At 51.3% G+C, this 139,489-nt stretch overlaps 5 protein-coding genes across 12 annotated transcripts; all 5 read left to right on the top strand.

Moving 5' to 3' along the window:
* The first annotated feature begins 4,257 nt into the window (after positions 1-4,257).
* ZNF541 (zinc finger protein 541) lies at positions 4,258-44,652 on the top strand. The gene is given in 18 exon segments (XM_081030795.1): positions 4,258-4,395; positions 5,808-5,953; positions 15,267-15,671; positions 21,949-22,192; positions 23,918-25,757; positions 27,429-27,487; positions 27,762-27,921; positions 28,148-28,276; position 29,255; positions 29,258-29,617; positions 34,557-34,620; positions 35,218-35,360; positions 35,744-35,847; positions 37,026-37,101; positions 37,663-37,751; positions 43,309-43,449; positions 43,643-43,824; positions 43,920-44,652. Coding segments are annotated over 16 exon segments (4,065 nt in total). The 5' UTR covers positions 4,258-4,395; positions 5,808-5,953; positions 15,267-15,364; the 3' UTR covers positions 44,086-44,652.
* A 4,199-nt stretch (positions 44,653-48,851) lies between these two features.
* On the top strand, positions 48,852-73,872 carry NAPA (NSF attachment protein alpha). Its single transcript, XM_081030794.1, has 11 exons — positions 48,852-49,250; positions 60,019-60,098; positions 62,706-62,822; positions 67,812-67,858; positions 69,117-69,194; positions 69,426-69,481; positions 69,573-69,657; positions 70,473-70,577; positions 71,515-71,583; positions 72,022-72,072; positions 73,140-73,872. The coding sequence occupies exons 1-11, from the start codon at positions 49,153-49,155 to the stop codon at positions 73,239-73,241; spliced, it is 888 nt and encodes a 295-aa protein (XP_080886920.1). The 5' UTR covers positions 48,852-49,152; the 3' UTR covers positions 73,242-73,872.
* A 2,493-nt stretch (positions 73,873-76,365) lies between these two features.
* Positions 76,366-83,475, top strand: KPTN (kaptin, actin binding protein). 4 transcript variants are annotated; one of them, XM_081032818.1, is made up of 12 exons: positions 76,366-76,636; positions 76,949-77,031; positions 77,155-77,239; positions 77,331-77,385; positions 78,540-78,615; positions 78,710-78,783; positions 78,983-79,092; positions 79,169-79,246; positions 80,001-80,076; positions 80,824-80,959; positions 81,038-81,199; positions 83,058-83,475. In XM_081032818.1, the coding sequence occupies exons 1-12, from the start codon at positions 76,414-76,416 to the stop codon at positions 83,184-83,186; spliced, it is 1,287 nt and encodes a 428-aa protein (XP_080888944.1). In that variant the 5' UTR covers positions 76,366-76,413; the 3' UTR covers positions 83,187-83,475. The 4 variants fall into 4 exon arrangements, with proteins under 4 accessions (XP_080888944.1, XP_080888945.1, XP_080888947.1 ...); XM_081032819.1 differs by lacking the exon at positions 83,058-83,475 and adding an exon at positions 82,246-82,395; XM_081032820.1 differs by lacking the exon at positions 76,949-77,031 and having other exon boundaries at positions 76,371-76,636.
* Positions 83,476-85,646: 2,171 nt separating this feature from the next.
* SLC8A2 (solute carrier family 8 member A2) lies at positions 85,647-117,008 on the top strand. Of its 4 annotated transcripts, none has more exons than XM_081032466.1 (10): positions 85,647-85,825; positions 90,165-90,855; positions 95,140-95,804; positions 100,504-100,926; positions 105,064-105,167; positions 105,311-105,328; positions 106,674-106,798; positions 107,112-107,201; positions 110,799-110,985; positions 112,323-117,008. In XM_081032466.1, the coding sequence occupies exons 2-10, from the start codon at positions 90,181-90,183 to the stop codon at positions 112,697-112,699; spliced, it is 2,664 nt and encodes an 887-aa protein (XP_080888592.1). In that variant the 5' UTR covers positions 85,647-85,825; positions 90,165-90,180; the 3' UTR covers positions 112,700-117,008. The 4 variants fall into 4 exon arrangements, with proteins under 4 accessions (XP_080888592.1, XP_080888590.1, XP_080888591.1 ...); XM_081032464.1 differs by having other exon boundaries at positions 107,112-107,211; XM_081032465.1 differs by having other exon boundaries at positions 85,648-85,825; positions 107,112-107,211; positions 110,707-110,985.
* Positions 117,009-126,194: 9,186 nt separating this feature from the next.
* MEIS3 (Meis homeobox 3) lies at positions 126,195-137,323 on the top strand. Of its 2 annotated transcripts, none has more exons than XM_081030864.1 (13): positions 126,195-126,723; positions 128,326-128,507; positions 128,723-128,882; positions 128,977-129,027; positions 130,029-130,079; positions 130,295-130,393; positions 132,770-132,881; positions 133,069-133,217; positions 134,149-134,225; positions 134,432-134,490; positions 134,597-134,680; positions 135,027-135,096; positions 136,876-137,323. In XM_081030864.1, the coding sequence occupies exons 1-12, from the start codon at positions 126,712-126,714 to the stop codon at positions 135,074-135,076; spliced, it is 1,086 nt and encodes a 361-aa protein (XP_080886990.1). In that variant the 5' UTR covers positions 126,195-126,711; the 3' UTR covers positions 135,077-135,096; positions 136,876-137,323. The 2 variants fall into 2 exon arrangements, with proteins under 2 accessions (XP_080886990.1, XP_080886989.1); XM_081030863.1 differs by having other exon boundaries at positions 126,576-126,723; positions 130,244-130,393.
* Positions 137,324-139,489: the final 2,166 nt, after the last annotated feature.

Genomic DNA, 139,489 nt, shown 5'->3' with positions numbered 1-139,489 from the left:
AAATAAATGTAGGAATTCTTGTCAATTCACTTGTAGCGGTTTAGTCCCATCTTGCTGAGTGGACTGACATCCTCCTCATCCAGGGCCCCCTTCTTCCTGAGTCTTGGCCCTTTCATCAAATCATTTCAAATCAGTGGTTAAGTCCTGCCTCCAGGAAGTAGATTCTCAATGGCCAGGGCCTTGTCTCCTTATTTTCTTGTCTGCCCAGCTCAGGTGTGGCACACAGGGAGAGGCTCAGTATTTCTTAATACTTGCCTAATAATGGAAGACATGCTTTTTCTTTTTTATGGTGTCTTTATATTTTTTACTTTTTAGTTTTGACATTCAATATTATTTTATATTAGTTTCAGGTGTACAGCATAGTGGTTAGACATTTATATAATCTATGCAGTGATCCTAAGAAATGATTTAAAAACTGTTTCTGGGATTTAAATCATACCTCTTTACCTGGGTCACCATCTCTCTGTGACTAGAGTCCTTTAGAAGGTTTGCAAGGTTAAGGGATAAAAGGACTTACTTCCATTGTTTCAGAGGCCAAAGTTTTGCTTCCCCAGCTAAATTATTTTCTTTAGAAAAAAAAAATTTAACAATAATTTTTTTTTTATTGGGGAACAGTTTGTTTCTCCGGAGCCCATCAACTCCAAGTAGTTGTCCTTCAGTCTAATTGTGGAGGGTGCCGCTCACTGGCTCACGTGGGAATCGAACCGGCAACCCTGTTGTTCAGAGCTTGCGCTCTAACCAACTGAGCCATATGGCCACCCCTAGAAAAATTTTTTAAAAATAAATATGGAACAGGTATTTTTAAAAAATCAAATCCATACAAGATAAGATATAAAGAATAAGAACAAAATGACACCCATGGTCCCACCACCCAATTTAAGGAAAAAACAATCATTTGCTCAGAAGTTCCCTTGTGGGCTCATCTCCATTTCATCCCCTTCCTTTGCCCCTCAGAGGTAACTACTTTGCTAAATTTTATCTTTCCCTCAATTGAAAAAAAAAGAACTCAATATATTTGTGCCTCTAAACTGTGTATTGTTTGGGTTTGCCTGTGTTTTGAAACGTCATTAGTAAATGGAAGCACATCTGCATTGTTGTAACTGAAATGGATTGATCTTTCACTGTGGTAAAATGTATTCCATTAAATAAATACACCGCAATTTATGCAGCCTCCTATAGGTGGACATTTTCTTTTTCTTTTTCCCCCCTAAATCGTTGATTTTGGAATAATTTTAGATTTACAGGAAAGGTGCAAAGATATGCACCTCTATATATCCTTCACCCAGTTTTCTCTGTCAGCGTCTTATCATTATCACAGCACAATTGTTGAAACTGAAATCAACACTGATATATTACTATTAACTGAATTCCAGCCTTTGTTGAGATTTCACTAGTTTTTTCTTTTTTTTTTTTTTTTTTTTTAAAGATTTTATTGGGGAAGGGGAACAGGACTTTATTGGGGAACAGTGTGTACTTCCAGGACTTTTTTGCAAGTCAAGTTGTTGTCCTTTCGGTCGTAGTTGTGGAGGGTGCAGCTCAACTCCAGGTCCAGTTGCCATTGCTAGTTGCAGGGGGCGCAGCCCACCATCCCTTGCGGGACTCGAACCTGCAACCTTGTGGTTGAGAGGACGTGCTCCAATCAACTGAGCCATTCGGGAGGCAGCTCAGCTCAAGGTGCTGTGTTCAATCTTAGTTGCAGGGTTCCCTTAGTTGCAAGTCCCTTGGTGGGACTTGAGGAGTTGAAACAGCAAACCTGTGGTTGAGAGCCCACTGGCCCATGTGGGAATCGAACTGGCAGCCTTCGGAGTTAGGAGCACAGAGCTCTAACCGCCTGAGCCACCGGGCCGGCCCTTCACTAGTTTTTTCACTTATGTCCTCATTCTGTTCCAGGATCATCCAATCCAGGTTCCTAGAACCAATCCACGTTTTTCTGTGGAGTTTTTGGTATTGCAAACGTTGCTGCTTATGACTATTCTTGTGCATATCTCCTAGTGCGTATGAGCAAGAGTTCCTCTAGAGCCAATTACATCTTTCATTTTATTCAAGAAGTCAAATTTGTTCTCCAATATGACCTCCAATTTTACGCATTACTACTATTATATGCGTTTCCCTTGATCCACCTGATAGAAAAACATTTTAAAATTTGCCAAACTGGTAGTAGGTGTGACATGGTATCTGTGGTTTTAATTTGCATTCCCTTGTTATTGTGGTTGGGCCTCTTTTCATAAGTTTCCTCTTGTATGAAGTGCCTCTTCATATCTTTTACTCTTTTTCTTATTGGGTTGTCACATTAATTTGTAGACGTTAGAATATTTTCTGGATGCTCTTTGTATTATGTGTTTCAAGTATCTTCTGTCGCTGTCCATAAAGTGTTCAGTGTTTGTCAAAGGGCAGAAAGATGTCAATTTATTTTAGGAGCTTAAGCGCTGTTCTTTAAACTCATCTACCTAGTGGCCAGGGTCCTCATTTCCTCAGGGTACAGATCACACTGCTGAAACTCAGTATTTTTAATTTACTTTTTCCTTTACTCACGTGGTTCTTGCCACACTGGTTTTTGCTGTTCTTCAAATAGGCCTTACACCTTCCTGCCTCAGAGCCTTTGCACTTGCTCTTCCTCGAGGTATTTTTGTAGGTCCCTTCCTCATTTCCTTCAGGTCTTTACTCAGCGTAACCTCTTCACCAGAGAGGCCTTTACTGACATAAAATAGCATCCTCTCTCTAACCTTCTCCCTGTATTTTTCATTAACATGTAACCACATTGCATTATAAATGGATTTGCCTCTGTCTCAGCAGATGTATGCTGTCAAGTCCCAGAGCCACTACATGTGGCTATGGAGCTCTTGAAACGTGACTGATCTGATTGAGATGTCCTGTGCATGTAAGTTATACACCAGATTTTGAAGAGTACAAAAAGTAAATTATCTCATTTAATTGTTTTTAATTGAGTATATGTTGAAAGAAGATTTCGGGTTAAATACCGTGTATTATTAATTTCACTGTTGTTTTTTTAAATTAAATTTATTGGGGTGACAATTGTTAGTAAATTTACATAGATTTCAGGTGTACAATTCTGTATTACATCATCTATAAATCCCATTGTTGTGTTCACCACCCAGAATTTCACTGTTTTTTTAACCTTAAAAAATAACGTGGCTACTAGGAAATGCAAAATCAGGTGGCTGGCACTTGGGGTTTATATTATATTTCTATTGAACAGCGCTGCTCTAGAACAGAAGCTAGATCAGGGATGTTTGTCTGGCTCAGACACTGCTGTATGTGTAACCAGAACAGAAAGTAGTATTTGCTGAATGAAGGAATCCAAAAGGAGAATGCCAGTCCTTCTCCTGCTCCTTCCTCTCTGTTGTCACCCCAGTGACCAAGTTAAAAAAAAAATGAAACAACAACAAAAAAATGGAGGGACGGGTGGCTGAGTTGGTTAGAGCGCGAGCTCTGGGCAACGGGGCTGCCGGTTCCATTCCCACATGGGCCAGCGAGCTGCACCCTCTGCAAGTAGAATGAAGGCAATGAGCGGCCACTCAGCTCCCGGGGGGCCACACGGCTCAGCTGGTTGGAGCGCGGGCTCTCGACCACAAGGCTGCCCTTCAACGCCTCGACTCCCACAAGGGATGCTGGGCTGCGCCCCTGCAACTAACAATGGCAACTGGACCTGGAGCCGAGCTGCACCCTCCACAACTAAGACTGAAAGGACAAGAGCTGGACTTGGAAAAGTCCTGGAAGTACACACTGTTCCCCCATAAAATCTTGTTCCCCTGCCCCAATAACATCTCTAAAAAGAAACTTTATCAAGGTGTAATTTACATAAAAGTCACCCATTTTAAGTGTGTACTCCAACAACTTTTCGTAGATTCACCACGTTGTGCAACCAGCATCGTAACCTCCTTTCAGCATCTCCCCATCGCCTCCATCAGATCCCTCCTGCCAGTTTCCAGCCCATCCCGATAACCATTCACTTCCTGTTTGTCGCCGCAGAGCCTGAGCGTACAGCTCCTAAGGCATGAATTCCCCGCCTAAGTTATTCCAGGACGCAAACTCCTCCGCCAGCCCGCTCTGGCCACGGCTGTGCCCGGTCCTCCTCCTCCTCAGCCCAGAACGGACCCACGGACGGTGTTTGCCAGGAGACAGGGGGAGCAGCTCGTGCCCCCCTGGGGGTGCTGCAGCCCCGCGTCTTCCCAATCGCTGCAGGGCAGGTGTCGGTGGCTCCTGCCAGGGCCCCGTCCCGCTCGGAACCCCACGACCCCGTGAGGTCGGCCCCGCTCTCCCAGCCCTCCATGGCGGACCCCCGGCTCGGAGCGGCCACGGCCCGCGTTCCCACGCGCTGCGTTCTAACGTCGCCCTCAAGGAACAATGGCCACAGCCACTGGACGCCCGGCCTCGGTGTGTGAGTCCTGGGGGACCGGCCCCTACCCCCGCCGCCCTTCTCCCGTCCCGCCTTCATCCTCTCCCGCCCTCAACCGCCCTCCTCTCAAAATGGCGACCAACCGCCTCCTTTCCCGCCGCCGCTGGTCACCTGACCTCCCCAAGTCCCGCCCCTCCGCGGCGGTCGAAGAACCACCACGACTGCGCGGCCCAGCGGCACGCGCTGGGGGCCCGGGCGGCGCGAGGCGCACGCGTGGCCGCTGTGGGCTGCGCAAGGCACGCGCCGCCGGTGAGCAGGCCGCTCCGGGGGCGAGCTGGGCTGCGCGTGCGCGCCCGGCGGGGCACGGGGTGGGAGGGAGGCCGCTGGGAGACCCAAGAGGCGCGAGGCCCGGCGCGCGAGCCCCCGGGGGCGGGTAAAACCCGGTTGCTGCTGCCCCTGCCCATATCCTTCCTCTCTACCTCCTCCTTCCCACCCCTTCCTCATTTTTAACTCCCTCCCACCTTTAAAAAATCTAATTCCTTTTTATATTTCTTTCTGGGAGGGCCATCTCCCTTTTGAGGGGCGCAGCAGGCGCGGCTGGCACCCTTCATCCCGTGTCACGCACGCACTTTCTGCACCCCAACAGCTCCGGGACCCGCTGCACCCCCGCAGCCCCTTCCCCCTTGGAGCAGACTGTCCTCGGGGGCCCCTGAGCCGCTGCACCCCGTTTTCTTTCCTACCCCACCCCCCCAGGCTCCAACTGCTCCCTCGCAGCAACCCAGCTCGCGCCGCGGCCCTACCCGACCTTCGCGCTTTCTGCATCTCCAACTTGCATTCATCCTCCACTTCCAGGCCCCTTCTGCTAAAAATCCTCTTTCCTCCGGAATCGGCCCCGATTTGTTAGAGGATCCAGATTTGTTTCTTTTTATGATAATCTAGCAAAACCAAAAATCTCTTCTGTCTTCCTGGATTACCCCTCCCCCTCCTTTTAGGAACTTCCTCTAGCAAAAAATATATTTTTTTTTCTTTCCTAGTTTTTCCTCCATTCAGGATCACTTTCTGGCAAAAAAACCCTTTCTTCCCACCAAATATCTTTTCACTAATAACAAACCAATTCAGTCCTTCCAGTTTCTCTCTCGTCTAATATTTATTTTTCAACCCTCTTCCCCAATTCTCTTAACAAAAATCCCTTTTCATCACGGTTTCCACTCCAATTAGGTTTCTCCCAGCAAAACCCTCCAGGTCCCTTCTCAGGGGGGAAAACTAAAAAAAGAAAGGAAAAATAACTTTCCCTTAACATCAAAACCCCTTTTCCCACCTAGAGCACTTCAGTTTAGAATTGCTTTCTTCCCTCCAAATATTGTCCATCTCCCCCAACTTCACACTTGTGTCTTTGTTTCTTTGGGGACCCGTGATCTGACTGCCCCTTCCTTTCCACCACCGCTTTTAGGGCGAAAGAAGTTGGCTGAATGTCCTGAATTTACCACCTCCAGGAAAAATACCCAACAGTCTGACTGTCACCTGAACTCCCCTCCCTGTGGGGCCTAAGCTGGGCCTTCCTGTTCTCTGGAGCTTCACTCACTGGCTCCTCTCCTGGTGAGTTTCCTCCTTTTGCACTTGTCCAAAGACACCCACGTTGTCAGATGGACTTCTTTCTTTCTCCAAAGGGTTTCTAACTGACCCAATAGTCTCTGTACCAAAGGGGCCACCGTTACCAGTTGCTGCTTTAGGAAGTCACATAAGGAAAAGGGTTATTTATCGTGCATGTTGACTCTCTGGACGAATGCAGACATTTATTAGATTGGTGTATGTTTCATGTTTATTGCAAAAAAAAAAATAAAATGCCGTTTCCTTCTTTAGCTCAGGGTAGCAACTTAAGATAACTACAGGGCAGCTAAAGACGTAGAGTGTGACAAACCAAAGATCCTGTGCACTAAGTGATGCCAGCCAGTGGAAATGGGCACATGGAAATGCCTGGACAATATTGCCAGAACTGAATTTTTTTAAGAAGATACCAGAACACTCTTTATGTGAAACCTTTTGGTCTTTAAATACTGACAACGAATTTAATAAGTATTTAGAGACAGTGTGGGGACCTTACAGAGCCTGCTGGCCACCAGTTTGGAATTTTTGACTTTGGGTTTCTCATTGTGGTAGATTCACATACACAGATACATACACAGTTGGGTACATGTTGAACCTTTCTCTTTAGAGTGGCAGTTCTCAACCTTTTTGATCTTGAAATCTCTTTACATTTAAAAATAACAGCAGACCCCAGAGAGCTTTCGTGCATGTGAACTATATCTGCTGATATTTGTTGTATTAGAAGTTCAAACTATAAACTTTAAAAATATTTATTTATTTTAAAATAGCAATAATAAGCCCATGATATAGTCATATAATTGACATTTTTATTAAAAGTATATTTCAAAAAACAAAACATTTAGTGAGAATTAAAAGAAAAGAAATAGAAAAGAAGAAAGAAAACAAACAGTGGCATTGTTTGACATTTTTAGAGTTATCTGGATTCTCAGATCTCCGTCTGCATTCAGCTTCTTGAGATATGTCCTGTAGCCTCTGGAAAGTTTCACTGAAACTAAAAAAGGCAGATAACACCTGAATATTACTATGAAATAGTTTTGACCTTGCAGACTTCCTGAAAGACCCCAGAGTCCTCCACACCCTCCTCACTTTGAAAACTCCTGTTGTACATTTTAATGCTTATTTGCGTTTTTTGCTAGGATTGCTTTTGGAGTGAGACACTTTGATGTCTCTATTCCTCAGTTAATTCTATGTAAGAATATTCCCTGGAAGGTACAATCGTAGTCTTCTGATTCCTCCATGTCTTTCTCTGAGAGATCAGAGGAAATGAGTTAACCTCTGGTTGAAATTACATAGTGGTTACATGGCAGGACGTGGCAGTCTTCCTTGATTTTCAACGTAAGAATATAGTTGTAGCGTTAGGGCAGGAGTCCCGTCTCAAGTGTGGAGTCATAGCAGAGTGAAGTGACTAACTGTGAGGGCTTGGAAGTCAGACTACCTGGGGTTGGATCCTAACCTTGATTTGGGGCAAGTTATTTAACTTCTCTGGGTTTTACCTCATCTGTAAAATAGGGTTGTCGTGTGTGCCTGAAAGGGGTATTGTGGGAATTAAATGAGTTAGTATGTAAATGATTGCAGTAGTGCTTGGCATATGAAAAAGCCTCGATAAATGTTTTCTGCTACCCTTATTATTATAACGATGATTATGATAGGGGCCAGACGGAAAGATAAGTGAAAACTCTGGGAACTGGAGGCCATAATCCTATCCAGAGATGGCAGTTGTCCCTCAGCTCTGTCCTATTGATAATTATCAGGGAATATCAAATCTAATAATTTTCAAGAGAAGCCAGAAACCACATATTTACTTGAAATCTCCCCAATTTTTTTTAAAGTGTTGGCAATTATTCCAATGTAAAAAAATCACTGTGTAGTTTACAATAATAGCCTATAGTTTACAATAATGTTTAGAGAGGGAAAATAAGGAAACAATTTGTGCAGCTAGGGTAAAAGCTGTGTGTCTCTCCTGTCTCCTAGCTCCCAATGACCTGATGTTATTCAGAGGACTGACCACGGTCTCCTTGGTAACATTAATGCAGAGAGGCACAGGAAAAGGTGGCACTTGGGGGGAAAAAAAGGCTGGCATAACAAGTTGGAGCTTTTCAAAGAGGAAAGGAGGTGTCACAATGGAATCCTGTCACTCGTCAATGAAAGGGATGCTGAGAGCCTTTTTGATCAGAGTTCTGTGCTGGGCAAGACGCTTTGAGAAGTATAGACACACAAGGCGGAGTCACAGCCACCCTAGTGCTTGTATTGTCGTCTGGGGAAAATAGAAGAACCCGAAAGATAATTAAGTTCCGAGGCCATTTGGGATAAGTGTTAAGTGATTTGTCAGACAAGTGCTGATCAGAGTTCTGAGGAGGGAGAAATAATCTCAGGCTTTGTTATGTTGGGACCATTTACTATAGCAGAGGGGTGTAGAGGCCTGCTTTTGGAAGGGTTTCATTTGGTAAAGCTGAGTAAAGAGAGGTTGGTGAAGGTTTTCCTGCACAGGTCAGGGTCCTAAACTCAGATGTCTCCAGAGGCCTGGCAGGGCATATAAATGAGTGAGGTGGGGGGGGGGGAGGAATAGGGAGTGGTGGGGAATTGTGGCAAACTAGAGAGCACTGTGCTCCTTCTAAAGGCAGCTGCAGCTTCTCAGCTCCAGCCAGTTGTTGTTTTGCAAAAATGTGGACTCAGTGTTGACAGATCCTCAGATTTTTTTCCCTCCAGGTTTTTAAATAGTAGAAGCTGGAAAGCCTTTAATGAGAAATCTCTAGGGCTGCCACTGGCCACTTGTAGCTATGTAATTTTAAATTTAATTAAAATTAAATAAAGAATTTTATTTCCCAGTCGCTATAACTGCATTTCTAGATGCTCATTAGCTACGTGTGGCTAGAAACTATCATTAGACTGTGCAGATTTAGAACGCATCCACCAGCACAGAAAGTTCTTTTGGGTGGTGATGCCCTGGCCAAAAAAACTCAACTTGATAACGAATTGAAAAATATTTAAATTTACTGCAAGCCAAATAAAATAGCTTTGTAGAACAAGTAGCTATATTCAGATTGTTTGTCCCTTTTCCTCCAAACAATGCCACAGTAAATATTGTTTACCTAATGGTGGACTTCATGCTGTAGTCTAGAACTGAATGGCACATTGCTTTCCCAAGAGGTTGTAGCATTTCACAGGAGAAACCCTTTCTCCTACTCCTACCAGTCCTGGGATGATGGGCCTTTTATAAAAGAAAAAAATTAAAATTGCTTTGGATACCCTGTGTTGGCTTAAATTGTTTTTTAAAGTATTAAATGAGGCATACATAAATGATGATACAACGAGGCATTCATTCCTAAAGCTTACAGTTCTTGTGCCACCATAGAGCCAACATTAGTTTGCAAATTAAATACGATCAAAGCAACCAAATCGATGCAGTTCCAATTACAAACATTAATGAGCAGGGTGCTATTTTGCTGACACTTAAGTGCTTCCTTGAAATAAAATCTTTGCAGACTGCCACCCTTTTGGGCTTAGCAGACCCTGTGGTATCTGAGCTCTCCCTTCCCTTTTCTCTGTTTGAACGGCAGCAAAACCTCCATCTGAACCATGATGTCTGTTGGCTTTTAGTAGGGCTCGAAGGCATTATTATGAACTAAATCCATCCCTGTCCTCTTCTCATTAGCATGTGGCAATTAAAATAGTCCTTTTTGGCATTTGTGTAATTATAAACATACCCTTGGCATTGAAAACAAATGGTAATACTGGGTTTAAAGTGGTAATCCAATAATCCAGATAGATTGACTTTCTTCTTTGAGGTTATTTTCAAAAATGAAAAGACAAAATTATAACATCCTTGGAAAGAATATTTGGACCCTTGGGAATGTTTACAAGGTTCCAGGGGATAAGAAACCCTGCCCCACAGCAGGGACTAGCAGGGAGCTCCGTACACAGAAGGTGCTAAAACTTATTGAATTGAGTTGCTCTGTCGACAGAACAAGAGCGGGTTCAATATTGGCTGAGGGGGGGCAGTTGCTTTCTTCTCTGGAAAAGGATGTAAATGTCAAAGCGTGGCCTTTGGACTTTTGGTTGGCCTGCCTGAGGTTGTGACCAGACCAGTTAGTTCTCTGGACTATGGGAGGATGTTGGAAAGCAAGTGATTGGGCATTCGGGAAATTCAGAGACCTTCTGTCTCCCACCCTGCTCCACCCGCCACCTTTTTTTGTTTTTCGGTTTAATGTCACAGTGCAGTCTACAGATTTTATAGGTAGTCGGCACTGTGTCGTGGGAAAGAGCATGAGCTCTAAGGTCAAAATATCTGGGTTCAAGGTGTGGCTCAACTACTTGTGAGGGATGTGACTTTGAACCAGTGACTCAGCATCTCAGAGTCCCTTTCCTCCTCTGCAAGATGGAAGTTATAATGGAACTGGCCTCTGGGTTGTTGTGTGGAGGGAGTTAATGCATTTGGAGTACTTGGTGTGATACCTCACAAGGAGAAATGCTAATTATTTTATAAAATACTGCTTTATAGTCATTTAAATAATGCTTTGTATTTTATTCGCTCATTTTAATTATTGGGAGATGAAGGAAGAGACGGATTCTTTCCCCTTGGAATACTGGAAACAGTTCATAGCAGCACTGTAGAAGACACTTGAGAATTGGCGGACAAATTCACTTTGCCTCAGAATGTAAACTTTAATAGTCCACACTTCTTTGCAATTTGGAAACCCCCAAATCTCTGAGAATGCTGAGGTGTCTCAAGCCTCATTTGGTGGCCAAACCTGAACTCACATGTTGCTCTTTATAGTCTTTATTTATTCCATTGTCTCTGAGTAGGCATAGGTGTCGATGCCGAAGTAATGGTTTAGTTACCAGGTGCTGCCCTGGACCCCAGGGGTCTTACTTAAAATATGGCGTATGCATGGATTTACCTTTCTTAATTCACCAAATTCTGAATTCTGAAACTCATTTGGATCCCAGAGTTGTAGTACAGGATTGTGGACCTGTATTCAACTTTTCATTTGAGCTCCCTCCAGACACACAGGTAAATGCATAATGTGAAACGCAGGTGTTGAGGATGCAGCTGTTCCCTTACCTCTCAACGTGAAAAGTTTAAAAACAGTAGAAATCGACAGCCTAGGAAGATAGGCCCAAACTCCAGTTATTCCAGGATCCACTAGATTTGCTGTCAGGGAGTCATCAAGCATTTATTCAATGTCTAGGTGTGGACGGAATTATTCATAATAGCCCAAAACGGAAACAACCCAAATGCCCATCGACAGACACATGCATGGACGAAGAAAATGTGGTATAACCAGACAATGGAACATCATCCAGCCATAAAAGGGAATGAAGTCATGGTACATGGCACACGGTGGGTGAAGCTTGAAAATGCTGTGCTTAGTGAAAGAAGCCAGACACAAAAGGCCACATATTGTTTGACTCCATTTGTATGACATGGATGGCCCTCTAAAAGGGAATACTTTGTTTATATAACTTGTAATTTTTTTGTTGAAAAACTGGACATGTTGAATATTATAATGTGTGATTCTGGGAATCAGATTCCCACTCAAGGGTTTATTGTTGCTGCACCTTGTGAGTTGTAATTGTTTAGTGACTTCTGTAGACTATACAGAGGGTGCCAAAAAATGTATACACATTTTCAGAAAGGAAAACTGTATTCAGATGGTAATACTCAATATACACCAATAACAGAAGATGAATACGAGTCATGTGTGACTTCTGCAATTACAAGAGGTGCTCAGAGTGGTTCCCATCAGCATCCAGACACTTCTGATTACGGCGAACTACTGCTTGAGCAACGTTGACCAAAATGTCCACTTGTAGACATTTTTTTTGGCATCCCTGGTATTTATAAAGACTGTATTCCTTGTCATGTGTGGTCAGTGAAGTCTCTGTTCCTTAAATGCCCAGAGGAAAACAAAAACCTCCCCGTCTTTGCAGCTGGGCTCTGTGTGAGTGTTGGGACACACCTTCAATACTCAGCGGACAGTTTACAACCTTCACCTTCACTTCCTGCTTGCACAGAATGAAGGTCAGCCAAAGGCGAGAGCTTAGAGCCTTCAAAGGTCTTTCCTGAGCATACACACCTGCCCTGGGCACATGGCCTTCTAGCTTCCCTGAAATATGTAAAAGGTTTTTTTTTAATTTACTTTATTTTTTTAATTAACTAAAGTACACAGTTTGCATTAGGGTTCACTCTTTGTGTTGTGTAGTTCTGTGGGTTTTGGCTAATGTATAATGTCATGTACCTACCATTATAGAATCATACAGAACCCAGGAAACCACCAATCTTTTTATAGTCTCTGTAGTTTTGCCTTTTCCAGAATGTCATATAGTTGGAATCATACAATATATAGCCTTTTCAGACTGCCTTCTTTCACTGAGCAATATGCATTTATGGTTCCTCCGTGTCTTTTTATGACTTGAGAGCTTCTTGCTTTTTAGTGCTGAATAATAGTCCATTGTATGATGTACCTCAGTTTGTTTATCCATCCTCCTATCAAAGGACATATTGGTTGCTTCCAGTCTGGGGCAGTTATGAATAAAGCTGCTATAAACAATTGTGTGTGGGTTTTGTGTGGACATAGGTTTTCAACTCATTGAGGTAGATACCTAGGAGTATGATGGCTGGATCATATGGTAAGACCATGGTTAACTTTGTAAGAAACTGCTACCCTATTGTGGAAGCTTTTCAAAGCCCTTACCCCCAGGCATCCTACTCTCCAGCCTTTCCTCCCTGGCTTTCAGGGGTATATCTGTTGTTGGCCTCAGTTAATATCCTTTGTCCCAGGCTGTAGCGATTGGTTCATTGCCTTCAATGTTTTCAACAAAAACATTGCTACTCTGCCCTGAGAGAATTCCAAGTTAGGCAAAATAAAGGCAAGACGTTTGTGTTAGACTTTCAGCAGCTACAGACAGGTTAAGACAGACAACCTCAGTTCTTTGAGAACAAGATCCTCTCTGCTCCCTCCCGCATCTGGAACGCATACCAGAACGTGGGCTCTGTCTTCAAAACCTCAACCTCCGCTATGCTGAGGGGCAGGGAGTTAAAATGCCACAGGGCTCTCCTACTGGATGTCACTCAGCTCACAGTGGCCCATGTGGGGACCAAACCGGCAACCTTGGTGTTATTAGCACCACACTCTAACCAACTGAGCTAACCAGCCACCCCTCACTTTTTTCTTGATAAGGGTTCTCTTGATTGCTGTAAACCTTTTGACTGTTTTCCATGTTCCAATAGTGTTTCTGTGGTGGGAATTTTTAAAATTACTAATTCAATCCTTTTACTTCTTTTAGGTATATTCATATAGTCTATTTCCTCTTGAGTCAGTTTTGGTAATTTGTATCGTTTTAGGAATGCACCTGTTTTTATCTAAGTTACCTAATTTGTTGGCATGTGAATGTTCATTATATTTCTTTATAGTCCTTTTTATTTTTGTAAGGTCATTAGTGATGTCCTCTCTTTAATTTCTAATTTCAGTAATTTGAGTATTTTCTCTCTTTCTTTTTTGGGAATAAATTCTGCTAGTTTAGATGTTGCAGAGTTGTTTCCTTTTCAAACTTGGTAGTTACACTTAGATTCTTTTAGTGTGCATACTTAAATTATGAAGTTAATCATTATCTCTTTCTTTTTTCCAAATAATTCAAAACCTGTAGTAGTTTTTGAGCTAAGATCTATGAGGTAAACTTTAGGCCTTGTCTGAAAAAGTCTGTATTGCTCCCTCTGGAACACCAGTTTTCCTGTGTTGAGTTCTGTGCCGACTCTCCCCTTCCCTTTGTCTGCTGATGGTCTTCCAGACACATTTCTGTTGAATTCTCCATCAGGCTGGTCATCATCCCTTTGTAGACCATCTTTCTGGTAGTATTAGGGTTTTCTCTTTGCCTTTAGTGTTTTGCAATTCTACTGCTTGCAATTCTACTGTATTGAGGTGTGAAGTCATTTTTATTTATCCTGGCCTAGCTTTGCAATGCTTGGTGATTATTAACTATGTATCTTCGAGAACCATATCTTTAAGTCTGGATTCATGTGTTTCTGCAGTTCTGGGAATTTCTCCACCATTATTTCTTGAAGATACTGTCTCTCCTACATTCTCTCCTCTTTCCTTTTGGGACCCTTGTTAGGCATATGTTAGACATTTGCATTTGCTTCTCCATTCATAGTTTTTCAACTTTTTGTTGATATTTTCCATTTCTTTATCTCTCCGTGCTGAATTCCTCAGATGCTCTGCCAGTTCATTATTGCTCTCTTCAGCACTGTTTAATTTGCTGTTTAATCCACTGGTGAGTTTTTAATTTAAATGTCTTTCATTTCTAGATGTTCCATTTGTTTCTTTTTTTAAATGTTTGTTCTTGTTGCATGCTGACCACTTCTTATGCTAGGTTTTGTTGTCTCCCATTGTCTTATTGTTTTCTAGTTCTTGGGATGCTTCTCTAGGTTTGTGTGCAGAGTTTTTCTTTTCATTTATTTAGTTTTCCTATGGAGGGCACGGTTCTTCCAGGGTCCCAGGTTTCCATTTCCTGTGAATTCAAGGCGCTGTGTCCTTTTTCCATGTGTCCATTATGACCCCAGGCCCCAGCCTCCAGGATAATGCTCTTTAATAAAAGTATACTATGAGCCATATATAATTTAAAATTTTCTAATAGCCAGATTAAAAAAAAAAAAGGTGTGGATGAAATTAATTTAAATAACATACTTTATTTAACCCACTATATCCAAAATATTATCATTGTAACGTAATCAATGTAAAAACGTATTATTTTTTTATACTAAGTCTCCCAACTCCAGTGCATATTTTACACTCACAGCATGTCTCAGTTTGGGGCCAGTCACGTTTCCAGTGCTTCACAGCCACATGTGGCTAGTTGCCGCCATATTGGATGGCAGTTCCAGGCCCTGTATCTGAGTCTGATTTTCCCCTTGGGCTGACTTGACTTGACCAAAAGTGCTGCTGGCACTTTTGGTGGTAGTGATAGGGCGTTACCTGTCTCTTGAGCTTGGCTATGTAGTAAAAATAATCTTTTCTCGTATTTCTATTTGTTTTATACCTGGAGAAAGAGGTCGGTTTAGTCCACCATGTTGCCAGAAATCCTTTCATGTATGCCTTACAACCACCTTTGATGGAAATGCTCTTATACTCAACTTACAGGTGAGGAAACTGAGGCTCGTGGAGCTTAAGTGACTTGCCCAGCGTCACATGGCTATTAAGTGGCACCAAAAAGACCCAGAGCAGGTCTGTTTGAATTCCAAGTCCATGTTCTATCCACCACACTGTGTTGCCATCTTATGATTTTGAATCTCCCTGTTCATTTTCAGGAATGAAACAGCACCAAGAGCTCTCTCCCCCCTAATTCCTTATACACTTTTGCTTATCTGGAGAGTAGCTCTTGGCCAAGACCTGGCAGCAGAGAGTCATGGACCAGTACGGCCTTGGGGATGAGGGAGCCCTTCCATCTGAGATGCATCTCCCTTCGTTTTCCGAGAGCCAGGGACTCAACTGCAATGACACCCTCAACCGGGACCTGGGTCCCAGCACGCGGGAGCTGCTCTATGCTGGCCTAAGTGGTCTGGACCTGGATCCCAGCCTCCCAACACCCGATGTGCCTAGCGAAGTGCTGGAAGACAACCTTGACGCCCTGTCCTTGTACTCGGGGAAGGACAGTGACTCCCTGAAGCTGCTGGAGGAGTATGCAGACCCAGAATTTCAGGCTTCCTTACAAGGTGAGGCTGTCCATCTGGGCCCAAGGGCCTGGCAGGCTGTTTGAAAGTTCCTGTGGCAGCTAGGGGTTGGTTGTGCATGGGTTGGGTAAGAAAATTTCTCTCTTCCACAGGTGAATAGGGAACAGTTACTCTTTGTCCACTTAGAAATTGTGCCCGACTTCTTAGTCAAGGAAACTGAATACTGATGTTAGGGAGTAACGTTGAGAAACGTGGGTGTTTGGAATATCCTAATCTCGTGTGTGGTATGGGCAGACCTTTGAGTTTACGGGAGACTTTCCTATCCAGTACCACATCTCAGAGGCTCTTTTCACATTTCCAGAACGAGGTGGAGTCCTGTCCATCTGCTTTTTGGTTATCTAACCTTCCTCAGCCTCAGTGTCCTCGCCTGTAAAGTGGGGGGATGATACTATCCACTTGTTTCCCCCGGGGTAGTAGCAGTAAGAAGCAGAAGAAGAAATGAACGTAAAAGCACTTTGTAGACTGTAAAGCACTGAAGAGATAATAGTTATTTTTACCATATTGTTAGAATTAATTTCAGACAGTCCGTTGATTCAGTTCTAAGTTCTCTTCAGTGGAGGAGCAAAGGGAGAACTAATGGAAAGCAAAGACTATAGTTAAATCTCTTTTTGGTTTGCCTTTAGGCTTCCCCACAAGATAAATTCAGTTTTTGTTTTCAACTATCTTGATGGGTTCTTGGGTTAAGTTGTATAGATGGGTTGACTGAGCTAGAGCTCTTTTACTTTATAACCACACCCTGTGCACAGAAGGCCACATCTGAAACAGCCCTGCAAAACAGATACTAATACTAACTGGCATAACAAAAAATGTCCTGAAGACTTGCTAAAAAGAAACCTTTCTGAGGCTCCCACTTCACACGAGATGTAGTAGACAGGGCTGGAATGATGGCTAAACTTGAAATCCTAGATCCATGGGACTGCTGCAGTGTTATAGGCACTGGGCTAGGGTCAGGGGTACAGTCATTAGGGTTCTCCATCCGGGCCACAGAAATTACCTGAAAAACGCTGGTGGCACAAACAGGTGTACATTTTGCTAGGTAGAAAAACTATCTTTCACTAGATTTTCATAGGGGTCTGTGTATACCACCTCCCCAAATGTTACAAATCATTCATTCAACTTTTGTTTTAAACTTGAAACAAACAAACAAAAAGGAATGCAGTGGCCATTAACTGTTAATGCTACATTTTTCTAACTTAAATTCAGGTCCATATTAGTACATACACTTATATTGACTTTTTTAATTATAAAAGTAATACATATTTATTAAAGAAAACTTAGAAGGTGAAGTAATAACAAGAAAAATCCCATCCTGGCTCCCACACATAGATTTTTAAAAACATGGATGACATCACTCAAGAAAACATGGTTTAGCAGAGGCGTATTAAGTGTATAATTCTATTTGAAGTTTTTTTTTTTTAATTTTTAATTTTTATTAGTTTCAGGTGTACAAATCAATGTACTAGTTAGACATTTAAACCCCTCATAAAGTGATAACCTACCCCCAAGCTGCTACCCCTCTGACATCTTATGTAGCTGTTATAATACCATTGACTATCTTCCCTATGTTGTACTCCACATCCTATGACTATATATACCTACATATTTAGTTATAGTTAACATTCAGTATTATTCTACTTCAGCTCTTCAGGCATATAGTGCGCATTGGTCAGGCATCTACACAGTCTATGGCGCGATCCCCCCGATAAGTCCAGTGCCCATCCGACACCTTACATGATCTTTGCAACATTGTTGATTATATTCCCCATACTTTACTAGCAATTTGTATTTCTCAATGCCTTCACCTTTTTCACCCTGCCTCCAACCCCATTCCCATCTATCACCCTGATAGATCTAGTATCTATCTGGTACCATGCCTAGTTATTACAGTATTGTTAACTATATTCCTTATGCTATACCCTACATCCCATGACTGCTGTATAACAACCAATTTGTACTTCTTAATCCCTTCCTCTTTCACCCGTCCTTAACCCCGCTCCCATCTTAAAGAAGTCCCTCTAAGATTCCTTGTAATACTGGTTTGGTGGTGATGAACTCCTTCAGCTTTTTCTTGTCTGGGAAGGTCTTTATCTGTCGTTCAATTCTAAATGACAGCCTTGCTGGGTAGAGTAATCTTGGTTGTATGTCGTTGCTTTTCATCACTTGTAATATTTCCTGCCACTCCCTACTGGCCAGCAAAGTTTCTGTTGAGACATCAGCTGACAGTCTTATGGGAGCTCCCCTGTAGGTAACTAACTGATTTTCTCTTGCTGCTTTTAAGATTCTCTCTTTGTATTTAACCTTTGGCATTTTAATTATGATGTCTTGGTGTGGGCCTCTTTGGGTTTATCTTGTTTGGGACTCTCTTTGCTTCCTGGGCTTGTATGTCCATTTCCTTCACCAGGTTAGGGAAGATTTTTGTCATTATTTCTTCAAATAGGTTTTCAATTCCTTGCTTTCTTCTCCTTCTGGTGCCCCTATAATGTGAATGTTGGTATGCTTGATATTGTCCCAGAGGCCCCTTAAACTCTCCTTAATTTTTTGGATTCTTTTTTCTCTTCCTGTTCTGGTTGGGTATTTTCTGCTACCTTATCTTCTACATCGCTTGTTGAATCCTCTGCTTCATCTAATGTACTGGTGATTTCCTATAATACATTCTTCATTTCCTTTATTTCTGATTGGTTCTTTTTTATGGTTTTCATTCTCCATTTTTATGCTTCCTGTCTCTCTGTTGAAGTTCTCCCTGAGATCACTGAGCACTTTTTTTTTTTAAGGAGGGCACAGCTCACAGTGGACCATGTGGGGATTGAACCAGCAAGCTTGGTGTTATTAGCACCATGCTCTAACCAACTGAGCTAACTGGCCTCCTATCACTGAGTATTCTTATGGCCAATGTTTGGAACTCTGCGTCTGATAGATTGCTTATCTCCGTTTCGCTTAGTTCTTTTTCTGGAGCTTTGTTCTGTTCTTTTCTTTGAGACATGTTTCTTTGTCTCTCCACTTTGGCTGCTTCCCTGTGTTTGTTTCTATGCATTAGGTAGGGCTGCTATGTCTTCCGGTCTTATGTAGTACTTGTGTTGTGGGGTTCAGTGGCACAGTCTTTCGGGTCACCTGAGACATGTCCCTTGTGTGGGTTGTGTGTGCCCTGCTCTTGTGGTTGAGCCTTGGTTGATAATTGCACATCAGTGGGAGGGACTGACATTGTGCTCACTGGTTGTGAGGACTGGCCTTGACTACAGTGGAAGAGTTGTTGTGCGAGGGCTGACCCTACAGAGCAGGATCTGCCTCAGCAAGACTCTGGTGCCTGCCCAATCCACCCCTTGGGTGTGTCGTACTTGGAGGAGGCTGGGTGATGCTCTAGCTCATTTTGAAGCTGGCCACTGGGGGTAGTAGCCCCAGGACCACCTTGGAGGGGATCTTCTGTAGGTCTGCTTCAGTCCATGCCCCACCCCGGGCCACCCAGCAGGAGCCAGAAAGAAATCCTCAGATGGTTGCCACCCGTGCTGTGCTTGGAAGCACCTTGAGAGGCCAAGCCGCGAACCAAGGCTGGGCTGCCGCTTGTGCCAGCTTAGGGCTGCTCAGCCAGAGGTACAGGACACGCTCAAGCCAGATGCTGCTTGTCTGGGTTCTGCGAACCTCTGGGAGACCCTAGGAAAGTGCAGCTTGAGCCAAGGCAGGTGGTCTGCACAAGAAAGCCACTGGAAGCAGCCTGGGTGTGCTCGAAAGTTGGGCAGGGCCAGGTCTCAAATCGCAAGGGTGGGGCGAACTAACCATGGAGACTCAGAAATGGCGGCCACCTGTGTTCCTACGCTGGGAAGGGGAAGGGCTCAACAAAGAAACAATGACCTCTGCCAGCTCCCCAGTCAAGGAGAAAGCCGCCTCTCCAGACGCCGTCCCAAGCCAGATAACTCAGTTCTAACCCCCATACGTCCCTGCTGCTTCTCCAGCTGCTGCCCCAGAGCTGGAGCTCAGAGTGAGTGATTCAGTCGGTGGGTAAGTCTGCGGGCAGCCCCTTTAAGAGGAGCGCCTGGGAGTGCAGCCGTCCTCGGTCTCAGTCACAATCTCCGCTGGTTTTCACAACCAAAAATTATGGGGACTTCTCTCCCCAGCACTGGAACCCTGGGCTGGGGTGGGGCTGGGATCTCTCACTCCTTTAGGGATAGAGGGATCCCCACAGCTGAAATATCCCTCCCGATCTTTAATGGTCACACCCCTTGTGTGACCAGCCCGTTCCACCTCTCTGCCCTTCTTACCAGTCTGGGTGGCTTCTTCTGCACGTCCTTAGTTGAAAGGCTTCAGTTCAGCTTGATTTTAGGTGATTCTCAATAATGGTTATTTTGTAGATTAGTTGTAATTTTGAAGTGGTTGCGAGAGGTTTGCCTACTGCACCATCTTGGTTGTCTCTATTTGAAGTTTTTAAAACTTAGTGCATTTGCTTTCTTACATGAAAGGTAGACTCTTCCATGGTCATTGTATTGTTTGACCATATTCTTGCTCATTAGACTGTTGTAGTGTTTCTGTGAACAACTTTTTATACATTGAGTTTTCTTTTGGGTTAAATATTTGAACACATTCCTCCAAGTAGGTTTTCCTGTCAGAGAATATACACAGTTTTAGAGCTCTTATCATACTGCTTTCTGGGAAGATCAAATAGCTTCCTGGGCCAGTGACTGCCCGTTTCTCAGTGTCCTTGCCAATTTTTCAAAACAACATTCTGTTTTCTAGTTTAATAGTTGCTTTAATGAGCATTGTAAAAGTAACTTAGTAAGGCCAGGGCTTTCCCCTGAGGGAGTCTTGTTTTTCCTCATTTAAACTGTTGGAATCAGTTGACCACTCATCATCGTCATTTCTCATATGAAGAAGATGTAGGCCAGGCAAGTTAAGTGACAGGTGGCCCATGGCCAGAGGCAGAATTGGAACAAGAGTCTGGTTCCTTTTGCTGTGTCTCTCATGCTGCATTTCAGCCACAGAGAAGGGGCGTTTGGGGTCCTTCATTGCAGTCCCCTTCTCTTCCCCATTCCCTGGCCTGTTGGATTCGGGGATCCCACCTCTGCAGCATCCTAGATAAATGATTTCTAAACTTGCCATCTCATGAGGCAGTCTAATCCATCTTGAAGACCAATCTAAGGGGTAGGAAAAAATCTCCCATGATTCATCCATCCAACAGACAGTTATTGAGTGCCTACGAGTGCCGGAACGGGAAGTCCAGGAGCTGGGAACACAGCAGTGAGCCTGCAGAGTCCCCGTGTCCATGACCTTTACGTTTTCTAGTGATTTAAATCAGCTCCAGTCACCAAACCCAGCTCTGTGCCCTGGAGCAAGACAGAAGCAGCTGGTCCTCCTCACACGCTGGCCCTTCAGGTATTTGCAGACATCTCCCCTCTCCCACCTGAACATTCCCAGTGCCTTCACCTGTTCCTCCCATGACAGAATTCATCAAAATACCTCTTATCATTTTACCCAAGGGATACAGGAAACATGGAAAATTCACATACACACGAAGAGGAAAATAAAAATGACCCAGACTCCTACCAGTCGGTCCATCCATTCTCTCAGTTTGTTTTCTGAATAAATTTATTTTTCCTTTCCTAAGACTAGGGCAGCTCTGTCTCGCCATCGGCTGCTTTTTCCTCAGTAGTATGGCTGTGGCAGCAGCATCCTTTCATGCCATCGGATATTTTTCTGCAGTTTTATCTTAAATGCTTAAGTGTCATAGACCGTTTAAACCATAATGCAGTCACTTACATGCCCTCTTGTCGGACGTTAGGTTGTTTCTAACATTTCACCAGGAAGAACATGCTGCACTTAACTCCCTTGCAGCTAACTCTTCGTACCGATCTACATTTATTTCCATAATTTTAAAACCCCAAAGTAGAATTGGCTGGGAGAAAGGATTTAGACTTTTCTAAGGTGTTGGGCTATGTATTTCTGGCTTGCCCTTCCAAGAGTGCCATTGATAGAGTCGTCACAAAGCCCCGCCCGTGTTGGTCGCCTTGCCCTAGGAGAGCTTCAGACTGCTGCCATCCTGTCCCTCCCAGTGGCACCAAGACTGGGTGCCGCCTGCAGGTGTAGCCTGACCAGGGTGCCTTCTCTCCCTCTCCGGGTCCCAAACCCTGTTTTCTCTGCAAGTAAAGCTGCTGAAGTTGTAGCAAGTTCTTGGCCCAGTCATCCCACGTGTGCTGTGGCTCTAAGTTGTGGAGCGCGTTAGCTGTGCTGCTTCATTTCCCCAGATGTCTGTAACCTGTGCTTTCTCTCTGTTTAGACCTGGGCCCAGGTGCTCTGAAGGTGCCTAAAGAGGCTGACGAAGGAGGCAGGGCCACCTCTGGGAGTGCAAGGAAAGGAAAGCGGCAGCACACTTCCCCTCAAAACCCACTTTTGGATTGCAGCCTCTGTGGGAAGGTGTTCAGCAGCGCCAGCTCTCTTAGCAAGCACTACCTGACACACAGCCAGGAAAGGAAACACGTTTGCAAAGTCTGCAGCAAGGCCTTTAAGCGTCAGGACCACCTGTATGTAGGAGTCTGGTCTGGAAACGTCTGTTGGGGGGGAGGGGGGTTGGGGGGAGTGGGCGTGTGGCTATGTCTCTTCCACCCCCTCTCAGATCAACCTGTCCCACCCGCTGCTGGGTTTTCCCACCTCCTCCGTGTTCCCCAGGTGGGTGTCACCTCAGCTTCCGTTCTCACACTGCCAGCGCTCTAGGGCAGGGCGCGCATTACCCTGGATGGGTCACTCTTCTGAGCCCCCAAATTCATACCAAATTCACACATTGCTGTGATTTGCGGCAGGGACCCTTGTGGTTTAAAGACATAATGGCTCCCTCCTGAGGCAACTCTGACATGGAAGGATTTGGGCTACCTGTGGGGAAATAGTCCGAGTCCCTGGTGGGTGTCTGAGGAGAATGGATCTGTGTTCCATGAGGAATGTGTGTTGGGAGAACTTGGGGCATGAGAGTTTCTGAAATGCCTGTTTCTAGAACATGGAAATCAATGGAGAATTAACTCTTGTTTTTCTTTAACTCCTTTCTTTAAAAAACAACAACAACAAAACTTCTTGACTGATTTTTAAACTCTTAATTTTGAAAAGAAAGTCCATTCTAAGAATAAGGAGCAGAGTTCCCTTTGATCTTAACATCTTGGAAATGATAAGTTGTTCTTGCTAGTGAGAAAGGAAAGACACACATTTTTCAAACCGAGAGACTTGCAGGAGAGACAAGCCCTTCTGTTTTTATAGTGCCCCTGACCTTTACTGAGGGCTTCGATTAATCCATCTTTCGCTTCACCCTCTCGGCCCACCCCACCCCAAGGGAAGGAAGTAATTTGCTCCTGTCACATGTTGGTAACAGGGCTAGAAATGGGATTTCCTGATTCCTTCTCTGCTGCTTCCCTCAGACGAAGTCCAAAAGTCAACCTTTGTGGAAGGGCTTTATTATTTATTGGACATACCCCACGTGCCATATTTAGATCTGTCCAGACAGAGTAGGGCTGTTGGGAACCCAGAGGGTGATTTTACTCGCTTGTTTATATTTGTAACATACTAATGTAGATATAAGTATGATATAAACAATACATATTTGTGTCCATTCACATTTGCAGAAATTATAGGCACGTTGGCTGTTTTCCAGAAAGTTCTTACTGATTGGGCACCTGTAAATTTTTCAGTGTAATTTTTGCTGTGGCTGGGGGGTGGGAGGGTGGGGGTTCCAGGTAGCTGTCTCTTTAGTGGAACTCTATGTTGAAGGAAGGGTTGTCCCTGGTCAGCATTTCCCCCGGTGCGTTCTGCAGAACGCTGGTTCTCAGAGATGCTAAAGCAGGCTATTTGAAAAAACAGTTCTGTGGGCAAATAAGTTTGAGAGACATCGAAAGTTGAACAGATGTCCCTTTATCTATCTACTGTGTGGCTTTTTCCATTTTCTCCTGTGCCCTGTGAACCTCCTAGGAATGCAGTGTTTTTCCAAAACTGATTTGCCAGCTGAGCCCAAGTCCTTGGGGAGCAACTCTGGAGAACTGGTGTTCCTTGGGAAACCACTTTGGGGAACTCTGGCCTGTCTTCCTTTGATTTTATTTTTCCCCTCAGATAAAGGGTTTGCTTAAAGGTGAGAGAGGAGCACCCCTTCCAGATTGCTCTGACCGGAGTGGGGGCTGCGGGCAGTTTCTGAATTGTGGGACCACTTGGTGTCCTTTCAGTGGAAGGCCCAAGCCAAGTGCCACTAACTGCCTTCTCCTGTGTGACTCCAGGACTGGGCACATGCTCACCCACCAGAAGACCAAGCCCTTTGTGTGCATCGAGCCCGGCTGCAGCAAGAGCTACTGCGACTATCGCTCCCTGCGCCGGCACTGCGAGGTACAGCACGGTCTCTGCATCCTGAAGGAAGCCCCTGCAGAAGAGGAGGCCTGTGGGGATGCCCCCCACGCCCCTGAGATGGCCGATGCGCAGGCCCCCGGGGGCCTGCGGTCCCTGGTGCCCCCGGAAGCCAGGTCCCCGGGCCCCCTGTTGCCTAACCGAGACCTCCTGCGCTGTATTGTCAGCAGCATCGTCCATCAGAAGGTCCCTTCTCCCGGCCCAGCCCGGGCAGGGCCTTCGGACAGCAGCGAAGGGCGGAGCGCGGCCTGTCCCTGCCCGCCCTCTTCGGGGTCCTCCTGCAACCCCGTAAGCACCCTGGCAGCCCCAGGAACCCTGGGCACCGAGGTGCCCGAGGAGCCTCATCCCCCACAGAAGGAGCCTGCCACTGACCCATTCCCAGCCGTCCACTCAAGGGCAGCAGAGAATGGTGGCCCTGACCCAGCTGAGTCGGAGCTGTCCCCCCTGGAGGGCTGGCCTGAGGGAGGCTCCCTGCCTGCCTGCCTGCCTCTGTTCAGGGGCCAGACAGTCCCTGCCAGTTCTCAGCCATCCAGTCACAACTTCCAGTGGCTCCGGAACCTGCCAGGCTGCTCCAAGAGCAAAGAGAACAATGTGTTTGTGGTCCACAAGTCCCCTGCAGTGCCATCCAGGGAGGGCCCCCAGTCTGGCCCTGGGCCCAGCAGCACCTCCCCCACAGGGGAGCGCTCGCCCAGCTCAGGCCCCAGTCTGGAGGACGTGCTAGCCTTCCCTCCCCCGCTCCTGAAGGCGTCTGCGGAGGCCTCAGCTGACCCTAGACGTGCCAGTGGGGAAGATGACTCCTGGGCTTCCAAGAAGAGCAAGTTTGACTGCGACGCCTTCCCGTGGCAGAACCCCAGGGAGCCTGGCCTGCAGGATGTCCAGAAGCCAGGAGGGCTCCCGTCGGATGCCATGCCACTCTTCCGGCAGCTGTTCCTGAAATCTCAGGAGTCTCTGGTGAGCCACGAGCAGATGCAGGTGTTCCAGATGTTCACCAAATCCCAGCGGATCTTCTCCCATGCGCAGGTGGCAGCAACTTCCTCCCAGCTCCCTGCGCCCGAGGCCAAGCAGGCCACCTTAAAGTCACTGCAGGGGCCGTGGGCACAGCAGCCGCCACCTCTGACACCCAGTGCGGACTGTCTGTCTGCTGGCCCTGGAAACCCGGAGCCAGAGGGATCCCCAGCCCGCAGGAGAAAAACCACGCCCACCTTCCCCAGAGAGGCCTCTCCTGGCAGCACAAGGTGGGACGTGAAAGGAGGACCGAACGTGACCGCCGCCTCAGCGTCTCTCACAGCCGCATCTCTGGACCCTTCTGGGAATCCAGACATCTCTCTGTCCAAGCAGTTGAGATCCACAAAAGGGACCTTGGACCTGGGGGACATCTTCTCCCCCGGGGGCCCACAGCAGACCCAGTTAGGTGGGGACGACCCGCCCAGAGCCCAGGGCCCTGGGAAGCAGACCCAGGCTGAGAATGGCACGCCTTCCGGGGCCATGAAAGGTGAAAAGGGCCTGGCCTGCTCCCGGGGCGGAGGCTACAGGCTCTTCTCCGGCCACTCCAGGGCCCAGCGCCTCTCAGGCTTCCGGAAGGACAAGGTGAAAATGGATATGTGCTGTGCGGCTTCTCCCAGCCAGGTAGCCATGGCCTCCTTCTCATCAGCCGGGCCTCCAGCAGATCCCCCACGGGACTCAAAGTCCAAGCTGACGATCTTCAACAGAATCCAGGTACCGGGCCCTCTCTCGTGGGACATGACCATACGTGAGCTCACGCAAGAGCCTCGATCCTTACTTGTTTCTGCATTTCTTAGTGGCACAGGCGTTTGATTTAATCTTGGTGAATCCTCAGAAGCAGTTTTACAGAGGGGGACCTGGAGGTCCAGACATGTGGTTCCTGCCGTTACAGCACCCCGCCCCCCCAAAAAAAACAGAACAAGGACTTGACAGAGTTGTCGCAAATGCTTTGTGTCTTGTTACTTCACCAAGCTTTTTCTGCTTGTTTTCTTTTTGCCCATCGCTTCCTTTTGGATTTGCCCCTTGAATTCTTCAGAGGACATAAAAGTAGAGCTCCTTCTCTCTTAAGTATTCCTGTGGGAAATGCCGGGTCTTCTGGTTGTGAGTCACTCGGCCCCTGCTGCACACCTGCCGCATTAGCTTGGTTCCTTCCCACCCTGTGCCTACGAGGTCCTGGGCGCAGAGGCTGGCATGCTAAGGTCCAGCAGCTTTCCTGTCACACCATACCGACCTTTCTTTCTTTTTTATCTTAGCAGCTTTGATACCCACATACCACCTGATCACCATTTTAAAGTGTGCCGTTCTGTGCTTTTTCATATGTTCACAGGGTTGTGCGTCCTTCACCACTCGTTGCCAGAACACTTTCACTCCCCAAAGAAGCCCCCACTCTTAGTTGTCACCCCAAATCGTTCCATCCCTCCCAGCACCCTGCAAGCATGCGTCTACCTTCTGTCTCTCCATGGAATCCTACACTTCGTGGCCTTTTGTGACTGGCTTCTTTTACTTAGCGTGATGTTTTCAACGTTCATCTACAGCGCAGCATGTGTCAGGGCTTCATTCCTTTTTGTGGCTGAGTAATGTGCCTTTGTGTGGGTACATCACATTTGTTCATTCCTCAGCTGCTGGACATTTGGGTTCTTTCCACTTCTTGGTCATTGTACATAGTGCTGCTGTGAACATTTGTGCACAAGTTTTTGTGTGGGCATGTGTTTTCATTTATCTTGGGAAATGCCTAGGAATGGATTTGCTGGTCATACAGCAACTATGTTTAACCATTTGCGGACCTGCCAGACAGTTTTCCACAGCAGCTGCACCGTGTTACTTTCCCACCCACAGTGTGTGCGGTTCCAATTTCTCCACATCCTCTCCGACGCTTGTTGTCCAGTCTGTATTGTGGCCGTCCTAATGGGTTTTCAGTGGTCTCTCAGTACGGCCTGATTTTCATCGCCCTCATCACTAATGATGTTGAGCATCTTTTCATGGTCTTACTGGCCATTTGTGTACCCTCTTTGATTCATTCTCTATTCAGATCCTTGGCCCATTTTTAAATTGGGTTATTTGACTTTTTATTATCAAGCTATAAGAGTTCTTTATGTGCTATGAATATGAATCCCTTGTCAGACACACATAACTTGCAGCAATTGTCTCCCGTGCTGCCGGTTGTCTTCACTTTCTTGATGATGTTCTTTGAAACACAGAGGTTTTAAGTTTTGATGAAGTCCACTTTGTCTGTTCTGTCTTTCCTTTTGCTGTCATCCAAGAAATTATTGCCTAATCCAAGATCACAAAGCATTACACTTGTGTTTTCTTCTAAGACTCTTACAGTTTTTGCTCTTGCAATACATCATTTCTGATATATTGGCTCAAGAGTATTTTTATCTTCAGGGTGGAAATATCTACCGGCTCCCTCATCCACTGAAAGAGGAGAACATGGCAGGTGGATGGTAAGTTTAGGAACACCCCCTTCCCCCGCACAGGGGAATACAACCCCTCAGGTGTCCTCTGATGGCTTCTGTGTGCTGGTCCTGGGTGAGCGAGCTCTGGACGCTTTGTTCCTAAAGAGGCATGCATCAGACCCTGAAGAATTGGGGCATCATCTCCATTTTTTAGGGTTCACCTAGAGTTGTCAGTGGATCAGACTTTAAAAAGAAAAAATCAGAAGTCAGCAATCAGGGACGGCGTCTCATTTTCACGTTCTCTTGCCATGTCTCCCCACAGTCACCAGCAAAACGGGGGCCCCTCAGACTGGGCAGAACCAAGGAGCACTTATGTCTGCAAGAACTGCAGCCAGATGTTTTACACCGAGAAAGGGCTGGCCAGCCATATGTGCTTTCACAGTGACCAGTGGCCGTCACCTCAAACGAAGCAGGAGCAGCAGGTGAAGGGGTACACGCAGTAGGTTCTCTGCTTTCAGGGTTTCTGACAGGCTTTGGGGACTAAATGACTGGGTGTCATTTATTTAGGATGGAGACATCCTGTCCTCCGGGGGAAAGCTTGTGGAGGGGCCAGGCGTCAGAGCTGTGCCGCTTTAGAGGGGTAGGTCGGAACTTCAGTCTGGAGCAGTTTTTTGCGCTCCCGGTTCTCCTACTCCTGTCTGCATTTAGGTGTTTGGCACAGAGTTTTGCAAGCCACCAGGACAGGTGCTGAGGCTGGAGGGGGACAGGCAGAGCCCCCCAGGAGTCAAGAAGTCCTTGGACCACATGGCCACCACCCCTTTGGAGATCTCCATTTCGGTGCCTCTGGCTGCAGCACATTGACCCCTGGAGAGCACGGCCAAAGGGGTTCCAGTCAGTCCACTTCCTTCCCACTGCTTTCCCCACCTGCTGGTGGAAGCTGTGGGAAAAACCCAAACAAACGCCTCAGAAAATCCTGACTCCAGAAGAGCTTGGTTTGCACGTTCATTCATTAGTTCATTCAACATCCATTGAGCTTTTTCTGTGGCTGGCCCTGTGCTGGCCGTGCTGGGGACACGGAGATGATCATGACAGCCCCTGCCCTTCCTCCTGGGGCTCCCAGTCCAGTGTAGTAGACACCTGTCTCCAGAAAGTGATGACTCAGAGTGGGCCGGGCTGAGAAGGGGAGCAGAGGATGCTGTGGGAGTCCCGACAGGGTACCAGAGATCCAGCCTGAGGTGAGGTCTGGGAGGACTTCCTGGAGGAAGGGGTGTCAGAGCTGAGACCTGGAGGACAGACGAGGAGGATTAGAGGAGGATAAGACTGGCAGAGTGGAAGTGAGAGGGAGCATTGCAAGTTTGGGCAGGCAGGCTTTCTAGCCTGTGCTGGAAGAATCCCCCCAGAGAAACTCACGCAGGACTCAGGGACAGGGAGCATGGATCCCACTGTTTGTCTCACAGGAGCTGTAGTCATTTGGAGGGGAACAGTTTTCATTCTGTCATACCGTTCCACTGACTCTGGCCTCCACTGTCTAAGAGCCAGTCATTTTAACAGCTGAACCTGGCCTCACACTTGACCAAAATCCACTGAGTCAGGACCCCTCCTTGAAGTGTGGGTGCGTGAGTAGGTTCCAGCCGTGACTGTCACTCGGCTTAGGATCCGCAGTCCGGCTCGGGACAGGTGGCCCTGCTCGCCTCCCCTTGGCTGAGGGGTCCAGGCATGGACACCTGGGGTGTGTTCATGTCATGCTTCCTCTGTCTCCATGGTCAGTTCCTTTTCTCACTCTCACGCCATCTTGATGACTAAGCTGTGCAGCAGCTTAAGTGACCCCTGTGGTCCTGAACTCTCTTCTCCAGGGACAAGAGAAAGACACGGAAGAGAGAGACAGCAGGGAGTGCAGCCAACATAGGAAGCGGAAGAAGCGCCCCCAGCCCAAGGCGCTGTTCATGCCTCCTCCCCGCTCCACGGCTGGGGAGCCGAGCCCCCGAGGGTGCCACCAGAGCTGCCTGCGGTCTCCGGTGTTCCTGGTGGACCGCCTTCTGAAGGGCCTGTTCCAGTGCCCTCCCTACACTCCACCCCCAATGCTCAGCCCCATCCGGGAGGGGTCCGGCCTGTATTTCAGCACTCTCTGTTCCACGACGGCGCAGGCCAGTCCCGACAAACTCATCAGCACCATTCTGGGTGAGTGAGGCTGACACTGGCCGTGTCTGGTCATCACAGGGCGGGCCGCCTGTGTCCAGAGCCACCCTCGCTTGTGGCATTTGGTCCAGAGTCTCCTGCCTATGGCTGTGCCTTGTCTTGGGTCCTATTACTGCTCATAAGTATCATAGGACCGTCTCGGACCAGAGGCTTCTAGGTGCTTAGAGTTTTACAGACAGAAAGAAAACATGGAGGCCATTTAGCCTGACCACATTTGTGCCTGTCCTTCCATGTGACTTTTTTAACAGCTTTAGTGAGACGTAATTCACATACCGTATGGATCACCATTTAAAGTATACAATGTTTTTTAGTATATTCACGGGGTTGTGTATCCATCACACAATTTTAAAACATTTTCATCACCCCAGAAGAAGCATTGTACCCATTAGCAGTCACACCCCGTAGCCCCATCTCCCCAGCCCCAGGGAAACTACTGATCTACTTTATCTATGGATTTGCTTATTCTGGACATTTTGTATAATTGGAATCATACAATATGTGACATTTTGTGTCTAGTGTATTCATTTAACATAATGTTTTCAAGGGTCACCCTTGTTGCAGCACGGATCAGGGCTTCTTTCCTCTTAATGGCTGAGTACTATTCCACTGTCTAGAACACTACGTTTTATTTATCCATTCATCAGTTGATGGGCATTTAGGTTGTTTCCAATTTTTGGCTATTATAAATAATGCTGTTATGGAAATTCATGTACGTTTCTGTGTGGACGTATGTTTTCATTTCTCTTGGGAAACACCCAGGAGTGGAATTGCTGTGTCATCCGGTAACTCTGTGTTTAACCATTTAAGGAACTGCCAGGCTGTTTTCCAAAGTGGCTGCTGGGCCATTCGAAGTTCCCACCAGCATTGTATGAAAGTTGCAATTTCTCCACATTCTTGCCAATACTTGTTATTGTCTATCTTTTTCATTATAACCATCCTAGTGGGTGTAAAGTGGTACTCATTATGGTTTTGATTTACATTTTCCTGATGGCTAATGACGTTGAGCATCTTTCCATGTGCTTATTGTCCATTTGTGTATCTTAGGAGAAATGTCTATTCAGATCCTTTGCCCATTTAAAATATTGAGTTGTTATCTTTTAATTATTGAGTTGTAAGCATTCCTTATGTATTCTGGATATAAGCTCTTTATCAGATATGTGATTTTCCTGCAAACATTCGATCCCATTTTTGTGGGTTGTCTTTTCATCTTATTTATGCTAATGTTTGCAGTACAAATGTTTTTAAAATTTTGATGAAGTCCAATTTATTTTTTCTTTTGTCACCTGTGCTTTTATTGTTGTACCTAATGTTTTGCCTGGCCAAAGGTCACAAAAATTTACTCCCATGTTTTCTTTGAAGAGTTTTATCATTTTAACTCTTACATTTAGGTCTTTGATCCCTTTTAAGTTAACTTTTATATACTGTGTGAGGTAGGGGTCCAAATTCATTCTTTTGCATGTGGGTTTCAGTTGTTCCCGCCCTATTTGTTCAAAAGAACTTTCTTTTCCCATTGAATTGTGTTGTACCTTGTTGAAAATCAATTGACTATAAATGATTTGAGATTTCTTTCTTCCTTTTTTGTTGTTGAAGTTTTATAAAATTTATTTGAACCAAAAAGAGATACACCTAGAAGCAAGATCTCAACAGGCTGATATAAATGCTTCCGAGATTTTTTTTTAAAACAGACATTTACATCTACAGATTTTTCTCTGAGCATTGCTTTAGCTACATTTCGTAAGTTGTAGTATGTTGTTTTCAGTCCTCTCAAAGTATTTTCTAATTTCTGTTTTAATCTCTCCTTTGACACATTGATTATTAAGGAGTGTGTTGTTTAATTCCTACATCTTTGTGAATTTTCCAAATTGCCTTCTTTTATTGATTTCTAATTTAATTCTGTTGTGGTCAGAGAACATACGTTGTATGAATTCTGTCCTAAATTACTGAGGCATGTTTTATGGGCTGGAAAATGTTCCCTGCGCACTTGAGAAGACGTTGGGTGGGATGGTCTGTAAACGTCTGTTGTGTCTAGTTAGTTTATAGTATTGTTCATCTTCTATTTCCTTTTTGATCTTCTGCCTAGTTGTCCTATTCATTATTGAAAGTATTGAAATCTCCAACCATTGTTTTTATATTTTATTTATTATATATTTTAAAGATTTTATTGGGGCAGGGGAACAGGACTTTATTGGGGAACAGTGTGTACTTCCAGGCCTTGACTTGAACAACAAGTCAAGTTGTTGTCCTTTCAGTCTTAGTTGTGGAGGGCGCAGCTCAGCTCCAGGTCCAGTTGCCATTGCTAGTTGCAGGGGGCGCAGCCCACCATCCCTTGTGGGAGTCGAACCAGCAACCTTGTGGTTGAGAGAACTCACTCCAACCAACTGAGCCATCTGGCACTGGCCCATGTGGGAATCCAACCGGCAGCCTTCGGTGTTAGAGCTCCAACCGCCCCATCCATTGTTTTTAAATTATGTATTGTATCCTTCAGTTCCATCAGTCTTTTCTTCCTGTATTTTTAGGCTCTGTTTTTACATGCATACCTGTTTATAATTGTCACATCTTTCTGATGGCTTGGGCTTTTATTACTATGATATGTTTCTGATATCATTTATCATCATTACGATAATTTTATCATCTTTAATAATATTTTTTGTTTTCAAGTCTAATTTGCCTGACATTAGTATAGCCATTTCATCTCTTTTCTGGTTGTTTGCTTCGTATATATTCTTCTGTTCTTTTACTTTCAACCTATTTGTGTCCTTGAAAATAAAGAATGTCTCCTATAGACAGCATAAGGTGGAGCTTATGTTTTAAAATCCAGTATGACAAACTCTGCCTTTGGATTGGTTTGTTTAGTCCATTCTCATCTCATTTAATGTTATATTGATGTGGTTGGATTTACATCTGCCATTTTGCTTTCTGTTTATCCCACTTGGATTTTATAGTTTCCTAGATATATGTGAGGTATGATTTTTAAAAATGTGGTGAAAGTTTAAATTTTAAAAAGTTATTACAGTAAAATACACATTGCCATGAATCCCCCTCAAAATACTCCCCCTCACTTCAAACACACTTACCCCATTGTTCTTGCCACTTTCTGAAGCAGTTTTGGAAGTCCTCTTTCATGAGTGTCTTTAGTTGCACCGTTGTGTCTGTGTTGATGTCCTGAACCAATTCAAAATGTTTACCTTTCATGGTCATTTGACTTTGGGAAAAAGCCAGAAGTCGCACGGTGCCAGATCTGGTGAATAAGGTGGGTGAGGATACACCGTAATGTTTTTATTTGACAGAAATTGCCATACCAGAAGCTGTGTATGACACAGGGCATTGTCACGATGGACGATGATTTAGGGCACACTTTAAAACACACATTCTCTAAATCGTAGTTCACACCTGACTGACTGCACCAAACAAGTTGAAACTTGTCACACACTGTTATTGAGGTTTGACTCTCCGCTTCCCATATCGAAGATCCCCGCCTTTTCGTTGGATGGCACTTGGCAGCAGCATTCACTGTATTTTTTTAAATCATACCTCATATGTTGTTTTAAATCAAATTTGGGAAGTTTTCAGCCATTAACACTTCAAATATTTTTCCCTTTCTCTTCTCCTTCTGGTATTCCCATTACACGTATGTTGTTGCATTTAATGATGTCCCACATTTCTCTGAGTCTCTTCATTTTCCTTCATTCTTTTTTCTCTCTGTTCTTCAGATTCCACAATCTCCACTGATCTATCTTCAAGTTTGCTGATCATTTCTCTTGTCATCTCAAATATTTTGAGCCTCATTTTGGTTATTGTACCCCAGAATTTCCATTTGGTTATTTTTCCATAATTTCTGTCTCTTAATGGTATTCTCTTTTTGATGAGGAATTTTCATTATACCTTCCTTTAATTCTTTAAGCATGGGATCTGGGGGAGAGAGGGAGCCCCCATCTACTTGGCTGTACCTACATGGAGTATATCATTCTGTTATACAGATCTGTGGGCCAGGTGGGTAAGGGAGTGCTGGTCCTACCTCATATGTCCCAGACTGTCACTGTTCTTACCAAGATTTAGTCAATTTTCTTGAATTAGCGTTTCTTAAAATGCTGTGTACTTTAAGTACAACTTACAGCGACTTCAACTTACTGGTTTTTAAATAATTTTTATCAAGTTAATTCATTATTTTGCTGAGTTCCTTACTCTGCCTTTTCTGAAGTCCTACCCGCTTCCATGCAATCTTTTTTTAAAAATTTATTTTATTGTGGTAAGAACAGCTAACGAGATCTACCCTCTTAGCAAGCGTGCCGTACAGTATTATTGATAGGTACGGTGTTGTGCAGCAGGCCTCGAGAGCGTATTCCTCTTGCTCTTTTGAAACTTTCCGCCTGTTGAGTAGTAACTCCCCATCGCCCCCTCCCACAGCCCCTGACAGCCACCATCTCACTCTCTCATTGTATGGGTTTGACTGTTGGCATGCGTCATATATAATGATTGGATCAGGCATTATTTCTCTTTCTGTGACTGGCTCGTTTCACTTAGCAACATGTCCTCAAGGTTCATCCTATTGTCACATATTACAGAATTTCTTTTTTTAAGGCTAACTAGTATTCTGTTGTCCATACACCACATTTTCTTTCTCCATTCACCTGTCAATGGACGTTTAGGTTGTTGCCATACTTTGGCCACTGTGCACAGTGCTGCATTGAACATGAATGGGAGTGCAGGTATCTCTTAAGATCCTGATTTCAGTTCTTTTGGATAAATACCCCAAAGTGAGGTTGCTAGATCATATGGTAATTCTGTTTTTAATTTTTTGAGGCCCCTCTATACCATGCCATCTTAAAGAGCTGGCTTTCAGCTGCTCTGTAAAGGCAGGCAGAAGACACGCCATGCATCACTTCTAGTCCCTCTTCTTGAGGCTTTTCATTGTGCTTTCTAGATCAAGTGGATGGCTCTGTTGGCATCTGTGTGGTGAAGGATGACACCAAGATTAGCGTTGAACCGTGAGTTGAAACAGACTCAGAACCTGAGGGTCCTTCCCAAGTGGGGATGCCTTTGCCTTCCTTGCATTCCAGTGTCAGTTTTTCCCATGGGCTCCTTCATCACAGGGGGTTGGGTCTAGCTACATAGTCTCCCCAGGAGAAAAGTGGTAGATTTCTGCAGGTGTGTGGGGGATGTTCCCCCAATTTTCCTTCTGTCCAGGCATACCATAGTTGGGCCCATGGCACAAAATGCCCCGGACCCTGGGGTTCTAGGTGGCATTGGTGATGGTGAGTATCCATGGGCTGTGGCTAAGTGGGCGTGGCCATGGATGTAGAAGGATGCCAGGTATCAGCATCCACCTCCCCTGTCTTAAACCCCCGAGAGAGACACCTGAGGCCAGAAATCTAGCAACAAAGGAAATTGGAGGAAGGAAGGAAGTGTCCCTCGAGAGGTTTCTGGTATGCCTGTGCGTGTCTGTCAGACGTGACAAACACTCGCATCTGAGAGATGGCAGAGGGTTTCCACAGAGCAGGGCACACCACGCGTGTCTGTTTTATTTCCCATCTGAGTCACATGCGGATGTCCCACACGTCTGTGTGTGTGTGACTTCATTTCAGACACATCAACATAGGAAGCCGGTTTCAGGCTGAGATCCCAGAGCTCCAGGACAGATCGCTGGCTGGAACTGATGAGCATGTAGTTTCTCTGGTCTGGAAGCCGTGGGGAGATATGATGACCAACCCGGAAACACAGGATAGAGGTGGCTGGGACTTCGGGTCCCAATTCCCAAGGACCTTCCCCACCCCTATCTCCAAGGAGTTTCTCCTCCTAGTTCTCACCTTGACTAAGAAGCAGTGTCCCCTGGGGGTGGGGAGGGTTGTGGGGACTAGCCCTCGGGCTGTATTGCTTCTCCCATGCTGAGTCTCTCTTCTCACAGTAGCTGGCCGGGTCATCCAAAGCAGGTGCTGGGAGCAAAGTTTCTGCCCTTTCTCCTTGCCCCTCCCTTCTCTCAGCCTGCTTTCCCGGAGATGTGAGGGAGCTGGTAACGAGGTGTCCCGTCTCTGTGCTATCGGGGAGTCTTCTCTCTAGCCCTTGCTGATTCCCTGTCTCCTCTCCCTCTGCTGGGCCGCTTGCTGGAAACAGTGACCGAGCTCTGCAATGTGGCCTGCTCCAGTGTGATGCCGGGCGGGGGCACCAACCTGGAGCTCGCTCTGCACTGCCTGCACGAAGCCCAGGGCAACGTCCAGGTGAGGGGGGTGGGGGTGGGGCGGTGCTCGGGGAGCGTGGGCAGCTCCCTGCTCTCCTGGGGCAGGGCTCCAGGTCCCTGCCGCGTGCCATCTTTGTGGGCGGTTGCAGCTATGAAAACTGAAGGAAGGCCACCCATCCTTTCCACATGGCTTGGATTGATGTGGTCCTCGAGAACTGTTGGGGAAATGAGCAGATATGGGCTCAGTTAATCAATTATTTATCTGGAGCAACAACAGGGCACCACGTTCCTCCGAGATGTCTGTGGCAGTGGGGAGGGGAGCCTAGTGGACTCAACTCAGGTCCTGCATGAGTGTGGTTGATTTATTGAGCTTTATCTTTTTGATCAAAACCCCATACATGAAAACTTCTGATGCAACAGAAATGCCTCTGCCTCCTTCAGGGGCCCTCCACGCAATCCCGAGATTTAGAAAATACATTAAAAGCCCAACTCTGGAGAGTGGGACAGGAAAAGTCAAGTTACCAAGTTAGGGACCCAAAAGGCAGTGCTGCAGTCATGCCTTTTCTCAAGCTGAGAGGCAGTGCCTGGCACGTAGCAAGTGCTCAGCAGAGTAATCACATGGTTATTGGGTCCCACTGGGTGCCTGGTGAGTGTGGCCCTGGGGCCAGGGATGGCTCAGGGGGCCCACGCTTGGTTCAAGGCTCTGATGCCACCTTCTTGAACTTCTTAATTTTTGAACAAGGGGTCCCGCATTTTCATTTTGCATCAGTCCCCGCAAATTACACAGCCAGTCCCAACTGGGATTATGCTGGTGAGCAACACAAAATCCCTCTCTTCCTGGGGCTTACATTTTAGAAGAGTCAAAACAGGAAATACGTTTTTAAATTGTAAGATAATGATTAGTGTTATGAAGAAAATAAAGTGGGACAATAGGCAAGGACTGTGCTACTCAAAATGTTGGTCGTTGAAGGAATACAGAGCTTGGGCTGGAGTAAATCATGCACTGTTTCCTTCATCATGAAAATCTTGCTATGAGAAAATAGTGTCAGCTGCCCCCAACAGTGCGCTTAGATGTCACGGGTGGCAAACCCACCACATCGTGAGCAGCTGTGAGATGGGGAAGGCTGTAAGCAGTTTTCAAATGAGTGAGACGATGAAGGCAGGTCTCTACCTTACCTTTCCTCCCTGATTAGTAGCCTGCCCCTCCTCTTGTTCCAGGTTGCCCTGGAGACCCTTCTACTCAGAGGACCCCAGAAGCCACAGACTCACCCACTCTCCGACTATCGCTACACAGGTGACTGGTGCAAGGTGGTGGCGTGGTCTCTGCCTGCCTGAGACCCCGGGAACCGGTCAGCTTCCGTGGCAAGCTCCACTCGTGCCTTTTGGCATTCTCTTAGGGATTCTATCTGCCTTTCCAGAAGGGCCTGTCCTTTCCAGGGTGACTCAGTGGACACCCTTTTCTTCTAGTTAGAGCCCACCTTCCCCTTTTCCAGTGGTTCCCTCATGGGCTCCACCCAGCCTAGAAGGAATGCTCCAGGCGACAGGGCTGGAGGCAGGCTCAGGTCCAGCCCTGGAATCACGTGGCCTGGGGCCTTCACCTGCCATTGGCAAATCTCTTAACCAGTGGAAGCCTCAGTTGCTACATCTGTAAAATGGGGATAATAATGATCCCTACCTGCTAAGGTTCTTGTGAGGATTGTATGATATAAATCAGGCAAGGGGCTTAGCAGAATGCTTGGCACATAATTGGTGCTCAGTAATGGTCGCTTACAAAGGAAGGTGGTGTACATTTCAGCCATGGCTGTGGTCCCTGGCGGAGAAACACCCTTCCCTCTCTTGGCTGTTTCTCTGATAGGTTCAGACGTCTGGACCCCTATGGAAAAGAGGCTCTTTAAGAAGGCGTTTTGTGCCCACAAGAAGGACTTTTACTTGATACACAAGATGGTAAGGCGAACGTGGGTGGGCCTGTGTAGACGAGGCTTTGCCTCACACAACTGAGCCGAGCTAGAGCTGAAGGGCCCTTCCGGGGCGACACTGCTCACATTTGTAAACAGTTCATACTCTAAAGAGCCATTGTTGTGAACAACTCCAAACAGTACAGAAATGCATCACGTGCTCAAGCAAAGCTCTCCCCACCCCTTCCCACAGTCTGCTTCTGATTGACAACCTCTGTTTGGTTGTACATGTGAGGCATTTCTCTGCCTGTACAGATCTTACACACATATATGTGTGTACAGTGGTACCTCGGTTTTCAAATGTAATCCGTTCCGGAAGACAGTTCGAGTTCCAAAATGTTCGGTGCGAAAACCGAGGCACAGTTTCCCCATAGAAAGTAATGCAAAATGGATTAATCCATTCCAGACCTTTAAAATCAATCCCTAAAGCTGCAAATTTAGCATGAATTTTACTATCTAATGATACCATAGATCCATACAATTTACGGTGTTCGTAAACCAAAATGTTCCTCAACAGAGACATTCAAAAACCAAGGTACTACTGTACTTAAAAAAGGATGAGGTCCTACACACTTAATATCCTCCTGACTTTTTTGTTCTTTTTTTAACTTTATAGACACAAACTGCACATAATCAAAGTGTAAGATTTGATGTTTTGACGTATTTATGCATCTGTAAAACTATCACCATGGTCAACATAACAAACACATCCATCCCCCCCAAAAGCTTCCTCCTGCCTCTTGGTAATCCCTCCTTCCGGCCACCTGTCCATAGTCAACTCCTTATATACTTTCTGTTACTATAAATTAGTTTGCAATTTCCAGAATTTTCATAAATGGAAGAATCATACAGCATGTGCTCTGCTTTGTCTGGCTTCTTACACTCAGCATAATTGCGATTCATCCATGTTGTACCAATAGTTCACCCTTTTTATTGCTCAGGATTATTCCATTGGATGTACCACAGTTTAATCATTCACCTGTTCGTGGACATCTGAGTGGTTTCTGGTTACTGGAAATTATAAATAAAGCTGCTGCAAACATTTGTGTACGAGTCTTTGCGTGGACATGTACTGTTTTTGGGGGGTAAATACCTAGGAGGGGAATAAGTGGGTCATATGGTAGGCGTATGTTTAACTTTCTAAGAGACTGCCAAACTGTTCTCTAAAGTGATTGTACCATTTCACATTCCCACCCTCAGAGTTCCAGTTGCTCCACACCCTCACCAACACTCGATATGGTCAGCCTTCTTAATTTTAGCCATTCTAATGAGTATATAGTTGTGTCTCATTGCATTTCCCCATGATTAACGATACTGAGCATCTTTTCATGTGCTTGTTTGCTATCTGTATGCCTTCTTTTGCCGGCATATCTTTTGTCGATATTTTTATTGGAATGTTTGTATTTTTACTGAGTTGTAGGAGTTTTTTGTTTTGGACAAGAGTCCTTTATCCAGGTATGTGTTTTGCAGAATAGTTTCCCCCAGTCTATGGCTTTTTGGTGTCTTAAAAGTGTTTGTTGAAGAAAAGTTTTAAATTTTGATTAAGTTCAATTTATTAATTTTTTAATGGACCATGATTTTGGTGTTGTATGTAAGAAATCTTTGCCTAACCTAAAGTTTCAAAGATTTTCCCGTTTTATTTTAGAAGTTTTATAATTTTAGGTTTTCTACTTACATTTATGACCCCCATTTGGTCATGGTGTATTGTCCTTTATATATATGTTGTTGGATCCTATTTGTTAAAATTTCATTTAGAATTTTTCATCTATGTTCATGAAGAATATTGGTGTGGAGCTTTCTTTCCTTGTGATATCTGTCTGACTTTGTTATCAGGGTAATGCTGACCTTATAAATTGAATTGGGAAGTATTTCCTCCTCTTCAATTTTTTGGAAGAGTTTGTTTAGAATTGGTTTTATTTATTCTTTAAATATTTATTAGTGAAGCCACCTAGGCCTGGAATTTTCTTTGTGAGAAGGTTTTTAACTATAAATTCAATTTATTTAATTGATACAGGGCTATTCAGGTTATCAGTGTTGTCTTGGGTGAGATTTGGTAGTTTTTGTCCTTCAAAGAATTTGTACATTTCTTGTAAGTTGTCTTGTACAGTAGCATAAAGTTCATAGTATTCTCATATTATTCTTTTTGTATCTGTAGACCATAGTGATGTCACCACTCTCATTCCTGATCCTGGTAATTTGTCTTTGAATTTAGATACATAAACATTTAGGATTCTTATGTGTCCTCTTGATTAATTGACCCTTTGATCACGATGAAATTTTCTTTACCCCTGGTATTACTCTTTGTCCTGAAATCTACTTTTTCTGATTTTTTTCTCCTTCCACCCCCCCCCCACTCCGATTCAAGCCATTGTTTCTCAGTCTAGTTGTGTAGGACGCAGCTTCCTGCCCCATGCTGGTGTTATGAGCCTTGTGCTCCCTCCCCCGCCTTCCCCCTGCCCCCACAGTATAGTGTTATTATTTTTGTTTAAACAGTCAGTTGTTTTTTTAGAGAGATTTAAATAAGAAATCTTACTCATTTATCCATGTAATTACTATTTTCATTGCTCTGCATTCCTTTGTGTAGATCCATATTTCCATCTGGCAGAAAGCTCCAGAAGGAAATCAATGTAAATCATTTAACATGTCTTGTAGTGCATGTTTGCTAGTAATGAATTCTTTCAGCTTTTGTATATCAAAAAAAGTCTCTTTTGCCTTCATTTCTGAGAGATCTTTACTAATTATAGAATTCTACCTTGTCTTTTTTTTCTCAGTAATTTAAAGATGTTGCTCTACTTTCTTCTTGCTTTTATTTCCAACAATAAACTTACTGATTTTCTGGTCTTTGTTCTCTGTATATAATCTGTCTTTTTCCTCTGGCTGGCTGTTTTTAGGAATTTCTCCTTATCACTGGTTTTGATCTTGAGCAATTTTATTGATTTGCTTTGGTGTAGTTTTCTTCATTTTTTTTCCTTGTCTTTGGGGTTTGTGGAGCCTCTTAGACCTGTGGGTCTACAGTTTCCACTCAATTTGGGGACATTTCGCCCATTATTTCTTCATATACTTCTTGTGTCCCTCCCTTCTCCTTTGAGGACTTCACTTAAATGTGTGTTAGGCTTCCTGCAGTTGGCCCACAGCTCACAGCTCACTGATGCTCTTTCCATTTTTACTAATTCTTTTTTCTATATGTTTCATTTTGGGTGGTTTCCAGTGCTGTATCTTCAAGTTCACTAATCTTACCCTCTGCAGTGTCTAATCTGATGTTAATCCCATGCACTGTAATTTTCATCTCAGACATTGTAGTTTTCATCTCCAGAAGTTCTATTTGGGTATCTTTTATATCCTCCATGTCTTAACTTTTTGAACCTATATTATACAGTTATAGTAAATTTTACTGTCCTTCCCTGCTGATTCTAATGTCTGTATCCATTCTGTGTTGATCCCAACAGATTGTTTTTTCTCCCTGTTATGTGTCATATTTTCCTGCCTCTTTGCATGCCTGGTCATTTTTCATTGGATTCCAGGCATTGTGAGCTTTAGCTTGTTGGGTGCTGGATATTTTTGCATTCTTATAAATATTCTTGTACTTTGTTCTGGGATACAATTTCTTGAACACAACTTGTTCCTTTTGAGTATTGCTTTTGGATTTTTTTAGATGGGACCACAGCAGCTAGGGCTCATTCTTCCTCATTACTAAGACAAGACCATTCTCATCACTCCACCAAGGTCCTGTGAATTAGGAGGTTTTCCACCCTGGCTAGTGGGAACAGACACTGCTCTTGGCCCTGTGTGAGATACAGACACCTTTTCCGCTAATCCTTTTGGGTGGTTCTTTACCCAGCTTTGTCTCATCTCCTTATATACATGTGCTGGTCAGAACTTTGCTGAGTGCTTGAAACCAATTCTGTCCAGAACTCTGGAGTTTTCTTCCTTGCTGCTCTCTCTTCTGCTGTACTCCATCCTGTGGACTTTCGCCACCTTGGTCTCCCCAGACGCTCCGCTCCATCTCAACTCAGGAAGTCTGCTGGGCTCTGCCTGGATCCTCCTCCCTGGGGTCGTGGCCTGGACTCGCTCTCGTTAAGACTATCGTTATTTATTTTCTGTCTCTCAGAAAAGGCTTTTTTTGACTGGTATCTACTGTCTTACTAACCATTGTTTCATATGTTTTGATTTTCTTGTCATTTGTTTTTTGTATTTTTAAAAAAAGATTTTATTGGGGAAGGGGAACAGGACTTTATTGGGGAACAGTGTGTACTTCCAGGACTTTTTTCCAAGTCAAGTTGTTGTCCTTTCAATCTTAGTTGTGGAGGGCGCATCTCAGCTCCAGGTCCAGTTGCCGTTGCTAGTTGCAGGGGGCACTGCCCACCATCCCTTGCAGGAGTCGAAACCAGCAGCCTTGTGGTTGAGAGGACACGCTCCAACCAACTGAGCCATCCGGGAGCTCAGCGGCAGCTCAGCTCAAGGTGCCATGTTCAATCTTAGTTGCAGGGGGCGCACCCCACTATCCCTTGCGGGACTCGAGTTGTTGAACTGGCAACCTTGTGGTTGAGAGCCCACTGGCCCATGTGGGAATCGAACCTGCAGCCTTCGGAGTTAGGAGCTCTAACCGCCTGAGCCACCGGGCCGGCCCTCTTGTCAATTGTTTTTGATGGGAGGGTTGATGTTGTTTATGTTGCTCTATCTTGTTTGGAAACAGAAGCTCAACTTCTTTTTAACCTAAAGATATTTCTTAGGAAGAAGATATACTGTTTGACTCCTAGTTTGTAAATGCACAGCTGAAAAAAAATTCATGTGGAGGAAGTATAGAGGGTGCCAGAAAAATGTATACACATTTGAAGAAAGGAAAAAACTGTTAAAATTGTAATATTCAATATATACCAATAACAAAAGGTGAATACAAGTCACGTGTTTACATTTTGGGGGCATCCTCAGTGTATTCTGAACTGCGCTCCACATATTAAATGGCCAGTTTCATGTTCCTGAGACATTTTCTTTCTGGAGCAATTAAACTTTTCCATTCTGTTTAGTTTTTACAGAAGTTATCGTTAATGGGATCACTTCTTATTGGAGGGAGGAACAAATAGTGAGGTCTGAATGCCCCAGGATCAAACCAGGCCCTCAAAACCTCCTCCTCCTCCCAGGGGCCCCTTTCTTCAGTGCTGCAGGGCTCTGCCTGTGTAGCTGATGCAGAGGCCGTGTGGTATCCACCCCCTGAGGGCATTCTGCTGTAGTTAGTCCGGTTGGTGAGCTCGTGGCCTGCAGGCAGGATGTCGCAGTGGGCCGCCTGTGGTGTACCTTCTTGTGTGTCTTTCCACGGGAAGGATTCCTGGGAAGGCCTTGCTGCTCAGATAGTGCAGAGCTCAGATGGTCTTGGCTGTGGTGGCTTTACTATGAACCTCCTCATCACCTGGGATGACTCTGTGGTTCTCTGCCCCTTGTAGTGAAGGGGCACGCCATGTCAAAGGAGAGGGCTTTATAAAAGCGGTGGCTGGCCCCGTGGGAAGGGGACGTCGGGCTGCCCATAGCCAGCTTCTGTCTTCTCTCATTAGATCCAGACAAAGACCGTAGCCCAGTGTGTTGAGTATTATTACATCTGGAAAAAAATGATAAAATTTGACTGTGGCCGAGCCCCAGGGCTGGAAAAGAGGCTCAAGAGAGAGCCAGATGAAGCAGACAGGACAGAAGCAAAGGTAGGGGGTCATGCAGGGTCTAGAGTTCAGTGCTGACCTGGACTCTCACTGCCCATCTAAGTGTGGGGGGGTCACGGAGGGCGCCCCGCGTGAAGGGTCTCCCTGCAGAGGACCTTTGTTTCCTGGATCCCTGCGTCTCCCTTGTGAGGGTGGAGGGTCAGCACCCTGACTGTGATTTCTGTTCCCTCTGCAGGTCACTTGCAGCCCTCCGGAGAGACCCAGCCACCATCCAACCCCCGAGTTAAAGATAAAGACCAAGAGTTACAGGAGGGAGTCCATCCTCAACGCCAGCCCCAACACCGGCCCCAAGCGGACTCCCGAGCCGCCCGGGAACGTAGAGGGCCGGGGCGTCTTTCCCTGCAGAGAGTGTGAGAGGTAACGGCCCCTTCCCTCGATGCGCTCACACCACCGCCCTCAGGGTGACCCCCCCGCCCCTGCTCTGACCCCCATGACCTCTGGTGACTCCTCAGGGTGTTCGACAAGATCAAGAGTCGAAATGCCCACATGAAGCGGCACCGGCTTCAGGACCACGTGGAGCCCATCGTCAGGGTGAAGTGGCCAGTGAAGCCCTTCCAGCTGAAGGAGGAGGAGGAGGAGAAGGAGATAGGGGCTGACGTCGGCCCCCTGCAGTGGTGATTCCTGGGGGGATGGCTAGTGGGAGCAAGGCAGCAAGTCAGGATGGGGACCTCCAGCCCGGTCATGTCTCCCTTTGGCCTCCCCAAGGTGTTTGGGCCAGCCCTCTGCCTCCCCCAACCTTCAGGGTCCCCATGGGCCAGCCAAGCTTGCAGACACAGTGGGCATTTGACCATAAGTAAGTAGGAGAAACACACAGTCATCGGGCAACTGTGAAGTCCTTGTCAGCTGGTGCCAAAGGCTCTGGCCTCTTTAGGGTGATAGTCTCTCCCCTTCTTTCAGTTCCACTCCTCCTAGAGTAGCGTGGCTGGGGGAAGGGACAGTTAGATCTGGGTGGCTCTCAAATGTTAGCCTCAGTTTTGGGGTTTGGTTCCATTGTTAGGTAAGGCCAAGACGTAGAGAATCAGTGGGAAAATACCTTCAGATGGCCAACGTGTCAGGACCCCGTCCAGGGGATCTCTCTGCATTCTGGATTTAGCCCTTAGTCTTGCAATGGCTTGTATGTTGTTAGGTGTTTTTTGTACGTGTCGACTTGTAAATCTTATTAAATTGGGTTAAATCTTATTAAATTGGGTTCTTGAGCAGCTGTCTTCTGGCCATTCGATCCAACAGAGGCTTTTGAGTCCCTGCCACTTGCTGGAGCCACAGAGATGAGTAAGCTCATCCCCGGTCCAGGAGTGGTATGTGCCAGACAGTGTCCAATCCATGCGACAGGGATGCAGTGATGAAAGAGGGGCAAGCCCGTCTCTTCATGCAGCTTACATGATAGGGGCGGGAAGGTAGCAGTAATAAGTAAGCGAAGGGTGATTTTATATATCGATCACGGGTGTGCTTTGGGCCATAACGAGCAGAAGAGTGAGCACAGGTTTAAGCACTCAGGACATATGCTGGTGGTTCCAGCGGCTCAGCTATGAAATCAAGCACCACCAGGAGTGGTCAGCCTCAGCGAGGTGGCTGAAGCAGCAGCAAGCATCACCTCCTCCAACACAGGAAGGAGAGCACGTCCCTCCCTTCCTTGAGTCCCTTTTTAAGAGTGAAGAACGCTTGTAGTAGCCCCGGCAGAATGCCCCTCATGTCTCATCGGCTAAAACCGTAGACCGTGCTCATTTCTAAACTGATCCCTGGGAATCAGTGGGAAGAAAAATGGCCCCAGTTTTCCTGGACACTCAAGATTTGTCTCCTCTACTGGGGAAAACCAATGTGTTCCTGCAAGTCTGTTGCTGGAATTCTGTTTGCCAGGAAAAGAAGAGGAAGCAGAAATGGCTAGTGGGTAGGCAGACCACCACAAAGTGACATGAAGAAAGTAAAGCAAGGGGCCAAGTCCTAGGGAATGACCGGGGTGTGGCAGGCGGTGTTAGGCAGACGGCCAGGGAAGGCGGCACTGAGGAGGCTGCTGGGGCTGAGATCATCTGGATGCCAGGCCGTGGCACAGCAAAGTGCAAACTCTGCCTCGGGGACATTAGTAGAAGATATTTAAAAACATTCCTGGTCTGCTGCATGGAAGTCATAGGAGGCCAGACTGGAAGCCTGGAGAGCAGGCAGAGGCCCTAAGGTGAGGTGATAGGGGTCGGCGTGGGGGTGGCAGTGAAGAGGGACAGACACTCGGGGTTAGGGATGCGTCTTAGAAGCAGGCTCAGACTTGTTGGGTCACACTCATGGGGAGGAGTAGTGAGGAAAGGACGGATCAGGCCGGTAGCAGCTGAGTAAATGCCATTAACTCAGATGGGAAGAGAGACACATCAAAGGACTAATTGCGTCGGGCGTGATTGGGTCTCTAATGGCGCGTGGTGTGTTCTGAGGGTCTGGCAGGCTAGAGCAAGGGTAGTGTCAGGAGGTTTCACAGAGGGGCCACATTTCAGCTAAGTAAATCTTAGAGCTGGGAGCGAGGGGGAGGCGCAGAGGAGGAAGTGGCGTTTGAAGCAGTGGGGCATTGTGGTTAAGGGAAAGGGCTCAGGCATCAGGTGAACCAACACTTACATCCTGGCTCCTCCTCCTTTGTGACCTTGGGCAAGTTACTTTCCCTAGTTGAGCCTCAGTTTTTCTCACTCGGGAAAATGGGATGGAAAATGTCTACCCTCGTGTATCTGTTAAATGAGAAAATGTAAATTAAGTATTTGGCAGGATGCACCATGTGAACTGAGCAGCTGCTATTTGACAAGTTCGCAGGCCATAGCACTATTGTTTGGGTCCCTAAATAACAAGTTAAGCTCGATGACTCCAGACATGAAAGACTGGCTTAAAAGGGTTGGGTGGTATATTAGTTATTTATTGCCACATAGTAAATTACCCTAAAATTGAACAGCTTCAAACAAACAGAAGCTTTTAATAGTGTTGCTTAGACGGACACAGAACTGAAACTGCTTGTGGTAATCCAGACTCGCCCCCATCTTATCTGTGGTCAGAATACAGTGAAAACCACAAATGGGTGGTCCAGGAGAGTCTGAATGTGAGAAGAAAGTTGGGTGAGGGTTTCTTGTGCCTTCTCCCCCTCAGCCGAACCCCACCCCACCCCACTCCCCCCAGATAACAGCATTTTCTCAATCAGTGGTTCCCTGATTGTCTGCATCCTAATTATTTGGGAGTGGGTTCTGTAAAAAAAAGTGCAGATTCCTGTATCCTGCTACATGATTTCAGTATTGGAATCATTGGAGGTCAGGCCCTAGAATTTGAATTTTTTTCTAAAAAAGCTTTCTTAGAATAGTTTTTAGATTTACAGAAAAATTGGGAAATCGTACAGAAGATTCCCATATACCCCACACCCAGTTTCCCTTATTATTAACATCTTACATTAGTATGGTACATTTGTTACAATACATTATTATTAACTAACGTTCATATTTTATTCAGTTTCCTTAGTTTTTACTTCATATCCTTCTTCTGTTCCAGGATCCCACTCAGGGCACCACATTATATTTAGTAGTCATGCCTTATTAGGTTTCTCGTGGCTGTGACAGTTTCTCAGACTTTCCTTGTTTTTGATGACAGTTTAGAGGAGTCCTGGTCAGGTGTTTTAGAAAATGTGCCTCAATTGGGATTTGTTTGATATTTTTTCCATGATTAGACTGGGAAGAAGACCATGGAGGAGAAATGCCATTTTCATCACTTATCACTTTTGATGTTAACCTCAATAACCAGGCTGACAATGTTTGTCAGTCTTCCCCACTGTAAGTTTAGTCCCCTCCTTTTCCCATACTGTATTCTGTGAAAGTGTCTGTGCTCAGTCCACACTTAAGGAGTAAAGAGTTATGCCCAACCTTCCTGAGGGCCGAGTACCTACATAAATTATTTGGAATTCTTCTGCATGGGATATTTGTCAATTCTTCCCCCCATTTATTCATTTATATCAACATGGGCTCATGGTCCAGCTTTGGCCATTGGGAACTCTTTCAGTTGGCTCCTGTGTCTCTTTGACATACCCCAGTGTGTGTGTGTGTGTGTGTGTTTCTGTGTGGGGGACTTCCTTTCTGGCACTACAAGATGTTCCAGTCCTAGAAGCAGCCATTTTCCAAGGAGCCTTGGTTCCTTTTATTGAAGAATGGTATTATCGACATCAGAAACGTCCAAACTTGTAGAGAATTTTTATGATTTTTTTAAAGCCAAACTGATCATAATTGCCAGGAAGCAAAATCTCAACAAATTGATAAAATGCTCCGGAGAATGGCAGTTTTGCAGCTTATTTTAAACATTAGAATCAAAGGAGGAGACATAAAGAGGTTACATGAAATCCATTGGTGGTATATTTAGGGGGCGGGACAAAGCAAAAGGAGGGGAAATCTCTGGGATTGGATAAAAAGTAAAACAGACACATACTTCTTTTACATTGGTGGGTGCAGGATAGTTAACATTTACAACATATAGAGATTGTATTCCAGGAACAAGATAACAATTAGGGGTTCTGTGGTCTCCCACCCTGGTGTGGTGGTCGTGCCTTGAAGGGTCTGGAATAGATTAGTCTGACATTTCAAAGGTACGTTATTTTAGATGCAAAAAGGCAACAGACAGGCTCAAAATAAAGATTGACCTTTGTCAAGGAAGCTGCAGGCCCAAGATGTGACTACCTACCCATGACCCGCTTTGGGTTAATATTTTTTATGTTCAGACCCATGTGGTTACTATGTGGTTACTTTCAGCCTCTGAGTTTGTAGGGCCAGCCATGCCGGCCTCCCCTGAGCTTGTCAGGTTTAGTACGTGGGCCCTTTTTCATCCACAGTATTAAAAATAAGACCTGAGCACTAGGTGTGCTGGAACCTGGTGTGTGTTTTTTAAAACAACTGTAATAAATTTTTTTTCATTTACAGTTGACTGGAACCTGATTCTTTAATACACTCCAGCTTTTTTTTTTTTTTTTTTCAATGAAACCAGAGTTCGAGAACCTCTGTTCTCAGTTTAGTTTCCCCTGCTCTGAAGTACTTCGCTGGCCTTTCCAAACCAGTTTCAGCATGGATCAGCAGAGGGCGCAAGAAAAAGCAGGAGTTTCCTTTTCCCAGTGGAGGAGAAGGAGGGGAGATAAGGAACAGAGGCGGGGACTACACTGCGCTAGTGAGCTGTCAAACGTCGGCGTGGATGGGGCGTGTCCCCCGACACAGTCTGGGAGCTGTCACGTGAGGGTCAGCGGTCAGCTGACTAGGGTCCAAGTTCCGTAGGGAGGGACGGCCAGAGTAGGAGGCTGCTGATTGGTGGAGGAGAATCCAGAAAGCTAGCACCTCGGGGCGGGTCTTGGACGGTGGGGACTGCGATTGGCTTATGCGGAATTACGTGAGCTATCGTACGGAGCAACAGGAAGGCAGATGGATGCGCAGGCGTTGAAGCATCAGGTCGCCGATTGGAGGCTGTGAGTCACCGGCGGCGAGCAGGCGGCTGGCAGGGGTGTGGCCGGCGGGGCGCGCACCGCCCTACGAGGCCGCTGATTGGTCAGAGATAATCACATGGTTCCGGGCCACAGGAGGCGCGCGCCGGTGCGACGTCAACACAGCCCACTAAGCTCCCCCGACCTGCGTGCGGCAGCCCGGCCCCGGCGGAGTCCTGCGCGGGCCTGGGTCGGGCAGTTTGCTGTCTACCTTTGCGTCCGCTATGGACACCTCTGGGAAGGAAGCGGAGGCGATGGCGCTGCTGGCCGAGGCCGAGCGCAAAGTGAAAAACTCGCAGTCTTTCTTCTCGGGCCTCTTTGGGTAAGGACCGCACCGAGGGTCGGCCGTGACCTAGGCTGTGGGGAGGAGGGAGTCTTGGCCTGAAGCGGCTGGGTAGGGGCCGAGGGCTCGCGCCTAGAGGACGGAGGGGGTTCCGGGGTGAGATGCCATTATCTAAGGCCGCAGGGCGGACACGGGCTGAGGCAACACGGTTTGAGGAGCGAGAGCCTCAGATGGCGGAAGCGTCCTGGTCCGAGAACAGCGGGCAGGGGAGCAAGGCTGAAGGGCCGGGGGATGTGGTCCGAGACCGCGAAGGGGGCCGGCCCGAGGGGGTGGAGGGAGCCTCGTGCGGCTCTCGGAGACTCTGTCTGAAGAGCCCCGGCCTGGCAGGGTCGCCCCTGCGGCCGAGGCTACCTGACCGAGTCACGACCTTCCCAGCGCCTGTGGCGGTGCATTCTCGTGAACTCGGGCTGGTGGGGGTCAGGGCTCAGGTGTGCGGCCGTGAGGTGCCCGGGGCGGGTGTGACCGCGGCTAAAGGTGACTCGTGTCGGGGGACCTTGCGCCGCTGTGGGCTCTGAGCACAGGAGTCCTGGGTGATGGAGTTGGCGCGGGCAGCTCGAGGCTCAGAGGCTGCAGACAGACGTGGGGGGGATGAGTGGTACGGGCTCGGCTTAGGACACGCGGGGACAGAACGGAGGGACCGGGAAGGTGAGGAGACCACAGGGGGCTGCAGGCGGCGCTGTGGCCCCTGAGTGATGATGGGGGGACAGCACGCGAAGGGCGCTGCGTCTGCAACGTGGCGGGCATCGCACGTGAAATTCGGGTTAGCTCATAAAAGGAGCTCTGAGGACCATTGTCAGAGGATGCTTCGTGGCTTCCGAGTGTCAGCAGCTGGCGTTTGAAGTGTGGCGCTGTCACTTCAGGAGCTTGGGTGGTTTCCCTGTTACAGGGGGTGCCTAGGAAAACTTCCTTCAGAAGTCTGCCACTAGTATTGAATAAGAACGCAGGAAAAGTGCGCGCATCGAGCCTGGCACGGGGAGACTGAAAGTGTCAGCTCTCGGCGGTGTGACTTCCAGGAGGGAAGCAGGTTTGGAACCCGTTTGGGGCTGTGGGGATCCAGGCGGGAGCCTGAGGGGGGGGGGGTCTGGGAGGGCGTAGAGGAAGGAGAGGCCGGGTGTGATGAGGGGAGAGCGGCGGGAACGGCGCTCTCGTCCCGGGACCTCGCAGGGTAGGGGGCGGGCGCCAGGCTCTGGGAGGAAGAAGAAGAAGGCAGCCAGGGAGGACTGGAGGGTGTGATGCCCCGGGGACTGAGCACTGCACAGGGACAGTGGGTTTGTAGGGTGAGGAAGAACTGCGGTGGAGGTGGGGAGAGGCTGGGGACAGCGAGGCAGAGATGGGAAGAGTCTGCCCAGAGGAAGGCCTGGGGACGGGCCGAGCTGTTAGGAGAGCAGAAGAAATGACCGGAGGGCCCATCGTTATTTGAAGTTGGATAATGTTTAACAAGAGAACCTGAATACCTTGGCTGACAGTTGCCTGCTGTGGAGAAACCTCCGGGGCAGACAGATTGTATTATGGATTAGGTGAGAAATGTTTCGTTGTAGAGGCTGAGAGCTGAGAGCGGGTGTGTTTCTTCTTCTTTCAGGAGGGGAGGAGGTCACATGCCGTGTTTTGGGGTGGGGTCAAGAGCTCAGTTTCTGGCCAGTAGTTTTCCTGGTGGCTGTTGGTGTCCGGTTCCTTTGGACTGAGGATCTGTACTGTTGTTGGGCTGTGCTGGGAGGGAGCAGCTAAGTCCATCCCTGAGACACTCCACCTGGTTGGGAAGGCACATGAGGGGGAGCAGAGTTTGCCAGCCCAAAACATGCCTCTTTGGGATATTGATTATTTTAGGCTGGTTAATTTTAAGGAATAGCAGACGTGGGAAAACCAAGTAGAAATTACCCTTTGTAAAGGATAGTTATATTTGTAAGGGTCTCCCTCAGTGTACCCGGCCTGCCTTCGCTATCTAGTGCAGAGGGTAGGGACTGAAACCTGCGTAACAGTCTTACCCTTGGTTACTGTGCTTTTCCTGGTCACCTCCCTTAACTGACTGTCCACCCCCAACATCTTTTGTCTTTAACTGAAAGTAGTATTAACGGTGGCTTCTGTCGTTTTGGCAAGTTACTCCCTGTGCCTGGGTCCCTCCCATGTATACAGGAGGTATACGTTATTAAACTTTCATTTGTTTTTTTCTCTCCTGCTAATCCGCCTTATGTCAGTTTGATTATTAGACCAGCCAGAAGAGCCACGAGAGGTAGAGGAAAAATTTTCCTCACTTGGCAAACACTAGTAAAGCCAAATTGTCAGCCGTAACTAAGGGCTGGATTGCATGAAGTTCCTGAGCTGAGAGGAAGCTGCGTGAACTGGAGAAAAGCTTGTGGAGAGGAGTGAGCTGGGGGAGTGGGGACCTGGGGGGTGTGCTAGGCTGAGGTAGTTGTACGAGCAAAGATGTATGAGGGGAGGTTCTGCCCGGAATAAGACGGAATGATGGGGAACCGAGATCCAAAAGGACCAGGGAAGGCTCCCCAGAGGAGAGGGCTCCATCTGGGAGGATGAACAGGAATTCTGCGGGTACCCTCTGGTGGGGGAGCACTGCTCCAGGCTGAGGGGACAGCTTGAGGAAGGCCCAGATGTGTGAGGTTTAGTACAGGGAGTTCCGTGTTACCACGTGAAGTTAGAACGGGCAGAAGTGGGAGGTGCAGCTTAACAAGGACGAGGCCAGTGGAGGGGGGGGGGCTGCTTTCCAGAATGGGCTTGGCTGGAGCTGCTGGAGAGCATTGAGGATTTTAAGGGGGGGTCTGTCTTAGTCTGTTCGGGCTGCTACAACAAAATACCATAACAAGGGTGCTTACGACAACAGAAGTTTATTTGTCATAGTTCTGGAGGCTGGGAAGTCCAAGGTCATGGTACCAGTAGATTTAGCGTCTGGGGAGGGCCTGCTTCCTCCTAGACAGCGTCTTTGCACTGTGTCTTCGCGTGGTGGCCTCTCTGTTATCAAGGCACAAATCCCAATCGGGAGGGCTCTGCCCTCATGACCTAATCACCCCCAAAAGGCCCCGCCTGCTAATACCATTACCTTGGAGGTTAGGATTTCAACACATGAATTTGTGGGGGGACACGAACATTCATTCTGTAGTAGGGTCAGACCTGTAGGACTCCCGTTTGCCTCTTAGGAAGGACTGCAGCAGCTGGTGTGGGGCGAGGTGGGGTGAGGAAGATAAGACAGTGACAGAAATAATAGCAGGTAATGTTTGTGAAGTGCTCCCTCGGACTCTGAGTCACGCCTGGCTCAGGCGCTTTACCTGGAGGTGGACAAATGCTGACTTAGAGAAGCTGAGCTCGTTGCTTAGGCCCCCAGTAAGTGAGATCCAAGCCTGTTTGATCCCAGAGCCCTCTGGCCGTCACACTACCCCACTAGCTTCTCCCTGAGGCTCCGTTTGCTCTGGGCACTAAGGATGTTGGCAAGCAGGTGTCACAGGGAGCTCCCTCCCTCTAACTCCTCCTACCTCCCCACCCACGTGGCAGTTTCCTCCAAACATTTAAAGAAAGAGCAGGTGTATTCACTGCAGCCTCTTCCAGCTCCAGCAGCAGTTGAGGTGGCACCGAGGGGAGTGAGCAAAGCCAGAGCGGAGGGCAGGGGTGCCCGTGGGAGACCCCGCCTGACCACCCTGCCTGACTGCAGCTGTCTGTCTGAGGGCTGGGAGTGTAGCCAGAGGTGCGCTCTGGCCTCTGGAGCTGGGTGCCTGTGTTCCGCATTTCACAAACCACCTTTCTCCGGTGGCTTCAAGAAGCGGGTGTTGGGGCTCAGCGTCCCTCGTGCTTCTCCTTCCCCTTTCAGGAGCCCCAGCAATGTCAACATCCCCAATGGAGAGGCCTCTGCTCATGTGGAAAGGGCCGAGGAGAGTAGCCCCAGCTGGATCTGGTGCAGCCCTATCCTTGAATGTTAAGACCTTCCTCGCTTGTCAGACGCTAGGGGGCTTTGGTGCACCAGCCTGCAACCAGCCAGTGAGATCACAGCTCCCCTGTCCCTTCCCTTCTGCTCCCTCCTCCCCCAACTCCCCAGCCAGCGCCCAGACACCTGGGGAGGGGGCTGCCCAGACTTCTCCTCTGGAAGCAAAATGGGAGATCTCCTGAGTAAAGCACAATGAAACTGCAGGAAAGGAGAGGGGAGAGGCAGCTGGGGTGCACTTTTTCTTCCTTCCTGCTCTGTCTCCCTGGATGTAGATGGGTCTAGACTTCGGTGCTGTACCCCTGGGGATTGTACAGAGCCTAGGGGCGCTTCTGCTCCCTGGCGCTTTCCTTCTCCCTCACATCCCCCCTGACTCCCTCTCCCCAGTCTACAACAAAAACTTCTTTCCACCTGGACAGGAACGCGTATTGGAAGTTTCTTCATCTATGAAATGAAAATCAAAGTAATAGCTCCTTTATAGGGTTGTTCTAAGAAATAAATGGGATTATGCATGTACAGCAGTGAGAACAGTGTCTGGCCCTGGTAAGTGCTTATTAAGTGCTTACTATTATTATTAGGTACACTTATTGGAAGTGACTGGAGAAATAGCAATGACACGGTGTTGTGTCTACCGTGTTTCCCCGAAAATAAGACTTAGCCGGACCATCAGCTTAATGCGACTTTTGGAGCAAAATTTCATATAAGACCAGGTCTAATATAATATAATATAATATCCGGTCTTATATTAATTTTTGCTCCAAAAGACGCGTTAGAGCTGATTGTCCGGCTAGGTCTTATTTTCAGGGAAACACGGTACAAACAGCATGTCCCTAAAGATCAGATGTTGAAGTCAGTCCTGTTTGAACCGCCTGTAGGCATAAGCAGTCCCAGGAGCCCTAGAGGCCCGCTTTCCTGAGGCAAGACTAGCTGCCAGGGTCGGGGTGGGTGTCCCCCATACAGGACCGCCTGGGACCCTAGCTGAGCCTGGTGTGGGAACGACAGCTTCCAGCTTTGCTTCCAGACCGCCTCCACCCACAGAGCACTCAGAAACCCCTGGCACCAGTTCCAGTGGGCACCGAGGCGGTTCACAGTGCCCTGCGAGCTGCCAAGACCCACCACTGAAAACTTGGCTTTCCTTGTCTAGTCTCCGAGCAGAGTCTTTCCTGGGGGGACCCAAGGTTTCTGGGTAATTTGGCCATCATTTTGCTGCAGTCCGAGGGTTTTGCCTTTCTTCCTGGATGGGACTGCTGCCTGGTCAGACAGAGGCCCCTGTTTGGGATGAAACTACTGGGAGACACGGGTCTTGAAGAAACATCTTTCAAGAAAAGGAAACATTCGGGTCTTTGGCTGGGATGAAGTAATCCTATTGGGGTGCAGAGGGCCTCGGTATAGGCCCTGTGGCAAGTGTGTCCCTGGCCTTTGCACTCAGTCAGGAGGGCGATAGCCTGTGGTGACTGTGGTGACGGGTGAGGCCCAGGGCTCTGTGGAAACCAGACGAGGGTGGCACTTAGCTAATCTGGGGGTGGGGGCAGGAAGCCCACGCGGAGATGTTGAAGTTGGTAAGCTTTTCTAGAATTTCCTCTCTGCGCGCCTAGTAAGGGCAATGGTCTTGTGTGCTAAGCGCCTGCTGCTACCTCAGGCTTCCAGCTGCTCTGCCACGTGTGGAGTCTTATCCCCAGGTGCAGATGAGGAAACCGAGGCTGGTGAGCCATGAGCCGGCTCGGGAATGCAGGCCTGTGTGTCTACAGCCTGCGATTTTGCCACTGCCCCCAGCAACTCGAGAAATCCCGCTGCCAGGTGGCTGGCAGCCTTCGGAGTGTATTTCTCCTCCTTCGTCTAAGAGCAACTGTTGGAGCGCCTGCCCCGTGCTGCGCGGTGTGCTAAGGTTATTTCTCATGCTCACCAAGACTCCTCCCAGGTCGGGTTCATTGTTTCCATTTGACAAAGAAGCTGAGGCTCAGGGACTGCTAGGCCAAGGTCACGCACTTAGCAAAGTGCTGAGCGGATTACAGCCCAGGTCTCCGGGCCCGCAGGTCCAGTCTCTGTCTGCCCACTACCCGTACAGGCATGTGAGAGTGTCCTGTGGCAGCTTCAGAGCTGGGCCGGTAGTGTGCAAAGCTTTGTTCTTTTGTCCGCGCTGGGGCCTGTGTGTGCACTGTGGGGCCCAGGCCCTGCCAGGCTCTGCAGAGCTGGGGTGCAGTGAGTGCCCAGCGTTTGCAGGTGATGTGGGAGGAGATGCTGGAGGCATCACCCTGCAACTCGAACAGTTCATCACAGTCAGCGGGGGAGCCAGGCTGTTGGCCGACTGCTCCCCGTGCCGGCTGGACCTTTATGTTCTCGAATGTTCCTTCTGCCTGCAGCACGTGTGGTAGGCCAGGGCTCAGTATGGGGAGGCTGCTCAGCCAGGCTCCTGCAGAGAGCAGTCTACTTGCCAGATGAGGGAAACCCGAGCGGCGCTGGCTGGTTAATCTGCTGGAGAGGTGAGAGCAGGCAGGGACCTTGTCTGCTTGTTTTCCAGAAGACTCTTAGACTTGGGGAAGGAAGCCTCCCAGATCACTGGGTGAGGCAGAGGGAAGGGCAAGACTGGATCCCCAGGACCAAGTCACCTTTCACGCCCTGCACTTCCTGACAGCTTCCTCCTTTGTAAAGCAGGAGGGCTCGTAAATACCTTTGTAAGTACCTTTGTAAGTCCCCGAAGGCTTATTGTGAGGAACTGTGTGCCCCTTCAGCCAGAGTGCCTGGCAGGCCTCCTTAGCCATTCTAGAGAGTAACACGGCTGCGTAGTGATAGGAGAAGGCAAGGGCTGGGCAGGAGCGTGGTCCCTTTCTTCCCGCCCAGGGCCTTACGTGTCAGGAGAGGGCTGAGGGCTGGTGGCTATGGCACCACTGAGGGCCAGGAGAGCCAGGGAGTGTCCAGGATCCAAAATGGGATTTGCTCCATATGCCCTGCCTTCTGAAGTCCTTAGGAAACTGCAGGAGGGGTGGGTGGCCTGTTGGTGGGAGCCAGGAAGTGCCCAGGGTTGGAAGAAGGAGGGAGGGAAGCTGGGACTCTGCCCTGCACACCCTCCCTGGCCAGGATCCCACCAGGCCGGCTGTGCGTTCCTGGCACTGCCCGCTCCTCTCCATATGGCAGTCGCTGGAGGTTGGTGGCTGCGCCTGGGAGACCTGAGACTGCTTCCTCCGCCTTGGGAGGGGGGAGAAAGCAGAGCTGAGCCGGTAATTATAGTCAGCCCTGCTCCAGGCCGGCCCAAACCAGTTCCCTCTATTCCAGGCATGGCTCAGAGCCGTGGGATGGAAGAGCCAAGCAGAGGCAGCTTGGGGGAGGTCCGTGGGGGAGGGACAGTCAGCTGTCGCGTGTGTTGCTCCTCGGGTTCTTCAGAAGAGGCAGGCCCAGCTAGCTTTTCTGGATCTTGTGCTAGGAGAAGAGGGAGAAGACCTGGTTTCTCCCCCTCCGTGAGTTTGCAGTTTTTGTCGTGGAGGCCACACTTAGATGAGTGACATGAGCTGACCTGACTGGGGAGAGAAATCCTGTAGTAAACCGGGCAGATGTACTGTGTGGGGAGACAGCTTGATAGAGCAGTGGAGCTGGGAACTTCTTCCTTCTGCTCACTTTCCTGCCAGAAACCCTCCTGTTGCATTAGAATAGGGCCTAAGCCTTTCTTTTGGCCTCCGCGCAGCATGGGGGTCCCCCGCTTGCCTCTCCAGCCTCATTCCCTACCAGTCCCTGCACCACAGCCGTCCTGGCCCACTTCCCTTCCTTGAACTGGCCGAGCTTGTTTTTGTCTCAGGGCCTTTGCACATGCTGTGACTGCCGTGTTGCATGCTCTGCTCTCTATTCGTGGCTGGCTCCTTCGTCATCGCTGGGACTAGGCTCAAATCGCACATCCCTGACTTGCCCATTCAGAGAAGCCCTTCCTCCCCAAGTCCCTCTAGTGCTTCATCACTCGGACATTGTTTTGCTGATTTCCTGTTTACGGAGGACCAGGTCCTTCTTTGTTTACTGCTATTATGTCCAGTGCCTGGCACAGCACAAATGCTCAGATCTTTGTTCCCCGGATGAATAAATGGCTCTGTGAACAGCGTCGCCAGAGATCCCCCTGTCTGCCCCGTGGAAAGGACCAGGACCCGACTGTTGGAAGCAAAGAGCAGGCAGGCCTAGGGGCCTGAGCACGTGGTGATCCCTCTGGCTTTTCCACCCCGCTGAGAATCACGCACCCAGTGCAGGGCTGGCCCAGCTTAGTCTGGGATCGTAGAATTTCAGCCCAGCGGCTGACAGGCTTTGTGTTGTGTGTCCACTCTGTCCCACCGAGCTGAAACAAACCAGCAGGTGCAGGCGCTGCTCAGTGTTGGTCACTCGGCTTTGGACCTCTCAGTGGGACGGGTCACTTCTGCTCGTCCAGGAGCCCGAGCTTTTTCAGAGAATGTCTGGGTCTGGATAGGATTTAATTGCACCCACAAAGAAGGGAAGGGTGTGCTGGAGGGTCCATGGGGTGGGCAGACCTGTGATTTCGGTCTGTGAAGTCGTTTGTCTCCTTGAAGAGAGCATTCCAGAGAAGGTTGGGATGTGTGTGGTCGGGGTGCAGCCTGGTCCTAGCTTCTGAAATTTCTTCTGCCAGAAGCTTGTGAAAGTACCTCACCTCTCCAAGGCCAGGAGTGGGCCCTGAGGTCCTCCAAACAGGGCCTTCAGGCCCAAGGTGTGTGGGGCCAGCTGGGGTGAGGTCTGGGGGTGAGTGTGGGAAGAACACATTGCTCAGGGCCACTTCCTGGGGACAGCTGAGGGGCAAAGGGCAGTATCACTGCAGTCCCAGAAGGCGGAGGGGAGACTTTCATCTAAAGAAGAACCTTACCTGCTGCAATTTGGGTTCAGGAGGCCAGGATTCCGTTCCCAGCCGACTTACCTCACCTGACCTGGGCCAGGCCACTGGTGGGTCTAAGTCAGCTTTTCCCTTCCCAAACTCTCCTGATCCTCTTAATCACTGGGGCCAGTGTTAAAAATCCCGATTCTAGGCCCCACCCACCCACACCTACTGAGTGGTCTCTCCAGGGGGGTGACCGTGGGCTCTGGTGTGACTACTGTTATAGCCCCTCAGTGATTCAGGAGACGGGGCAAGGCAGACCGATGGCACTAGCCGTGCAGTGAAGGCGTGCTCTGAACACAGCTCCCAGAGTCACCAGCTGCGGCTGGTGTGGCGTTTCCAGGGCCAGTTGGCACGGGTGAGGGGTACAACGGTGAAGGTGATTCGTGTGGCTTTGAAGTAGAAAACACCCCCTTTCTCAGGGATCACGTCATAGACTGTGTAGACGCCTGACCACTGCACTATACACATGAAGCTGAAGTAGGATAATACTGAATGTCAACTATAACTAAATATATAGGTATATGTAGTCACGGATGTGGAGGGCAGCATAGGGAAGATAGGCGATGGTATTGTAACAGCTATAAAGTTGTCAGAGGGGTAACAGCTTGGAAGGCAGGTTGTCACTTTATGAGGGGTTTAAATGTGTCTTACGTTGCTGTGTCCACCTGAAACTAATTTTAAAAATGGGGGAAAAAAACAGAAAAAGAAAATACCCCCTTTCTCTTCTTTCAACACAAAACACTAGTTGATGTCAGTAAAGAAAGAATCTGAACTCCATTCAGGGGACTCCTGTGTGTATGCGTTTTATTCTTCTGGGTTTGTGGGTTTGAACAGTTACAGAGGCCACAGAGCTCATGGGCTAAGCTTGGTTGGGTTATTGGAGGTGTAAGGGCTTATGGGTGAGATACTAATGAAGGGTCCCTCAATTCAGAGAGAGGTTTAAATGCACTGCTTAGAGGGCGAGAAGGCAGGGTAAAGCTGCCCAAACACTGTCCCAAGCACTGTGGCACTGTGTTCTTCATTAAAGCAAAAATCCTTATCTATATTTCCCAGGCCCCTACTATTGCACAGTAAGTTTCTGGGGGTTGTTTTGCTTTAAATATTGCTGTGCTAAATATTCCTGTAGCTATCTGATTAGTTTCTGAGGGTAAATTGCTGGAAATGTAATTCATTGCTGCACCAGAGGACCCAATATAAATCCTAATATATATACATAGGCATATATATACGTATTATATATTTCTTGAATAAGTAAAATATGCAGGTGATTAAAAAATTTCAGACAGTGCAAACAAGGGGTGTCAGTCTGTCTCTCACCCCTGATCCCCAGTTCTACAGCCCCCACCCACCTTAGGGAAAAATGCTGCAACTAGTTTTTTGTGTATTTTTCCAGAAATATTCTATGTTTACATAAATAGGTATGTTTCCTTTCTTCCCCTCTTTTTTTGTTTTAACACAAATGGGAACTTTCGTACTTCTCTGTGTGTCTGTATTGTAATATATGCCCAGTCCTAAATTGGTAATGACACATTTGGAGGGTTGAGAGGTCTTCTCTGAACAACTGCAGTGTGCAGGGCACAGGATTAAGGCTTTGGGGAAGGGACGAGGCGTCCAGAGCTGGGCTCTTCCCCCACAATGCTTTGCAGTCTCTTGGGGAAAGGCACTTGTAGGGAGCCTGGGAGCAGCCCTGGCAGGAAGTGGAAGTGGCTGTCAAAGACAGGGCTCTGGGGAGGTCCAAGGCCACCCCAGAGGGAGGGCCAGGGTGCCTTTGGGGGGGGGGGTGCCACCGATTCTCTCTCTTGAGAGCCCAGAGTAGAGTCCTGGGCTACAGCTGGAGTCGGGAAGCTAGCTTCACTGCAGTCATGGGCGTGGGCTCAGGGGCACGTTGCCACTGTCTCTGCCTGCTTTTTGTCTTTGATACCAGACTAGATTTCCTTATCCTTTTTTCTTTTTCCTTTTTTCCCCAGAGGCTCATCCAAAATAGAGGAAGCATGCGAAATCTACGCCAGAGCAGCAAACATGTTCAAAATGGCCAAAAACTGGAGTGGTAGGTGATCTCTGCCAGAGCGCCTCTGCCCCTTTCTCCTCGTTCCCCTCAGCTTCCAGTCCCCAAGGCCTGGCTGGGAGGTTAGGTTAGCCTTGCAGCTCCTTCTCTTTTTCTGCCTTCTCTAGCGTCACAAACCCATCAGCCTGCCTTCTGGTCCTGGGTGGGGCCCACTGGGTTGTTTTACACCTGGCATCACAGGGCTTTGAAGAGAGGACTTACAGGATGAGGACAGACAGGTTATTGAGACCAGGTAGACCCATGTGGATTGATGAGCTCTTTGAAGGGTTTCTCCTTACAATCAGAACTTCAGGTTCCCTGGAAACTGCTCCCTACTGCTTCCACCAGAGTCTGAATTCTGGGCTGGGGGAACATTCAGGTGGTTCCAGTGGTAATATTAATCACAGTTACCATTCACTGCGCCCTGTGCAAAGCACCAACCATGCACTATTTAATCGAATCGTCCTGGCAACCCTGCAAGCGTCAGTACTATTCATTGATTTCCCCATTTAATAGATTCGGAAACTGAGGGTTGGCTCAGCCTCTTACCCGAGGTGCCACAACGATAAGTGACAGAACAGAATTCAGAAACCAGAGCTCTGACTCCAGAGCCTGATGTTTAACCTGCCCCTATGTTGCTTCATGACCTTTGGAGCCAGAGTGACGGGTTTGTGCCACAGCTTAGACTGGCCACGTGACCCTGGGGAAGGTACTTGGCCTCTCCCCATCTGTTTCCTTGCCAGTCCCACAGGGACAGTCGTAGTCCTGACCCCGAAGGGCCGTAGTGTGGATTCACGGAGATCAGACATCACCACGAGGGCAGTCATGACTGTCCTCGGTGGCAGCACGGTGTCATATAATGCCCGAAGGGCCTCCAGCTGGAAGAGGTCACCCACTAACCATGTCAGTGGGCGGAGTGTCATCCGAGTCATGGCCCTTCTGAGTTGGCCCTGAGTTGTGGTCGGGCTCCCCAAGGCTGGGCCTTGGTTGGCACCCATGGAAGAGAGGCGGGGCGGGGGGTGGGGCTCCTTGAGGTCAGAGAGGCGGGAGCCCCGTGGGGAGCTGCCTGAGGGCCTGGAGGAGAGTGTTGAAAAGTCAGCTCATTGAGCCCACGGCGGGCTGATTTCATAATATAACTTCAAGTGTCAGCAAAACTGGATCAGGGAAATCAAGCGAAGACAGTCTGGAACCCCGAGAGGAACTTTCTGACCAGAAAGGAGATGAAAGCTGGGCAGGGCTGAGGAGGCAGCGTTGGAGGCACAGGGTAAATCGGTAACGTCGTGTCTGAGCCTTTCGAGCGCGCAGACTATTCTGAGCACAAAGCCAGATGCTCTGTGCATTTGTGTGCTCCGCAGCTTAGAAAGTGCTTTTAAAGGTGGAGGATTTACTTGTCTGTCACATGGATATTGCTTTCCCCCTAAGTTTGTAAACCTCTTTCCCCAACTATTCAAACAAAAGTCCTAGGCCCTTGTAAAAAAAAAATTTTTTTCCTTGGTGATAGGACCTTTTCCGGAAATTTTGCACCGAGGTTTGGAGGCCTTAAAAATAATAAATCGTATATACCGTGTTTCCCCCAAAATAAGTCCAGGTCTTCTATGAATTTTTGCTCCAAAAGATGCATTAGGGCTTATGTTCAGGGGATGTCATCCTGAAAAATCATGCTAGGGCTTATTTTCCGGGTAGGACTTATTTTCGGGGAAACACGGTAGTGAAACCCTGGGCAGCTTAGTCTGTGCTGCTGCTCTAAAGTTGCAGGATGGAGCCCTCTTGTCTTCTTCCAGCTCAGGAATTCTGGGATTTGGACTCCACTGGAGGAGAATATAGGGAAGTGGTCTCAGCACGGGGCTGGAGGTGGCAGCGGAGATCCCAGTTAGCACAGTCCCCCCCCCCACCCCCGGGAGACAAGAGACCCCACTGTCTTCTGCAGTTGAGGAGACGAGACACGTGACTAGAAGGGCTTAGGACCCATGGAAGTGATAGTGCAGTTGAGCACAGGACAGACTGGGCTTCAGGTGTTGTCCCCACTGCCCTCTGCCCCTGGGCACTTGTCCCCATGGACTCAAGTTCTTGGTGTCCACATCCTGTTTCCCTTTCTGGCCGTGAAGCTCCTGGAGCGAGCAGACACCCCCCTCACCCCAATGTGCCTCACAATCAGTGTAGTGCTTTGCACACATAACCTGCAGTGACTCTGCATGTGGGACTAGAACACGGACAGAGGCAGAGGAGTCAGGGGAGTTGGACAGGAAGAGCTGGGAGTCATGGGGGAAAGAAACCGGACTGGGAAAGGGGGAGTCAGTGGGAGATGCTACAGAGTTGCATCTCAATTGCCCCTCTTCCCCGACACCTCCTCCCCACTGCACCCCACGATTCAGCCTGCACTCTGCCTGCAAGCGGTGGTTCCCAGCCCTGTGGTTCAAGGATCCCTGGGGACACCGCCAGGGTCCGGTGGCCTGAGGCCTAGGCCACAACCTCTGCTCACTCAGGCCCGTCTCTTCCTCCCTTGGGGACTCTCCGTATTCTGGAGCGCTCGCCCACCTCTCAGGACAGTGTCTGTGTGGCTTACAAGGCGTGGGGCCCTACTCAAGCCAGGATCACTCTTTTCTGTTCCAGGTGCCGGAAACGCTTTCTGCCAGGCAGCCCAGCTGCACCTGCAGCTCCAGAACAAGCACGACGCGGCCACCTGCTTTGTGGATGCCGGCAACGCGTTCAAGAAAGCCGACCCCCAAGGTGAGGGCCTGTGGGCCACTGGGGCTGGCTGCCCAGAGCACCAGCGAGCACTCTCCAGAGAAGTGCTCAGGTTCCCTTAGGGCTCTGGTGTTCTCCAGTGGCCAACACGTGGTAGGCTGGCAGGAGGCTCTCACGCTTTCTTTTCAGAATTGGCTCCCTTCCGGTTGGCATTTGCATCACGCTCCAAGCCTCCGCCTCCCCCCTTCTACTTGTGTGTGCAGCTGATCGTTCCCCTCCTGAAGCCTGGGAGCATTTGGGAGTGGGAGTTACATTTCAGACCCATTGCATGCCAAGGGGAGAGGAAAATCTGTTCTGTTGTCAGAATTAACACGCAGAGGGGGGTGGGAGGGCTTCTAACACCAGCCAGGTAGGAGTCGCTGCCGAAAAGGGAGAGGAAGTTACCCTGACCTGGCTTCCTCCCAGCCCCTCCCCACCACCACCACCAGGGGAACACAGCCTGAGAGAACAAGTTTCTTCAAATGAGAGCGTGCTGGGGACAGGAGCCCTGTTTAGGGCTAACTCATCCTGAGAAAACCGTTTTGTCCCACTGGGCTCATCTGGAAATGGAAGCACAGCCCAGTGGGTACCAGACTTTCAATTTCATGGAGCTGGAATTTTTATTTACTTTTTTGATCTTGGTGCCAGGCATAGGTTGGTAACTTGACATTGCGGCAAGCAAAGGCTTTTTTTAATGACCACCTATTGTCACTCTCCTCTCTTATGAGAATGGGGAAGACATGAAATTTTTTTTTTTAAGATGCATGATCTTGGAATAAAATCCTATCCTTCCCAAGAGGGGACAGTTGGCAGCAGTGCTCAGAGGTCTCTGCGAGGTTCACACACCAACACTGGGAGATTGCTGGCGGGTCCATTATCACGATTGGGGACACTGAGTTCCCAGAATTTGATCTCTATGTAGACCAAGTAGCTTTTCTCTGTCCCCAGACTTGACTGGTTGCCCCTCTGCCACTGGGTGTCTCACAGATGTTGACCTAAGTGGTCACGTGGTGGGCTTAGGCCCAGCAGTTCCCGAGGGGAGGCCTTGTGACTGGGTGGGCCATTGTCACTCCCTGCACAAAGCTGAGTGCTGGGCCATGTGGGGGACGTGGTGATGATCCAGGCAACCCTGGGTTTGTTTACGGCTTGAATCACCCAGGGAAGTCTGTGTGTCCCCCACCGAGGCCCTCCCTTGTCCAGCCTTCCTCCTGCTCCCTGGGGAACTGGTTGACCTAGAGATGCCATCCTAGCATCTGTGATCTCAGCTGCTGCTCCAGAGTGACTGGAAGAACTTGTTTCTAGGGTGAGAGCTGAGTGCAGGCTGCGTGACATGCGCACAGCACCAGTTGCTCTTTAAACGACCCCAGTGCTTCCCATGGACAGGCCCCACCTGGCACTGTGATGTCATGTCCTTCCTGGCTTTGGATCGGAGTTTTCTCAGCCTTCTGCAAGGGTCAGCAGGGTGGATCTTGTGTGGCCTGGGGCCTGGCCTTAGGAAGCACCGGGGATTGCAGAGGTGTCCCAGGCCAGTGGGAGAGCAGCAGTAGTTAGATGTGGTGACAGTCCCCTCGTGGGGCACAGAGGCCAGCTTGGTTTCTCCAGGGGTCAGCTAGCACGGTTCTCTGCCCTGGGAGCTGAGGCTGGAGGGGATGGATTTGGGGTGGGGGGAAATTTACGGGGGAACAAGGGGGGCAGTGGAGCAGAGGAGAGCCTGATTTGGGCAGAGCTGAGAGCGGGTTCCTTGGCTGGAGCCCAAATAAGGTGCCTGGTACTGAGCAAGGAGGGGCATTGGAGCGGCATCCCCGCACCACTGGCTCCTCGCTGCCAACCCCGGCACAGCTCCGAGTTGGGGACCATTCCAGCCCAGGGTCAGGAAGAGGCCACATTTGCATCTGGGTGACAGGTCCTCCGGGAGCAGCCTGCTCTCCTGTGACCTCGGGCAGGTCGCTTAATCTGTTGGATCTTCATTTCCTGGTCTGGTAACACAGAGACCACATGTGAGATAAGGGGCAGACATGCCCACGGTGGCACCTGGCATGTGATAAACATACAGTGAGGGCCAGCTCCCGGCTGCCATCCAGTGGGGGCCGGGCCTGGGCTCAGAGCCTCCGCCCCTTGGCGCATGCCTCGTGAAACAGCTGGAGGGCCGATTTGGAAGCCGGCCCAGTTTCCCCACGCAGGTGGCCAGCTCCCTGCGGCTCTGCTGCTCACTTCACCTGCCTCAAAGGCCTCTCGTGTGTCAGCACTTCCTGCAGGAGCTGTGGAGGGAGGGCTTTGCCCTCCAGAGGCAGCTGGTGCCACGCCTGTACCTCAGGCCTGCCAGGGCCGGCCAGGGTGGAAGGAAAGGATTTCGTTCCTGTCATCGCTCTCTCCCTCTGTGGAGTCTGCCCTCAGTGTGGGCCAGGGGTGGCCTGTTGCTGCCGTGGTGGCTGGGGGGTGGGGGTGGGAGTGATGCCCAGGGCTGTCAGTGGTTCCCCAGTTTCCCAGCCACTGTCCGCCGTTCTGGGCAGTCAGCCCAGGAAGGCCTCTTACCCTGCCTACCTTGTGGCTGGGTCCAGGGGTTCGTACGTGCCTGTGCACCCAGTGCAGGGAGCTGGCCAGGCCCCCACTTGCCCTCCCCCCATGTTTTTCTCCCCACTGCCATTTATTGGATGCCTACTGTGTACCAACCCCACAGCATCTTCCTTTAATCCACTTCACTTCCTGTGGGTTCTGCGATTTGCCTGTTTTGCAAGGAGACTGGCCAGGTCCGGGTGTGATGAGAAAGAGACTGCAGCAGCAGGATGGGAGGGGGGTGGGAGGCAGCTGGAGTCCAGGGTGCGCATTGAGGGCCCTGGTTTACAGACTCCCTGTCTCCCTAAGCCAGCACCTTCCCCTTTCTGGGCCTCAGCCCCCCTCCCCCCGTCCTGGCCTGGATCATTCCCAGCATCCCTTTCCAGCTCCAGCTTTCTGTGTGTGGATAGGGAGACGGGAGGAGTGAGTTTTGCTCTGCTTATCCAGGGGTGCGCTGACCGCTCATCCCGGGGGTCCTCGTGACCATGTAAGCCAGTTGTAGCCAGGCTTGTCCACTAGCACTCTTGCTGGGGTGTCGGCTGGTGGCCTGCTGCTTTCAGGGACAGCTGTCCCGGAGGGAAGGGCAGGCATGAAGGGGACTTAACCCTGTGAATCCGTGTTCCTGCCCAGGGGGTAAGCCTTCCTCCCACCCTGACACTGCAGGGCCACCTTACTGACATCACTCCAATGCCTGCAGACCCTGGGTGGCAGCTGCAGGGGAACCTGTCCTGCCAGGCGAACTCCAGCCTCTCCCTTTCCCAGCTGCGAGGCTCACTGGGAGCAACCTTGCCACCTCGGCCTGCAGGTGCCCTGTGGGACACTCCGGGTGGTCCAGGAGAGGGTGTGGGTGAGTTGCAGGGTCCTGCTGGTCACCACGTCCTGGGGTGCAGGATGGAGCAGGGGTGGGATGAGCAGAGCCCGCTCACTGCGACCTAGCTGCCCTACTCCTTATCGGCCTCATCATAGTGTTGCAACCACGTGGCAGCCAGCTGCCAGCTCGTCCGTTACTTCCAGAAATGCTGTTAGAGTGTCTGTGTGTGTGTGTGTAACTCACACGGACTGTAAGTTTTGTTGTGTTCTCTCCCTGTCCTCCTCTGTCCCCTTTTGCCTCCCTTTCCTCTTCCCCACTGCCTCAGGCTTCTAGCTGTCAACCTCAGAACTTGGACTGAGTGGTGTACATTCTCTGAATCTATTTGGGGTTCCCAGAGGCCTTTCAGAATTGGACAAAACCTCCAGACCCCCTCATCCCCAGAATAGTACTCACAGACACACACATTTTGCATGTAAATTGGGGGAGGGGGCTTGTGGACTCTCTGGAAGCCAAGCCCAGCACTAAGAGCCTCTGTTTAGAAGTCTCCCTGGATAGTGAGACCATAAGCCCTTTGAGAGCAGGTGCCAGACCTTACACGTCTTTGCAGCATCTTGGCCCCGTGGGCCCGGCTGACTGGAGACCCTGGTGGCAGACCAGGAGCCTTTCGAATGCGCTGGACTGCAGGATGAACTTGCAGCCTCGGCCCAGCTCAGATCCCTGTCCGTGGTCTGTCCAGGCTCTCTGTCCTTCCCCTTCAAACACCCCCCGCACCCTTTCCTACTGAGATGTGTTTAAAAAAAAAAAAAAAAGAAACCTCCCAAGAGCTCATCTCTGTCAGCTAGAAAATGCCTCCCACTCATGCTTCTCACTCTCCTCCAAATAACTTGTCAAAAGAAAAACGCTATTCCCAAATTTAAAATCTTGCAAGAGATAGTACAACAAAGGTAGCCCAATTCTTCCTCTCCAGTGCCAGCCCGGTGTGTCTGTTTCATTGGTGAAACTTGTGGTTTGAGGAACTGGTGGGTATCAGTGCCGGGTTAAGGAGGGCACAGAGGGTGCTGCTGAGTACTGAAATGGGGGCAAGAGAATGGTGGTGCCTCAGAGTCATGGCTTCCAGTCCCCTCCTGCCATAGATGGAGGCCAGACAGGTGCAGGTGACATGGTTCATTCAGGGTCCTGCAGTGAAAGGGTGGCAGCCCAGGCGGGACCTGGGTATTTCTCAGGTGTCAGGCTTAGGCCCTCTGGCCCCACCTTTCCTGGCAGCTCTGTCCTTGAGGGTAGGGCCTTGGAAGATGTGACTCAAAACCCCTGTGGGAGTCTGGCCATCAGCCTGACCCGGCACCCGCTGTGTTCTGTCCCTGGGGTTACTGGGAAGGTGGTGGCATTGTGGCAGCTTGAGGGAGAGGGCAGCCACGGTGTACCCAGCATGTCAGTCTGCAGAATAAATGAGTCAGACCACGTTTCCTGGGCTTCACCATCCCCCCCAGTCCTGAGAGAGCTCAGGAGCGTAACCCTGGCAACTCTAAGCAGATTGATCTCGCCATAGGCCGCCTGCATCCTCCTCTCCCAGCTTCTGCTGAAATGACTTCAGTTTCTCACTCCTCCCCGCCTCCTATTTCTCTCCCCAGAGGCCATTAACTGTTTGATGAGAGCAATCGAGATCTACACAGACATGGTAAGTCACTGTGTGCTGGCCCACCTTCAGGGGAACCAAGAACAGGCTGGGAGGGGCGTGGGGCCAGGGGGTAGGCACCTGGCTGGGCTGGCTCCTGGCGGCAGCTCCAGCACAGCAGAGGCCCCTTCCTAGGTCCTGCCTCCAGCCTCCTCCCCACAGGCCGTCATTGCAGACCTTGGCAGTTACTGGGGAGGGGTGTGCTTTTCCCTTTCCCAGCCTTCCCCGCCAGTATCTATTTGATTACCAGCTCGTGGCAGGGCAGGGGGTTTGGTGGCCATGTCCAGAGTGGGCTCAGCTCCTGCCCCCCCCAGGGAGCATCCCCATGGACAGAAGAGGCTCAGAGAGGTGGCTGCCGGCCAGAGGCCAGAGAGCCGGGGCTAAAGCGGGGCCAGGTTCCTGTGGACTCCACTTCTCGCCTCTCACACTCCACCTCTGTCTTGCCAGTGCCCTCCCCTAGGCAGCAACAGGTCCTGCCCCCTGCCAGGTCAGGCCGTGGGGACCTGTGGTATGACAGTGACAGCAGCTGCCTTTTAGTGACCCAGACACTCAGCGGAGTGGTTTCGTCCTCCTACAACAGCCCTGTGAGGTGGGCACTGTTGGCCCGTTTGTCAGTCAGGAGAGGGGGCCAAACAAGCGACGTGACTGATGTTAGGGACGCAGCCTGCAGACAGGAGTCGCTGAGACCCACAGCGAGGCCTGGCTGAGGCCAGGGCCTGGCCCTTTCTTGCCGCCCTCAGCATGGGGGTGGCCATGAACTCACCCCCGTGTGCAGAGCAGCAGGCCAGGCTCTTGGACCTCAACAGACTGCAGGCAGGTAGAGGGTGCTCAGCCTCTCTGGGAGCTGGAGGCCTCAGAGCGGGGGAGGCTGCCCGTTGGGCAGTGGGGACACTCGTGCCCTTAGCCCCAGTTTCTCCAAGGCTTTTACCAGGTGACCCTGGGCTGGTCCGTCGGCAGCCTCTCCAGGCCACTTGTCGAATGCTTCCTCGGGCCGGGGCCCCTGCCATGGACCTCTGCACACACTGTCTCTGGTGCCGCCCTGTCCACCTGTATGCCAGTGGACAGGATGGAAGTGGGGGCCCAAGGTCACCCAATCGGGGCAGCACTCAGACCTGGGCCTCTCACCCTGCAGCCTTACCCTAAGTCCTGTGCCCCCCACCCCTCGCTACCCGCTTCTGCACACCTGAGGGGGAGGGAGCCCCAGCTTCGGGGCTGGGGCGGGGCACTGATCACAGCCCGCCCCTTCCCATGTCCCACCCAGGGCCGATTCACGATCGCAGCCAAGCACCACATCTCCATCGCTGAGATCTACGAGACGGAGCTGGTGGACATTGAGAAGGTCAGTGGCAATCAGGCCCTGCCTGGCCGGCGTCGGCAGGGAGGGCTGCAGTGGCCAGTCCTCCGGGACTGGGGCTCCTCTCTGACATGTCCACTCAGGGGAGTCCTCTGGTGTCTGAGCACCAGGAAAGGGGCGTGGGGCACTGGCTCTGTCCCAGGCAGGTCTGGGCCTGCAGGTAACAAAGGCTGCATTGGTGCCACTTTGCCCTCCTCCCACCCCGTGTCTCCCCAGGCCATCGCCCACTACGAGCAGTCTGCAGACTACTACAAAAGCGAGGAGTCCAACAGGTACTCGGGACCCAGCCCGCTCCTGCCCACCCAGCCTCCGGGCGCTCGCAACCCCGCACCAACCTCCCTCTTCTCTCTCCGCCACACACAGCTCAGCCAACAAGTGTCTGCTGAAGGTGGCCAGTTACACTGCACAGCTGGAGCAGTATCAGAAGGCCATTGACATCTACGAGCAGGTGGGCGCAGTGGGGCTCCGAGCCCTGCGCTCTGCCCCCAGCGCCCCTTCCCTGTCCGTCATCCTTTCCATCGCCCCCTCCCTTTCTCTCCACTTCCCTCTGTCAGCCCCTCGCCCTCACCCTGTACTTGGCCTGGCTGCGTGCTTTTTCCACCCACGACCCCGCGCAGTGTCACCACCCTCTCCCTAGCTAGGCCCATCCCACAGTCCTCACAAGGAGTTTCCTGCGTGACCCCAGAGTGAGGCTGACTCCAAAGAACCAGCATCGAGGAGGGGACAGGAAGAACTGCCAAAGCCTGGGGTGGCGAGAGGCAGCTGAGGAGCCCACAGGAAGGGGGTCAGGGAACAGGGCCCCTCACCCATGATGGCAGGGAGGAAGCGTTTCATGTCTGTGCAGCTCCCCCTGCTCTGTGGGGAGGGCTGGGCGGGGCCGGGCTGTCCTGGTGGGATCCGCCCTGCCAGGAGAAAGGCAGGCAGCTGGCCTTGGAGGAGAGTGGGCGGGCACCGCCTCATGTTCCAGCAGCCTGCCACCCCTCCCCCCAGCGACGTGCCAGCCTCCTGTCAGGCCTGACAGCAGGGCCACCTCTTCCCCTCATCTCGCCTTGGGAGGCCCTGTGACAGCACCCACCTCCGCATCATGCCCGGGGCCTTGGTCACTCACGCACCAATTGCTGACTTCCCCGAGGCTGGTCCCTGGCCTCCCTGCCCCTGGGGTCCCTGCTAGCAAGGCTTCACCTGGAGAACAGTGTCATCTGTAAAGCTCCCAGCAGGCCTCCGCGTGCCTGGTAGTGACCTTGGCCCTTTGGCTTCCCCCAGGTGGGGACCAATGCCATGGACAGCCCCCTCCTCAAGTACAGCGCTAAGGACTACTTCTTCAAGGCGGCTCTCTGCCATTTCTGCATCGACATGCTCAACGCCAAGGTGAGTCCATCCAGAGCTGGCCCTACCTGCCAGTGACTGCCCCGGAAGCACTGGAACCATTGTCACCAGGACAAGTCCCCTCTCGAGCCCTTAGCAGGGTGAGCCCCTCACTCACATCTGGACCCTCATAATAGGCCTTGGGCTGCTTATTCTCATTGCTGCATTTCTGTCCCTGATGTCACATGCCTGGCCCCTTAGTGTTTGAGCTTCCAATTCCTGGCTCACGCGCTTGCCAGCTGTTCATGAGAGCATATTTTGAATCTTGACTGCACCCCATGAGGTCAGCACCACAGCCACACGTTTTACAGATGACACTGAGGCCGAGCCCAGAGTCCCTTGTTCAAGGCCAAATGGCTAGTAAACTACAGCCCAGATTCCAAGTCTTTATGACGCCCTGTCTCACAATTTGAACCATAGCCTATGTGCCCGCCCACCCATTTTCAGGGCCTCTTGGCAAGAGGGGTCAGTGCTGGGCGAGGGGCAGGAAATGGCCAGGCGGAGAAGCTGGATTTCCTGGGGTCTCTGTGGGTGTTTCCTCCCTTTCAAAATGGAGGTCACCATCATTTGACACTCCTTGGGTCTTCATGATGGTTAAATGTGAAAAGTGCCCAGCACCCGGCCTGGCATGTAAAAGGTACTCAGATGAGGCAGTTGTCATTTGCCCCCTACCCTGGGTGGGACAGGTGCAGCACTGTGCCCCTGTCTGGGAAGCCATTCCTTTACCATCTCCAGCTGTCTCTGCAGCCACGCGTGTGCTGAGCTCAGCTCCATGGAGGTGCCACCAGTCCCAGAGCCAGGTGACACTGGAGGCTGGGGCAGGAGCGCAGAGTTCACTCGGGGCCCAAGCCAGCCGCAGATCCCCTCGGTTGCCAGGCGTGAGGCTCCAACAGCCCCTCTTAGCCCCTTTTTATCTTCCTTCCACCCTCGTAACACTCAGCTTGCTGTCCAGAAGTACGAGGAGCTGTTCCCTGCTTTCTCTGATTCCCGAGAGTGCAAGCTGATGAAAGTGAGTGTTGGGGCCCCTTTCCCCGCCCTTTCCACCTGGGCTTGGAGGTGGGTGGCTGCGAGCCAGGGTGGGGACCCTGGAGGCGTGGATCCGGTTGGTGTGATCACCGAGGTTTATGTAGTGGTTCTCAAGGGTCTTCTGATTTTATTTTGTTTTCCTTCTTCTGCCATTTGAGTCTCCGTTTTCTAGATGAGACAAGACTCAAGCAGCAATGAGCTAGTAGGGGCTGAGCTGTGACACTCACACCACCCCCTTCTGTGTCCCTGAGCTTGCGAGTGATTTCTGACGTGGGCAGAATTAGAACACAGCCCTTTCCTTCCTCTCAGTATGGAAGTCCCCCCGATTTTCACCCACCCAGATGGTGTATGCGTCAATCTAATCCCAGCTAGGCCTCAGGCCAGCCAGGGCCCCTGACCCCTGCCTGCCATTTTCTTGCAGAAATTGATTGAGGCCCATGAGGAGCAGAACGTGGAGAGCTACACCGAGGCGGTGAGTGGCTGCCCTTCTCAGACATGTTCTCCTGTGAATTTCACCCTTTTTATCTGTGGCCCCGGCCCCTGGCCGTGAATTCCTTTCTCCAGTCCCCCCAGAATCCTCACAAGTAGTCACAGAGGCGTAGGCAGGGTTCTCCCCATTTTAGAGGTGATGGCTCTCAGGCCAAGAATGGTGAAGACACTCGTCTTTGACCCCTTGGGGGCAGGGCTGGGTTCAGACTCACATCTGTCTGCCCCTGAAGGCAGGGTCTGGCCACTTGGAGCCCCAGCCCCTGGTTGAGCAGCTGAGGGCACTTTGGAATTGACCTAGAGGAGCAGAGAGGGAGGAGAACGAATGGTGTCATCCTCTCTCCCCTCCCGGGGACAGGAGGGAAGAGGGGAGGGGGCCGGAGAGGCAGCATTGGGAGGTCCCGTCCTTCCAATAACAAATCCCCCAACATATCCACCCCCACAGTGATGTTTCTCCATTTCCTGACTTAACCTGCTGGAACTCAGTTGTGTCCAGCTCAGGTCCTGATCCGGTCCACTAGACTGCGTCTGTCAAGCGTGTCTCCCTGGACACCTGCCCCGTGGGAAGTGTGGGCACCTAAGTGATGACAGAGACCAGCTCCCTGTCATCCCTCCTGCCCCGGCCTGCAGGCCGGTTGCCAGGAAGCCCAGCCAGGGAGCCGTGGAGAAGTGGAGGGCACAGGGGCAGGGGTTCTCGCTGGCCTTTCTCTCCCCACGGCACTGCGGACAGGCTTTTGTCACATCTTCAGGCTTCAGTTTCTCCATCCATAAAACAAGGAAGCTGGATTCTTTTTTTAAAACTACAAAAATCTATTTTCCCCCTAAGGAAGCCTTATGCCAGGCTAGTTTTGGGAAGACCCAAAACGGAGCTGCTCTGCCTGGAGTCACCAGCAGCTTCCCCTTGCTCCTCCTCAGGGACCAAGGCTGGCAGGGACACATCTAGGGAATCTTGGGACCAGAGACCTTGGACTCCACGATCGCGGGCAGGGAGGGAGCCAGGGTCAGGTGGGACTGCCGCCTGTCACCATTGTCACCATTGCTGGTGTGCCACAGGTGAAGGAGTATGATTCCATCTCTCGGCTGGACCAGTGGCTGACCACCATGCTGCTTCGTGTCAAGAAGACGATCCAGGGTGATGAGGAGGACCTGCGCTAAGCCCTGCCCAGCCCCCTGGCACCTCTTCCTGCCCCTCTGCTCTCCCCGGTGGCCCCTCCAACGAAGAACAGTGTGAGCCCAGAGAGGTGGGCACGAGACCTTGGCTGCGGGACCTTCCCTCCCTTCCACCGGGAGTCTCGCAGGCCACAGAGCAGGCTCAGCACTGCTTCAGCGCCCTTGAGGCCGGGCCTGCTGGCCAGTCATCCTGTTCTCTCTGCACCCCCTGCCCCCTGCCCATTTATTTAAGCCCCAAAGGTGCCCTTCCCCTCCCCAAAACACAGACCTATTTGCTGTGGGTGCTGCCAGGAGGTGGGGATCAGCATCTGGCCCCCATCTCCGTACTGGCTGAGGTGTGAGGTGGTTTTCTGTCTCCCCACTTCTGTCCCCCAGCTGAGCTCTGAGCACATGCAGCCACCGAGATTTGCTCTTGCCGCTGGGAGTGGGCTCCTCCCCCGCTCCCAGGGCCAGGAGCTTCCTGCAGCCCAGACCTCCCAGGGACCTCCCAGGCCCTGGAGATCAGAGGGTCCTGCACTCAGCCCACATCTGCTCCTCCCTAGTGCTTTGAGGTTTTGGCAGTGGGAAGCTGCAGCTGGCCCAAAAAAAGGAAAATAAAAAACAACACTTGGCATGAGTCTCTTCGTCCTCACCTCTGCTACCCCCTTCCTTCGGGGTTGGAGTCCTGTCATCCTGTCCTTCCTGGTTCCCCCCACCCTTTTGGGCTCTGGGCACACTGGGAAGAGGAGGGCAGCTTTTCCAGAGACTTGGCTGGGTCGGAGGTCTGGGAGGGAGCCCCAGAGATGGTGGGCTTGGGAGTCAGGAACACCTGTCATCATCTAACATTCTGTGGGCCTTGGGTTCCTCAGCTGGCGTGATGGGTGGTAGTGCCATCCCTCAGAGCTGGCTGCAACAGTGGGGTAAGAAGGGGTGGAAGAGGCCCACCAAATCTTCCAGCCTCACCCCTGTCCACATTTCCCTGGAGGGAGGGCTGAAAGCCTCAATGACACTTGTCTCAGGTGTTGCAGGACTAGGGAGGAAGTGCCTTTGGTGGGCATAGTAGAGGACTGAGTGGGTATGGAGAGTGGGAGAGGAGCTCACAAGCACGGTGCCGGGGCAAGGTGGGCAAGAAGCTCCCACCTCCACACTCCATCGTGTGGGCCTGCTTGTCAGGTGAGCTGTCTGATGTGCATGTGCTTCCACCCCCGCTAGGCCGGGACCCCCTCGCTGTAGGGGGACAGCTGGAGGAGGCTCAGTGCCTGAAGGCAGGCAGTGTCACCGTGTGATGGGATGATGTCAGGAAGTGGACGGGGCAGGAATGATGCAGAGGAGGGGCTGCCTGGGAAACGGTAGGCTGCTCAGAGGTGCTGCAGCCTAGAGTCGGAAAGAGAGGTTCAGGTTCACCGAGTCAGAAAAGCGAGGCCTAAATGACACCATGGCCTGCTCTTCCCACAGCTCCATCGGTGGACAATGGCTGCCTCAAGCTCAGTTAAGACTGCTGAGACCTGAGGTTGGTTATTGATGTCTGTTGTGGGCACATGCTGAAGAGTAAGATCTGTTTCTGCCATCGGACTGAAATAGTAATCCTCAACCCTGACTAAGCTTAAAATCATTCAAAATACTCAAGCTTGGGTCACATCCTGATAAATCGTGGTTTGATTGAGGTCCCCCATCCTTTTGCGTTTGTTTTTTCCTAAAAGTTCCACGGGTGATTCAAATGTGCAGCTAGTGTTGGAAACCACTAACCAGGACAATCATTTCCTTTTCAACCTATAACTGCTTTCATTTATCCACTTGCTCAACAAACATTGTGAATGTAGCTTAGAGGTTACCACATGAAACAAGCTTGAAGAAAGCGTTCAGAAGTGGCAGAACTAGACCCCAGATTCTCGTCACTCAGCGAGTACTGACCAAGCACCTGTGTGGTGCCCTGGTCTCAGCCCTGGGAATACAGTACTAAATATAGCCAGACCCTGCCCTCTCGGAGCTTTGACGCCCCAAATCCAGAAATCAAATTGACGCTCCTTTTCACCCTCCAGGTCCAATCTGCCTTCGGGAACTTCCCTTTTGTGTCTCTTACATAACAGTGTCCCAGAGGCTTGGCAAAGGGCCTGGCACATAGTGGCCGCATTTACTGAATGCTGGCTTTGTCAGGCTGTGTGGTTCAGGTGCTGGGGACTTGACTGTCACCAAGGGAGATCCAGTTACTGCCTTCATGGATCTCGCAGTGTGTGTGTGTGTTTCTGCGTGGGGGCGTGGGGGGAGGTCACAGAAGATTACTCCAAGTGGCCAGAACAGTAACTCATCCTCTGGAAACAATATGTAGGTATACACAGAGTCCCCAAGTCCCTGGAGCCCTTCTGGGGACAAAACAGGAACCCCTGCAGACCCCGGAACACATACCTGGTTAACATCCTGTCCACCACTTGCTAGCACATTAGTCAAGGGACTTACTCTCTCTGAGCCACAATTTCATCCTCTATACGTTGGGATAACAAAAACTCCTTTGCAGGGTTGTTGTAAGGGTTATGAGGTAAGTTTGTGACGGATGCCCTGGCACATAGTAAGTGCCCGATAAATACTGAATAAACGAGTGCGGGGTAACAACCTCAGGGCGGTTGTGGGGACTCAGTGGGATAATCGGGGCCAATACGACTGGGGCGAAGTCGTCACTCGAGCAAGGTTACCCGCCAGGACAAATCTTTTTTTCTTCGGGGTAAGAAGAATGCATTTCACCATTTTAAAGGTGATGTGATTAAACTATGGAGCTATCTTGTTTGGGTTTTAATTCTGACTGCTGCTTACTAGGTGTGTGATGTTAAGTTACCTCTCTGTGCAGTTCCTTCATCCATAAAACTACCTCAGCCTCCTTGTGAGTGTTCAATAAATTGATAAGTGGAAAGCACTTACAAGAGTTCCTGGTACATAAGGGCTGTATTAAATGTGCCGGTGGTGGTTATTCTACTTTCCACTCCGTGCACAAGAACGTGGGGGCAAAATCTCGAGGGGAAGCTCGACCAGCCCAGCTGGCGGCCATCTTGGTAAAGGGCAGCGACGGCAGCTTCCTTACGTCATCAGTCTGCGCGACGGGCGGGTAGGCACCGGGCGGGCCAGGTCGCTTCGGGAGCGGTGGGTGGGATCGGGCGGACGCTGCAGGGGTGAATGGTTGAGGTGCGGGATGGGGGATGAGACCGTGGCCGTACAGCCTTGCCCGCTGCGCGAGGACAGCTTCACGCGCTTCTCGTCACAGAGCAATGTGTACGGGCTGGCAGGCGGCGCGGGCGGTCGCGGGGAGCTGCTGGCCGCCACCCTTAAAGGCAAGGTGCTGGGCTTCCGCTACCAAGACCTCCGACAGAAAATCCGGCCGGTGGCCAAGGAGCTGCAGTTCAACTACATTCCCGGTGCGTGGCGCTATGGGGTTGGGGGCCGGGAAAGGGGTGAAGCGTAGGCTTCTGAGGTTCTGGTTGAAGGGGATCACAGCTGATATGAGGAAGCACTGGGGTCAGAGGGCAGGGATATAGGGGCCTGGAGGTGAGTAGGGTTCAGGATTCCTTCTACCGTAGTGATGGTGATCAGGACTCATTCAGACCCAGGGGTCACGATAATTGTTGTAGTCCGAGGTTACTGAGGCCTGGAGGTCAAGGGTCCCCGTGATTGGGGGGTCTGTGGTCTCAAGTCTCCCTGAAACTCGAACTTTGAACTACCCCTCCCAGTGGATGCCGAGATTGTCTCCATCGACACGTTCCACAAGTCGCCCCCAAAGCGGGGTCTGGTTGTGGGGATCACATTCATCAAGGTACCCAGAGCCTCCTCCACCTCCCTGTTCCCACCTCCTCCCACACGTGGTGGATCCCACTGAGTCTGACCCACGTCCCTCTTGCCATCCCTACTCTCCCCTGAGGCCAGTTTCCTCCCCCAGGATTCAGGGGACAAAGGCAGCCCCTTCCTTAACATTTACTGTGACTACGAGCCTGGCTCGGAGTACAACCTTGACTCCATTGCCCGTAAGTGTGGCCTGGAGGGAAGGACAGATGGGAGGGTGGGAGGGGGGCCCGTGACGTCCCCTGTGCCCATCCGCCTGTGCTCACCTTACAGAGAGCTGCCTGAACCTGGAACTCCAGTTCACGCCTTTCCAGCTGTGCCATGCAGAGTAAGTAAGGTGCAGGTGTGCTACAAATGAGGGGGTGTGTATTGTTTACACCTCCGGGGGGGGGGGCTGTAGCAAAGGAGACCACAGACCTGTTCATGGACAATCAGATTCTCATTTTTTTTTTTAGATCATCTTATGTTTAAGGCGGCCATGGACCAGACTTGGCTGACGGGCTTCCATTTTGTTATCCCCAAACTAGATAATCCGAGTCCATTGAGCACCTATGTTCTATACATAGTAGAATTCTCAGGTTCTCGCGTTCTAGATTCAGACGTTCCAAGCGCCAGAAATGCTGTTTTCTAGAGTTGGAAGCTCTGAGATGCCAAGATTTGAAAGTTCTACACTTTGATGGTACTGAGATTCTGTCACGATAAAGTCCTGACATTCTCAGATTTCAAGGAGCTGCAGTACAGACCGCACTAGAATACTGAAGTTCTAGAATCCCAGAGTATGAGAATTTCATTGTAGAGCTCCAGATTCCATTCTAGAACACCGGGGGTCCAACATAGGCATTGGCAAACTTTTTCTTTAAAGGCCCAGATGGTAACTATTAGACTTTTGAGGCTCAGTCTCTGTCACAACTACTTACATCTGCCATCGTAGCAAGAAGGCATCCATTGACACTGTAAATGAATGGGCATGGCTATGTTCTAATAAACTTGGTAAAAACAGTGGTGGTTTGGATTTGGCCTGTGGGTCGTAGTTTGCCAACCTGGTCTAGCAGGTGAGAGTTCTAGAAACTACTGTTCTGCGTTCTAGGATTTGAGTGTTCTACCATTCTGAGTCTGAATATCCTTGGTGGCAATTTCTAAAAGTTCTAGTATTTCAAAGGAGACAGAAAAAAAACTTCTAGAACACCAGGGTTCTAGATTGAAGAGGTTCTAGTGTTCTGAGGTTCTGCAACCCATTCTAGAGCTCTGTGTTCCATTCCTGAATCCACATCCAGAATAAACATTTCTAGCACATGAGGGCTCTAGAAACGAAGGTCCTAGCGTGCTAATTTTCTACACACAATTCTGCATCCTGAGATTCGAGCCCTAAATTTGGTGGCTGAACCCCAGAATGTTAGGGTTCTTGCAGGCAAAGATTTTTGCAGGAGGGCTTTGGACTCTACCACACTCAGGTTCTGCCGCACTGGGGTTCTCTGCTTTCAGGGTCCAGGTCGGTAATCAACTGGAGACCGTGTTTCTCCTGAGCGGGAATGACCCGGCCATTCATCTCTACAAGGAGGTGAGGCGGGGGAGGCATGGGGGGCAGAGCCCTGCTGGGGTGGCCATGTGTTGGCCTTTGATTCCAAGTGGGGGGCGGGTCTTGGTTTCCCCAGAACGAGGGGCTGCATCAGTTTGAGGAACAGCCCGTGGAAAACCTCTTCCCAGAGCTCACGAACCTGACCAGTAGGTAGGATCCCCAGTGGGGCAGGCCCAGAGGGGCAGGCAGCCTCAGTGAAATTGGGCGGTGGGGATTACCTCAGAGAAATCAGGCAGCAGCAGGGTCCCAGCTCTACAGGGCCGGGGTGGACATTCCTGGGGAGGTGGAGATGTGGGGCAGGGACCCAGTGATGGCTCTCTGGCCCCTCCGTCTGCCCTCCCACCACCAGTGTCCTCTGGCTTGATGTCCACAACCTCCCTGGCACATCTCGGCGACTCTCAGCTCTTGGCTGTCAGAGTGGCTATGTCCGTGTCGCCCATGTGGACCAACAGAGTCGAGGTGATGGCAGGGGCGGGGCCAGGGTGGGATGAGGGTGAGGGCTGGGGCAGGCCCTGAATCCTCGCCTTCCACACAGAGGTTTTGCAGATGTGGACAATCCTGCAGGACGGCCCCATCTCCCGAGTGATCGTGTTCAGCCTCTCAGCCCCTGAGGGTGAGCTCTGGACATTGGGGGCAACTCTGCAGGCTCGGCTCCCCCCATATATTTGTACCCCTCCCAACGTGTCCAGCTCCCCATGCATCCCTCCCAAGTGCCCCACTCTAGCTCTGGATTTGCAGTGTGCCCCTTCCCTCCTCTCCACACCCTCAAATTTCACTTCCAGCTTCCAGCTCTTTGCCCCGTGGTCTCATCTTAGACCTGGAGTTGAACTTCTGCCTTTCCCTTGGTGGTCTAGCTTTCATCCCACCCACCGTGACTTCCTCTGATCCCCATCTCTGGCCTCTTCACTCTGTCTCTTGTTGTGTTCTAACCCCAGGCTTTTCTTGAGGACTCATGCTGTCCCACCACTCAGGGTCTCACCTTTCCCCCACTTGTCATTCTGTCCCTCTTACTGTGGTCTGTCTGTCGTGGGCATCACCCCTGGCCTGACCTCTGCAGTTTGTCTTCTGTCTCAGACTAAGCTTCACTCCGATTCTTCCCACTGAGGTTTATTCCCTGATACGCCCACTATGGTGGTCTCACCTCAGACTTTTTAAACTGTCATCTAACACCTATTGCTCCTCCTGGTATCCGACTTCAATCCTTTTCTCTTAGTCTAACCTCTAATCTTCCCTCTGTACACAACCTCACGTGTTTCTCCTGAGGTTGAGGTCTAACCTACGTTCCTCTCACTGAGGGGAGGGAGGGATGAGGAGGAGCCTGGAACCTGTCCCCTCAGACCTACCCCCCAGTCATGTTCCTTTTCCAGACACCGAGGACAGGCCACCAAGGGACGAGTACAGCGTGCTGGTGGCCAGCATGTTGGAGCCAGCAGTGGTGTACCGGTGAGGGCCCGGCCCATGGGCGCTATCTAAGCTTATGCCTTTGTGCTGTGGTCTAACCTTGTCCTCAGCAGAAAGTTTCTCTGAGTGAGGTTCGGGGCTGGCCAGGTACAGGTGTGTTCCCATCCCAGGGAGGGTACCGAGTGTGTAAGTCTAGAACCTGTAGGGATGTGTAGAGGCCTGAGGATGGGAACCAAGATATCCACTCCCCTGGAGGAGGGGGACAAAGCGCGCTGGCACGCAGATAACGGCTGCCTCCATCCATGAGAAAACGCTGACTTGTAGCATTTGTCAATTTCTGTGGTGTAACTACTCCCACCATGGCGGATTTCACGCCACTGACAGGATGCCAGCCGGCTTACAAAAGTGCTGAAAATTTCCCAGGCAGCTCTGGTGAGCCAGCTCTCATACCTGGTGGGCCGTGAGGATGTCCCCTCGGGGACCAAGCTCTCCAGGCTCCGTGCGGGTGTCCAGATGGGGCCTGGTGTCCAGATCCCCAAGGGAACCATGTGGGTTTCCATTTGGGCTGGAGATGGGCCCACCTGCACGGGGAGTGTGGGGATTCAACCTGGGGGGTAACAGGTTGACAGCCCGAGTGAAAGGGAACCGTGGTGGACAGAAAGGGGTCCAGACGGGAGACGAGGGAAGCCTGCGGGGGGGAGCAGTGTGGGCGCCCAGCCCAGGGCCTGGCACCAAGGGTGGCGGCACTGCGGTCTGATCTCAGTCTCCCCACCACGTGGGGACCCTCAGGGACCTGCTGCGCCAGGGCCTCGAGGACCAGCTTATCCTGCCTGGCAGCGACCAGTTCGACAGCGTCCTCTGTGGTCTGGTCACCGATGTGGATTTGGATGGGCGGCCAGAAGTCCTGGTGGCCACCTACGGACAGGTGGGTCCTGGAAGGGGGGCCTGTCCCTTCTGCTGCCCGCGCTCGCCCTGTGTGACCCCGGCCCCTCGCCCCCTGCAGGAGCTGCTGTGTTACAAGTACTCCGGCCGAGAGGCCGGGTTCCGCCTGCTGTGGCACAGGGGCTTCCCCAGCCCGCTGCTGGCCATGGCTCACGTGGACCTGACCGGGGATGGGCTGCAGGAGCTCGCGGTGGTCTCCCTGAAGGGCGTGCACATTCTGCAGGTAGCCTTGGTCCCCTCCACACAGGGCCCGAGAGGGGGGCTTAGCGCACCTGCCTTATGGGGGGGCATGTTCTCGGGGAACGGGTAAGGGAGAGGGCCTTCAGGGGGAGTCGGGCCTCAGGAGCTCCACGGCCTGAGCCTCCCACCCCCAGACAAGGGTTAGCTGCAGACCCCCGCCTGGGGGAGGTGGTAACCTCTTTCTGGGAGGCGGTTCCTGTTGGCCAGGGACATCCCAGGAGAAGAGACAGCTGGGAGCACTCACATCTGGGCGGGGGGGCGCCTGACTGGTGAAGGGGATTGTGATCTGACATCCGTCACCCCCAGCCTCTCCTCAGCCTCCCTAACTTCGGTCGTTCGTTCCTATGCTTTGTCTAACTCCGTCCCTTCCCCGTGGCCTAGCCGGGATCTGCCCCCGTGATCTCACCTCGGTCCTTCCACCACAGTCTAATCTTTGCCCCCGTGTCAGGGGGTGACTTGTCCTTCTTGCGGCACTCACCCTCTCCTCCACACGTGTGACCCGGCTTCACTCTGTCTGTGGTCTGACCTCCAACTGGCTACTGAGTTTCTGACTTCCAAGTCACGCTTCCGACCCTTCCTTGGTTGTGCTCCAGCCCTCCTCCCACAGCCAGGTTCCAGCTTTCAGCTGCAGTCTAACCTTGAACCCTTTCACTTGGGTCTAACCTGACCTTTCTGTTGTGGTCAAGCCCTTGACCTGTGGTCTAATGCCCAGCCTTCTGCTGTACGCTGACCTCTGACCCTCCCACAGCAGCCTGACTGCCATTACCCCTGTTGTGGTCTCGTAGCCAACCTTTCCTGTGGTCCAGGGTCCAACCTGCAACCTCCATTGCCGTTTAACCCCCACTGACATAGTCTGACCTCTGACCTTTCCCCCATGGCCCAGCCCTCAGCCCTCAGGCCATAGCGCACCTTTGTTTCCTAACACGGTATTTGCTTCTTTTTCCCTCTGGTCTGAGTCTAGGATGCTTTCCCCTGTGGTCTCACCTGGGTTCTTCCTACTGGAGTCTAACCTTCCTGCCTCCTCTGCAGTCTTTGCTTAGGCTTTTCCTACACTCCGTTCCTTAATAGAATGGCCTGGATTAGATCTCAGGAGAAAAGATAGGGGTTGGACCCCAGCGGGAAGGTCTGAGGTTGAACCACAGTGGATGGGCCAAAGGTAAGACCTGAATAAAACAGAATGAGGTTAGAGCCTAATGGAAAGGGTGTAGGTTTGATCACAGTAGGAAGCACTGAGGTTAGACCACAGTGGAAGAGTCTGATCCACCTGTGGTGGAAAGGATTTGCCTTTTACCATCCTATCATCCCTCATGATTTATGTCAGGTCATTTCCTGTGATCACCTCTGCCCCTTCTGTTAGGGTCTAACCTCAGATCCTCCAACTCAGCCCTGCATGGGGGGATATCTCCCTCTCTTTTCCCCTTTGGTTTGCTTCTCCTCTGTCTTATTGGCCCGTCCTTTTCTGCCAGAGTCTCACCTTGTCTCCCCTCACTGTAGTCTAACCCCAGCCTCTCTAGAGGTCAAACCTCACTCCCACATAGCGCACTCTCTCATGTTTTGATCCATTCCACCCCATCCCTTCCACTGAGTTCTAACCTCAGACCCTCACATTTGGGTCCAGGCCTTGTTCCTCCCACTGGAAATTCACTGAAGACCGTTCCCCTGGGTCTCACCTTCACCCTGTCACAGAGACCCATTCCCACCCCACACGCTAGTCTGCTGTCTGACTTCCCGCCACGGCCGAGCTTCCGGCTTTTTGGGCGGTCTAAGTGCAGACTGTCCTGTGGCCTAACCTGCACCCCTCCAGCTCTCTCAGCTCCGCCCTCCTCCTCTCATTCCCACAGCACAGCCTGATCCAGGCCTCAGAGCTGGTCCTGACACGGCTTCGTCATCAAGTGGAGCAGAAGAGACGTCAGCCACAAAGGCTGGGGGACAGGGTGGGCCCAGGGCATGCTGGGACCCCGGCCTCCTGAGCACCCCCCCGCTGCCCACCCCACGCCTGGGAGAAGTTCATCAAGGTGCTCACCTCCAACCTCTCCTGGAGGAGGAAGCATCCTAAAGGAGGAGATGGCCTCGCCAGGTCCCCCCGGGTGGTGGGGCTGGGAGTTCCTGCTCTGGTTCCACCCCAACATGCCCTGTGACCTAACACACTCCTCTGTGCCTCAGTGTCCCCATTTGAAAAGGGGATGATCTCACGCAAACCCCCTTCTGCTCCCGATGAGAGTTGGCCAGCCACCGATTATTTATACATCCAGAGGAACCAAACTTTCTGTTGTCTTCATTCTTTTGTTCGGCAAGCATTTGATGAGAGCCTGACTGTGTGCCAGGCTCTGTGTTGGGTGCTGGCCTTGCCCAGAAAAATGAAGGGAGGGGCGTCAGGGGAGAGATATACGTGGTTAGACCCAAAAGCTGGAGTGAGGTGAAATCAGTGTTGACCTCTGAGGAAAGAAATGAGGTTAGGCTGTAGCAGAAAGGCTGACGTGAAACCATCATGGCAAAGACTGGAATATAAGGGAGAGGGCCGAGGTTAGACCCCAGGAGGGAGAACTGAGGTTAGACCTGTAGGGAGGGCTGCAGTGAGATCCCAGGGGAAGGCTCTGGATCTGAGGTTAGTTACCAGTGGGGAGAAAAGGAAATTGGGCCTCAGAGGAAAGGACGCGGGTGGAAAGGGCTGCTGTGGGAAAGCTGTGGTCAAATTGCAGCAGAGGGTCTGAGGCTAGACCCCTATGACCTCCAGACCTCAATGTTGACGTTGAACCCTAACAAAAGTTACTGGGGTGAGATACTGTGCCAAGGGCCAAGGTTAGATGCCAGCACAATGTGACTGCGGTTAGGTTTCGGTTGGGGAGTGCTGAGATGAGACCAGGGCAGCGTGGACGCAGAATATGCCACGCTGGAAAGGACCAGCTTAGACCTGATTGCCAAGGGGTTGGAGACAAGGCTGACTTCCCTAGCCCATGGCTGTAGGAATCGCCCCTGCCTGTGGCCCCTTCTATTGCACCAGGAGAAGGGCCCCGTGGAGGGCTGGGATGACTGAAGAACTGCCCTCACCCACCACAGGCCAGGAATCCTGTGTCAAGAATCCTGGTCAGGAGGGTTGGAGAGCAATTCCTGAGCGGGATCTGGCTGGTGGGGAGGGTGGGCTCTTTCCTCCCCCAGGTCGGGGTTGGGTGGGACTCTCGCTTCCTGAGGGAGAGGTCATTCTGGCCATTCACCTGCCATGGAAGTTCACCCATCCGTCTGACCACCTGCGCTGACAATGAAGGCCAAGCGGCTAGTTCTCCACAGTGGATTTTTAGGAGGTAGCCCACCAATTCTTGGCCACCCTGTCTCATCCCATCTCCCAGAACCCAGGCCTAAGTGTGGGAAATGGCAGGGAGCAGGTCCTCTCCTCTCCCAGCAGCCAGGACCGGCAGTGGCATGGACCAGCGGCATAAGCAGGGCCTCCTTCCTCCCACTGCCCATCCTCTGGGATGGAGTGCAACATCACTTCCCGTCCTGGGAGGGGGTGGGAATCGCTGCGTTTAGTCAGTGATGGTGTGAGTCTGCAGTGTGCACACGCGGCAAAGGGAGTGTGTGCATGGACGTGTGTGTGCAGGCATGTGTTATGTCCACTTCAAGACTTCAGGAGTCCTGGCCTCCCACCCCGTCCTTTGTAATTCACTTCCTGACTTTTTGCCAGCTCCTTGGTGTGGGACAGTGTGCAGTGCGGTGGTTAAGGGTGTAGAGTCTGAAGCTACACTTGAACCACTCTGTGCCTCAGTTTTCACCTGTAAAATGGGGCTGATGTCTCCCTCACATCACAGGGTGTGAATATGTATCAAGCGCTTATAAAAATTTATAACAATGTCTGGCACGTGGAAAGGACCGTGTATGAATGGCAACTGTTGTTATTATTAATGGGTGCCTTTGTGGTTGTTTCTGGCTGGCTTTGTGAGGTTATGTCTGCAGGCACAGCCTGTAAATTTGGATCTGACTGGCTAAACATTCTTGCCCTCCCCTCAGTAAGCCTGTAACTATTTGTAGCCTTTTTGAGTCTTTGGTCCTTATATGGGTCAGAAACTGTGTGTGCTGGGGGTGAGGGCGAAGGTTGCTTCTGAATGACCCCCCACACCTTCTAACACACACACACACACACACACACACACACACACACACACACACACACACACACACACACACACACGGGCCCTCCGCCGCTGTCCCTGCCTGTGGTGCTGAACCCCGAAGGTGGGTGGGAGGCTTGGGCCACCTCCTGTCGCCCCTCCCCTCTCCAGGCCCCTCCCCAAACCTCCCCCGCTTCCCGCACCCGCCTCCCCTCTCCCCGCCTCTGCCTCCTCCCCTCTCTTCTCCGGCCCCTCCTCCTCCCTCTCTTGCCTGCCCCCCCTCCCCCGTGTCCCTCCCCCCTCCTCCTCTCCTCCCTCTATCCCCTCTCCCTCCCCTCTCCCGCTTCTCCCTCTCAGTCTCCAGCTTCTATCCGTGTCTCTCTCTCTCTCTCTCTCTCTCTCTCTCTCTCTCTCTCTCTCTCCCTCTCCCTCTCTCTCTTTCCCTCAGAGTCGCCCACCACGACCAGCCCAGTGCTGGGGGGACATTTTCCACGCTGTAGCTGCAGGTAAGAGACCCCCACTTAGGGGGGGCGTGAGGGAAGGACAGTGTTACACCAGGCGGGTAGAGGGGGGCCGTTTAAGGAGGCAGGAGCCGCTTTTCCCTGAACTCCTTTATGGCGGGTGGGGGGCTGCATATCCCGGTGGGGACACCAGGCCCTTCGGTGGGGTGGGGGCGCCACCAGCAGCCAACACCTTCAGCCCCTCCTGCGTTCCAGGGAGCCTGGCGGGCTGGAGAGGGGGTGCCTCGTGGGCACCGAGGGGCAAGAACACCCCACCCCGTCTGGGGAAGCCCCCACTCTCGCGTTCTCTGCCTCCACCCCCGACTTCCTGTGTCTGGGTCTCGCCTTTCTGTATTTGCACATCTTTCAGGGGTCTCTGTCCTGCGGAGTCTCTGGGAGTGCTTTTCCCTGTCTCTCTCAGTCTCTCACTCTCGTCTCTGTATCTCCCTGTGCCGGGTCCGTTCATTGTGTTTCCAGCCCTCTGTCTCGAAGTGCTTGGCTTCTCTGCTTTTCTTTCTCGCCATCTCTGTGTCTGTCTTCCCGTCTCTCCACATCTCCGAGTGGGTCTTCCTCTCCCCTCCCTGTCCCTTCCCCTCTCTCTCCCTCGTTTCCATCTCTGTCTCTAGGTATCTGGTCTATGTTTCTCTCTCTCTCTCTCCTCTTCTCTTCCTCTCCCTGGCAGGCCGGTCCCTCTCCTCCCACACACCTTTGTCTCCGCCCCTGGCTGGGGGAAACCTGGAGGAAGCAGATCCCCCCTGTGGAGTGGGCTCCCCAGAAGGCCTGTCCTCCCCCCTGCCTTGTTTCTGGCCTTCTGAAGCCAGTCCTTCCTGTAGTCTAACCAGTACCCTCCGTAGTGGAGATCGAACCAGTCCTTTCTTCAGTCTGACCTCCCCATTCCTCTTCATATACAATGGACCAGTCTATCCTGCAGTCTAACTTCCACACCTCTCGCTGCTTGTCCGTTCATGACTCATTAATCCTTTTTACAATTACTGAGCACCTTTCCTACTCCAGGCACAGCACTCGGTACTGGGTGAGGCCAGGCCAATGGCTCCTGCAGTCTCACCTCCATCCTTCTCCTGGTGACAGCTTCAGACCTGTCTCAGCGGAGATGCATCAAAAGCTTCTCCACCTCCCCTTGGGGGCTCTGAGGGAGCCCTTCTTAGTCTAGAAGTCCCTGACCAATACTCCTCTTCTTTCCTGGAGGGAAGGGGGCCCCAGGGAAGGTGGGCGAGAGTGAGTGACAAGGGGAGAGGTGTGAGCCAGAGCCTGCAGCCCACGCTGTGCTGGGGTGAGTCCTCAGGTGCCCACGTGGGGCTCCAGATGGGTTAAAAGGAGCGCCAGGTTAGCGTTCCCACACGCTGAGTTTCCATTGCTGCCCTGCCCCTGACTTGAAGCTGCGTGATTTGGCCAAGTTTCTTCCCCCTTTGGACTTCAGTTTATCCGTGGATGGATCATAGCCTTGAGCTCTGAGACTCTGTGTGTGTGTGTGTGTGTGTGTGTGTGTGTGTGTGTGTGTGATCCCCAGGCTGGGACATTGTGTGGCTCACCCTGGAGCAGTAAGTGTGCGTGTTTAGAAGCCCACATTTCACGTTTTTCCCCACCTCGCACATTCCTCCGAGGGGCAGTAGCCAAACCCTGTCCCCCGCCCCGCCACAAGTACAGTCAGGAACCACTGCCTCTATCATCAATGTGAGGGACATGAGGAAAGGGGTCCCACAGGCATGCCAGGCTGTACCCCCGCTTAAGCTTGCAGTCCCACTCTCTGGATGAGCTCTCCGAGGTCCCGAGAGGCGTGTGAGGTGGAACTGGGGTGATCATTACTGACCCAGCTGGCCACCAGCCCAGGATGGTGGGGAGAGGTGGCCCTGGGAGACGGAGCCAGCCATCTGCCCTCCCTAGGTCCCACCCTGGCCTCAACCTGATCCTTTTGCCCCTGGATTCTCAACCCAGATTAGGTTTCAGGGCTGCTGGTGGACAGAGAGAGGCAGAGACAGGAGCCTCAAGCAGAGCGAGCCCGGCTGTCCCCAGCAACAGGGCTCAGACTTCTTGATTGTTCATTTCAAAAATATCTATCTAGTGCTTTCTTTCTCTGACCTCTTCCCCTACGGCCTCAGTGAGAGGAAGCCAAGTTTTTGAGGAAAAGGCATTGAACCAGGCTACTTTGCCCAGCCCCTGGGCAAGGAGGGCAGGCATAACACCCATCAGTTGACCCTGGTCTCCCTTGAGAACTGCAGCAGGAGGGTCAGGTGTTAGACTTGAGGGTGGACTTCCCAGGCCACGGCCCTTCTGTGAGAGAGGGAGTTAGATGCTTCAGATGAATTCCTGACTCCCAGGTGGCCCTCCTTTCTCCTGAAAGCCAGGGAGCGGGGAGGGAGAAGAGTCTTTGCTTTGGATCCTGGTGGGTTTGTAATTATGGCTAAGTCATTGCTAATTAGGGGGCTGCTAATTAGACATATCATTAGGGACTTTGCCGATGGGGGCTAATTGTGCGGTGGTCCTTTAAGAATCACCCCTTTCCCCTGCCTACACACACACACACACACACACACACACACACACACACACTCCTTCTCAGGGAAGTTCTGCCAACATTCTGCCTCCCTCTCCCGGAGGAGCCAGCTCCCAGCCTGTGAGTACGTGTGAGTAGGTGGGTGTGTGTATTGGGAGCGGGCTGTGGGTTAGACTCTGAGAAGAGCTATTTTCAGACAGAAATGAAGGTACTAGGAGAACTGAGACTGGTGGCCAGGAGAGGGGTCAGGGCTGACAGAGGCTCCAAGGACTCCTCCCCTTCTCTCTCAGGTGGTTCTTTTCTTTTAAATAGGCTACTAGGTTACCATGGCAACGCGGGGGTGAGACAGAGGAGCTGCAAGTGAGGCCACTCAGGGCCACTCTTGGAGTCAAAGAGTTGGTGCTGGGGGACTTTGGGCAAGTTATTTAACCGCTCTGAGCCTTGGTCCTCTCATCTGTGAAATGGTTAGGGATTCCCCAAAGGGGGCTGGTGTCATTGTGAATAGAGTGGTCAGGGAAGGTGACATTTAAATGGAGACCTGAAGGAGGAGAGGGAGTGGATATGTGGGGAAGAGTGTCGAGGAAGGGGGGAATAGCAGATGCAAAGTCCCTGAGGCAAGAACTTGTCTGCTGTGTCTGAGGACCAGAGAGGAGGTAGGTGGCTGACGCTGAGGGCTCCAGGGGCCGAAGGAGTGAGCAAGGAGAGAGAGATGAGGCCAGAGGGGGAGTTGGGGGGGGCAGATCGTACAAGACCTCATGAGCCCGGCACAGGACTTTGGAATTATGAGTGAGAAGGGAGCCATGAAGGGTTTTGAGCAGAGGGGGGATGTGAACTGCTTTGCGTTTTTAAAGGAAATCTAGACAAGACACAGAAATAACCACTCAAACCCAGGACCAGAGGCCGGAAGAGAAATGTTGAAACAATAGAGACCCCACGCCCACAAACGGGACAAAGAGCCCAACACAAGGCTCATATGTCACAGCTGCTAAGGAACTGTACACCTCACAGAGACCCAGGGGTACTCGAGAGAGACACCTGCCGCCATTGCAGGGCAGGATGGGAGTGAGAGAGCCTCTTACAGCCCCTCCCCAGCTCCACCTGAGGCAGGCAGAGAAACAGACACCCCAGCACCCACCACAGCCCGAATCCTGAGCAGGATCCCTCTAAGGACCAAATTGGAAACCATTAGAATCACCTAAGGCATCACCTGCAGCCCCTTGCCTCACCCACTGAATTATTCAGTCTGTGTTCCTTTGTGCCCAGCTGCAGCCATTGCATGCCTGTGACATTCGTCGGGGTGGTGGGGTGTGTCAGTAGCCCACTCCCTGTTTCAGTGCTGCATAATATTCCACAGTGTAACCCTACTCCACACCCTCCTTCTCGGTTTTACTGCTGACAGGCATCTGGTTGTTTCAAGATGGGAGCTATTATACGTAAAGGCACTGTGCACACGCTTCTATGTGTATTTTGGCAGAAACATGACCTATTTCTCTTGGGTACATGCCGGGAGCAGAACTGCTGAGTCTTAGCTTGCATGGTGTTCAATAGTACTTTCCCGAAGTGGTTAGACCGATTGCCATTTCCATCTGCTGCTCATCTGTCTTTATCTTTCTGTGTCTTTCTCCCTCGGTCTCTGTCTGGCACTCTCTGTATTTCTTTGTGTCCCTGTTCCTTTGTATCTCTGTCTCTCTGTACTTCCCTCAGTCTCCATCCTCCGTGTATTAGCCCTCAGCAGCTTCCCGCCCCCATTCTCCACCTCCAACAAGCCTTGACTTCTGTGTGTCAGGGAGGGGTGTGCTCCCCTCACCCAGACTTCCTCCTCCTTTCTCACAGGACCCCACCACCCTCCATGGCTCCCCTGGCCTTGGTGGGGTTCGCGCTCCTCCTGGGGGCTCCCCCATGCTCGGGGGCGGCCACCCCAACCCCCTCTCTGCCACCTCCCCCGGCCAATGACAGTGATACCAGCACAGAAGCCTGCCAGGGCTCCACCCGCTGCCAGCCGGGGGTCCTGCTGCCCGTCTGGGAGCCCGACGACCCATCGCTGGGTGACAAGGCGGCGAGGGCAGTGGTCTACTTTGTGGCCATGGTGTACATGTTCCTGGGCGTGTCCATCATTGCCGACCGCTTCATGGCATCCATCGAGGTCATCACGTCAAAGGAGAAGGAGATCACCATCACCAAGGCCAACGGTGAGACCAGCGTGGGCACGGTCCGCATCTGGAACGAGACCGTGTCCAACCTCACACTCATGGCCCTGGGCTCCTCGGCGCCCGAGATCCTGCTGTCTGTCATCGAGGTCTGCGGCCACAACTTCCAGGCGGGCGAGCTCGGCCCGGGCACCATCGTGGGCAGCGCTGCCTTCAACATGTTTGTGGTCATTGCCGTGTGCATCTACGTCATCCCTGCCGGCGAGAGCCGCAAGATCAAGCACCTGAGAGTTTTCTTCGTCACTGCCTCCTGGAGTATCTTCGCCTACGTCTGGCTTTATCTCATCCTTGCCGTCTTTTCCCCGGGAGTGGTCCAGGTGAGCAAGGACCCATGGACATCTCCTTGGTACATGTGTCTGCACCATCCAGAGGGATGGCTCCCCGGGCTGGGAGAGTGGATTCATGTATCAGCAGAAATGCATGCTCACACCCGAGAGGGCCACCGGGGGTGGTTGTGCAGGTCAGGCATTGCACAAGGGGGTTGGAGAGGGCAAGGTGGGGCTGGAGTCCAGTGGGTGCTCCCCGGCGTGTCCGGATGGCGCTACAGGCCTGGAAAGGACTCATCTACCCAGAGAGGGGTGCCATTTGCAGTGTACCCATCCAGAAGGGGCACCTTTTAACTCTCACCAGGGAGTTCGATGTGCTAACAGAGTCCTGTGATCTGGGTAATGCATACTGCAGTGCACAGTCTAGCCAGGTATTTGCTAGGTGTGTTCATGTTTTCCTGCACTCCCTGTCTTTTGCATAATTTATTCTCGCTTTCACAATAAGACATCCCATTTGCACAATTCATGCTCCAGTTGCATAATCCAGCCTTGTGCTTTCTGACAGTGTTAATTGATTTGGGTAACTTGGTGCAATTTGCATAATTTATCCAGGGACAGGCACAGATACATGGCCACATCTGCGTAATCTAACTCTGTATTTACCAGATATGCAGTCGTGGTTTGCACCGTTCATTCATTATTCATATTTGATTTCTGATGTTAGGATAATTTATGCCACTTCATTGTAATTTATACTCACATCCAATCCGGCATAGGTATAAACCCAGTCCACAGCAAGGACCACTTTGCATAATTTATTCCAATAGTGAGACAAAATTGAGACCCCCAGCTGCATAATTTACACCCATATTCACATACTCATTTGCTTCTCATTTGTCTAGTGTCTTAACCAGTATACTGCCTAGTCTTCCTTTAAAACATTTGTCTACTTTATTTCCCACAATTCCATGACTGCTGCCTATATTTGCATAATTTATTTATAGGCCTGCCTAATTCATTCGCACACATACATAATTTATTTGAGGCTACCCAGGATTCCTTCACACACATGTGTAATCTTTTCATTTATATCCATCAGGTGTTGCCAGTTATAGTTTTTTTCCAAGAGAGATGAAGGTAGAGGCATAAAAATTCTTGAAGATGATGTCAAGGCTGAACTGAGGGATTAGAAAGCACAGCAAGGAAAGAGGGAGATGGTGACACCAAAAGGTGGGGATAAGAGAGGGAGAAAGACAGTTAACTATGGTTGATCCGGGACTGTGATGCTGAGTTTCCTGGCTGCTGTGGGGAAATGTAGAGTGATGTGTGTTCAGGCGCTATTAAAAAGGCTGATCTCCTGACTTAGGTTTTTCAAATGGTCTTTGATAAAGATTTACACCAAAACTGTGAAAAGAAGTTGAGACACCATGGGTGACAAGTGGGGTGGAGGAGAGATGTCCCCCAGAGCAGTAGCTGGCTCAGCGGGAACAGAAGGTATAAGAAGAAGTAGCCATGGAAGGTCCTTTTGGGATTAACACAGCGACCAGCATTACAGGACAGTTTTGTGAAATAATTGAAGGAACTGGTCTGGGATAAAGGTGACACCCGGATGCAGTGAATTGGTGCAGTGAGAAGTTGATCTGGCTTTGGATTTTCTCTGGAAGTGCTGTGTGCTCTCGGGCAAAGGCCATAACCTTTCTGGGCCTCAGTTTTCACATGTGAACCATGGAAGGGGTTGGATTAGACCAATGGTTCTTGAACCTGCATGCTCAATGCTCCCTTTTTATAACAAATATTTTGTTACATCCCCTTTACTTTGATGATGTGAAATTCTTAGATAAACTCTAGTCTCCAAGTTTGGTGTGTGGACTCTAGAGCCAGGGGCCTAGGTTCAAATCCCACCTCTGCTTCGTCTAGCAGTGTGGCCTTGGGCAAGTTCCTTACCCATTCTGTGCCTCAGTTTCCCCACCTGTAATCTGGGGGTCATCATAGTAGTGACTTCAGAGGGCTGAGTGAGGATCAGCTGAATTCCTACATGTGGAAGGGCTTAGCACAGCGAGCCCGGAGCAGAGTGAATGTGAGCTGTTCTTCCGTTAATGCATTTGTCTACGTTGATGGCTTCCCAGTCAGTATAATCCATGGACTGTGATACGAAGGAATGGAATCTCTAATAGAACAAACTGCATTTCCACATGTAAGTGCTTTGACAGGACAACATTAAAAGTCATGACGAGAGAGACAGACGCCAGCACCTATGTAGGGTGAACAAGTTTGGGTTTAAAAGGAAGAAAAAGATCAGAGACCGTTTCCTACAAGGAGTCAGGCAGACGGCCGGGTAGCCATGAGGTTAAAAACGAGCGTTTTCAGCATATATTAAAGCATACAGGAAAATACTTCATATATACAGAAGATAGAGTTGAGTTCTAGGCTCCAATTATTATAAGCAGAGTTTTCACTGACATGACTATCCAGTGAGAGGTTCTGAAGTCAGGCAGGACATGGGACAATTCTGTATTGTGTGGGGCTGTCCCATGAGTCACTAGGTGTCACCAGGCTGGGACCATATCCCCCTCCTCAATTGTGGTGACAACCCATAAACAACCCTAGATTTCTGATACCCCCTCGTGGGGACGTTCCTGTCCTCTGAGACCTGAAGGTGTCTCGCTCCCTTCTCAGAGAAGGCAAGTCCACGTGCCCCTTCTCAGCGGGTGCCCTAGAAGATGGGAACCTGCCAGAATCACCTTTTATTTACCTGCAGGGATGAAAGTCAGTCTTTGGGGTTTGAGATTGTCTTCTGATTAAGAGAGAATCCCCTGCAGTATACACAGTGGCGAATTCAGTGAACACAAGGCAAGGGTTCATTTTACAGCTTGTGCAGAAAGTTCTGCTTCTTTTCACAAATCTGCCTGGTGGTTTTTGTGTGGTTTTACTACTTCCAAGTCCTGCGTTTTCTCTGAGCCATCAGTAAACACAGCGACTAGGGGATGTGACAATTGGATCTTAAAAGATATTTTTCCTACTAGTCTCATTTTTAAGATACCTCTGGGGCCATCTGATTGTAAATACTCGTTAATCTTTTCTTCCTTATCTTTAACAAGAAAGGTAAGATTTGAGTCTTTACATGAATATTTTCAAGAGGAACTGTCAAGTATTGGTGGATGTTTCCTGTACGTGCCCAGGCCTCCGCCAGTCGGTGGGCAGACTGAATCCTGGGCCTCAATGAGCCCAAGATAACAGCACAAGTCATAATAATAACAATAATGGTAACAGTAATTTCACGATTTGAGTATCTTTCATGTGTCGGGAATGGACAATGCAGCATGCTAGGGGTACATAACTTGTCGTCTTGGGGATGTCCCCAGTTTATAGACAAGAGGCTGGGCCAGGCATCCCTCTTCTAGAATGAGGATCTGAACTCAGCATTGCCTTGTGCCTCTAGGGAGGCAGCATGTGGACACGGGAACTCCTTTTATGAGGCTGTGAGAGGAACCAAATTTGTGCCTCTTTTAGAATCCTAGTCCCTAAGGGCCAAATGCCAAGGAAGGAGAGTCTGGCCAGGGCTGTGTCCCTGGTGGTGGGGAATGGAGGGAGTTTAGGAAGGAGGTGGGCACAGCGCAGACCCGGGGTGATGAGTGGGGTTTGGAGAAGTGGAGGCGTCCCAGGTTGCGCGAGGGGGTGGGAATGGAGGAGGGAGAAAAAAAAGATGGACAGAGAGGCAGGAAGACACAGGCTCTGGCCCTGGACAGGGGCTGGGACTGCAGGTGCAGGGGTGCTCTCGCTTGGTGGTGACTGAGGACGCCTGGGCCCCGGGTTCTTGGGCAGCTAGACACCGTTCTCAGCGCGAGACAAGGTGGATGAATGAGACCAGGAGAGACAGGCGGGGGTGGGGGGGATGCTGAAAGAAAGAGAGAAACTTGGAAGAATCTCATAAGGGAAAGAGACAGGTATCTACAAACTATATAAAAGAACATGGAGACGAGGCAACAAGAAGGGAAGAGGAACGAGAGGCGGAAAGATTAACAACAACAGAAAAAAAACTGACACAGAGAATGAGACAGAGGCAAGGGCAGAGATAACGACCTAGACAGGGAGAGAGGTGGGGCCGGAGACAGAGAGAAATGGGGAGAGGCAGAGATGAACAGAAACAAGAATGAAAGAAGGGGGCAGAGACAGGAGGCCGAGATGGGGAGAGATGCGGGACAGGGACAAGAAGTGCTGGCTGAGGATGGGGACCCAGCCAGACATGGGGAGACAGAGCTGCTGCGGGCGGGCGGGCGGGCGGCTGCGAGCGCGCCCCCTGGCGGCGGGGCGGTCCTGACGCGCGGCTGCCCGCAGGTGTGGGAGGCGCTGCTGACCCTGGTCTTCTTCCCGGTGTGCGTGGTGTTCGCCTGGATGGCCGACAAGCGGCTGCTGTTCTACAAGTACGTGTACAAGCGCTACCGCACCGACCCCCGCAGCGGCATCATCATCGGCGCCGAGGGCGACCCCCCCAAGAGCATCGAGCTGGACGGCACGTTCGTGGGAGCCGAGGCCCCGGGAGAGGTGGGCGGCCTGGGCCCCGGCCCCGCCGAGGCCCGCGAGCTGGACGCCAGCCGCCGCGAGGTCATCCAGATCCTCAAGGACCTGAAGCAGAAGCACCCTGAGAAGGACCTGGAGCAGCTGGTGGGCATCGCCAACTACTACGCTCTGCTGCACCAGCAGAAGAGCCGCGCTTTCTACCGCATCCAGGCCACGCGGCTGATGACCGGCGCGGGAAACGTGCTGCGGCGACACGCGGTGGACGCCTCGCGCCGGGCCTCCCCAGCGGACGGCCCCGGCGAGGACGAGGACGACGGCGCCAGCCGTATCTTCTTCGAGCCCAGCCTCTACCACTGCCTGGAGAACTGTGGCTCCGTGCTGCTGTCGGTCACCTGCCAAGGCGGCGAAGGCAACAGCACCTTCTACGTGGACTACCGCACGGAGGACGGCTCCGCCAAGGCCGGCTCCGACTACGAGTACAGGTGGGTCCCGGCCGGGAGCACTGGCTCCTCACGGGTCAGAGGTTCCGCATCCAGCAGCCTCCAGGTTCTCGGTGGCGCCTATCCATACCCTGCTATGGACAAACCTGCAGCACTCTTTCTTTCATTCATTCATTCATTCATTCATTCATTCACTGCCTCACTCACTCTGGAGAGCCTGCTTTGTACCAGCCACTGTTCTCGGCATTTGGCACACACTGTTGGACAGGACAGCCTGGCTGTCCATTGTCCACCTGCGGCCCCTCCCACGTTCATTATTTGTGGGTTCTTGTGCTTGCCACCACAGGGCTCATGTGACCGCTCCGTTATATGTACCGTTACCTGGTAGGACAAGTACCCCCCCCCACACACACACACACGATTACTAAAGTAAAAGTGTATATTGAGCACCTACTATATGCCAGGGGTATACCGTGGTGAACAAGACGGCTAATATCCCTACCCTCTGGTTACAGTACGGCTGAAAACTATGAAACATAGAAAAACAGCCGGTGATGTCAGTGCTATGTGGGGAGCATTAAGCAGGATGAGAGGAGAGAGATGGTGCCCAAATTGTCCCCAGCTCTTCGGCTCCACTGTAAAGCAACCCACCCTTTGCACCTACAGTGTCTCACTGCCCCAGTCCCTCTCCTCACCCCTCTGAGCAGACCGATGAGCTTCCCTCATTCAGCAATTCCTACTGGGCACCTCCCATGTGCCACATGCTATTTTTAGGGGCTCAACAAAGCACAGTAAACAAGATAGTTAACCGCTCTGTCCTCATGTGGCCCCCAAAATTCTTTACCTATTTGTAGTTCTCCTGTCCATACCACAGTTTCAAGACTCTGAGCTTTACAGTATAGTTTGTGAACTGGTGTACGAATTCCCTATCAGTGTCCTATGATACTAACACTTACCGTATGCCCACTGTGTGTCAGAAACGGCCAGTGGAGACCAGAAGTGAATGAAACACAGAAAGTCCCTGCCTCACTGGAGACAGCGTTCTCATGGGAAAACATTAGGAAGTATACACCAAATACATAAAAATGTCAGGGAGTGGTAAGAACTGTGAAGAACAATAAAGCAGAGGATGTGAGAGACAGTGTTGGTGGCTGAGCATTTCATGGGTTCCACCTGCTAAGTCGTCTGCCACCCCCCTTTCATCCGCTCCCTGGAGTAAAGCTGAGGCTGAACTGTTCACAGATCGTTGGTTCTGTCATCGTGAAGCAGCCAGTCCCAAATACCTTGACTCTTCTCTTTCTGGGGCTGTGGTCTGTGCTTCACAGCTCTTGAGTTCTACCACAGTGCTTCGGCAAAGACCCTCCGTAGCCCAGTTGACACCTTGAACAGCAGGAGCTGTCCCCATCCCAGTTGACATTCACAGTCTGGGTATCACTTATCAAGGCAGGTTAGGGTCAGGACTGGGGGACACCTGGGTCCCAGTCCAAGCTTAGTCCTGGACCCTGTTCCTTGGGCAAGTTCCTCCCTCAGTCTGGGCAGACAGAACTGTCATACAGTTGTTGAGGTTGTGCACTGCATAAAAGCACCACATCTAAAGAAGCTCTGTTCACATAATGGACAACATCGTACACTTGAATGTCTATTATGACAGTTTCCTGATTCATGGAAATAAAGTGTCTTGAAGAAGGGAAGCCTTTTTAAAATTTACCCACAGGTATCACATGGGTAGGGTGAGCCTGTGGGCCTGTTTCTCCAAATTAAATGTGATCTCTGAGGCTCCCAAACAACAGTTATTCCAAGATTCTGAGATGTAAAGCCCCTATAATCCTAACAATCTAAGGGTCTAAATTTCTAAGAATCCAGAATTGCCACATTTTGGTATTCTAATCTGCACCCCAGTCTCTGATTTGATGGTTCTAAGATTGTCATCTTAGATTTTGTACATGTTGGAGCATGAGTCCTATGAATCTAGCCTTCAATGATTCTGATACCTAGTTTCTAAAATCCCCATGTTCTTTTTCTCCCCAACTTTTTATTTTGAAAAATTTCACACCTACAGAAGGACTACAAAAGCAGTTTGGTAAACCCGCATATAACCTCACCCAAATTCATGCACTGTTTCCATTGTGTCCTAATGGCACTCACTCTCTTGCTTTAATACATATTATTAATAATTATTGCAGTACATGAGAGTTGCAGACAGCATGACCCTTCACCCACAAATACCTGAGTGTGCATCTGCTAAGAATAATGACATTCTCCTACATAATCACAAACAATGATCACACTCGGGAAGCTTAATATTGAATCAATAATATGACCCAATCTACAGTCCCTGTTTGCATTTCCCGTTGCCCCCGTGACGTCCCTTATGGCCGTGTTTTCACTCCCTTCCTCTCTTCCCGTCCACCCCAGAACCACAGGATGTGTTTGGTTGTCATATGTCTTTAGTCTCCTTCGGTCTGAATCAATCCCTCAGCCTTTCCATGACTTTTGTGACCCCAGCACTTTTGAAGATGATAGGCCAGTTACTAGAAAAAGTCTCAATTTGGGTTTGTCTGATATTTCCTTGTGATTAGATTCAGGTGATGCACTTTGGGCAGGAATCCGTGGAAGTGACGCTGTGTCCTCGGTGCATAGGAGGCATGTGGCGCCTGCTTGTCCCCTTCCTGGTGATGTCCACTTTAACCATTTGGGAGAGATGGTGCTAAAATCCCTACATTCTATCCCTTAAGTTTACACTTCTAACATCCCATAACTTTAGGATTCTAAGATTCTAATATTAGTGTGCAAATGTCACTAGCTAACTTTTGACTTGATTAACTTGTATTAACTTGATCCTTATGACACATGAAGTAGACATTATTATTAGTTCCATTTTACAGATGAGGAAACTAAGGCTCAGAGGGCTGCAGAATGCTTACTGCCCAAGATCATACAGCTGGCATGGCGGCTGAACCAGGCTTGGAACCGCTTGGCCTGCCCGGCTGGGTGCTTTAGCCACTATGGACAGCGTCCCCAAGGACAGCCGGCTACAACAACAGGGAGCCCTTTATCCCTTTACTCCAGGTCTTGCCATCCGGTTCTATCTCTATGCCAGAACCTTGGTGTCCCTCTGCCCCTCCCACAGGGCTGGGCTTCTCTTGGAGAACTGCAGCCCAGGACTCCTTTTTTATGAAAGTGATAATAGTAATGATAGTAAACACTGATCGATCGTATAGCACATTTCAGAACCGGTGCCGAGCCCCTGATGTGCATGGTGAGAATAGCTGAGAGGGGGAATTACAGATTTTCAAGATGCATTAACATCCCAGAGCCACTTTGATGTATACAGCATCTTGTGTGTGCTTCAGAGACTTACATAAGTGATGCTCCTTTAAACCTAAACCCGCTCATGTCCCTCCTTTGCTCCGAGGCCTCCCCATGGTTCCTGTCTCACTTGGATTAAACACCGAAGTCCTCACCATGGCCCACCAAAGCCCATGACATCTGCTCCTGTTCCTTCTGTGACACTGTCTCCCACCCTTACCCCTTGCTCCCTCTGCTGCAGCCACACTGGCCTCTCTGCTGTTCCTCAAACACTCCAAGCCCATTCCCACCTCAGGACATTTGCACTGGCTGGTCCCTTTACCAGGAACTGTCTTCCCCAGATATCCTCCACATGGCGGTCTCCCTCAGGTCTCTGCTCAGACATTCCTCAGAAAAGCTTTCCCTGACCACCCTAACACAACACTCTCTCCTTACTCTCAACCTTCTTCCTCTATTTTTCACCGTGGCACCATCACCATCTGACATGATGTTTATTACTCATCTCTTGCACTAGAACAGAAGCTCCACCAGGGCAAGAATTTTTCTCTGATCGGGTTTTACTGCTATTTCCCCAACACTAAGAACAGTGCCTGGCACACAGCAGGCGCTCAATAAATATTTGAAAGAATCAACTGTAATTAATTCATTAAATGTGACTGTCACTGTGCTATGTCTCTGCCATAGGGCTGTAAACCCTGGGAAGACAGAGCCTGTTCACCTCTGTGTTTCCAGCATTGCCCAGCACAAGACACTGAGCAGGTGCTCAGGGAATGTTTGTTGAATGAATGATGCCAAGTTAGAGGGCGGTCTTTATTTTGGGGATACTGGGCACACAGAAGGATTGATCAGAAGTGTGACAAGATTAGTTCTGGGCCTTACATCACTTCTTCTCCAAGTGTGGTCCACGTACCAGGATCATCTGCATTCCTTGGGAGCTAGTTAGAATTGCAGTCTTGAAACCAGGAGATACTGAACCAGAATCCACATTTTAACAAGATTCCCCCAGAGGATTCATGGGCACATTAAGGTTTGAGAAGTGTCGCTGTGGAACACTCCAGGCTCTCTCTCCACCCTGGGACTTTGCATGTGCTATTCCCTCTGCCTGGAGAACTCCTATCCACTAAAGCCTCCCCCAGGAAGCCTGCCCTGATCTCACCTTTATCATTATCTGTATAATGCTGGCCCTCCTAATCCTCCTGGGTTCTACGGTGGGAGGGACCAATTCTGTGTTGTACCCCTTCTGCGTCCCCTCCCCGCCCCGGAAGACCATCCTGATTCACCCTCGGTGTTATCTGTATGTCTGTCCACCCGCATACTTGTGAGTTGTCGCGTGGCGCGGCTCCCTCCTCCGGGAAGCCCGCCCTGATTCCCCCACCCCCCAGCCGCTGACGGCCTGCCCTTCACCCCTTTCTTTCTTGCTCCTCCACTGCAGCGAAGGCACGTTGGTGTTCAAGCCGGGCGAGACGCAGAAGGAACTGCGCATCGGCATCATCGACGACGACATCTTTGAGGAGGACGAGCACTTCTTCGTGCGGCTGCTGAACCTGCGTGTGGGGGACGCGCAGGGCATGTTCGAGCCCGACGGCGGCGGGCGGCCCAAGGGGCGGCTGGTGGCGCCGCTGCTGGCCACCGTCACCATCCTCGACGACGACCACGCGGGCATCTTCTCCTTCCAGGACCGCCTGCTGCACGTGAGCGAGTGCATGGGCACCGTGGACGTGCGCGTCGTGCGAAGCTCTGGCGCGCGCGGCACCGTGCGCCTCCCCTACCGCACGGTGGACGGCACGGCGCGCGGCGGCGGCGTGCACTACGAGGACGCGTGCGGCGAGCTGGAGTTTGGCGACGACGAGACCATGTGAGTGCGCAGGCCGGCGGCCCGGGAGACGGGCGGGGCCGACCCGAAGGGTGGGGCTTGACACGTGGGCGTGGCTTCCGTGGGTGGGGCCTGGGTGGGTCGCTCCCGCGAAATGGAAAGGTCTGGGGAGGTGGGCAGGGCCCAGAGAGGGGACGGGACTGGGGAGAGGAGGGAGGAGAAGGGAGTGACAGGGCGTAGCCAAGGTGATGGGATGAAACGTGGGCGGGGCCTGGGAGAATTCGGCTGGTTTGGGAAGAGGAGGGTTGGACCCCTGGAGGAAGGGCCAGGTGAAGAGAGGAGAGGAGATAGGTAGGATTGGGACGTGGGGAGAGGAGCGTGGAGGCCTTAACTTGTAGCTGGTGGAGATGGAGTGTGGCGTGAAGAGGGGGCCCAGTGGACATGAGGAGAGGGTCCTTTCGAGGTGGGACAAAGACGAAATGGAGGGCGAGTCCATGGAATGGGGAAGGGGCGGATCTAGGTAGGTACACACAAAAAATGGACGAGAACAGGAGGAGGGGCCTACGGAGATGGGGCAGGGCCTGGGAGGGGGTCCTGGGGGAAAGGGTGGAGCTTGTGGGTCGGAGGTAGAACTTGGGGAAATAGTAGGAGAACTAAGGGGAATATGGGAGACGTTTTGGCAAAAGACTGAGTAGGAATATGGGAGCCTGGTCAGGTGGCGGCAGGTCCTGGGGCAACCGGAGGGCTGGGATTTGGTAAGGTGAGGTAGGGTCTGGGGGAGGCGGGCTGCATACACAGCCAACACACAAACTGGCACATACAGACATACAAAGTCACAGATACACAAAGTCACAGACACACGCTGTTCTCACGCCCGGACACCTGGCCACCCCCTTACGCAGATGCCCGAGTTTCCCGGTGTGTGCCTGCAGCCTCTTCCTCCACCCGCCTGCCTGGGATGCAGCCCACGCCTCCCCCACCCTGCCCGCTGCCTTCCGCCCCCGCAGGCCCGTCTGTCTCCCTCCTCCTGCCGCCCACGCTCCTCCCACCAAGCAGAACTCTCACCGCGCTCCCCTTCCCCCTCCTCCCAGCCTCTGTGCCTCGGCCTCCTCTCAGCTTCTCATCGCTCTCTCTGTCTCTCCATCTCTCCTTCCGGTCTCTGCGTCTCTCGCTCCCGGCAGTCTCCCCCTGGGTCTCTGCTAATCTCTAGATCCCTGTCCGCAGTATCTAGTTCTCTGATTGGATTATATTTCAGCCACGAACTACCTGTACCTTTCCATGTCTCTCTTTGTCTGGCCTGGGTTGAGAGCTTGGGTTGGGGGCTAAGGGCGCTATCCCAGGCCCCATGTCTCGTACCTAAAAGGCAGGGAGAATGGAGCGCGCTGTCTTCCTGCTTGTTTGGTTCATCCTGTAGTCTACCCCGCTTCCTTGCTGCTGCTGCGACCCCACAGGCCCTTTCCTCCCCCAGACGGCTTCCCCAAGCTGGGACACCCTCTGTCCCCCGCCCCCGCCCAAGCTTCCAGCTGTGGTTTGAGGAGACAGAGAACAGGAGGCTAATTAGCGTTTAGGGAAACACATCCTTCCTTTGACAGGCAGGCGCTAATTAGAGGTGCTTGGAAGCAGCGGGCTGGAGGGGCAGCCCCAGGCAGGATCAACACGGAGATGGAAAAGAGATGCCCAGAGATGGGGTGGTGGGGAGAGAATGCAAGGAGAGAGAGACAGGCACCCAGCAACAGGAGACCTGGAGAACGAGATAGAGATAGGGAGACACAGAGCCAGAGTAACAGAGACAAACAAAAGAGAAACGGAGAGCATGAGAGACAGAAACACAGAAAGATAGAAACTTAGAGAATAGAGACAAAAGCAGAAGGAAACTGAGAGACATGCATAGAGGGGGAGAGATTGAGAGACTGAAATGGAGGAAGACTGACAGGGAAATAGATGCAGGGGAGATAAAGAGTGGCCGTCTTCTCCCTGAGAGACGTTCAGTGGGACACAGGGAAGGAGAGGGCCTCGCGACGCTACAGAGAGAAAAGAGAGTTTGGGTCAGCGAGAGACAAAGGGAGACAGAATGATAGAGAGACTGGGTCCGAAATCAGAGGCCTGCAGGAGCCAGAGGGTGAAGTTTCCAGGAAACAGGGCAGGCATGGAAGTGACAGAACGTCAGGCTGGGGAAGAAGCCTGCTTCCTTTGATCTCAGGAAGTCCTTGTCTGGCTCGAGATCCTCTTGCTGTCCTCTGCCAGTTGGCTTTCTCCTCCTTCTGGGTCTCCTGAGGGCATGCCTGTCAGGGTGCCAGTTGGAGGGAGTGTCACTGTGTGTCAGTCACTGCGTGTCAGTGGATCACGGTGTGTCTGCGAGAGAGTGTGCCTCGGAGGTGTGTGTATCACCCTGCCAGCATGTCCCCATGTCAGCAGCTGCTTGCACGTGTCAGGAGACCCCGCTTCTTGCTGCGGCACTTCAGCACTTCGGACAGCTCCCAGCCCACTCCTGAGGTGGGGGGGCCATCCTTCCCACCCACAGAAAATTTAAAATATCCTGAAAGCAGGGAGGGGGTGAAGGTGGAGATGGGCACATGTCCCCACGTGACCGTCGTGTGTTCATCTGTCTTTGCATAGGTGTCCCTGTGTCCTGTGTGTTCGTGTGTTGAGGTGGGTCTGTGGAGGGAGTGTGATGGAGATCTTTTTATTTGAATTGTGTTGACTTGGCTATTCCATTCTATGGACACCGAGAGACTGAGGCGGAGAGAGAACAGATAAAGGAAGGCAGAGAGCTGGAGAGAGACTGAGACAGAGCGGGTCAAAGATGGAGAGAGAGACAGAGAGGCTGAGAGATGGGTAGAGAGATGGGGGGAGATTGAAGGAGAGACCAAGATGCAGAGAGAGAGAAAGGAATAAACAGACACCAAGAGGCATAAAGAGCAAGATATACAGGAGAGTCTACATGGTACCACCTTGGAGGTCTGCAGGTTGCCCATGTCGCCGAGGTTCTGGTGGGGGTGTTGTGCGAATGGACATCTGGCCCATGCGATTTTACCAGTGCATAGGGAATGGCTGAGGGGTGTGATAGTGTGTGGAGTGGGCGGTGTGATTGGCTGTGCTTCCTCTGCTGGGTGACTGCGTGGGCGGGGTATTTGTGTTTCTGGGTTCTGGGGCTGGGCCTGGTGGCTCCAGCTGCTAGTGGCAGAGCTGCGGGCTTTCTGGGGTTGTGGGTCTTTATGATTGAGGGGAGTGGGTTGTGTGCCTGAAGGAGAGGGATAACTGGCTGTTCCTCCCCTCCACCCTCTGGTTACCATAGCAGCAGGATGTTGAGAAAATCAATTAGCACACGGTTAACTCTCCAAATGTGGCCAGACAGAGGGCTGGAAGCTGATGGTCTCTTGGGCTGAAGGATTCAAGTTAACAAACGTTTATGGAGGGGGTAGTATGTGCCACGCACTGTTCTAGGCTTTGGGGATACAGCAGAGAACATAAATGTCCTGGTGGAACTTACATTTTAATGCAAGGAAGCAAACAGCAAAGAATAAACAAAATAAATAAACACGTTAGATGGTGTGTTTGAACAAAGAAGACATAAGCAGGGAAGGGAGCCAGGTGGACTGGGGTGGGGTCTGGGATGGATTTCAATTTTAAAGAAGGTGGTGGGAGTGGGTCTCATTGAAATAAAAGGTAAAATTAAAACTGAGAACTAGAGGAAATAAGGGAGTGAGCCTGGAGAAAGAGCGTTCAAGGTGGAAGGAACAGCCTGTGCAAAGGCCCTGAGGCACGAGCAGGCCTGGTATGTTCATGGAACAGTGAGAAGGCCAATGTAGCTGGAGTGAGTGAGCAATGCAGAGAGGCGTGGGAGGCCAGAAAGGGAACAAGGGCCAGATCAAAGGACTTTGGCTCTTATCCTGGTGAATGTTTTAAGCAGAGGAAGGACCCAATCTTACTTCATTTTATCAGAATCCTTTAGGTTGCTATTTAATAAACCTTAGCTTCGTCAGCTGTTTTTGGACTTGTTTCTGTCAAAGGGCGATCATAAGAGAGAGAGCCTTTTTCTGATGGTGGTTGTGACGATTAAATGAAATTACAGAGCCTAGGATTGAGTGGGTGCTTAAGAAACTGGGTGTCTGAGGTGCGAGTGATCTGGTGATTCAGGGGAGAGGCCTCATGCTGGGTGTCCTGCCTCCCCCCACTCAGGAAAACTCTGCAGGTGAAGATAGTTGATGACGAGGAATATGAAAAAAAAGATAATTTCTTCATCGAGCTGGGCCAGCCGCAGTGGCTTAAGCGAGGGATTTCAGGTGAGGGGTGATGGGTAGGCTGTGGGAGAGGTAAGGGGTCCAGGGCAGGGGATTTGGGGGGCTCAACTGTGGGACACTCCTTCAAGATCATGGACCTGAGCTTCACAGAGAAGCAATCTCATTCTCTCTCTGTCTCTCCCCAGCTCTGCTGCTCAATCAAGGTAAGTGGAATGACTGTCCGGCTTTGACTAGAGAGGGGACACTGAAGGGGCGGTGTCAAAGGATGGTCATGAACTTAATGGACTTAAGCTACCCTTCCAGCCCAGGTTGGAGGCAGGTTGGAGGTGAGATGAAGGTAGATTCGGGGCTGGGTGAGGGCTGGAGGTGGCCTTAGAGTTGGTGAAGCCAGTTGAGTGTGGGATTACAGGTAGGGGTTCGGAGGCCAAAATTGTGTTTTGTTTATAGTTCAGGTTGTGGGGGAGGGGAGTAAATCATAGAATCCAACTGTCTCTGTGGTGGGCTCAGAGGCAGGGAGGCTTGAGGTTGATTAGGACGGGGATGGAGTTAGGACTCGAGATCAGGATCAGGACTGAGTCAAGGTTGGAATTAAGATGGAGGTTGGTTTCTGGGTTCGTGACTAGAATTGGGGCCAGGGTCAGAGATTGGGATGAGGGTTGGGGCTAGAGTCAGTGGCTTGGACATAGTGAGAGAGTGGTTTTGAAGTTGAAATCAAAATTGGGGTTTGGGGTTAGGATTAGGGCTGAACTAAAGATTGTAATAGTCAGGGTTAAGCAATGCAAGTTGTTGTAACACCTAAGTCCCAAATCCCAGTAGCTTAACACAATAAACGTCATTTCCTGCTTGGGCAGTTTTCTGAGAGTATTCCTAGCAGGTGGGTGGCTTTCTTCGGACAGTTAGGGTTGAGTTGGTGCTGGGTTGAGTTGGTGCTGGGCTTAGAGCAAAGGATCAACGTACTTCGGGGAGATAACTGAGTTCACAGCCAGGTGTTGGGGGGTCTGGGTCCAAGATTTGTATGCAATTGGGTCTCCCCCTCTTTCCTCACCACTTCAAACATACTCTAGGATGTTTTTCAGAGCTTGGATATAGAGACCAGGCCTCCTCCCTCAAGGGTGGTGATGATGATAATGTTGGTGATAATAATAAAGAAAATAACATTTCTGACTATTTATCGTGGGCCAGGCACTGTTCTAAGCACTTCGCATGAATTAATGCCTTTAATTCTCACAACTATTCTATGAGGTAGGTACTGTTATTGTGCCCATTTTATAGATATGAACGCTGAGGCACAGAGAGGATAAGGTCTTGCCCAAGGTTACACAGCTTCCACCATATGAACCCCAGAGCCCACTAACTGAACTTCATGGGCCAACCCAAGGGGGGCTGGGGCTCAGGCTGGGGTAGATGGTGGTCAGATAGGAGGCTGGGGCAGGCTGGAGGGGAGTCAGCAAGGAGGCTTCTGAGAAGACAACAGACAGGTAGTGAGGGCATCTCAGGCCCAATTAAGAAGACCTTCCTGGAGTCTAATTCGCATCCCTCGTGCTGCAGGGGATGGGGACAGGAAACTGACAGCTGAAGAGGAGGAGGCTCGGAGGATAGCAGAGATGGGCAAGCCGGTTCTTGGGGAAAACTGCCGGCTGGAGGTCATCATCGAGGAGTCATATGATTTTAAGGTGATTTTTCTGGGGCCTCAGCTTTTCGGAGTCTTGCCTGAGTCGTTTCCTGCGGGAGAGTCGAGGAGGGAATCAACTGAGAGTCACAAGGGAGGGGCAGCCAAGAGTCCAAGGCCATCCTCTGGGTCCCTCCACCAGCACCACGGACAGCACACACCTTCCTTTCCCTTTTGCTAGTAGCACCACTGGGGTACGGAGATTGGAGACCCTGAGCATTGGGTGTGGGTCTCCAACCCCATTTCCCCTCATGGAGCCTCAGGGGTGCCCTGAGATGATCCTGGACAGTGATCTCTTCCCCACCCTTATTCCCCAGAACACAGTGGATAAACTCATCAAGAAAACGAACTTGGCTTTGGTGATTGGAACCCATTCGTGGAGGGAGCAGTTTTTAGAGGCAATTACGGTGAGCGCAGGTAAGTGGGGAGGGAGGAGAGAGGAAGAGAGAAAGAGAAGAGAGAGAGAAGGAGAGACGGAGAGAGACACACAAAGAGAAATGAATGGAAAGACAGAGAGAGGGCAAAAAGAACGAGGAGAACAAGGACAGAGAGCTAGAGAAGAGAAAGAGAACAGGAAAGACACAGTGAGACAGACACAAAGAAAAAAACAAAAACAGATCCAAAAAGACAAAGGAAAAGATAGGGAACTGACACAAACAGAAGAGAAAGACACACAAAAAGAGGTGCGCAGAGAAAGACAGAGATGCAGAGAAATCAGGAATGAAGTCAGTAAACTGCAGGGGGCCAGAGAGAGAGAGAAGGGCAGGTAGACACGGAGACACAGAGAGAGAGGCAGATAGAAATGGGCAAAGGTGGAGGGCTGCAAGGTGGAGGGCTGCAAGGAGGAGGGGTCCCGGCTCAGACTTTCTCTTGTCTTCCGGGGTTTGGAGAGTGGGAACAGGTTAAATGGCATGGTCTTCCCAGACAGAGCCTCAGCTCCTCTGTTGCCATGGATACAGTCACCACGGCACTCAGCTCTCCCACCCCTTGGGGTTCCCACCCTCCTTAAGCCTCAGACGGGTCCATACTGCCCCCCTGTGGCCAGAGACACTATGGCACCTGGATTCATGGACTCAATCTTGGAGACCAACTCTGACTGGCCCTTTGTGATACAGATAGGGGAAACTGAGGCCCAGAGACAGAGGAGGAACTAGCCTGACCCTTACACAACATCAGGTTTCCTTCAGGGAGACCTAACTGGTGGGAACTGAAAACACATAAGGAATTGTTGTTGGAAAGAAACTGGTCGGCGGTGACAGCCAAAGAAACCAGGCTTCAGGGGATGGAAAAATACCAGGTAGCAGGCCTAGGGACACCAGACTGTAGGCCTAACAGAGACGAGGTGGTGTTTCCCTCTGAGCCATATTCTGTCTTTTTTTTAGAGGAAAACTGGAGTTGTTTTTGTTTTTCAGTTACAGTTGACATTCAATATTATTTTATATTTCAAGTGTACAGCATAGTGGTTAGGCATTTACATAATTTATGCAGTGGTCCCCCCAATTAGTCTGGTACCCACCTGGCACTGTACATAGTTACTGCAACATTATCGGCTACATTTTCTATGCTGTACTTTACATCCCCGTGATTGTTTTGTAACTATCAGTTTGTATTTCTTAATGCCCTCACCTTTTTCACCCAGCTCCCCAGTCCTCAACCCCTCTGGCAACCATCAGTTTGTTCTCTGTAGCTATGAGTCTGTTTCTGTTTTGTTTGTTCATTTATTTTGTCCTTTAGATTCCACATATAAGTGAGATCATATGGTATTTGTCTTTCTCAGTCTGACTTATTTCACTTAGCATAATACCCTCTAGGTCCCTCCATGTTGTCACAAATGGTAAGATTTCATTCTTTTTTATGGCCGAGTAATATTCCATTATATATATATATATATATATATATATATATATATGCACCACCTCTTCTTTATTCAGTCGTCTATTGATGGATACTTGGGTTGCTTCTGTATCTTGGCTATTGTGAATAATGCTGCAATGAACATACGAGACGCATTCTTTCAACATCTGTTTCTGAAGGATCCTCTGGACCTGGCCCTATGCATGACATTGCTGGGGACAAAGAGATGACCGTGACAGCTTGGACTTTGTCCTTATGGAGCTCACAGTCCAGTGAGGGAGACAGACCTGTCACAAGAGAGTGACAACACAGAATACGCGAGGCTGGGACAAGGATCCCAGGGAGCTGTGGGAGCCGAAGTGAGGTTTCTGACCCAGCTTGAAGGTCAGGGAGGGCTTCCTGGAGTAGGAGACTTCTGAACTGAGTCTTCAAATGGAACTAAGAGTGTGTCCTCCCTGCTCGTGCCTCAGCCATATCTCACTGTGGTCAGTTAGGGGTGTATTCAGTGGCAAAGAGAAAACTCAACCACAAGTGGCTTAAGCAGACTAGAGTTGTTGTTTTTCTCACAAAAATATCTGCAGTAGGAGATAAAGAGTTAGCGACAGCCTAGTGATGTCATTAAATGCCCAGGCTCCTTCTTTATCTCTCTTTCCCATCCTCAGCTTTTGCCCTCATGGTTGCAAGATGGCTGCTGCACCTCCAGGTGTCAAGTCCACATTCTAAGCGGGAAGAAAGAGGAAGCAGGGAAGCAGGAAGGGCAGCATGCCTGTCACGTTTGAGTTTCCGGTTTTAGTTTCCAATTCCATTTTACTTAGGGTCGTAGCAAAAACCTCATTGTGATGTAACGTGCAGAACCAAGAAATCACACAAACCACTTATTTAGCTAAGCACTCACAGATTTAAGCACTTATGTCTTTAACAAGCCAAGTGGCTAAGTGAGCTAGAAAAGTGAGAAAGGGATATATGATCTGATTCTCCAAATCTGTCAGTCTGTCTGCCTCCCCCACCACCAAGTGTCCTCTGTCGTTGACATTGCAAGGGATCCTTGGGTTTAACCATGGGAAGTGGCTTCACGATTTGGTGGCTGGCCTGGCCTTTCTTCCCTGACTTGCTCTGAGTGACTAACCAGGGGTTTACAATGTCTCTTACCAGCGTTCTTCCAGATGTAATGCTTGACACACTCAAGTGTGTTCATTGCTTTTTGCTTGTCAATTTAGGGCGAGGTAGACAAAACATGTCATTTGTGTTTTCACTGCAGGTCAAAAGCAGGTCAAACTCGGTCACAATAAGTGACACAAACAACTCTAAGGAGGAGACATCCTTTACAAAGCTCAGAAAACACAACCATAACACAGTGCCCCATCAGGAAAGCTAGAGTTTTCCAGAAATGGTCTGTTTAGGTCTCACTGCCAAACTGGGTCACATGGCCACTGCTGCGAGGGATTCTGGGAAAGCAAATATTTAGCTGAGTACTACTAGCTGCAAGGAATTTTGGAAAAGTGAATATTTTTATCTGAGGGCATGGCTGTTGCTAGCCTTAGGGGATTCTGGGAAAGTGACTAATGTTAGCTGTGCACACGAGTATGGCTTTCTCCAGCCGCAAGGAAGGGACCCAGGGAAAGGGAGTATCTTTAGCTGAGCACGCGGCTGTTGTTAGCTGCAGTGAATCAGAGGAAGTGAATATTCTACCTGCAGACATGGCTGTCAGTTGCTGTAAAGGCTTCTAGGAAAAGGAATTTATTTAGCTAGGGAGATGGCCACCCCTAGCCACAAGGGATTCTGGGAAGCTGGATATTTTTAGCTGGGCACATGGCCTCCTTTGGCTTGAAGGGATTCTCTAGGAAAGTAAATGTTTTTACCTGGGCCTATACAATCTCCTATCTGCAAGGGATTCTGGAAAGTAACTTTTCAGCTGCTGACATGTCCACACCTAGCTTCAAGGGATTCTGGGAAAGCAGTTCATTTTGCGGGACTCGCTGTCTGGATGTTGAAGACTATGGTTGTGTAGGCAAGGAAAGAGGCATGGGTGTGTGCCCCAGCTGGGTCGTGTGCCCACAGGGGACGAGGAGGAGGAGGAGGACGGGTCCCGGGAGGAGCGGCTGCCTTCGTGCTTTGACTACGTCATGCACTTCCTGACGGTGTTCTGGAAGGTGCTGTTCGCCTGCGTGCCCCCCACCGAGTACTGCCACGGCTGGGCCTGCTTCGCTGTGTGTATCCTGCTCATCGGCCTGCTCACTGCCCTCATTGGGGACCTCGCCTCTCATTTTGGCTGCACCGTTGGCCTCAAGGACTCCGTCAACGCCGTGGTCTTTGTGGCCCTGGGCACCTCCATCCCCGGTAACCCCCTGGGAGACCACCTGTTGGGGGTAGGGCCTCAGAGAAGCCAGGCACTGGAACTAAGAGAAAGGTCCTGCAGAAACAAGGTGTGATGGAGTCATGCAGAGCCCGTGTGGTGGGTCCCAAAGAAATATGGTGGTGGGGCGTTAGAGAAAGCAGGCAGGGGTCCGATAGAGTCAATATGTGAACTGAATCCTCCCCAGAAAACAATGAGGTAAAATGTCCATAGAACGAGGGCTCTGAGAAATGGTAGAAACAAGATGTTAATTTCCCCCTCCTGTCCCCCCGCCCCACTAAGAAACCAGATGGAAGGTTCCATGGAGCTATATTGATGGGCATGATAAGAAGCAGGCCAGTGAATCTCAAAGCTTTAATGAAGATGAGAGGGCAGAGTGGAAACCAGAGGTTGGAGGACGGGGTGCCATAAGATGGTGGGGCTTCAGAGACTATAGTGTATGTGTCATCAAAGATCCCCTCTTCCCACATAAACCTGAGGGAAGGTGCCTTAGAAACCAGGTGGCCAAGACTGAAATTCCTAGGGAAGTTAGAAGGCCAGGGGTGTGGGGAACCTGATACTTTGGTTATTCACATCAATGTGTTCACCAGTCAGGCGATGGCGCTGTTGGCCTAGAAAGCTGGTGGTAGGTCTTGTGGAAAGCAACCTTTGGGGAATGGTTTAAGGATGTTTGCCTTCCGTGGAGACTTGAGTTACTAGTAAGATATTCAGGAATGGGTGGAGGCCATAGAAACCGGCTGTTTGCTTGACAGAAACCAAGTGGGGAATTGGCAGGAAAGGGTTGCATGTAGGTGGAGCCTAACACTTATTTTGTCCAGCCTGGTGGCCATGGGATGATTGGGCCCATAGGAAAATAGTGTGTTCATGGGAAGTAGAAAGTGATTCCCATCGAAAGCAGGAGGCGAGTCCCACTGGAAAGTAGGCAGTGGATCTCATGGAATGCAGAGAAGTCCTATAGAAAGCAGGCGGCGAGTCCCATAGAAAGCAGGCAGTGGGGCCTAATGAATGCAGACAAGTCCCATATAGAGCAGGAAGTGAGTCCCATGGAAATAAAGCAGCGAGTTCCATAGAAAGCAGGCAGCTGGTGCTGTAGAGAGCAGGCATAGGGATGCTGACCGACTTTGCCTTTCGGGTGGGGTCAAGGCCTCCCGCCCTTCCCGTCTGTCCAGAGCTACAAAGCGGGAGACGGGGGTCTGCACCCCACCAGGCCTGTCGTTAGATATTCTGGGAAGTGCCTTATGGCAAGCGGGTGGCGGAGAAGGCGGTGCCAGGACCCGGGAGTGGCCCGCGGCGCCCCTCTGAGCCGTTTCTTCCCCCGCAGACACGTTCGCCAGCAAGGTGGCAGCGCTGCAGGACCAGTGCGCGGACGCGTCCATCGGCAACGTGACGGGCTCCAACGCCGTGAACGTGTTCCTGGGCCTGGGCGTGGCCTGGTCGGTGGCCGCCGTGTACTGGGCGGTGCAGGGCCGCCCCTTCGAGGTGCGCACCGGCACGCTGGCCTTCTCCGTGACGCTCTTCACCGTCTTCGCCTTCGTGGGCATCGCGGTGCTGCTGTACCGGCGCCGGCCGCACATCGGCGGCGAGCTGGGCGGCCCCCGCGGCCCCAAGCTCGCCACCACCGCGCTCTTCCTGGGCCTCTGGTTTCTCTACATCCTCTTCGCCAGCCTCGAGGCGTACTGCCACATCCGAGGCTTCTAGCGCGTTCCGCAGAGACTCGGCCGCCCCCTGGAGACCGCTGCACTGCTCCGGACGGGGCTCCTCCGTCCTCCGGGGATTCGGCCCCTTGCCTGAGACTCGGCCTCCTGCCTCCTGGGGATTGATCCCCCCTGTCCTCTGTCCCCACCGACAGCCTCCTCCCTTCCCCCCGGGAGTTGTGATTGCCCGCAATTCCAGCCCATTCCTGTTAGTTTCCGTCTACACCCCAGGGGAAACTTCCACCTGGAGGCCCCTCCCCAGGGACCCAACTTGCCCCTCAGTGACCCGCTCGAGAATCTGTCATCTTTCTCCCAATCTTGACCTATCCAGTAAGACTCCCTTCTTCCAGAGAACCCCGCCGCTGCCACCACCACCACCACGGACCTGTTCCCAGGGCTTCAGAAGTTAGTCCTCCCTGAGGGACCCTTGACGGGGGCTGATCCATCCTAGGGTTTTGAGTATCTCAGCCCTTCTCCCAGCCTTTAGGGAGCTCCATTTATCCCCCAGGGGAGGGGGACGGAACGGGTGGGTGAGTGCACAAAGGGGGGCACACCTCCCCTGATTTCTCCACTCAGGCCCTTGGGAGATGCTAATTCTCCAAGTTTGGAGAAGGGAGGGGAGTAGTTTGGTGTTTCACAGCTGGAGGGGGCACATTTTTGGACCTGCAACTTCTCACATTCCAGCGCCCGCACTCTCCTCCACTACCTCTGAGAGCCCAGGCATTCCTTGGAGGGGGGACCTGTGTGTGTATATAGTGTGTTTGGGAGAGGGGGGTCACGGGAGGGTGCATGTCTTGGGGAAAGGGGGTGACAGACTTTACTTTTGTGAAGGCAGCAGACTCCCCCAGTCTTGAGAATCCGCTTCGGGGAGGAGGCCACAAATCAAAGGGAGTCCAGCTGGTCTCCCCTGACAATCTAGAAGGCTTATTTTGCCCTCAGTGCCAGCAAATCCGGGCAGGACCCTCGAAGAGGAGCCCGAGGGTCCCAGAGGACCAATGCTACAAGCCAGCAAATGCTGCCACATCTCTGCCTGATGGGGAGCAGGGTTGGGTGGGAGGGTGGGACTGGGACCAGGGAATCTGGGGGGGCATCTTTAACTTTGGAGGCCACCCATCTGTTGGTAGGCCATCTGCATTTTCTTACTGTTGATGTTTCCTGCCCAAAGGGCACACTTGGGGCGTGGGGAGTGCTGCCCACTTCTTGGGACCCTAAGAATGACCCTGCAACCCCCAGAATCCACGGTTTTTTAGCATTCTGTCATCCTCGTGCATTGGCCCAGCATCCCAGACCTGTTACCCACTCCCCTTCTCTACTTCCAGCTCATCAGCACCAGTCACTGTCTCTTTTCTCTGTGATTTCTGTAAAAGTTGCCATAAAACTTTGAAATTCTGCCTGGAAAACAGCCTTCCCGTGGGAAATTGGAATTCAGGAGGAGGAAGCTAATGAGCTCTTTGAGATTTCAGCAGTTGTGAAATAGACCAGGTGATCTGGGTTTTTCCAGGTCCCCAGTCCTCTGCAGGATACACCCACACGCACCAGCCACATTAAGTCCACGCAACTTCCCCAGCCACGCCCTCACGCATCACCTGGGAGCTTCACTAGCCTCGCCCCTATTTCATCAGCAACAAACTATTCCGCTTCACAGAGCATCCTGGGAACTCAAAAGAATAGGACTTAGTTTGTCTGAGCAGGAGAGCTGGGGTTGATGGGGGGATTTCCTGAATAAAGCAAGTAACTTTCTCAGAATGCTGAAATAGGAGAGGGGGCTGTGTGCGCGCGCGTGCACGCGTGTGGTTCCCCAGATAAAAGACACAGCCCACATAAAGGTGTGCAGACTTGTGAGTTACTAGTGTTTTTCGTGCAAGTGGTTAGCATGAATGGAGTGTGGGGAGGAGGGGAGTGAAGCCAGCTCAAGAGGACCAATTATAAGCTACCTTATCATCCATGCAGTGGAGCTTGGAATTTATCCTCAGAACAAAGGGGAGCTTTGGAAGGGATTTCAGTGGGGGATAGTGGGCGGGACAGGCAGTTGATATCATCTGATTTACATTTTCAAATGTTCCTTTGGCCACTTGTAAGTCTGGAGGTTGGGAGATCAGGGAAGAGGCTGGGGCAGCAGAGGAGGGTGTCCTGGAGTCGGGTGGGGGGAAGGGGAATGGTCAGAAGGGGGTGATTTAGACAGAATGGATCGGGCCGGCAGGGAAAGAGATGGTGCACTCAGCCTAGCCAGGAAGAGTTGAATGAAAGGGACGTTAAGGGGTGGGTAGGGCTAGGGAAAACAAAAGAGGAAATGTGCAGTACGTGAGACCAGCAATAGAGGGAGCAGTTATGCTCTGGGCTTGAATACGTGAGCCGAGTGTCTCAACTGTGACGCCGCAGCAGTAGTGGAGGAGAGTACAGGCACCCCCAGTCCACGCCAAAAGAGAAAGGGGAAAGAGAGTGAACACCCCGGCCTTACTCTCCTGCTGGTGTCTCCCATTGGCTGAACTTAACCAGAAGCTAGAGGTCAAGAGAGGTAATTGGTGTGGTGTATACAGGTCCGTTTCTTGGGCCACAGAGCAGGAGGGAGAGAGGTGGAGAGTCGATCCGGCAGGGGGAGCAGCGGGAAGAGTTTCCAGAGAGCGAGGTCTCTGGGCTTGGGGAACCAAGGAGGGTAAGTCGGAAGAATTGGCTGCTTGGAGAATATGCTGGATTCAGGTGAGTACAGACTGAGCACAAGATGCCTATGGGGCATCCAGAGACGTCAGAGAGGGCAGACATCCGGGGACACCTGGAGCCCCGGCGGGGGGGCTGCACGCGAGAGAGGAAAGCCTCAGGAGAGGGCGGGGCTGCCCCGGGAGTGTCTAGTGTGAGGAAGGGGCATGGGCAGTGCCTTGAGGGGCCCCAACATGTAGGGCGCGTGGAAAATGGGAGACCTGTCGAAGGCAAAGGGCGCGCCAGAGAGGTAGGTGGGAAACCAGGAGACTGGGGCACTGGAAGCCAGGAAAAGAGAATTCCAGAATGAGGGCGTGGTAAACAAAGTCAAAGCCGAAAAGAGAGGTGGGGAGCGTCAGGACTAGGAAGTGACCCCAGGATTTAGAGCAGTTGAGTGGACGGTGTGGGGACAGAAGTCAAGCTGCTCTGGAGTGAGGAGGGAGTGGCAGATGGGGAAACTGAGTCAGAGCCTGTATACCACACTTTGGAGAATCTGGCAGTAGAGAAGGGAGTTGCTGGAGGAAGATGTGTGTCATGAGCGGGCTTTTCCGCCAAGGTGGGGAGAGGTGTGGAGCAGGAGGGCATTGACCTCTGGCGTAAGAGCATTTGGTACCTCAGTGTTCTCATCTAGAAAATGGGGATAGCAGTAACAATGGGACTGGTGGTAGCTGTTTCACAGGGCTGTTGCATTAAATTATATCTGTAAATTATATATGTAATTATACATAATTTATTATAATTACATATAGAATTTAATATAATTATGTTTATATATAGTTTTAGAATAATAGCTGGCACATAGTAAGAGCTCAATAGATGGAAATAGTTATACTTTCCAGGTATTCTTAGCTTGCTTGCTTACTTTCATATTTCATTCTCTCTCACACACACACACACACACACACACACACACACACACACACCTACACTCCCCATCCGGAACAGCCTCAGAAGGACAGAGACAGGTAGAGTCCCCATAAACCTGCTTTCCCACCCAAGCCCAGTTGCTAGATCACCAAACCCTGGAAGAAGGGGACCAGGTGGAATATTCTTTCTTCTCCCTCCAGCCTCCTGGATTCTTTAATTCACTTTGTTGATTGTTCACCAGCTCCGTGCCTGGTGCCCTACTGTGACCCAAATGTCCCTGCTCTCACTGGGTGCACAGTGCAGTGGGGCACATATGCCAAAGAAGGTGCAAGAGGTGGTGGTCAGGAGGGGATGTGTGAGGGCAAGGTCACTGTGTCAGGACACAGATGGCACAGAATTGGGTGACTGAGGGGAGTGAGTGTAAGAAGGGGACAGCAAAAGATGTGCAGGGTAGAGGGCAACAGATAAGAGATGGCGCAGTTCCCTGGGGGCTAGCAGAGGTGGGGTGTCACCCCTAAACTGAGGGACAAGAGTGACTTCTGGAACCTGGAGAGGGTGGCTGTATGTAAGCCCTTGTAAGGGCTTCCTATTCATATTTTTATTAATAGTACTTCGATACAAGTTTAGATGTGATTTCACAGGGATCCAAAATAATAATGGCTTCAATGAGTTTATTTCTCTCTTTGTGTGACAGTCCACATCTGGTATGGCAACTCTCTTTCATGCGGACAATAAAACCTGTGTTTCTTCTATCTTGTTGCTGTGACGTAGCTAGAGTATGGCTCTCGTCTGTTTGGTCCCAGATGGCTCACCTCCGGGGCCTCCTTCCAATGAAAAGGATGGCAAGGGGAGGAGAGGTGCAGGATCCACTGTTCTCTGTAAGTTTTTACCCAGGAGTTCTACATATCATGTCCTCCTACATCTCAGGGACCAGACCTGAATCCCATGGCCACACTTACTAGCTGCCGAGGGAGCTGAAAAATACGTAGTTTTTATTCCAAGTCATCATGCTAAAAATCATAGAGGATTTTTAAGGGAATGTGGAGATTGGATGTTGAAAGAAAATGAGCAGCCTCTTCTGCAAAAAGTTTTGAATGAACACACAGAGGTGATACTCAGAAACTAACCAATCAGATTATGGGTACCAGACAAAATCACCACTGAAATAATTGCCAACGAGCCCAGGGCCTTTGCATCACCCATTTCAAGATCAAGTTCCCCAGCTGGATTCAGTCCTGATCCTCTAAGCTTCCCAAGACTCTGGAACACACATTTCCTCAGTCTCATCTTCCCAAACGGTTCCCCAAGTCCTTAGCCTGTTTCCTTCACATAAATCTGCAGACAGACCTCCCTCTCCCCCAGCTTCCTACTCCTCACCCACCTTTACCTGACCCCTCAAGCATCTTGTTCTGGGTATCTGTTGCTACATAACAAAAACCATCCTAAAACTCAGTGGTTTAAAATGACAAGTTATTATCTCTCAGTGGTGTCTCACACAATTGCAGTCAGATGTCAGCTGAGTCTTTGGTTATCTGATGTCTAAGAAAACTAACTCACCAGGCTCACAGGTGGTGCTGGCAGTCGGCTGAAAGCTGGGGCTGTTGACAGAAGCCCATGTCTTTTTTGACAATTTCTGTCTCTCTTTGCATTTTGTCTCTGCACGTGTCTTTTTTTGTTGACCGTCTCCTCTTCCTTAATTCCACACATCTCTCTCAATTTCTCTGCTTTGCTTTTTCATCTGTATCTTCACTCCATGTTTCCACATGTCAGCCCCCCACCCTCACCGTGTGTGTGTGTCTGTCTGTCTCTGTATCAGTTATCTGCTGCTGTGTAACAAACCACCCTGAAACTTGGTGGCTTCAACGATGTACACTATTTCTCAAGATTCTGTCTGTTGATAATGGCTCTTGTATTCCATGTGCAGTTGGCTGAGGCTAGAATGTGCTGCGTTCATTTTGGAGCTTGGCTGGGGCTAGACCACTGTCTGTGGTCTAGGCCGTTTCACTTCGCCCAGTGGTTCCCCACTTCCTCCCCTAGTTGGCTAGACCCACTTCTTAATAGCATGGTGGCCAGGTTCCAGTTGAGGCACAGTGGGAGCTGTAAGGCTCGGGTCGCTTCCCCCACATTCTGTTGATCAAGCAAGTCATAAGATTCCTGGGGCTGGGAAATAGACGCCACCTTTTGATGGGTGGAGCTTGTGCATAGAGGGAGGAACTGTTGGTGGCCATTCTGGGTACGCTGAGTAACAGCCTTCCCAAAGAGATCTGTGTCCTAATCCCTGAAACCTGTGACGATTACCTTACATGATGAAAAAGGACTTTGCAGGTGGAGAGATGGTCCTGGATGACCTGGGTCGGCCCTAAACCCAATCACGTGGATCCTTATAAGAGGGAGGCAGAGGGAAATTATACGACACGCAGAGGAGGAACCTATGTGAACCGGGCAGAGATTTGAAATGAAGATGCTGACCTTGAAGATTGGAGCCATGTGGCCACCAGCCAAGGAATGCCACAACCCCCCAGAAGCTAGAAGAGTCGAGGAATGGATTCTCCCCCATGGCCTTCTAAGTGACATCAGCCCTGCTGATACCTTGACGGTGGCCCATTGGGACTGATTTCGGACTCAGCCTCCAGAACTATGGAAAAATAAATTTGTCATTTTAAGCCACGGAGTTTGTGCTAATTTGTAGCAACCACAGGAAACTAATATTCCATCTTTCGAGCTAATTCACCACCACTGCCTCTTGTCTCTTAGTTTCTATGTACCTCTACATCTTGAACTCTTTTTTAAAAAATGTGGTAAGGGGCCGGCCTGGTGGCTCAGGCGGTTAGAGCTCCGTGCTCCTAACTCCAAAGGCTGCAGGTTTGATTCCTACATGGGCCAGTGGGCTCTCAACCACAAGGTTGCCGGTTCAACTCCTCGAGTCCCGCAAGGGATGGTGGGCAGCGCCCCCTGCAACTAGCAACAGCAATTGAACCTGAAGCTGAGCTGCGCCCTCCACAACCAAAATTGAAAGGACAACAACTTGACTTGGAAAAAACTCCTGGAAGTACACACTATTCCCCAATAAAGTCCTGTTCCCCTTCCCCAATAAAAAAAAAAAATGTGGTAAAATACACATATAAAATTACCATCTTCAAGTGCACAATTCAGTGGCACTTAGTACATACATGATATTGGGCAACCATCACCACCATCTAGTTCCAGAACATTTTCATCACCTCAAAAAAGGAAACCCCGTACCCATTAGCAGTCACTCCACTTTCACCCTTACTCCCAGCCCCTGGCAACCACTAATCTGCTTTCTGTCTCTAGGGATTTGCCTGTTCTGGACATTTCTTTTCAATAGAATCATACAATACGTGGCCTGGCTTCTTTCACTTAGCTTAATGTTTTCACAGTCCGTCTATGTGGCAACATGCATTAGTGCCTCATTGCCTTTTATGGCTGAGTACTATTCCTCTGCATTGAATATAGCACGTTTTGCTTATCCATTCATCTGTTGCTACATCTCAAACTTTTATGTTTTTTTTTTTTTTCTTTGCCATCTCTCACATTCTCAACATTTTAGGTGTGGGAAGTATTAGTGAGGGTTCTCCAGAGAAACAGAACCAATAGGATGTGCAGATAGATAGATGGATAGGTAGACAGATGGATGGATACATACGGAGATAGATGATAGATGGATGGATAGATGATAGGTATTTATTTTAAAGAATTGGCACGTGCAGTCATAGGAGCTGCATTCCACAGGTCCCAATTCCACAGGGCAGGTCTGAGACCCAGGGAGATGCTGATGGTACTGCCCAAGTTCAAAGGCAATCTGGAATCAAAATTCCCTCTTGCTCAGGGGACCTCAGTCTTTTTCTCTTAAGGCTTTCAACTGATTAGATGAGGCCCACCAATTATGGAGGGTAATCTGCTTTACTCATTTATAAATGAGTTAGTCTCATCTGAAAAATACTGTCACAGCAAAATCTAGAGTGACGTTTGACCAGACATCTGGGTATGATGGCCCAGCCGAGTGACATGTACCATTCACCGTCACAGGGGGATCTCACGCCCCTTGTGCCGTCTCTCTGCCCGTCTGCCATATCCCCTCCTGGCTACTGTCTTAGGTTGGGCTCCACAGAAGCCACAGAAGCTCCACAAGGATGGGAGGCAAGTGGTTTATTTGGGAGGTGATTCCAGGAGACACTGGAGGGGAGACAGGGAAGGAAGCCATTAAAAAGTGTGTTGATAAAAAGGTCACCTCCTATGGGCAATGGGCTCCGCTGGAGACTGTAGAACCCTCTCCAAGGTGCCCAACCTAAAGATGAGGAATTGGGGCGTTTATTCACTAACTCCCGGCTACGGATGAGGAGGCTGCTTTAGGGATTGTCTCCCAGCACATTGCCCCCTTGGCTGAAGAGCTCACTGGTGGAGGGGCGTAGCAGGCAGTGTGGGCAGCTGCTGTTGGGTCACAGGGGTTGGAATGAGGCATGCAGAGCCTGAGGGGCCTTACTGCCTCTTTCCCAGTGGGAAAATGCATGGGCACCAGTGAGGGGAGAGACAACTGCACCAGGTCTCCCCCTCTTCTGGCCCCAGCCAAGCACACAGCTCTGGTCTCTCTAGGGAACAGGGAACGGCTGGCTCCTGGCACCTCCTCTGAGTTCTGTCCCCCCCCCCCCCCAGGATTGAAGTCAGACGCTAGGGAGGACTTCCAGGAACTCAGATTAGGGGAGAGAAGGGATAGGGGTTCAGTCCTCAGTGCCTCCCAAGGCACTCGCTCTCTTTCTCCTCCCTCCTCACTTCCCCATTCCCCTGCCCTCTCCCTGTAATTTTCTCCCTGGAGGTGGAGGGAAGGAAATGTCAAGCAAGGATGATGGATTGAAAAGGGGCAGTTGGGGTCAGCAGAGGAGGGACCGCAGGGCTGGAGGGGAAAAGGAACAGAAAAAGGGGGGAGAAAGGCAGGGAGGATGGGGGAGGGACCAGAGAACAAAACAGACACAGCGTGGAGACAGAATTGGAGGAGAGAGACTTAACACAATGCTGAGGGAGAGAAAAATGCGGGCAGAGATGGTGCCAGAGGTTTAAAGTAACCCTCCACCCTTGTAACCAGCACACAAAGCCAGAGAGAGGAGCTGCCTACAGATGTGCGGAGAAAACAGCAGAGATTAAATGGGCCGGCAGTCAGGACCAGAGCAGGGCCAGGTCAGGGAGAGGGAGAGATAGAGACACAGTGAGGGAGAGGAAGAGAGACAAAGAGAGACGGAGACCGAGGGCTGGGGCACAGACAGGCGGAGAGGGAACAAGAGAGACAGAGATCCCCAGAGACAGAAAGAGATGGGTTTGGGGGGGGGAGACTGAGAGAAAAAGACAGAGAGAAAGGGAGAGATTGAGAGTGAAAGTGAGAACGAAAGATAGAAAAAGAAAAGGAGTCAGAGAGAAACAGAGAACCTCCAGAGAAAAAGAGACACAGAGATAGAAAGAAAAAGATGGAGGGAGACACATGTGAGACAGACAGATGGACAGACACTGGGCGGCACACAGTGAAAGAGAAACAGAGAAAGAAAGGAGGTGGGAGAGAGAGGAGGAGAAGGAAGAGAGAAGTGAAAAGACCCAGAAAAGAGACACAGAGGCACAAAGAGAAATTGGCAGAGAAAGGCAAATACAGAGAAAGGACAGGGAGACAGGAAGCTGGGATGGGGGGGGAGTCGCTGCCTGTGCCCCTCCCCCGCCCGGGTCAGGCCCAGTCCTCCTGGTGGCCTCTGCCGAGCCATGGCTAATGGTATGATTGCTTGGTGGGGTGGCAGTCGGCGGGTGACAAATGAGCCGCCCGAGTCGCTAGCTCAGGTGATGGATGGGCCCGAGAGGCGGGCAGAGGGGCGGGCGCGGGATGGGGGAGAGCGGCCCACCAAGATAAATGTTTCCTTCTCCTGGAGCCAGGCCAGGCAGGGGGAGGAACTGGGGATTTGGGGCGATGCATCTATGAAAAGTCTGGGCAGTGGGGTGGGGGAGCAGTGAACAGAGACAGAAAAGCAGAAACCCAGGGACAAGGGGCGGGGGCAGAGAGAGAGAGGTGGGGACACAAAGGCTCAGACAGAGGTCCCCAGAGATGGAGGGGGGGGTGGGGGAGAGAGAGAGACTGAGAGAAAGAAAGAAGAAGAGATTGAGAGCTACAGTAAGCATGAGAGAGATGGAGACAGACACACACACAGAGACAGAGAGATTGAGAAATTACCCAGAGAAAGAGAGACACACAGAGGGAGAGAAAATGATGGAGACGCTTGAGACAGACACACCCTGAAGAAACAGACACAGACGACCCCTCATCCCCCTCCCCGAGCAGATGTACAGATCCTTGCAGAGCCTAGGACTGAGGTCAGGAGGGTTCCCCAAGAAAGAGACAGAGAGGCAAACACAGAGCTGATGATAAAGAGGGGAAACTGAGGCAAGAGCCAGCAGGACCAAGAAAGAAGACAGGAGGGGGCCCAGAGCAGCCCCTTGCTCACTCTCTCAGCTCCCACAGCCTGAGAGCAGCTCTTGGGAATTGTTGGCGGTCCCTGGGAAGGGGCCTGCCTGGTGGGCACAGCCCCAGTGGTCAGGGCTCAGGGACTGAGGCGATCAAGAGGGTCCCACCCAGGCCAGTGGGGGTTGACAGCCAAGGTCGGGGAAAACCTGTGTTGGGGAGACTTCGGGGGGGGGGGTGCCCCAGATATACTCAGGGAGGGTTCAACGGGGAGGGCAAGACCTGGGCCTTCCCATGGATAACATGGGAGGAGGGTGGGGCTGAAGGGGGAGACCCCTCTCTGGGCCGGTGCTCATTTGCAAGTCTGTGCCCACCCACGCTGGTATGCACACACACACACACACACACACACACACACACACACACGTGTGCAGTTACGACACTTCCTAACACAGACACCCAGGGGCCCAAACATCACCCTCACAGATGGCAGCCACACTGAGGTCAGCAAACACCGAACACACAGCAAGACCCAGGCCTGGACTCCACCTTTTCCCTCCCCTGAACTCAAGGGTGCAGGGTCCAAGGACCATTTAAGGACACAGCTAGCAAGAGGGGGCCCCCTGAGGTCAGAGAGAAATGGGACAGGTGTGTGTGTGTGTGTGTGTGTGTGTGTGTATGTGTGTGTGTGTGACACACAGACTGGGGATAGAGGAGTGAGAAAGCCTGCAGTCCCCTCGGCTCCCTCTCCCCTCCCTTGCCTTTCCCATCAGTTTCTCTCCCAGACGCTCCTGTTTCTTCCCTTTCCAACATCTCACTCCACTCTTTAATTAAAAAGATTGATGCCCAGGAGCCCAAGGCCCTCCTCCTCGTTTTGGAGGTTGGAGGGTCCTTCTGCATTCAGAGCAATGGAAGAAACAACCGTGTTTTTTTCTCCACATCACACCCCCTCATTGACCTCACTGGATCCCCCAACCAGTTAAGACAAAGTCGCCCCCATCCCTGTCCACTCAGCCCCCATTGGGACTATCCCTCAGGCCACACTTCTTCTTTTCAGAATCAGCTAGAGGAAGGGGACCTCAGCATACCCCCCAAGACACAAAGCGAGGCTGGGGGCCCAGACCACTGGCTCCCCCACCCTGAACCTTGGCTGAGGGCCACGGGGGTGGGGGGCACACAGAAGAGCTTTGCATCTTTAATTAAAAAGTGATTTAAATTAATTTTCTGCTCCAAAACCCCTATCTAGGGGGCGGGGTGCCTGTGGCAGTGATTAAAGTCCCCTTTCCCCACTGCCTTCCTTAAAGGGCCAGTGTCACCTGCAAGACAGTTGAATGTGATGGGTTCTGGGAAAGCGCCAAGGGTCCCCATAGTCCTGGCACCCTCTAGTTTAACTGGTTCCCCATCACCCCACCAACCCAGGCCCATTGCTCATCCAGCAGATGGGAAGATTGAGGCTCAGAGAGGGGAGGATTCTTCGAGGTGGGTCCAAACCCCAGATTCAGCCAGAGAAGAGGGTTGACAGTATGTCGGGGGTCAGGGACAGTGAGAAAGGACAGGGGAGAGACAGGGAAAGAGATCCTGGGTGAGACAAAGAGAATGAGGGTGAGTGAGAAAGTGAGAGACAGTGGGGGGGGGGCAAGATGGGTGGGAGGGCTTGGAGGTGAATCTGAGCCTGGGGTGGGAGAGGATGGCTTTCCCAGGCTCTGAGGAAGCCCTGGGCCATCATCCTCGCCCTCCCCATTGCCCTCCCTGCTGGGACGTGCTGCTGCCGGGCTGATCCCAGTCCCTCAAGTTGTATAGCTCCAGGAACTTACCCTGCCCCTGGGCCTGGGTGGTTTTGTTTAATTTCCACAAGACTAGAGGATGAAGGAGAAACAGGTTGAGCTGTTTATGAGGGTCGTAAAAACATCCTTCTAGAGCCCAGCAGGGGTAACATACTGCTTCGAGCCCCCAGTCAGCCTCCCACTCTCTGGATCTCTACCCTCCCCCATCTCTGTCTCTTCCCAACTTTCTGTTCCTTTCTCTCTGGATCTCTCACTTCTCTTTGCCATTATCCCTCTGGAGTGATGGTTTATAACTTTTGGGGGGAGGGGTGTCAAGAATCCTTTTGAAAAAATAAGATGAAAACTGTGCGCCATCTCCCTAGGGAAAAAATATGTAACCACCAGGCCACAATTCACCATGCAATTGTAGGGAGTTCACAAGGAGTCCCAACAGCCATTTGCACACCCTCCCCCTTCCCCTTCCCCAGGAATCCGAGGGTATCAGAGAAAGACCCTAATGTAGAAAAAGCCGGCTTCTGGGCCTTGCCCTCACCATTGCTAGAACACACCAGGCACATTCCTGCCCCAGGGCATTTGCATCTTGCCGGTTCCCCGGCCTGGGATGATCTTCTCCCAGAAATCCACGTGGCGCCCTCGCCTTCTTCAGGCCTCTGCTCGGATGTCACCTCTTCTGAGGGTTTTCCCTGTCCAGCTTATACACATCCTTCTCCCTGTCCTTACTCTGCTTTGTTTCTGAGCACTTATCTCCTCCAGGCATTATTTTGTACTTACGCATGTATTTACTTGACTGGTCTCTCTCCCCCACCTCATCCTCAATAGAACGTGACCACCATGAGGCTAGGTAGTTTGTCTTTCCCTCACTGCTGTCTCCCCAGAATATCACCTGGCACATAGAAGGTGCTGGGGTAAGTTTGTGTTGCACAATCTTCTTTACCTCATTAGAACAGTTTCAAAGGCTGTCTGGGTCCCAGCCTCCTCCAGGAATCACACGAAAGCTGTGGACGATCTCTCCAACATCTTTGTAGCCAGCCACGTCATTCGCCCTGTTTTGGAAACGAAGGCCATTCTAAAAGGCAGGGGTCAAAAACAGGCAGAGGAACAGAGTGATATTTTCTAGGGGGCAGAGGGTGCAGAGCAAGAAGAGAACTAAAATATGGGGGTTCGGTTACTTACAGCCTCTGGTTCTCTCCCCTGATCTGTCTCACAGAGAACAGAGAGAGGGTGAGGGGACGACCGACTGAAGAGAGGGCCTGTGGGACATGGGTGGTGAGAGAGACAGAGGAGCAGGGACGTGTGGGGCAGAGATGAGAGAGGAAGAGACACCGAGAGAAAGAAATGGCGGGAGGGGGAGACAGCACTTGAAGACATAGAAGGAAACCAGGGAGATGGAGAGAAAGACCAGGAAGGGTGGAGAGAACGGAGAAAAGGGGGACAGAGACCTGTGGCGGCGGCCGAGACGGGGGAGGCAGAGAAGACCTGAGGTGGGGGGGGCGATAGGAAAGAGGGAGGCAGGAGGGGTGGGAAACGTGAGAGACGAGAGCGGGGAGGCTCAGGTACAAAGCAGCTGGGGAAAGCTGCTGCGGCCCCCACCCTGGAAGGGGAGATGGGGGCGGGGGCTCCGCACGCTCCCGCCCCGCCCGCCGCCCGCGCCGCCGGCGGACAGCGGGTTAAGCATCTCCGCCGTGGAACTTCCGGATGTGACCACAGAGAGAGGGAGAGACCGGGCGCGGGGAGAGGGAGAGCCAGAGCCGCCAGCATCCCTGCGGGCCGCCCACGCCGGGACCCCGCACCCGCGCGGGGAGCCCCGCCGCCCCCGCCGCCCCCGGCCGGGCCAACCCCTCTCCCCCGACCCCCACTCCCGCCCGTTTCTTGATCTGTTTGTCTCGGGCCGGTTCTGTCCTCCCAGGACCCGGGGAGGGACTGGGGCCCCCGGGGAGGGGGCCTGGGGCGACCCTCCCCGCCTTCTCGCCCCCTCCCTCGGCATGAGCCCCCAGCTGTGACCCCCGCAGGGGGAGGAGACTGGGGGGTCCATGCTCTCAGCCTCCGCGCTGCCCCGCGCCTGCCACTGACGACGGCGGGGGTGGGGGGGCCGGGCACCCAGCCTCCTGCCCCACCCCCTGGCGTCGGCACCGCGGGCTGTTTGGGGCCGCTGCCCCTGGCTGCGCCCTCCCGGCCGGCCAGGCCCTGGAGGGACCCAGAAACTGCCGCCGGCATCAGCCCATGGCCCGGAGGGTAGGTCTGAGGGCGGGCACCCCTGTGCCCTAGCCCGTCTCCGCCTCCCCATCCCTCCGGCTCGCCCCCTCCCCGCGCTCTGGCCCCATCAGCCCATCCCACCCTCGCCACCACCTCTGTCTGCCCCCCGTCTCTGCCCCTCGGTCTCCCCCCACTCTGTCCGTCCATCTCCCCCTCTCTGCGTCTCCCCCTCCACCTCAGGCCCTTTATCCTACCCCCACTTCCTTTTCTGCTCCCCTCCAGTCCTCCCTGCTCTACTTTTGTTCCGAGGCCTCCGAGTGGTCAGGGTGGGGACGGCGCTGGGAGAGGTGGTCTCGCAGGCAGGGCCCCCCTCACCTCTCCTTTATGTCCTGGAGACGGGCCAGATCGGCGGAGACGGGCCTGGAGCTGAGAAGGCACCTGGGGCGGGGGCGAACCTGGCAGGGGGTGAGCACTGGCCGCACACCTCGGACGTGCGAGGAACAGCGGGGAGCAACTGGAAGCAACTTCTGGGCTCAGGAGAAGTTAGGAGAAGAGGAAGTGAAGGGGGAGAGAAGGAAAGACACACAGGACAGCCGTCAGTGCAGAGACGGAGGGTAGCAGGGACTCGTTTGCTTCTCCTTCTTAAGTCCCTTTGCTTCTTTAAGCCTCAGTGTCGTTATCGCTAAGGAAAGGGTCCGACCTGGGTTATTTCAGCCCCGCCCCGGCTGCCAGGTCCCCCCCCCCCCTTATGTGCTTCTTTGATGACCAGACGTAGAAATCTCGCCCCGAGGCCCATGGTTTCTGTTGGGGGCTGTTTGCACAAGGGGACTCGTGCTGTTGTGCAGGGTCATACTTTCATTTAACAGGAGTGCACTGAGTGTGTGCCAGGCACTGTGCTAAGTGCCTCATGCATTCATTCCTATGCCTGCGTTTGGCTCTGTGTGCGTGTGCGTGTGTGTGGTGGACTCCCGTGGTGAGTGGGGTGTGATAAGTTAAGTCACGCTCAGACGTGCATATTTGACAACCGAAATGAAACTGAAGTGGCCTGTGTGCGGACATTTGTGTACAAACAACGCACTGCTTTCATGGGAAGTGTCACGCTCTCTTCGGTCTCTCTTTGCCTCTTTTCCTGTATCTTCTCTGTCTCCCCCTCTACTCTTCCCCTCTGTCTCTTTACATCTCTCTTAATCTCCTGTCTCTGTCTCTTTGCCTTTCTTTCCATTTTTCACCATCTCACTCTCTCTCTGCTCCCCTGTCTCTTCTCTGAATCTCCCTTTATGACTCTCTCCCCTCCTTCCTCCCTTCATTCTGTGAAGCACTGGCAGTTACCAGCCAGCTGATTCCTGCCCCCCCCCCCGACCCCCCATCCTGACCCACACACCTGAGACCTGGGTCCATCTCTCTTCTCTGGACCCTCCTGCCTATACATCAGGAATCTCTGACGGGACATTTGTCACAGTTCAGGGGTGCAAGAGAAGGCCGTGCAACAGGGCCCTCTGTCCCACCCCACAGCTCCATGGGACATTGGGGGGCTTAAGGGGATAGGGTTCAGATACTTGGGGAACACAAGGGTGGGTCCCAGCATCAGGGAGGGTGGTGATGATGCTTCCCTGGGACTCTCCCCCTCTTGCCTCCCCTCAGTACGATGAGCTGCCCCACTACCCAGGCATCGTGGACGGCACTGCAGCCCTGGCTGGCTTCTCGGAGGCAATGCCTCCGACACCGAGAGCCTCCGGGCCCTACGGCCCCCGCCGGCCTCCCCAGCCCCCACCCCCAGGCTTGGACAGTGATGGCCTGAAGAGGGAGAAGGATGAAATATACGGGTGAGTGGGACAGGGCCCCGGGCTCCATGGTCTAAGAATGCAGGCCTCTGTGTGTGTGTCTTGGTCTCTCTGGACCTTTTACTCTTCCTCTGAGTCTTTCTTACTCTGTCTCTCCATCTCCTCCCTCGGGGTCTCCTGTCCCCCTCCCAGTTGCTCTGTACTTCGCAGACCCCTGCCTTCCCCTCATGAATGCTCTCCTCTCCTGCTTCCTCTAGACACCCACTCTTCCCACTGCTGGCTCTGGTCTTTGAGAAATGTGAATTGGCCACCTGCTCGCCCCGTGATGGGGCCGGGGCTGGGCTGGGCACACCCCTGGGTGGTGACGTCTGCTCCTCCGATTCCTTCAATGAGGACATCGCAGCCTTTGCTAAGCAGGTGGGCACCCCAATCCACCATGCACCAGAAGAACCAGGGAGGAGGGCAGGCGGGAGACAAGATGTGCCCTCCCCGGCCTCTCTCTTCCTCCCAGGTCCGCTCTGAGAGGCCCCTCTTCTCCTCCAACCCAGAGCTGGACAATCTGGTGAGACCTGGGCCCCCCACAATACTCCCTTCCCTACGGGGGTCCCCTGTGCTGCCCTCCATAGCCTTGGGGTTGGTTGGGGGAGCAGAGAGGAGCCCACCTGACCCATGTTCACAGATAGTGATAACTAGCCCATTTGCAATGCAGTATAGCCTAGAGTTTGAGAACACAGACCCAATGGCCTGAGTTCGAATCCCAGTTCTGTCACATCTTAGCTCTGTGAACCAGGACAAGTTGTTCCATCTCCCTGTGCCTCAGTTTCCTTATCTGAAAAGTGTAGCTAGTAGTAATTTCTATCTTTTAGGGCTGTTGTGAGGATTTAATGAGTTAATGAGGGTCAAGTGCTTAGAACAATGCCTGGCACAGAATGGGGATTCAATAAGCTTTAGCTGTCCCATCAGGAGAACAGAGCCCACGTCAAAATGAGTGCAGGGACTTAGCTGCAAAGCAGAGAGAGGAAGGGAGAAAGAAAAGGCAGAGGAGAAGGAGAGAAGGAGGAATACCCTGGCCTTTTCCTTCTTTTTCCAGCTCCCGCCAGGGCTTCCTATTGGCCCAACCCTTTGGCAAAGGACTCTGGGAAATGTAGTTTGCAGGTGAAGGGTGGCAAATGGAGCAGAGGGCAAGCAGGCAAAAGAGGGGGTATTCTTATTATTGTAGCTTACCCTCGTTCTCTCCTCTCGTGATGGATCCTTCTCTGTTTCTTGTCCCTCTTGCTTCTCTTTGTTTGCCTCTGACCCTCAAATTCTCTCTCTTCCCATAATTTTGGGATTCCGTTTCTGTTCTCTTTCTCTCTGCCTCTGTCACTTTGTATTTGTCTCTCTTTTTGCTCTGTCTCTCTATCTTTGTCATTCTGTCGCCCTCTTTCTGATCCCGTCTCTTCCGGTCTCTCCTTTCCCCTCCTCCTCCTCTTCCTTCTCTCCCTCCCGCTCTCTTCCTCTGTCTCCCTCCCTCCCTGTCCGTCGCTCGCTCCCCTCCTCTGTCCTTCCTGTCTTTGTTTTCAGATGATACAGGCCATTCAGGTGCTGCGCTTCCACCTGCTGGAGCTGGAGAAGGTGAGTGTCCCCCCACACACCCTCCCGTGCTCCCCCCGCCTCCCCCTCCCCCTCCATGGCCCTCAGGCTCGCTCCCCCCTGGGGTTGCAGCAGCAGTGCCACCCCACCCACGGCCCCAGCCTCGGCCCCCGGGTGGCCCCCCCAGTACCCCGGTGCCCCCCCAGGTCCACGACCTGTGCGACAACTTCTGTCACCGCTACATCACCTGCCTCAAGGGGAAGATGCCCATTGACCTGGTCATCGAGGATGGGGACGGCGGCTGCAGGGAGGACCTGGAGAAATACCCGGCCTCCTGCCCGAGCCTCCAAGACCAGGTGGGCCCGGGAGGGGGAGCAGGCCTCCCCCCACACCCACAGCCACGCCCGGACGCCGCACAGTGTCGGGCAGCCAGTCGGAGACGGCCTGGCCGCGGGGACCCACTATGCAGCTTACCAGGCAGGGAGCCGGCTGGAGAACAGCGTGCACGCACACACACACACACACACACACACACACACCCCTGCAGTTACCATTCCTAGGCTCGGCCACACACACACAGGTTCACACAGAACTACACAGTCGCGGCCATCCTCCCTCACCGCCACGTGTCAGCCTACACCACATACTTAAACAGACACCTCCCAGTTGCATAGCGGTCGCATTGGTCACACAGCCTGACAGGGACAGCATCATTCTGGAGCGTGTGTGTGTGGTACACATCCCCCAACCACACAACAGCCACACAGATGGCAATCCCCCCACATAAATAAATAAATCAGATACAGCGCTCCTCGGACCCAGACTGAGCACAGTGCCTGCACACTTGCACACATGCCATGTCGCCACTAGACTATGGCAAGTGTGCACACCCCCCATGCCACTCAACAGTCACACACGGCCCAGAGTCATCCAGTCTCAGATACAGTTGGACTACACCTTCATCGACAATCACACGACAGCCCCGCCATGCAGATCCCAACGAGGGTAACGCCCAACTCTCAACACACCCAGCAATGATACAACACAATACCTGCTCCCAGATACAGGCACGTGTCCACACCCCAAGTACATAGACGCAGGCACGCTGCATGCTGCAGTCACAGGTGGGTCCCAAGGACCCTCTGCCCACAACCCACATATGCACCCACTCAGCAAGAGCCCTGTGGGTGTGACGATCGCTTATGACTCCCTCAGAGGCACAGCCATGTTCGATATTCACACAGCTTCCAATTCATTCCCTTGACAATCAAGCGCTCAATGTAGTCACGGAGCCCCCCGTCTGCTTGTGCAGGAAGCAGGACAACCACACACTGTCTCACCAATAGGACAACCCACCCTTTGACTTACAGCCACAAACTTTAAAAAATGTGGCTTTGCGCTAGGCAGCTACAGCCACGTGGTCATCTCAGAGAGCGACACGACCACGCTGGAAACCCCCTGCAGCTCAGTTCTACCCATGTAGCAACCACGACACAGCCACACCGCCTCTCCGGGGACAACCATGCCATTTCAGACATAGATGCAGGCACTCACACTGCATGCCACACGACAGTCTCAGGACAGGGTCAGGTACACCAAGGTGGGGGCTCACCCACAGCATCCGATCGGATACCCCAGAAGAACTACCCGTGATACATACAGGCGCACTCAAAAGCCTTCAGCCCTAATGATACTGCAGTTTGCATATAAGCCACCCCTAATACACTCCAAACAGCAATTCCACACAGACCTACTGAGCCAGAGGAGACTTCCTTGAGCGGCTGTGCTTCGGGCTGTGCCCCAGCAGAGGATGTACCCACAATGGGTCAGGTGGGGAGGGACAGTTGACGAAGAGATGGGAGGGTCTAGGGCAATCGCTAGGGCAGGTGGGGTACCTTAGGGTTCAGGAACAGCCGGCAGCCGTTTCCACCCCCCACACACCCAATCTGCCTCCCAGCATTGAACTGAACCTTAAGTCGAGTGACAAAGAAGTCTTGGTGCAGTGTGTACGGGTGGGTTGGCCTCCTGGGACACAGAGCGGGGCAGAGGGTGAACCCGACACACTGTCAAGCTCCTCAAGGTGTGTCAGAGTTTGGATAAAGAAAACACAGTCCTGGACTCCCTGGTCTACAGGTCTGAGGCACCCAAATCTCTAAAAACTGAAAGTTTTTTTCCCCCCCATAAGTTTAGTGCAAGCTCATCTGGCAGCAAAATCTGACCTGAACTAATGAGAGGCTGCTATTTATAGCCTTTGTTTATTGCACTCGGTTAAATATTCATCCATTTTGCTGCAGAAATGTTAATGAGCTTGATGACGAGGTTGTGCCCCAGACCCTGCTGGGGGTGTTAGGAAATACTCAGGGTGTGCACTGACTTACTGTCTAAAAACATGAAAAGTTCTGAATTCTAAAACACCTCCAGCCTCAAAGATTTCAGATAAGGCACCATGGATCTGTACAAACCCATCTTTATTGAGTGATTGCTCTGCACCTTTATGTAAATTAACTCATTGAATCCTTTCCACATGCTGAGCTGGGGACCGTTATTATCCTCCATTATCCAGTTAAGGAAACTGAGGCACAGAGAGGTAAAATGATTTGCCCAAGGTTATAGTAAAGGAAGAGGCAAGGGTAGGCTTCCCACACAGTTCCAGCTCCAGAGCCCATGGTCTTAGCTACTGTGCAATATTGTACCCCAAGCCTTGGTACTGACTTCCAGCTCTTGTTTCCCAGAATAATACATGGATTAGAGACCATGAGGATGGCGGGTCTATACAACTTGGGACTCCGGGTCCATCCAGTGGGGGCCTGGCCTCCCAGAGTGGGGACAATTCCAGTGACCAAGGTGAGAACCTTCGGAGGGAGAGGGGAAGTGTGGGAATCAGTCTGAGGATTGAAGTCAGACAGCAAGTAGGGCTTCCAGGGGGGCAAGGACAGCCGGGGTGTGGAATGGTGTCTTGGATGAGGGTTCTGGGACCCTCTGGTGCCCCAGCCTCACTGTCCAGAAACATAGCATGCGTCTCCCCCCTCAGGAGATGGACTGGACACAAGTGTGGCCTCTCCCAGTTCTGGGGGAGAGGACGAGGAGCTGGACCAGGAGCGGCGGCGGAACAAGAAAAGGGGCATCTTCCCCAAGGTGGCCACTAACATCATGAGAGCCTGGTTGTTCCAGCACCTCTCGGTGAGAGCCTGGCGCTTGGGGAACAGGATGGGCACAGAGAGAGATGGAGAAGGACGCTGCACAGAGACAGGCTCCGAGTCCCAGAGATGGGAGACTGAGGCAGGGGCAATATTCAGGGAGAATTTCAAGGAGATTGGGAAAGACCAGAAAAAGCGTCCTGAGTGCTACCTGTGTGCCAGGTGCTGCTAAGGCTCTTGACTCATTCACTCTTTCCCAACCCACCTGCCCATTCATCTTTGCATTGGCCCATCTATTCACCAACACATCAGTCATTCACTAACCCACCATCCAGCCAAACATACCCCGAGAGGGTGGGGCTGTGTTTTCGCCGTTCTGCAGATGAGCAGAGTAAGACCCAGAGGTCTCACAGCCAGACGTGGGTTTAAACACAGGCAGGCATGCCTTAACCACTGCACCACACTGCCTCATGAAGAGAGAGGGGGAAAAAGACAGGAAGAGAGACAAGGAGAGGCTGAAACAGAGAGATGGAGAGACATGGGGAGGATTGAATCAGTGCAAGAGACATGGAGAGACTGAGTCAGAGATGGACAGAAACACAGAGAAAGAAAGAAACTGGGACAGGGAGAGAGGAGCCCTGACAGAGACTCAGAAGAGGCCCTGCTGGGTTTTGCCTCCTTTCCCAGCAGTGGAGCCCCGTCCCCAAGCTCTGTCTCCCCTGAATGAGGGCTGGCCAATTAGCCTCTAATTGCTGGCAGAGGTGAGGGCACCTGCAGGCGCAGGCGTAATTGCTCAAAGCTTGGCTGGCTTCCCTCTGTTGGGCCCCGGGGGGAGCACGGAGAAGCTCAGATGAGGTGGCTCTTCCGGCCCCTGCCCCAGTCTGAGCTCTCCATCCTTGGAGACTGGGGCGGGCCGGGCTTTGGGGATCAGATGGCAGCCCTGCAGGCAGGGTGACTCTTGCTGGTGGCCACAGCACCCATACCCCTCCGAGGACCAGAAGAAACAGCTGGCGCAGGACACGGGGCTCACCATTCTGCAAGTCAACAACTGGTGAGGGGCTGGAGGCTTGCATGGGGAGCCCAGGCGCTGTCCGCGGTGCTGAAGGAGGCCATGAAGCCTCTCGGACCCTCTCCTCCCCCTCGCGCCTTCTTTCCCCAGCCCCATCTTCTCTTCCCAGATATCTCTCTGTGTATTCATCTCTGCTTCTTTCTTACTCCCTCTTCACACCCTCCTCCATTTCTATGACCCCCTCCCAGGTTCATTAACGCACGGAGACGCATCGTGCAACCAATGATCGATCAATCCAACCGCACAGGTACCAGGAGCAGGTGGGAAGAGAGGGCCTGGTGTCCCTGGGGAGTGTCAAAGCCCGGACCCAGGCATCCTGGGGCTCACCTTTTACCCCTCAACCCCCCTTGCAGGCCAGGGTGCAGCCTTCAGCCCAGAGGGCCAGCCTATGGGGGGCTACACCGAGACACAGCCACACATGACCGTCAGGCCACCAGGTAAGGCCCTAACCCCTTAACTAAGCCACACCCCCAAGACACCAGGCCCCAGTGAAGATGCTCCACCTTCTGGGATTTAGTTCATGAATAATATAGTGTCTCATTTGCATAACAGGGGAGCTGATGCAAATGCAGATTTCTCAGTGCCCAACTTTTCCTCACAATTTGCTTCTTCCAGGCTCTGCCCACTTATTGGAAGTCTCTGCTTTTTCTTAAAGGATCAGCACCCTCTTAAACTATGACTTAGTCTGTTTTGATCCCCTGAGGAAGAAAGGGCTGGGAGGGCTTTAGGTGCATATTGGAGTGTCTGGTGAAGATCCACTAACTGTCCTCTTTCGTCTTCCAGGACCAATGGGGATGAGTTTGAACTTAGAAGGAGAGTGGCATTATCTATAGAGACTGGATTCAGGAGAAGTGTGAGTGTCCAGTGTGGAGGGGTGCTAGGTTGGGAGCTGTACAGCTCTCAAACCTTTGTAAGACCTCCGGACTCCAATAATGGGCCACCCAGAGCAGAGGCAGCATGGGTCCCTGAACTGAGGGTTCTCCAAGGTTTGATGGGAAGATGATTTATCCATCCATTCATACATACAAATATACATACACTCCCAAACATATTAAACTCTCACTCCATGCCCTGACATGCCTTATGTAGGGTCCTGCTCTTGAGAAGATTCTGGACTTGAAGGAAGTGAACACCAGAAACCAATAATAATCCAGTACAATAGTTGAAACAGTAAAACAGCTTGCTCAGAGGAGATATTAGGGAAGACTTCATGGAGGAAGTAGCTTCCGGGTGGGGCATTGAAGGATGAATAGGAGTCCACTGGGTAGAAGTGGGGGGTGGAGGTGGCAAAGTAATAGGGTACATTTTTTTTACTCTTCCAGCTCTTAAGACTTGATAACATCATCTTGTTTAGTCTTCACAACAACCCTAAGAGAGAGAAACTTATTTTCATTTTACAGATGGAAAACTGAGGCTCAGAGAGGAGGTCACTTATGCAGGTTCACCCAGCTCAGAAAAGCAGAGGGAATAGCCTGTGCAAAGGCCTGGGTTTGAGAAGTTGCCTGGAGTTTCTAAAGCACAGATTAGATCTTGCTTGACTCTCCCTGACTTAAAACTCTTCTGTGGTTTCCTAGTGCCCTCTGGATGAAGTTCAAACTTCTTAGTTTAGCATCTATTCATTCATTCATTCATTCATTCATTCATTCAACACACATTCCCTGAGCAATTCTGTGCCTGGCCCTGTGCTGGGTGGTGCTAGGGACACAGTAATCACCACGAAAACCCAGCCCTGCCCTAATGGGGCTCACAGTCCAGTGGGGGAGACAGACCCATCTCAGACAGTAGCAAGCCAGAGTAGGCAAGGCTGGGAGGAGGGAACCCAGGAATCGGAGGAGCCCAGACAGGGAATCAGACCTAGGCTGAGAGGTTCAGGGAGGACTTCCTAGAGGAAGCGAATTTGGAACCAAGACCAGAAGAGTAGGAAGAGTGAGGCAGGAGAGGAGAGAACAGCATATGCAAAGACCTGGCACACTTAGAAACCTCACAGCTGAGACCCTCCCCCCAACACACACACACACACACACACACACACACACACACACACGGGAGGGAGGACTGGACTGGGCTGTTAGTGAGTCAGGTGGGTGAGTAAGAAATTCAGGGCCAACAGAAAGGCTAGTAGATGAGTGGAGACGTGAGAGGGCTTGGGCATGGAGGGACACTGCCCGAGCCTGGGAAGGAGAGATGGGTGGGTTTGTTCAGATCCTGGCAGATCAGTAGGGGTCTCAGCTCTGCTCTGACCAATCCTACTCCCCCAGCAGGCTGTGTTTTCTCTCTCCCACCCTTGCCTTTTCCTCCTTGTCCCTCTCTTTATTTCCGTCTCTGTTTTGTCTATCTCTGCATGCCTCGTTCTGTTTCTCTTTCCACATCTCCATGTCTGATTCTCTTCATGCCTCTCCCTCTGTCTCACTCTCTCTCCTTGTCTTTCTCTCTTTCTTTGTCTTCACTGTCTCCTTGTTCCTTTTTTCATTTATCTCTCTCCCTCCTCCGTTTTTGTTCTGATTCTCCATCTCCCTCTTTCTGTTTCCCTTTTTCTGAGTCTGTCTCGCTAGTGGGGATTTCAGAGAAGGGCTGACATGAAGCCAGACACCCTCCCTACCTCCTGACATGGCCTCTCCTCTCCCCTCCACAGACCCCAGGCTTCAGACTGTGACACCTGGTTCTGGTCCCCGCTTAGCCCTCTGGCTTCAGGACCCCACCTCCTATGGCCCTTCCACTCAATGCCTACCTCCCTGGGGCCCCACTGGGACATGGGGGGCCTGAGCGCCCACTTGAGGGTCTCTCAAGGACAAAAACAAGGCCTCCGGGCTCTGTGCCCCACTTCTGCCCTCACCTCTGCCCAGAACCCGAGCTGAGATCCAGGGCCTGGATCTCCAGAAGATGGTGGCTGGGGGCCCCCACCTCTAGGACAGAGATGGAATTGGGGGTGGGCTGGGGCTGTCAGGGGAAGAGGGTCACCCGGATCCGACATTTGGGGAGGTTCCCTCTGTCCTCCCAGCGCATCTCCCTCCTCTCCCCCTACGTCCCTTCTCTGATGTCTTCTACTTTTTTTTAAATGATAAAGTCTTAAAAACAAAAGCCACCAAGCTGAGTTCTTTTGTCTCTTCCAAGATTCGAATTCTCATTGATTTGAAGCTCCTGAATCATTCATTATAATAATCGATACTCTTTATCCTGCTCTGTCTGTGGGCACTCTGTGTATCAGTTAACTTTTGCTGTGTAACAAACAACTCCTAAACTTTGTGGCTCAAAATACCCACAGTTTTTTAGTGCATTATTCTACGGGTTGGTATCTTAACTAGGTTCAGCTGGGAAGTTCTTGTGGTTTCAACAGGGCTCTTGTGTATCTGTGGCCAGCAATGGGCCAGCAAGGGGGCTCTCCTTCTGGGGGTTGGCTTGCTAACAGCAGGGGCAGCAGGAGAGACTGGACCACGTGGTACCATCAGTCAGCATGCTGTCCAGTTTATTCACATAGAGGCTTGGTTGGACTCCAAGAGAAAGCAGGCGGGCTCAAGGCCTCTTGAGGCTCCGAATCCCATCTCCACTCCAATTTCTTAGCCACAGGCATGTCTCAAGTCTAGTTCAAGAGAGGGGAAATAGGCTGCACCCTTCAGTGGATGGAGCTGGGAACTCACATGGCAAGAGAGGTAGATACAGGGGAGATGGCGCATGGGGGCCCCTTTTGCATTCATCTCCCACACCATGGCTTCCAGCTTACTTTGTCCTGTGGGAGATGGGCAAGCAGGGCCTGCGCAGCCTCACCCACTGAGAGTGGTGATGACCAGACATGGTTTCAAATCCTGCCTCTGGAACACATTGTATGTAATAGCTGTGTAACCCTGGGCGATCGACTGCACCTCTCTTCGGTTTCCTCATCTGGAAAGTGGGGATAGCAGCAACGCCTACCTGATAGGTCTGCTGTGTTGACTAACCGACATATTGCCAGGGAAGTGCTGAGAACTGTAAGGGCTCAAAGTCAGGGGTCATTATCTGTAACTAGAGAAACTGCAGCTCAGAGGTGACCAGGTACCTGGGAAATGGTGGAGATCGCAGGAAGCAATTTTGACATTAGTCGCCTTTACCTGTCATTCATTCACTCAGGCCACAGGTATTTCCCAGGCGCATAACTCTGCTCCTCACATCAGTGCTCAAGCCAGACCCCTGCCCTGGGGGAGCTGACATCCCAGTGGGGAGACCTGCATGGGCCAAGTAAATGAGCACATCATTGACTGTTAGAAGCTGACAGGTAGCACAAGGTAGGGGTCAGTTCAGGCTGCTGCCTTTATGCATTAATTTACCCTTCTCTAGTGCATGCTGTGTGTCAGGCTCTGTTCTAGGAGCTGCAGCTAACCAACCATGTAAACCCACCGTTAAGTCCCAGGAGATGGGATGATCATTGTCCCCATTACGCAGATGAGGAAACCGAGGCCCAGAGAGGTGAAGTCGCTTGCCCAGGGTCACACAGATGGAGAACCAAGACCACCTGGCCGCTCCACAGGCTGTATGCTAACCACTCTGCTCAACAGCCTGTCATTTAAAAAAATAGAATCTAAGATTCTATGATTTTGAAAGGGCCTGACATGAAATATTTTCGGAGTTAGACATTGTTTTGATGGCTGTGATGAATGTTTCTCTTTCCCCACACTCGTCAGTACTAAAGTGGGATGGATGACAATAGACAGCAAGAAGGACTTGCAAACCCCTCCCGTGCTCTGAAAGCCAGTGGAGATGGGTTATGGGGCAGGGGACAGGGCTGGGCTGAGGCCTGAGGTCTACTTGAAGGAGAGGCTGGTGCATTCATGCAACCCCCGCCTGGCTGGTGGATGGGGGAACGGAACATTGGCTAGTGGGGGAGGGTCAGCGCTCCTCCGCCAACTTCTCCCGGTCACTGGAAATGCCTCTCGCCTAATTCTCTCTAATTAAACCAATTGGATGTGCCTCGGGGAGGAGGGAAATTGGGTGGGAGGTTAACTGTAACTAAAAATACCTCTCCCACTTCCTGGGGTGAGGAACCAGCTGGCGGACCCTGAGTTTTGTGTCCGCCTGTGCAGTGGCCTAGGGAGAAGTGGGGACCCCTGCGGGGTCTGTGGGTGGCCAGTGTGGGCTGGGTGGGCAGGGCCAGGCAGTCTTAGGGTTGGTGTGTGTGTGTGTGTGTGTGTGTGTGTGTGTCCATTGTGTGGATGCTGTGGCTACAGACTTTGGATTCTGGGGTCTGTGTATGGCTGTAGGGAGTTAGTGAATAGTGA

Source organism: Rhinolophus hipposideros (assembly GCF_964194185.1).
Source record: "Rhinolophus hipposideros genome assembly, chromosome: 21".
In the NCBI taxonomy this organism is placed as follows: domain Eukaryota; kingdom Metazoa; phylum Chordata; class Mammalia; order Chiroptera; family Rhinolophidae; genus Rhinolophus; species Rhinolophus hipposideros.
This window is presented reverse-complemented; position numbering and strand designations above follow the sequence as displayed.

Excerpts from the sequence above, each read along its gene's own strand:
- KPTN (XM_081032818.1), top strand. The coding sequence starts at position 76,414 with ATGGGGGATGAGACCGTGGCCGTACAGCCTTGCCCGCTGCGCGAGGAC. Across the intron at positions 76,637-76,948 it reads GCAGTTCAACTACATTCCCG|TGGATGCCGAGATTGTCTCC; the intron begins GTGCGTGGCGCT and ends TACCCCTCCCAG. Across the intron at positions 81,200-83,057 it reads AGGGCGTGCACATTCTGCAG|CACAGCCTGATCCAGGCCTC; the intron begins GTAGCCTTGGTC and ends TCATTCCCACAG.
- MEIS3 (XM_081030863.1), top strand. Across the intron at positions 130,080-130,243 it reads ACCTGCTGGAGCTGGAGAAG|GTCCACGACCTGTGCGACAA; the intron begins GTGAGTGTCCCC and ends GTGCCCCCCCAG. Across the intron at positions 130,394-132,769 it reads GCCCGAGCCTCCAAGACCAG|AATAATACATGGATTAGAGA; the intron begins GTGGGCCCGGGA and ends CTTGTTTCCCAG.
- NAPA (XM_081030794.1), top strand. The coding sequence starts at position 49,153 with ATGGACACCTCTGGGAAGGAAGCGGAGGCGATGGCGCTGCTGGCCGAG. Across the intron at positions 69,195-69,425 it reads AGCTGGTGGACATTGAGAAG|GCCATCGCCCACTACGAGCA; the intron begins GTCAGTGGCAAT and ends GTGTCTCCCCAG. Across the intron at positions 71,584-72,021 it reads GAGAGTGCAAGCTGATGAAA|AAATTGATTGAGGCCCATGA; the intron begins GTGAGTGTTGGG and ends ATTTTCTTGCAG.
- SLC8A2 (XM_081032464.1), top strand. The coding sequence starts at position 90,181 with ATGGCTCCCCTGGCCTTGGTGGGGTTCGCGCTCCTCCTGGGGGCTCCC. Across the intron at positions 90,856-95,139 it reads TTTCCCCGGGAGTGGTCCAG|GTGTGGGAGGCGCTGCTGAC; the intron begins GTGAGCAAGGAC and ends GGCTGCCCGCAG. Across the intron at positions 100,927-105,063 it reads TTTGGCGACGACGAGACCAT|GAAAACTCTGCAGGTGAAGA; the intron begins GTGAGTGCGCAG and ends CCCCCCACTCAG.